General features: G+C 43.7%; 1 protein-coding gene across 1 annotated transcript; it reads right to left on the bottom strand.

Annotated features, from left to right (window-relative positions):
• Positions 1-17,580: 17,580 nt before the first annotated feature.
• On the bottom strand, positions 17,581-74,765 carry GLDN (gliomedin; the record flags this gene model as incomplete). The annotated part of the gene is made up of 10 exons (XM_080808882.1): positions 74,391-74,765; positions 45,411-45,462; positions 37,693-37,710; positions 37,233-37,340; positions 26,424-26,561; positions 24,138-24,266; positions 21,695-21,778; positions 21,479-21,604; positions 20,387-20,537; positions 17,581-18,058 (listed from the first exon to the last, which is right to left on the bottom strand). The coding sequence occupies exons 1-10, from the start codon at positions 74,751-74,753 to the stop codon at positions 17,581-17,583; spliced, it is 1,647 nt and encodes a 548-aa protein (XP_080665008.1). The 5' UTR covers positions 74,754-74,765.
• Between the last annotated feature and the right edge of the window lie 40,329 nt (positions 74,766-115,094).

Raw genomic sequence — 115,094 nt, 5'->3', positions numbered from 1 at the left:
ATAGATTTCATAGATACAACTTTTATTTTTAATTCGTTCTCAGTATCCTCGCTCTTTTTAATTTTTTTAGCCTACTTACCATTACAACCAGAGGTTCAATATAACAAATTCCATAATAACATTTAAAAAAAATTTTTTTAAGTTTATTTGATGGACAGAGATCACAAGTAGGCAGAGAGGCAGGCAGAGAGAGAGAGAGGAGGAAACAGGCTCCCCGCTGAGCAGAGAGCCCGATGTGGGGCTCGATCCCAGGACCCTGGGATCATGACCTGAGCCAAAGGCAGAGACTTTAACCCATTGAGCCACCGAGGCTCCCCACCATAATAACCTTTTAACTTGAACTTTTTTCATACATATACCTATGTTTTTCTTTTGCTTTTCTATTTTTTTAATATACATATAGATATAAGCTTCAAGGTAATCCTCTTTCCCTAACAAATACTACCCCTATATATAAACCAGTTTTAATCTCTCTTTATCTCTGGAAAGTTGAGTCCTTTAACGAAGGTATCAAGATACACCCAGGAAGAATCAAAATAACCTTCCTTGCCCACACTGAGGATTTATAACCACCCTCCCATCTTCTTCCTCTGTCAGTGTTTCTGTGTATTTGTTATTGTTCTGGTAGTATATAAGTCTTATACTTGGGGTTTATTTTGGCTGGGTTTTTTTTTTTTCTTCTTGTCATTAACTTTTGTTGGTCTTTTTGTCTGTTTTTGTTTGTATATCTTATAAATCTTACCTTTGGGGTCCATTCTGGCTGGGTCTTCTTCTTCTTCTTTTTCTGTCTCTTTCTCTTTTTCTTTTTTCTTTCTTTTTGGTGGTGACTTCCAATTGCTCAGAAGCATTCCAGAGTGCACCTTGCCTGGATCACAGTTGATATATTCAGCTACACATCCCCTCAACCACCTTTCACCTCTCACCAAAATGACTAGGAAGAGGAATGCCCAACAGAAGAAAAATTCAGAGACTGTGCCCTTTCCATCAGAACTATCGGATATGGACATGAACAGTATGTTGGAAAGGGAATTCAAGCTAACAATTATCCAGGCAATGGCTAGGTTGGAGAAAACCATTAATGACAACATGGAATCAATTAGGGCAGAAGTGAAAGCTACCCAAGAAGAAGTTAAAAATGCTATCAATGAGATCTAATCTAATCTAAATTCTCTAACAGGTAGGGAAACCGAGGCAGAAGGCAGAATTAGTGATCTAGAGGACAAACTCAGAAAAAAGATCAGGAGGAGGCCTGGAACAAACAGCTTAGGAGCCATAAAAACAGAATTAGGGAAATAAATGATGCCATGAAAAGTTCCAGTGTCAGAATTATTGGGATCCCTGAGGGGGAGGAGAAAGAAAGAAGACTAGAAGATATAGTTGAACAAATTCTCCAAGAAAATTTTCCTAATCTGGACAATGGAACCAGTGCTCGTGTCCTAGAGGCAGAAAGATCACCCCCAAGATCACAGAATCTAGAAAGACCTCGAGATACCTGATTGTGAAACTGATGAATTACAATTTTAGACAGGAGCTCTTGAGAGCAGCTAGGGGGAAGAAATTGCTTACATACAGAGGAAGGCCCATCAGAATAACGTCAGACCTGTCCACATAAACCTGGCAAGCCAGAAATGGCTGGCAAGACATATTCAGGGCACTAAATGAGAATAAATGCAGTCAGGAATACTTTATCCAAAAAGGCTGACATTCAAAATGGATAGAGAGATAAAGAGCTTCCAAGACCAGCAAGGTTTAAAAGAATATGTGACCACCAAGCCAGCACTACAAGAAATATTTAGGGGGGTTCTATAAAAGAAGAAAGAACCCAAGAGTGTCATAGAACAGAAATTTACAGAGACAATCTATAGAAACTAGGACTTCACAGGCAACATGATGTCAATAAAAACACATCTTTCAATAATCACTCTCAATGTGAACGGCCTAAACACTCCCATAAAACAGCACAGGGTTGCAGACTGGATAAAACAACAGGGCCCATCCAAATGTTGTCTATAGGAGACCCATTTGGAACCTAAGGATACATTTGGACTGAAAGTGAAGGGATGGAGAAGCATCTTTCATGCTAATGGACCTCAAAAGAAAGCTGGGGTGATAATTCTCATATCAGATTAATTAGATTTTAAATTAAAAGATGGTAGTCAGAGATAAAGAAGGACACTACATCATTCTTAAAGGGTCTATCCACCAAGAGGATCTAACGATTGTAAATATTTATGCCCCCGGTATGGGAGAAGCCAACTACATAAGACAACTGTTAATCAAGATAAAGAGTCATATTGATATGAATACATTAATAGTAGGGGATCTTAACATGCTACTCTCAGTAATAGATCATCCAAACAGAAAATCAATAAAGAAACAAGAGCATTGAATGACACATTGGACCAGATGGACCTCATAGATATATACAGAACATTCCACCTTAAAACAGAATACTCATTCTTCTCGAATGCACATGGAACTTTCTCCAGAATAGACCACATACTGGGTCACAAATCAGGGCTCAACTGATACCAAAAGATTGAGATTATTCCCTGCATATTCCCAGACCACAATACTTTGAAACTGGAACTCAACCACAAGAAAAAGTTTGGAAGGAACTCAAACACTTAGAAGCTAAAGAACCACCTTGCTTAAAGATGTTTGGATCAACTAGGAAATCAAAGAAGAACTTAAACAATTCATCGTAACCAATGAGAATGAAGACACTTCAGTCCAAAACCTATGGGATACAGGTCCTAAGGGGGAAATACATAGCCATCCAAGCCTCCCTCAAAAAAAAATTTAAAAATCCAGAATATACCAGGTCTCTTTACACCTTAAAGAACTGGAGAATCAACAACAAATTAAGCCAACCCCACACACAAGAAGGGAAATAATCAAGATTAGAGCAGAGATCAAGGAGATAGAAACTAGAGATATAGTAGAACACATCAATGAAACTAGAAGCTGGTTTTTTGAAAAAAAATCAATAAGATCAATAAACCATTGGCCAAACTAATCCAAAAGAAAAGAGAGAGGACCCAAATTAATAAAATTATGAATGAAAAGGGAGATAAAAGGGGAGAAAAGGGAATGAAATGGGAGCGATCATGAATAACACCAAGGAAATAGAAACAATCATTAGAAATTATTATCAACAGTTATATGCCAATAAGTTAAGCAACCTAGACGAAATGGATGCATTCCTGGAAACCTATACACTTCCAAAACTGAATCAGGAACAAATTGACAACCTGAATAGACCAATATCTAGTAATGAGATTGAAGCAGCGATCAAAAACCTTCCAAGAAACAAGAGCCCCGCACCTGACAGATTCCCTGGGGAATTCTACCAAACATTCAAAGAAGAAATAATACCTATTCTCCTGAAAGTGTTTCAAAAAATTGAAGCAGAAGGAAAACTTCCAGACTCTTTATGAGGCCAGCATTACCCTGATCCTCAAACCAGGCAAAGACCCCCCCCAAAAAAGGAGAATTTCAGACCAATATCCTTGATGAATATGGATGCCAAGATTCTCAACAAGATCCTAGCTAATAGAATCCAACAGTACATTAAAAAGGTTATCCACCATGACCAGATGGGATTTATCCATGGGATGCAGGGGTGGCTCAACATTCACAAATCAATCAATGTGATAAAACAAATCAATAAGAGAAGAGAAAAACCACATGGTCCTCTCAATTGATGCAGAAAAAGCATTTGACAAGATACAACATCTGTTCCTGATTAAAATGATTACAAGTATAGGGACAGAGGGAACATTCCTCAACTTCATAAAATCTATCTATGAAAAACCCACAGGGAATATCATCCTCAATGGGGAAAAGCTGACAGCCTTCCCTTTGAGATCAGGAACACAACAAGGATGCCCACTCTCACCATTCTTGTTCAACATAGTACTAGAAGTCCTAGCAACAGCAATCAGACAACAAAAAGAAATAAAAGGTATTCAAATTGGCAGTGAAGAAGTCAAACTCTCTCTCTTCACAGATGACATGATACTTTATATGGAAAACCCAAAAGACTCCACCCCCAAACTACTAGAACTCATACAGCAATTCAGTAATGTGGCAGGATACAAAATCAGTGTTCAGAAATCAGTTGTTTTCTTATACACTAACAATGAAAATATAGAAAGGGAAATTAGAGAATTGATTCCATTTGCTATAGCATCAAGAACCATAAGATACCTGGGAATAAACTTAACCAAAGAGGTAAAAGATCTGTACTCGAGGAACTATAGATCACTTATGAAAGAAATTGAAGAAGACACAAAAAGATGGAAGACCATTCCATGCTCATGGATCAGAAGAATAAAAGTGGTTAAAATGTCTATACTGCCTAGAGCAATCTATACTTCCAATACCATCCGATCAAAATTCCACCGGCATTTTTCAAAGAGCTGGAACAAACAATCCTAAAATTTGTATGGAACCAAAAGAGACCCTAAAGAAATTGCTAAAGAAATGTTGAAAAAGAAAAAAAAACTGGGGGCATCACATTGCCTGATTTCAAGCTTTTACTACAAAGCTATGATCACCAAGACAGCATTGTACTGGCATAAAAAAAGACACATAGACCAGTGGAACACAGTAGAGAAGCCAGATATGGACCCTCAACTCTAAGGTCAAATAATTTTCAACAAAGCAGGGGAAAATATACAGTGGAAAAAAGACAGTCTTCAATAAATGGTGCTGGGAGAATTGGACAGTTATGTGTAGAAGAATGAAACTCAACCATCCTCTTACACCATACACAAAGATAAACTCAAAATTGATAAAAGACCTAAACATGAGGCAGGAATCTATCAAAATCCTAGAGGAGAACATTGGCAGTAACCTCTTCGACATCAGCCACAGCAACGTCTTTCAAGATATGTCTCCAAAGGAAAGGAAACAAAAGCAAAAATGAACTTTTTGGACTTCATCAAGATAAAAAGCTTCTGCACAGCAAAGGAAACAGTCAAAAAAAAAAAAAAAATAAGAGGCAACCCACAGAAGGGAAGAGGATATTTGCAAATGACACTACAGACAAAGGACTGATATCCAGGATCTATAAAGAACTCCTCAAACTCAACACACACAAAACAGATAATCAAAAATTATTAATAATTAATTATTAATTAAATAATTAATTAATAATTAATTAATGATTTAATAATTAATTAATAATTTAAAAATGGGCAGAAGACATGAACAGACACTTCTCCAAAGAAGACATACAAATGGCTAATAGACACATGAGAAAATGTTCATCCTCATTAGCAATCAGGGAGATTCAAGTCAAAACCACATTGAGATACCACCTTACATCAGTTAGAATGGCCAAAATTAACAAGACAGTAAACAACGTGTGTTGGAGAGGATGTGGAGAAAGGGCAACCCTCTCACACTGTGGGTGGGAATGCAAGTTGGTTTAGCCACTTTGGAAAACAGTGTAGAGATTCCTTAAGAAATTAAAAATAGAGCTACCCTATGACCTTGCAATTGCACTACTGGGTATTTACCCCAAAGATACTGATGTAGTGAAAAGAAGGGCCATCTGTACCTCAATGTTCATAGCAGCAATGGCCACTGTCACCAAACTGTGGAAAGAACCAAGATGTCCTTCAATGGATGAATGGATAAAGAAGATATGGTCCATATATAAAATGGAGTATTATGCCTCCATCAGAAAGGATAAACACCCAACTTTACTATCAACATGGACAGGACTGGAGGAGAAATAAGCGAAATAAGTCAAGCAGAGAGAGTCAATTATCACATGGTTTCACTTACTTGTGGAGCATAAGGAATAGCATGGAGGACATTGGGAGATGGAGAGGAGAAGTGAGTTGGGGAAATCAGAGGGGGAGACAAACCATGAGAGACTGTGGACTCTGAGAAACAAACTGAGGGTTTTGGAGGGGAAGGGGGGGGTGCAGAGTTGATGAGCTTGGTGGTGGTTATTATGGACAGCACATATTGCATGGAGCACTGGGTGTGGTGCATAAAAAATGAATTCTGGAACACTGAAATTAAAAAAAAAAAAAAAGAACAAGAACCATATGATACTCTCAATAGATGCTAAAAAAGCATTTGACAAAGTACAGAATTCTTTCTTGACCAAAACTCTTCACAGTGTAGGGATAGAGGGTACATACCTCAATATCATCAAAACCATCTAGGAAAAGCCCACAGCAAATATCATTCTCAATGGGGAAAAACTGAGAACTTTTCCCCTCAGGTCAGGAACATGGCAAGGCTGTCCACTATCACCATTACTATTCAACATAGTACTAGAAGTCCTGGCCACAGCAATCAGAAAACAAAAAGAAATAAAATGCATCCAAATCAGCAAAGAAGAAGTCAAACTCTTACTCTTTGCAGAGCATAGGATGCTTTATGTGGAAAATCCAAAAGACTCCACTCTGAAACTGCTCAAACTCATACAGGAATTCAATGAAGTGTCAGGATATACAAGCAATGCACAAAAATCAGCTGCATTTCTATACACCAACAGCAAGACAGAAGAAAGAGAAATTAAGGAGTTGATCCCATTTACAACTGCACCCAAAACTACAAGATACTTAGGAATAAATCTAACCAAAGGGGCAAAGAATCTGTACTCAGAGCACTATAAAGTACTCATGAAAGAAATTGAAGAAGACATAAGGAAATGGAAAAACGTTCCATGCTCATGGATTGGAAGAACAAATATTGTGAAAACGTCTACACTACCTAGAACAATCTAGACATTTAATGCAATCCCTATCAAAATACCATCAACTTTTTTCAAAGAAATGGAACAAATCACCCTAAAATTTATATGGAATCAGAAAAGATCTCAAATAGCTAGAGGAATGTTGAAAAGGAAAAACCAAAGCTGGCAGCATTACATGTAAAGCTCTATTACAAAGCTATACCCATCAGGACAATATGGTACTGGCACAAAAATAGACACATAGATCAATGGATCAGAACAGAGAGCCCAGAAATGGACCCTCAACTCTATGGTCAACTAATCTTCGACAAAGCAGGAAAGAATGTCCAACAATCTCTTCAACAAATGGTGTTGGGAAAATTGGACAGCCACATGCAAAAGAATGAAACTGGACCATTTCCTTACACTACACACAAAAATAGATTCAAAATGGATGAAAAACCCCAATGTGAGTCAGGAACCCATCCAAATCCTTGAGGAGAACACAGGCAACAATGTGTTTGACCTCAGCTGTCCCAGTATCTTCCTGGAAACATCGCCAAAGGCAAGGGAGGCAAGGGTAAAAATGAACTATTGGGACTTCATCAAGATAAAAAACTTCTGCACAGCAAAGGAAACTGCAAAACCAAAAAACAACTGACAGAATGGGAGAAGATATTTGCAAATGACTTATCAGGTGAAGGGCTAGTATCCCAAATCTATAAAGAACTTAGCAAACTCAAAACCCAAGGAACAAATAATCCAGTTAAGAAATGGCCAGAAGACAAGAGCAGACATTTCTGCAAAGTAGACATGCAAATGGCCAACAGACACATGAAAAAGTAATCCACATCACTCGCCATCAGGGAAATACAAATCTAAACCACAGTGAGATACCACCTCACACGAGTCAAAATGGCTGAAATTAACCAGTCAGGAAACCAAAGGTGTTAGTGAGGATTTGGAGAAAGAGGAACCCTCCTATACTGTTGGTGGGAATGCAAGCTGGAGCAGCCATGCTGGAAGACAGTATAGAGGTTCCTCAAAAACTCAAAAATAGAGCTACTCTATGACCCAGCAATCACACTATTGGTTTTTTACCCCAAAGATACAAATGTGGTAATTCAAATGACAGTACAGATAAAAGGTTGATATCCAAGATCTATAAAGAACTCCTCAAACTCAACACACACAAAACAGATAATCATATTAAAAAATGGGCAGAAGATATGAACAGACACTTCTCCAATGAAGACATACAAATGGCTACCAGACACATGAAAAAATGTTCATCATCACTAGCCATCAGGGAGATTCAAATCAAAACCACATTGAGATACCACCTTACACCAGTTAGAATGGCCAAAATTAGCAAGACAGGAAACAACGTGTGTTGGAGAGGATGTGGAGAAAGGGGAACCCTCTTACACTGTTGGTGGGAATGCAAACTGGTGCAGCCACTTTGGAGAACAGTGTGGAGATTCCTCAGGAAATTAAAAATAGAGCTTCCCTATGACCCTGCAATTGCACTGCTGGGTATTTACCCCAAAGATACAGATGTAGTGAAAAGAAGGGCCATCTGTACCCCAATGTTTATAGCAGCAATGGCCACGGTCGCCAAACTGTGGAAAGAACCAAGATGCCCTTCAACGGATGAATGGATAAGGAAGATGTGGTCCATATACACTATGGAGTACTATGCCTCCATCAGAAAGGACGAATACCCAACTTTTGTAGCAACATGGACAGGACTGGAAGAGATTATGCTGAGTGAAATAAGTCAAACAGAGAAAGTCAAGTATCATATGGTTTCACTTATTGGTGGAGCATAACAAATAATATAGAGGACAAGGGTAGATGGAGAGGAGAAGGGAGTTGAGGGAAATTGGAAGGGGAGGTGAACCATGAGAGACTATGGACTCTGAAAAACAACCTGAGGGTTTTGAAGGGGCGGGGTGGGAGGGTGGGGGAACCAGGTGGTGGGTATTAGGGAGGGCACAGATTGCATGGAGCACTGGGTGTGGTGAAAAAACAATGAATACTGTTACGCTGAAAATAAATAAAAAATTTAATTAAAAAAAATGTGGTAATTCAAAGGGGTACATGCATCTGAATGTTTATAGCAGCAATGTCCACAGGAGCCAAACTATGGAAAGAACTTAGATGTCCATCAACAAATGAGTGGATAAAGAAAATGTGGTATACACACACACACACACACACACACACACATACACACACACGCACACACATATATACACACAATGGAATACTATGTAGTCATCAAAAGAAATGACATTTTGGCATTTCCAACGACATGGATGGAACTAGACGGTATTATGTTAAGCAAAATATGTCAATCAGAGAAAGACAATTATCATATGATCTCTTTGATGTGAGCATTTGAGAGGCAGAGCAGGGAGTCATGAGGGGCAGGGAGGGAAACAATGAAACAAGATGAGATCAGGAGGGAGACAAACCATAAGAAACTCAGTCTCAAGAAACAAACTTTGGGTTGCTGGGGGGTGGGGGGGCCTAGGGTGGCTGGGTTATGGACACTGGGGAGGGCATGTGCTATAGTGAGTGCTATGAATTGTGTAAGACTGATAATTCACAGACCTGTTCCCCTGAAGCAAATAATACATTATATGTTAATTTTTTAAAAAGTGAGGGGATGGAGAAACACTTATCATGCAAATGAAAGTGAAAAGAAAGCTAGAGTAACAATACTTTTATCAGACATAATAGTCTTTAAAATGAAGACTGGAATAAGAGACAAAGAAGGGCATTGTATAATAACAAAGAGGAAAATCCAAGGAGAAGACATAATAATTGTAAATATTTATGCACCCAACATGGGAGTACATAATACATAAATCAGTTAATAATAAACATAAAGAAACTAATCGATAGTAATATAATAATAGTAGGGGCCTTTAAAATGCAACTTATATCAATGGACAGATCATCCAAGCAGAAAATAAGGAAACAGTGGCTTTGAATGAGACATGGAACCAGATGGACTTAACAGACATATTCAGAACATTCCATCTTAAAACAGCAGAATACACATACTTTTCAAATGCACATGGAATAGTCTCCAGAATAGAACACATCGTAGGCCACAAGTCTCAACAAATTCAAGAAGATCAAATATTAGTGGTTAAATAATATGCTATTAAACAACGAATGGTTCAACTAAGAAATTCAAGAGGAAATAAAAAATTCATGGAGACAAATGAAAATGAAAACACAAAGGTCCAAAATCTTTGGGATGTAACAAAAGCTGTTCTGAGAAGGAAGCTTATTGCAATACAGGCCTAAGTCAAAATGCAAGAAAAATCTCAAACAACCTCACCTTATACTTATACGGGCTGGGAAAAGTAGAATAAACAAAACTCAAAACCTGCAGAAGGAAGACAATAGTGAAGCTTAGAGCATAAATAAATGATAAAAAAAAAAATAGATCAATGAAACCAGGACCTGCTTCTTTGAAAGGATCGATGAAATAGCTAAATCTTCAGCTAGAAAAAAAAAGAAAAGAAAAAGGAAAGGAAAGGACAGGAAAAACAAGAGGAGAGAGGAGGGGAGGGGAGGGAGAGGAAAGGAAGGGAAGGGGAGGGGAGGGGAGGAGAGAGGAGAGGAGAGGAAAAAGGGAAAGAAAAGGGAGGAAGGGAGGACAGGAGGATGGGGGAAAGGGGCAAAGGGTGAAAGGGGGGAAGGAAAGAAGGAAGGAAGAAAGAAAGAATGAAAGGAAGAGAAAGAGAGAGAGAAAAGGAAGGAAGGAAAGAGAAAGAGAGGGAGGGAGGGAGGAAAGAAGGAAGGAAGGATGGAAGGAAGGAAGGAAGGAAGGAAGGGACGAAGGGACGAAAAGACGAAGGGCCGAAAGGACCAAGGGCCGAAAGAATGAAAGGATGAAGAAAATTGAACAAAATCATAAATGGTGGTGAAATAATAACCAGTACCACAGAAATAAAAAAGGCTACAAGAGAATGTTATGAGCAATTATATGCCAACAAATTGGATAACCTAGAAGAAATGGATAAATTCATAGAAACATCTAACCCACCAAAACTGAAGCAGGAAGAAATAGAGAATTTGAACAGATTACCAACAATGAAGTTGAATCAGTAATCAAAAAACTCCAAAACAAAAATCCAGGACCAGATGTCTTCACAGGTGAATTCTACCAAATATTTTTTTAAAACTTAATACATATTCTCAAACTATTTCAAAAAATATAAGAGGAAGGAAAGCTTCCAAATTCATTTTGTAAGGCCAGCATTACCCTGATGCCAAAACCAGATAAGGACACTACAAATAAAGAGAACTACAGGCCAGTATCACTGAAGAACATAAATCCAAAAATCCTCAAGAAAATATTGACAAACTAAATCCAACAATACATTAAAAACAATCATTCACCGTGATCTATTGGGATTTATTCCTGGAAAGCAAAGTGGGCTTAATATTCATAAATCAATCAATGTGATACCTCACATGGATAAAAACTATGCGATCATTTGAGAATATGCAAAAAAAAGTATTTGACAATGTATAACATCCACTCAGGATGAAAATCTTCAACAAAGTAGGTTTAGAGGGAATATAGTAAAGGTTATATATGAAAAACCCAGAGCTAACACACTCAATGGTAAAAATCTGAGAGTCTTTCCCCTAAGATTGGGAAGAAGACAAAGATGTGCACTCTCACCACTTTTATTCAACATAATACTGGAAGTCCTAGTCACAGCAGTCAGACAGCAAAAAGAAATAGAAGGTATTCAAGTCAGCAAGGAGAAAACAGAATATCCACTCTTCGCAGATGACTTGATCCTATAGGTAGAAAACCCTAAAGATTCTACCAAAAAACCAATGGAACTGATACATGAATTCAGTAAGGTTATAGGATACAAAATCAATATACAGCAATCTGTTGCATTTCTATACACTAATAATGAAGTAGCAGAAATAGAAATCAAGAAAATACCATTTACAACTACACTAAAGATAATAAAATACCTAGGAATAAACTCAACCAAGGAGCTTAGAGATCTGTACACTGAACACTATACAACCCCAATGTAAGAAATTGAAGATGACACAAACAAATGGAGAGCTAGTTCATGCTCATGGATTGGGAGCACAGATATTATTAAAATGACATTCTCTATTGTAATTTTGTTCCTGTTTATTTTTAAATTTTCTTTTTGTTTCACTGGAAAGGAAAGATGATGCTCAGTTTTAAATGTTAAAAGTGTACAAGTTGCTTTGTTACAATAAAACTAAATGTGTACACACACACAAAAAAAATATCTATACTACCTAAAGCAATCTACACATTGAATGCAATCCCATTCAAAATAACACCAGCACTTTTCACAAAACTAGAACAATCCTAAAATTTGTATGGAATCAGGAAAGAACCCAAATAGTCAAACTGATCTTGAAAAAGAAGAACAAAGCAGGAGGTATCATAATCCCCAACTTCAAGCCATATTACAAAATATAATCATCGAGACATGGTGGTACTGTCACAAAAACAGACACATAGGTCAATGGAACAGGAACAGAATAAGGTACCCAGAAGTAAACCCATGATTATGTGGTCAACTAATCTTTGACAAAATAGGAACAACATCCAATGGGAAAAAAAAGACCTCTCTTCAACAAATGGTGGGAAAACTGGACAGCAATATGAAGAATGAAGCTGGACTACTTTCTTACACCACATACAAAAGTAATCTCAAAATGGATGAAAGACCTAAATGTGAGACAGGAAACCATAAATTCCTAGAGGAGAACACAGGTGGCAACTTCTTTGACCTCGGCCGCAGCAACTTCTTCCTAGACATGTCTTCAAAAGCAAGAGAAAAGTGACAAAAATCAACTGTTGGGACTTCATTGAGATAAAAAAACTTTTGGATGGCAAAGGAAACAGTCAACAAAACTAAAAAGCAAGTGATGGAATGGGAGAAGGTATTTGCAAATGACATATCGATCAAGGGCTAGTATCCAAAAATCTATAAAGAATTCATCAAAGTCAACACCCCAAAAGTAATCCAGTTAAGAAATGGGCAGAAGACATGAACAGACCTTTCTCCAAAGAAGACATACAAATGACCAACAGACACATGAAAAACTGCTCAACATCACCCATCATCAGGGAAATACAAATCAAAACCACAATGAGATTATCTCCTCACACCAGGTAGAATGGCTAAAATTAACAAGTCAGGAAACAACAGATGTTGGCTTGGATGCGGAGAAAGGGGAACCCTCCTACATTGTTGGTGGGAATGCAAGCTGGTACAGTCACTCTGGAAAACAGCATGGAGGTTCCTCAAAAAGTTGGAAATAAAGCTACCCCATGACCCAGTAATTGCACTTCTGGATATTTAGCCAAAGGATACAAAAATACTGACTCAAAGGGGCACACACACTCCAGTGTTTATAGCAGCAATGTCCACAATAGCCCAACTATGGGAAACAGCCCAAATATCCATCAACTGATGAATGGGAGATGTGATATATACATACAATGGAATATTCCACCCATCAGAAAGAATGAAATCTTGCCATTTACAAGGACATGGATGGAACTAGAGTGTATTACGTTAAGCAAATTAAGTCAGAGAAAGACAAATATCATATGAATTCACTCATATGTGGAATTTAAGAAACAAAACAGATGAACATAGGGGAAGGAAAGGAAAAATAGAATGAAATACAAACAGGGAGGGAGGCAAACCATAAGAGACTCTTAACTCTAGGAAACAAACTGAGGGTTGCAGGAGGAGAGGTAGTGGGGTAGATGGGGTAACCAGGTGATGGACATTAAGGAGGGCACATGACGTAAAGAGCACTGGGTGTTATATGTAAGGCATGAATCACTAAATTCTACCCTTGAAACCAACACTATACTCTATGGTAACTAACTTGAATTTAAATTTTAAAAAAAATGAAGTGACAAGACTACTATTTTTTTAATAGGCTTTTCTTTTTGCTTTGTAATCTTTTATTTACAAAAGTTATCATCAGTGCATGCATAGACTACCCAGTAGCACAGAGGTTAGAAAGCAGAGATTAGAAAGAACTTTACAGGTCACAGCAATAGGTTCTCAAGCAGTATTTATTTTTTTCTGTGGGCCAGTTTTACTGTAAATTTGTTGTAGAACTGAGAATGCTTTTTTGTTTAGTGCTGGTATGGAGTGTTAACTACCTAATCGAACAGGTCAGTAGGCAGAAACCAGGATGCCACGATCCTGACCCATCTCTGCAGCCCCTGACTCAGGGTGTGAGAACCACAGGGTCACTCTGATTCTCCGCAGGGATGAATTATGAAAGGAACAACAGTAATTTCTTAAGAATGATACAATTTTCATAGCATTTCTCATTTCACATAGAAAAATTCAAGGAAGTGGGAACACTATTATACATTTCACAGATGAAACAGAGGCGCTGAGGGGTGAAGATATCTGCCCCAATTCACACACAGTTTTTTTTTTTTTTTTGAATCTGTCCTTTTTTATTTTTAGGCCAAGAGGTGATGTCCTTTTCAACTGGCTTTGTCTATGCCAATAAAGTAGCAGATCTCCACGGCATTTATCTGCTTCCGGTTCTAGTGACTAGTTTTACATTATGGTTTTACAGAGCTTTCATGATTCGCTTATAGAGAACACACAGTCTGTAGCCATGACTTTTCCGTTTTCGGAAGGAGTTAGCAAATTGCAAGAGTTTCACCGGGACCAACCAGTGTCGCTCTTCCACAGATTGTTTTTGGTGGTTACTTTTTCCTTTTAGATGTGACATGGGAATTAATGAGAGATAAATGTAAGAATACACTTGTTTCAACATGTGATTGTATCCAGCAGTGATTATTTTACGGACTAACGTTAAATAAATGACAACCAAAGAAGAGCCATTCACCATGATTCGTTTGTTGCTCAGAATGGTCCAGATCTGGAAACCACGGCCTTTTTTTTTTTTTTTTTTAAATAGCGCGCCCACCAGGTCAACGGCAGCGGGCTGAAAACTGAGAAGTCCCATCACGTGCTTCTTCAGGTGGTTTGACATCAGAGAGTCACGGCCCACATGTCCTCTTGCACTTGGAAAAGGACTCCTGACACTCAAGAATCATAGGGTTTCATTTGATCCTTCACTTTGCAACCTTGAAGGTAAAAGGACTGTGGGGGGCGGGGCGTGAAGACCAGAACACCTCATTTTAAAAACTTTCCCCCCAGAACTGTTTCTCTCTCCTAACACCTGTGCTTAGTTATACACAGAGACTCTGGCTGCCTGCAGAGCTTCAAACAGGACACATTCTCGGTTTGAGAGAAAATGTTTTGAAATAGGGTCTGGCCTACAGCTGAGGTTGGGAGGACGGTGTTATTTACTTTCCAGGGAAAGGCTATCTACTTCAGATTAAAGAAGAATTACAGCATTATCAGCTCTGATTCTGACATCAGAAGTACAGATATTTGGAAACTGCTTTAAAACAACTTTGATTATAAGTGACAGTGTGAACTTCAAAAGTGATATCTTGGTTTCAAAACATTAGATTTTATGTTCTAACAGTGAGCCCAAACCTTTTTTTTTTCCTTAAATAAAGTAGTGCTTGCTGGCAAGAATGAGTAAAATCTTAATTTTCTAAGTTTTTCAAATCTTACAAAGTCTCTCCTCTGTAAAGACAAACTTTCAAGCATATTATAGCATTCCCCATTATGCCTCGGTCAGACTCTGTTGTCCTGGTACTACTCTGCCATAGAAAAAAAAAATCCCAAATGAGCTATTCTAGCCGTAAGTATATGATTCTGTCCCCACAATTAAGGGAAACAGGATATCTCAGATATCAAGACTGAGGTTTCTAAAAAATTCGTTCTAAAAGAAATATGTGCACATTCAATAACCTTTTTTGGTTGCTACCATATATACAATTAGCATTGTATATATTACTATTACCAATACCACTTTTACTATGGAACTGTATTCTATTGAGGTCCCCTGTGTCCAGAAACAGCAACATATATATTTAAATGAAGAAGACTAGTATTCATTAGATGCATAAACATAAATCTTAAACCTAAATCTGCAGAGTATTTTTTTTTTCAAAGCTATGTTGACATGACACAACCAATCCAATAGAAAAGTGGAGAAAAAGTTTCAAACACTGGCTATTTTGAGAATACAACAATATCAAAAGTCCACAGTAGCTGCCCAAGTGTTTTCGGAGTTAGGGGGATTTAAATATTCAAATCTCTATAGCCCTTAAGTTTCAAAATGCTTTTATTAATACGGTATGAAGCCACAACTCCGGGCTTCCCAAATGTGAATTGGAAGTCACAGGGGAAAAACCCTGGAGCGTATAGCTCTTCTCCCCCACACACATGAGTTCAACAAAGACAAAGTGGTGAAAATCCGTAAGTCCCCTTCCTGGCCTTGGGACCCCAGTAACTTTCCAGATTCCTCTCTCCTCTTACCAGCCCTGCCTGGACCCCAGGCTGCAGAATGTTTGAAGAACGGATTTGGCAGAAAATACATGCTTAAGGGCATTCAGGTGCAACTTATGCCGGATTTTTCCCCTGGCATCCAAGGAGAAAAACTATATTAGGGAAAGAACAGTTTACAAACTGCTTTTGGGGAGGGCCACTTAATTTTATGCTGTTCCTACCATTCCCCTCGACCAAACACTCAAACCATATAAATTATTCCTTCTCAATGTGGAACAAAACAAAACAAACAGCCCCTGGTGAATCAACCTTCCAACAGGCTCGCTTTATATCCGAGATCAGGGATTGGCAAATTTTTGCTGTAAAGGGTCGGCAGGTAAGTGTTTTAGGCTTTGCAGGCCCCTCCTCAACTTTTTTTGCAACGACTCAGTTCTGCTAAAGTAGTCACAAACTAGTCTACATAAGCAAATGCATGTGACTGCATTCCAGCACAACTTACAGAAACCGGCAGTGGGCATGCTTGGCCTCAGGGCCATAGTCGGTCCGTCCCCCTTCTAGATAATAGCCACATACCGTGCCTCTCCGGAGAACTGCCAAGGGCGTCCCACGGCTTCTAGCCAGGTTCATGCCTACTTACACAATATTTAGTTCTCTGAGAGCAGAGGTGTCACTGTGGAAGCCGGGACGATTTGAGGAGTCAACGTTTATCCACACCTGCAAATCAGCATGCTCAGAGATGGATGGGAGCCCGGAAGGGCCTGTTTCCGTTTTATTAGCAAACCCGAGCGTGTAGCTGTGCCTGGCTTTTTGCTAATCCCGGAGGGGCGAGCGGGAGCTGAGGATAATGATCATTCTGGTGCTGGGGTGGCAGGTGCAGAGGCAGAGAAAGGTAATAAATTACGGGCAATCTGGTTCCTCCGCAGCCTGAAAGGGTCCAAGCGGCTTCACTAGGCACTGAAAACAAGTCAGTACTCAGGAATTCTCTGCTCAAGTCATTGGGCTTAGAAACTCGGAGGTAAATTTGCTCAGCCCGCGGCTAAATACCTGAAATCCAAAACTAAATGTATAACCGCTGTGAGGGCAGCAACGGCGAGAATCATGGACTTTCCTACAGGTGGAGGAATTCTTGCCAATCATCTTCGCCAGGCCTTGTCTATTACCGGTCGAGAAAACAAGGCTTAATGAGGGAGGGGTAACTTGGCCAGCTAGTCTGTGGAGAAATCACCAAATCTCAGCCATTTTGACTTCGTCTTTGCTATTTCCCCCTAAGGAATCTGAACTTAAAGGGGGTTTCCTGACTATCAACACTCATGTCATGAGATTATGACAGCTAAGTACCTGGTTACCCTACAGACAAGATTTATGTTGGGATATAAATGATGCCAGAGAACACCTGAAAGTTACTGAGGGGGAACAGGATGCCTCTCTTCACTGGTTTAATGTAGATGACAAAAACCGCACAGGATAAAGCATTAAATGGCCATCTTCCCATGAATATAAATGCTGGTCTCTCATATTATATGATAACATGGCAAGAACAGACTGGGAAGTTCTTAAATCAAAGTTAGCATTGATCTGTTTCCCTCCTAACAAATCAAAAGCAAATGTTACCCTCATGTCTTTGGTGTCTGTGACATAAAGGATCCCTCGGGCAATGAAGGCATTGCCGGCCTTGGTTTTAGGGTACGTGGTATTGATGTGTTGCCCCACAGAGAATGTCCTCTCATCCAACTGGGCGACGAGAATGCTTGAGCCATCCACACTTGAAGCGTAGATAATCCAAAGGCCCTTTTCATCCACAGCTAAATTGAAGTAAGTCTTGGAATTTGCGAAGAGGTATTTTCGATCAAAATACAGAGCATTTTCAAGCTTCAGAGTTTGGGATGTTTCTTTGCCAAAATCAAATCTGAAATGTATAAAAGGGCAGATACGAGTCAGCATTTTTGAGGACAGTGGTGGCTTTGTTTGTGGCTATCCTCTATTAAACTGGGTGGAGCCTGGGACGCTGCATTTCTAAGTTCCAGGTCATGCCCATTCTACCGGTTGACTCACAGTGCTCTGTGGGTCAAGGATGGTGACACCATCTGAATGTCCACCTGCGAGCCACGTGACCCAGGAACATTCCTTACGCTCCTGATTCTCTGATGTTTGCTAATCTGAAATGTCCTCTCCAAGATTCTTAGACCTGCAGGAGGCCTTAAAATATGAGCTAGTCCAGTCTTTTCATTTTACAAATGGGAAAGGAGAAGTGACTGACCCGGGAACATAAGTAAGTAGCCAGAGTTTGAATTTAAGTTTTCTAACTGCAAGTTTGGGGGTTTTTCCTCTACTTCTGCTGGAGTTTTAAAAACAAGCATGTCACAACAGTCTAAATGAAGCAGGAAAGTCGTCAGCTGAGAAGAGATGGGGCCAAGTCACTGCCGTGAGGGCAGTTTGCTCATCTGGAAAGTGATGGGATAACTTGAGCTACGGCAGGGAGTCCCCCGCCCTGGGCTCCTGGAGGCTGATTTGGCAGACTCCACGCCCAGACCTGACCAGAAACGTTGACTGTGATTCAAAAGTACCCTAACTCCAGGAACGAGAATTCGGGAACATTGGGCTAAAAGAAAAGAAGAACACAAGAGGGTGCCATTGAGCAGCAAAAGAAATGGGGACGGTTGGGACTGTGCACGGGAGCCTTGCAAGCTGGAAAGCCAATGGGGAGCCCCTGAAGTAAGTGTGAAAAGAAGCCAGAGGCAAGTGAGGGCTTGAGAAGAGCCTGCCTGCCCAGCTCAGCTCACGGTCTTCTCTGTCCTCTGAATGCCTGGAGTTTGGGACTGCCATTGCTCTGGTATTGGTGCCTGGTGGTACGTTTCTTGAAGGGACTTGTCTCTCACAGGAGAAACGGGGTCTAATTCCCCTGTGGCTAGCGGAGAGCAGGGCTGCAGGACAGACCTAAGCAGCGCATCTGGGGCTCATTTATCCCCGAGCTCCCTCACCATGCTCATTCCTATGGAAACACAGCCTGGGGCGGGGGGAGGGCAATAAGAAGCTGCAGGATTACCTGGGAGAAAGGGCACCAGAAGGAGTGTGTCTGGGGAGTCCTGGCTTCTAAACAGGAGGGGTTTGGTTGCCGTTTTCTGTTAGCACAAGACTGTGCAAAAGAGGTAGCCAAGGAGCTGTTGAAATGGTGGGGGAAGGGAGTGAGAGGCCAAGGGGTGTGGAATGCTTCCAGCCATAGCTCACATGTGTCCCGTCCCCGGCTTAACCAACACTCCAGTGCCAGCAAAGTTGTTGCAGCTGGGCCTCATGGGCGGAGGGCGGGGGGTGGGTTATGAAGGTGAGAGAAGTGGGACCCAGTTTTCCTGCAGGTCCTTATCTCTTGTTTTGAATGACTCGGACCATGGCTTTCATAATACTGGGATTATATCAGATAGGGCTGCTGCTGGATGGCTACAGAGGTTCTGGTCCATCTTCTCAATTTTACTGAGGACCTGCAGACCCCAGGAGGTGGAGTCTTGTCCAAGGCCATGGAGTCAGTAGCCAAAGATGGAACCTGACTGAGTTCCCTGCTTTCTCGATTTGTCCAAGATGACCTGCTTCTGCCTCTAAAGACCAGAACTTGATGTCTTCTTAAGCCACAAAGACAGAATTTTAGCAATTCTTTTGGGGAACCAGGAGGACATGGATCAGTCTACCCAGGTAGCCATCTCCCTTCCCCTTAGGAGAGCAAAGAAGAGGAGAGGGGGCCTGGCCAGGGCTCCTTCAGGACGAGAGCTCAATCTGAACACAAAGATCCCCTGACTTTGCACTGTGTTCAGTCTTTACTCTTCAATGATCTGAGCTGTGACATGAAATTCTCACACCCCAAGTTTTTCAGAATACAACCGACTTCGAGGTGTGACGCCTTCCTGACAGGGGAGCACTAGGTTCTGCCTCCCTCTTTTTTCCAGGGCTAAGAGAGCTACAGCCCTTATCACTCCAGATCTACTTCTCTCTGGCTCTGATCTTACTCTTGATGTCTCCACCAGCAATACAGCGGATCCCAGGCTGGGGCTGGGTCATGGGGCTCCCTCACTGTGTCCTGTGGTTCATTCAGTTAGCAAACCCTGACTGATCCCTGTGTGGAAGCTCTGGGGACAGAAAGATGAGGGAACCATACTCCCTACGCCTAAGTAGCTCCCGGATCAGTGAGCCACCGCACAGGTGCTGTCTGGGATGCGTGAGCAGGGCAGCTGTGGCCCGGGTGACTCACCTCACTATGGTGTTGGAACCTCCTTTGTGGTAGTAGAGAGAGTTGTTGTGAACGGCATGCCCGCAGCCATGGAAATAATACGGCAGCTGCACGAGTGTGTAACTGCCGTTCAGCAGTGATGGTTGGTCTTTGAATTCCTTCACCCTGATGCCTGCAGGGGAGAAGCCAGGGAAAGGCGTGGGAGGGAGTAAGGGGAGGAAGTTAAAAGGACGTTGAGAATGAGGTGTCTAGCAAGGGTCTGTGTCCAGTTGGAGTCTCAGACTCCCAGACTCAAGGCCAATTCTCTTCTCTTGTTTCCTCGACCGTCCTTCCAAGGCAGAAGCCACAGAGTTGGCTTTGCTCCTTCAGGACCCCTCTAGACTCTTTATAAAGTCTTCTATCAGACTCACAGAGGCCTGCACGGGCAACAGCGAAACCTTGGCCCTCGTGTAATCCCCTCTGCCTGCTCCTGCCCCTGCTGAGTGTTCCTCCTTCCTTCTGAGCCACAGAGTCCTTCCCAGCTGGTAACCTGGGCCGTCACCGAGCCCCGAGGAAATGATGCCGTGTCTCAGCAATCGCTCTGATGGGTGAGGAAGGCCAGATATCTTCTGGAACGAGGCTACTGCTACTGCTGATGGCGGTCCCTAAACTGTCCCTCCAGGGCAGCGCAACTGGGCTCATGCTTGGAGGCAAGGGGGTACCTCACCCTCTCCCCTGGGCTGTCTGTCCCACAGAGCTCTCAGAAAGATGGCCACAAGCGCTCTCCTTAAAGAAAGTGCGCAAAAATGTGTCTCTGACATTTCTTCCACATTATGGTTTTGGGCTTTGTAAGGCTGTCATCATAAGGCTATTTGTCTCCTTCTAGATATTTCACCTAAAACTGAATAAGAGACATCGGGAGCACCCTGGGGCTGCCCCTGGGACCTGACCTGCAAGGCTTGTCCCCAGTGGGCTCAAGTGAGACAAGTGTGCCGCCCACTCACTTGTGCTTTGGAAAACAAAGAGCCTCTGTGTGACCCCAATCAGGAAGGGGTTCAGATACACAGACATAGTATGAACCCGATGAAGGGCACAAGCCCCACACAGATCCGCCTCCTCACCAAGGGAAGGTACCTGAGAAATGTTCTGTCACCCAGATCCTCTCATCACTCTTGTTTGCGGATTCTCTTATCCACGTCCCAAATGTCTCTCTAACTTTCAGTACTTGTGTTGGACTCCCAATGGAAGCGATCACGGATTCTACCAAAGGGAGAGAAGGGGAAATCACTCATCATGACTTGAAGGCATCCAACTTCTGAATTTCAAAATAAGAAGCTCTGCTTCACGTACCTGCTGGTGGAGAATGGTGATCCCCAGCCTTCTCATCAGCCTTTCCAACCAACGTACCATCGTTTGGTGTGGCACATGTCTCACCTACAACGATGAGGACAATCGTCAGAGCAAACGCAGGCGGCACAGGGAGAGTCGTGTAACTTTATAACTGGTGCTTTCCCCACTTTGTCCCAGGCTCTAGTCCTACAAGCACCTTACAATATGCCCACCGCATTTTTTAGTTGCTTGCTGTTAAGGAACAAGTCAAATACTTTCAATTTCCCACCACCTGCCCCTGGCATCCCCACCCTCCGCTGGGGGAGTTCCTAACAACTCTCCATCATCGCGGTTGCTAAAATAATGCAATCCCAAGAGGGTGTCGGTCAAAGGGGAAAAGTGGCCTGTTCAAGCCCTCAGCACTCTGAGGTTGGGGAGGGGAGAGCCGTACTGATGCTTCTTGGCCTCTCTGGCCTGGTGGTATCACTATCACGGATTGCATTTTCCTGGAAGGATTTACACTTTCAGGGAAGCTGACAGGGCCTCATGATAGTGGTGGCCCCCTTTACCTTGTCTTCCTAGACAGCCAAAGGAAGAAGCCACAGAGGGAGAAGGAGCCCAGAGATGTTTGAGCTCCCCTCCACCATTTCCTACCCCTGTTGGCTTGAAGGTCTATGGGACATGGGTCCTCAACAGGCGCCTGATTCACAGCTGGTTTGAGGCCATACCTGAGCTAGAAGCCATCCTACGTGGGTTGTAATTGTTCCCTTTAACAGATGGGCTTAATTCAGACTTTTGGTGACGAGGTGTCCTGGGTTGGCAGAAGCAGGACAAAACGGAGGAAGGTGGTCAGTATGAAGACAGAGAGAGTGGACTGGCTGGGGAGAAGGACCTGGTCTGGGGTAGGTGGGGACAAGTCAAGCTTTCTGGAGTTCAGCCCACTTGCCTAGAACAATTCTGAGGGGTTCAAATCACCTTTTAGTTAGGTGCTAGGGGCGCCGCCATTGTCCCAAAGGAAGCTCACAAAATAATCTAGAGAGGCTTCTTTATCAGTAAAATAAAGGGCAGGACCCCCTGTACTCTAAGCTTCTTTCTAGCGGGATGAGCCTGTGTTTCTCTGAAGTCTTCCTGTCCCCTGATGAGAGCAGTCTTGGGGACAGTATGATGGCTCCTGCCGCCTCTGAGTTTCAGTTCAGGAACGTGGGTTTTGCCCAGGAAAGGGACAGAGAGATGCTCCTGTTCTTAGTCTGAAGAAAAGGCTCTCATTAATTGGTGTTGTACCAACCTGCTTCTAAAGCTGTGGGGGCAGGAGGGGGCTTAAAGAAATGGAATTGGAGGAGGAGAGAAGGCCAAGTTCAGATGCACGATGCCTGGCAACTGAGGACTCATTTCTAGGAGGCAGAGTGGAAGACTACGGCCTCTCATTTAAGCAGTTTTCACCACACTGTGGCCTAGGCCCTGTTGACCAGCCTCTCAGTAGGCAGGCGAGGCAGGGGCGGCGGCTTCTCCCCGCACCCCTGTCCTGGCTGACACAGCCTGTGGCAAATGCTCAGGTCAGAATGCCCCTTCTCCCAGGCGAAGTTTCCTGCTCAGCTCATTCTCCAAGGGCAGCTAAACAAAGAATTGATGCTCTCGGAGAGGGTGATGCTGAATGGCAGTGAAGGCCTCTCGGAGGGGGAAGTTCTAGCCTCACCTTAGAAGTATTTTTCATTAACATGGCCCTTCATTTGTAATTAGCTTTCAGTCCTGTAGCCACCTCTGGAACCGACTGACCCACGGGCAAGTCCTCTTGGCCTTCCAGAGATCAGGCTCCCTTTGCCCTTGGTTGGCTTAGTCCCAAAGTGTGACTTTCCAGCTCTGAAAGGAAGAAGCTCTCAGAGCAGAGCTTTAGAGCCCGGCAGATGTGAGTCCCAGCTCTGTCACTTACTGAGTGACCTTGGGCAAGCTACACAGCAACTTGGCATTTCAGTTTGGGATCTCTAAGTTGGTGGCAGTACCAACTGGCGTATCACGTTATTGCTGTGAGCCTCCAGAGAACTAAGCACTTAGCACCGTGGTCAGCATGCAAAGCTGAGTGGCGGAAAGGACAGAACTGGAGAACCATAGGGAGGTAACCAAGCTGAACCCCCCCTTGTCTCCCCAACATAAGCCAGAGTGAATGGCTTAGCCTCTGAGACTCCCTTAGGGGAGAGGGATGGTGGGTTTGGCAAGGAAGAGGAATAGTCTGGGGATAAACGAGGGGAGGGTGAGCCGGGGAGGTTGTGGGGGGCCCAATTCTAAACCTGTTACAAGTTCTCACCCCAAGGGCAGAGCGCCAAAGCAGCCCACCGGCCTGGTGCACAGGGGAGCTCTTGCTTTAGGCAAAGCCTCTCTTTAAGAAATCTGGTTGCAAAGCCTAGGTGAAGCCTGAGCGTTTGGGATCATTAGCCAAAGAGTTGGGTTCCCCGGGGCAGGAGCTAGTGACCTGCACACTGGCCGTTGAACATGTTTGGCTGCCGAGGGCCTTTAGATCTTCTGCTTCCGGGGGGTCCTGGGGGACCTGGAGGGCCCGGGGGTCCAGGGGGTCCAGGTGGGCCTTGGTCACCTTTAGCACCTGGAGAGAGAGAAGGGGGCCGGGGAGAGAGTTTGATTCAAGAGCCGTAAACAGAGATGGGTTTCTCCCAGGGGAAAGGAGAAAGAGCACCCCAGGGAGGATGGACAAGAGCCCCCTTCCTGGACATAACTGCATTCTAGAACTTGTCCATGCAAAGTTGAGGAAGCAGCCATAGAAGATGTTGAGTTCCAACTCTGTGCCAGGAACTGTGCTAAGAACTTTACAAATCTCCTCCGCATTGCTTTTTCCAACCATCTGTGAGATGGTATTAGTAGCCCCTTCGTGACCTGAGTCTTAGGGAAGTTCAGTGCTTTGCCCAAGGTCACAACTGGGAACAGGGGTGGAACTGAACCTTAGGTGTGTCTCGCCACAAAGCTCATGCTCATTTCACCCGCCTTGTTGGAGGATCTCAACCCTGACAGCTCATTAGAGTCCCCTAAGGAGATTTAATATAATTCTAATGCTGGGACCCCACCCAGAACAGTTAGGTCAAATGACAACAGGTCGTCTGTATTTTTGGGAGCCTCCTCATACGCCGCCAGGTGTGAGAAGCACTGCTCCATGTGGTAGAAGAAATCAGGCGAGCCTGCCGGGCCTGTGACCTTGGGCAGACAGCTTAATGCTCTGAGCCTGTTTCTTCATTTCCGGACTGAGTCTCATCCCCCCTGTCTTGTCCCGTGAGAAGACACTGAGGTCACTGGTATGAGTGCTCTGACTTTAGATGGCCATTGCACATGGGTACAGCCTATTGCAGGTGCTATTGTCTGGACCATTCACAAGGATGCCACGAGGCTGGGCCATTTAGCTCTTTGGTTCTACCCTCCCGTCCTGAGCTGACTGGTGGTCTCAGGTCTTATTAGCCGCCTCTTCCCAGCCAGACTAGATAAGCCTTTCTAGGCTCTCTAGGGGCAAGCCAGGGTCCCAGAGGCTAGAGGCAAGTCCAAGCCCACTCTGAAAGGGCCAGAGACCTGTAGGCAGGGCAGACAAGATCCACCCTCAGATGTCTTGTTTGCTCTCTGGCCAGCGGACACTCAGCTCTGGCTGCTCTCTGGAATTGGGGTACACACAGGGACGTAGCTTTCCTGAATGGGTTGTCAACACCCCTCACTTGTTAAGGGGTATAGGGGAGTATGGCAGTTGGGATGTATAAATTCCTATACAACTGAAGTATAACATGGTCTCGTGTTTTTAAAGTATATTCACCTATATTTGATCCTGTCAAAACACTTCTTAAATTTTATGTATTTTGTACAGCAACCTCCCTGTTTAAGAAACAAATCATGCTAAACATAATTTGAGCTTTGGTCTTAGCACAGTACCAGGCAAACAGTAGGTGCTCAACACATTTTGAGTGGCTAGATGGGCAACTGCTTCAGGGTCATTGTTCTTGACCATCTATCATCCCAGCTTCTTTGGGACAGATGTCCTGTCTCACTTTCATCTTCATATTCCCAGCTACTAGCAAAGTTGCTAATTCATAAACGGTGTTCTTTGACACTCAAAAATATTTATTGAATACATAAAGATAGTTATATTTTTATGATAGAAGTGGTCTCTGAAGTACTGTGCTTATAAAATTCTTCTGCCTCTTCCTTGTCCATGACCATCAGCTGTCACCTACTCTTTCCACCATGTCTTTCTGTGGTTTGCTGGGTCTCTACACCCCCCACCCCTGCCAAGTGCCAACTGTCTGCTCTGAGCCTGGGTTGGAAACCAGGAAAAGAGATCAGCAACCAAGTCTGCTCCAATTCTATGTCAAAATGTTTAGGATAAAGATCTGAAGATGTCCCTACCTGGACTGTGAAGAAAATGCCTGAGCTTTCTGTCAGTTGTCCTCTGATGTATCTTAAATTGCTTGCTTACTCGTCTTATTCTAGATTGTGCTAGATGTAATAGATATTTGGAAAAAGGAAGTTCCCTTCATCCTCATTCAATCTAACCATGATGTTTGGACTGAGATTATCTAAACTACTTCTGCTGAGATCTCAGATTTTGTCTCACCAAGGTTGGGATAGCATGCACAGTTTTCTCCTTTTTGAAAGCACAGAATTCTAAAACATGCTGCAAAGCAGATGGGCACATAAAGCAGATAAGGAGAGAAGACCCAAGCAGCATTTGTACTAAAAACTAGGCCAATTTCTGGGCCTGGCCACTTACCTGTGGGGAGCACATCATTGGACACATCCCCTTTGTCTCCTTTGTCACCCTTTGGCCCTGCTGGGCCCTCATTTCCAGTCAAGCCCAGTTCACCAGGGTCTCCCTTCTCCCCTGGAGTTCCTGTGGCTCCAGGCAGCCCTGAAGGGAGGAAATGATTTCTTAGCCTGTAGTGCAAGAAATTCTGGTACCCCACTTTGTAATATCATATCACTGGTTGCACTTTTAGGGTGAAGGAGCTTCAACAACCAAATACCCAAGACTCTGTGGCCATTTTAGGATGGCAGCATGATATAAAATCATTAAAGACTCGTATTTCCAGGTGGCTCTTCTAAATATCTTAGGGACCTTTGGCTGGGCCAACAGGGAATGGACCAGAAAAGGGGCAATCACAGCAAGAGTGGAAGGAAGGTAAGTCCTGAGCCCAAGTTTGCCTGCGGGAAGGACAGAGCACACAGAGGGGTGTGTGTGGCATCCGGAAGGGTGGGTGTTGTCCCCTGGATTGTTGGTTTCTTCCTCACAACATCTTGGAGTGGTAGGCTGCTCAGACATCGACTCTCGTTATAGGGAAGCTGGAGCTCAGGCTCGCATCATCACTGAGGCCACTAAGTGAGCAGCAGAGATCTGATTCTGTGTGCTCTTCTGTGACATTCCAATGCAAAATGCTTTTCATCAAATGAGCAAAATGGGTAAAGTTGTTCTAGTACAAGCATTAAGACGGATGGTGATAGTGTGGGTGGATGGTCTGCTCCGTTCCTGGGGAGTCCTAACTCCAAGAATTGTGCACCGGTCCCTCTCGGCTAGATGCGGGTAAGAGTCTATGCAGTGGCCCCTCTCAGCATGGATTACAGACCGCACAGCATTCTGATCCCCGGCAGAAAGGAAGAAACTAGGAGCGTGATCCAACTGCCCTGGTCAAGCTGGCAGCTAGTTTCCAGACAGCCGCAGAGGGAGTGGCACCCAGGTAGAGCCCCACAATTTCACTGAGGTGAGGTGACAAAAGTTGGATTCTGGGGAGGTAGAGGTGGCTAGGATTCATGAGGCAGAAGGAGGCGGTTGTGCAGACATAGCTCTGGAGAACTTCAGACGGGTGTCATTGGGTCTTTGGCTGAGCAATGACCTGCAGGGCAAAACTCTACAAGGCAGGGCAGGGACAAACAGGAAGTTCACTATACAACTCTCATGTCTGCCCAGGGAAAGGGCGTCATTCCCATCGGGCAAAGCAGAGAGATCTCAGAAAATGATGAGACACTGGGTAAAGTCCTTGGAAAAGTCTTGTCTCAGTAGTGAGGCTAAATTAGTCCAAGAGTCAAGGCTGCTTTAGATCCATTATACCTAAGCTTAAAAACAGCTTCAGAAGTATTAAACAGAGCTGGGAGGAGTTTCACTGCCAGAATAGAGTCCATGATCTGAATCATTTGGTGAATGTAACACAGAACATTAACTATTTAAGAAAGAAAAGGATCATATCATCTCAGCAGATACAGAAAGGGCATTTAATAAAATTTAAACTCATTCTTAATAAAAATTCTCATCAAACAAAAAATAGAAAGAAAAGTCCTCAATCTGAAAAAGGACCTCTGTAAAAATACCTACAGCCAACTTCATCCTTAGTGACGAAAAACTAACTGATTTCTCCCTAAGATCAGGAACAAGACAAGGGCATCAATACTCATCACTCTTATTTCACACAATACCAGAGGTCCCAGCTAGTGCAATAAAGCAAGGAAAAAGAAAGAAAAGGCAAGATTGGAAAGGATGGATTCAAACTGTCTTTCAGATAGCTGATTGTTTTGTAGAACATCTCATGGAACCTATAAAAAATGTACTAGAACTCCTCAGCACCCAGGTACCCTGGGACCCTGAGAAGGAAAAGGTTGTCTAGTATTGGGCAGAGGTATTGCCAGCTGTGAATGTATTAACACAGTCCCCTATCTGCAGGGCATACATGCTCAATTCCACAACAGCTTCCTGGAGAGACTGCTCCCTAGAGATACTGCTCCAAGTGGGTGAGATTTCAGGCAACAAGGAAGAGCCAGAGGGCATGTTTTAGTGCAAACAGACCTTTCATTCCTCTCAACCTCTATAACCAAGAGGGCTTAGGATCCACTCATTTTCTTTTCTAATTACCCTGCCAGTCCCCAAGCCCCCCCTTTTTTTTTCTTAAGAAATTTATTAATTAGAGAGAGAAAGAGAGGAAGGGTAGAGGGGGACAGAGAGGAAGAGGGAAAGAATCTTAAGCAGACTCTGCCCTGAGTGTGTAACCCAACACAGGGCTCGATCTCACAATCCTGAGCTCAGGACCTGAGCTGAAACCAAGAGTCAGACGCTTATCTGACTGAGCACCCAGGCGGCCCTCGCCCCACGCGGTGTTCCTTCTTATAGGCTCTGGCCCCTCTCTTATCCTCATCGACTTGGCCAGTCCCCACTCTCCAACTGTCATCCTTTCAGCCTTGCAATTGTCCTCCCTCCAGAGTAACACTCGAGATCTTAAGATCTGGACCCACCCCAGCCCCACTCCGTACAGTCCCATAGGATTCCAAAATCACTGTCCCAAGAGAATCCGAGAATTTGGGATTAGAAGGCACCTTGGAGGTCACCCAGATTAACCCCCACGTTCCAGCCTAGAAGCCTCTCTACACTCCCCGACTGGTTCTTCTGGAGTCCTGTCAGCAGTGGGCAGCTTATTACATCCCATCATACCACAGATCGTGCTGGAAGAGTTTGCGCTGCCATCAGAGGCAATGTTCCCTAAAACCTCTATCTGGAGCTCTTAGCACCTTTCGGAAGTGGTACACACACTCCATGTGGCATCTGCTCCTCCCAATTCAAGGGACCCTACGCGGACCACCCCCAGGAAGCCAGCAGTGTACTCAAGAACCTTCAAGTGTTGATCACTGTCGGGCAACGCAGCGCACAAAGACACGTTCGCCAGATTTCAGCCAACCATGAAAACCACATCTTCACAAAAACCATGAGCTTCTGCTGACATGGGGAGATAGAGGCTGGGGTTTCCTGCCTCAGCCGGTGGTGGTGGCGCGGCCGGGTGGGCGAGGCGCTGACAGAGGGGCTGGGGACACGGCGGGAGAGGACTCGGAGAGGAGAGGGCCGCCTCTCCGTGGGGGGGCAGGTGCCGGGTGGGGAGGCACAGGCCTCCCTCACAGCCCCATGGAAGCCCTGCGCACCCCCGCCCCAGCCCCCGGACCGCTCGCTGGGAAGTGGCACCCTCACTCGAGAAGAGCCCTTCCTCAGGGCCCTCTGCATAGGAGGACGTCCTTTTGTGGGGATTTTAAATAGGCAATTTGGTGCATTATCTGAAGGACACAAAAGACGAGAACGTTGCCGTAGAGTCGGCCGCACTGCGTGGAGGACAAGGGATACCTTGCACAGGTTTCGCATGACCCCATAACCCAGTGCTCGGGGGAATGGTGTCCTGCCATTACTTCGGGGTTTTCTCTTTCAGGTTTTTATTCTAGTCACAAAGAGCCTCTCCGCATCATCGATTTCCCCTTTATTCGTGCCTCTTGTGCCTTCTTTCTCAAAAAGGCCTAGTGTGAGACAGGAAACCGCTCCTGCCCGAATGTGGCGGTGGTACTGACGCCCCCCACAGGGGTGAGACTCTGAAGCTAAAAATACTAAAGACCTTCTTTTAAGAATGTATTTGGACTCTCCGCTGGGCACGCACGATGGTTTTTCTGCTTTCCTTAGGAAGGGCGGGGATGTTCTGTCTCCATAGAGCTTCTCTCTCATGACAGTTTCCTCTCTGCCCACCTTGGTGGTGCCCTGGCCGTGGCCCCACTGAGGTCCAGCACCGCCTCATCCCATCCGCCGTCGGAGGACCCGAGGTGGGGGGCACTTACTTCCCCGGCCTGACTGTCACACAGTGCGCGGCCCGGCCCCCTGCACAGTGGGTCCGTTTGAGTCCTGGCCGGCTTCGAGTCAGCACATTCTGCAGGGAAGAAAGGCCGGATTCTGCTCACCCGCCTCGTCGGCTAGGAGTGGCTCTCTGCTATTTTCCTTCCCCCGTGGCACCCACTCAAAACAAACTGTCTCACCAGCTTTACCGTTGGGGGTTGCCTGACGTGGCTGGGGTCAACTCCAGCATCTTCCCGGCAGGCAGTGAAGGAGGACAGCTTATTTTGGGGGGACCATCTGTCACTGACTGAGGCAGGGGGCAAAAAGGGGTCGGGGGTGTCACACAAAACCCAGTCTCAAGACTGGGATGAATAAAGAGGAGGGCATTTCTTTCTGTTGCTGGAGGATTTGGTTTTTAGAGAAGACAGTGCAGTACTAACTCTTATTGAGAAAGTGAGACACAGATGGGAAAAAAAAGCAAATGCTTGGTTTTGAGGCAATATCAAACATCATAGGAGATGCCAGTTGCAAAACTGACCACATTTAAGTCTCTTTAGTTCTTCTCTCCACATCTAAGTCGATGTTTTCAAATGACTACAGGCACTTCAACTTAGATTTCCCTCTGGGTGAAAACCAAGTTTTGGAAACAATAGTTAACACTAATAGGGCACTCACTGTGTGCCAGGCCCTATTCTAAGCCCAATATATGTCTCTCATTTAATCTTCTAAATGACCTGAAGAGGTTGATATTACTATCGTTCCCATTTTACAGATGAGGAAACTGGCACAGAGCGATTAAGTAACTTGCCCAAGGGTACACAGCTAGAGCCAGGGGCCCAAACCATGCCGTCAGGCTCTGGCTCCATGCTATTCCACTGTTCTCAGCATTGCCAAGGTCAGAAAGCCAGGGTTTTCTCTGATACTTCAGTCTCCTGGAGACAATGGTCAACCTAGAGCTCTATACCCAGGTTTCATCATGTTCTTCATCTCCTCAAGAGCCCACAGTGGCTCCCTGCTGCCTCCTACAGACATGCACTCCAGCATCCAGTCTCACTAATAATCCCTCCAGACTAGGCCTTTCTCTTCTTCCACTGCAACACCCTCCACAGCTTCCCTCTGATTATTTCTAAGATGTTGGTCTCACTTCTTTCTCTTGTGCCTTACACTTAGCCCTACAAAACAACCCATCTTCTACACGGGGCCGTACTAGTCCATTATGTGCACAGGGAAGTTCAGCTTTCTCTTGTGATGGGTAAAGCAGTCTTCAGATCAGAAAAACCAGCTCGCTGCGTTGTACACCTGAAACTAATATAACACTGTATGCTAACTAAACTGGAATTAAAATAAAAAGTTAATTCAAAAAAGAGAGAAAAAAAAAGAAAAAAAGAACAACAGATACACCTCCAGAGCTGTGTATAAGATCTGGCCTCTCCTTCACCTGGGCGGGAAGCCCTCACAGATGGAAGGTAGGCTCTACTCCTCCCACTCACATGCGCATGTGTGCAGTCTTCATTCATCAGCTATTTACTGAGCCTCACCCGACTGGAGCAGACTATTCCAAAAAATGGAAACCATGTTAGAGTGGTGGGAACCCGACCTCCTCAGTCTGCAGATGGGACCAAGGCTGGATTGTTTGTTTTTTTTTTTAAAGCTTTTATTTATTTATTTGACAGAGAGAGAGAGAGATCACAAGTAGGCAGAGAGCCAGGCAGAGAGAGAGGAGGAAGCAGGCTCCCTGCTGAGCAGAGAGCCTGACGTGGGGCTCGATCCCAGGACCCTGGGACCATGACCCGAGCTGAAGGCAGAGGCCCAACCCACTGAGCCACCCAGGCGCCCCAAGGCTGGATTGTTAAGTGACCTGTGCGAGGCCGTGACGCAGTCGGGGACCGAGGCTGGTGTGCCCGGGACTCCTTCCACTGCCCTCCTCTGCCCAGAGAACAGGAAATAAGAGATACAAAGCCATCTCTGCCTGCCTGCCGGGCTGCTCCCCTCTGAGCTGCGTATTCTTGTACGCATCCTGCAGGCATCTCGTAAGGGCTGGCAGCCTCCCTGCCCTCTCTGCCAGACTCCTTGGCAGGCTGCAGTGGGAGGGGGTCCACTGCCCCATGTCCTGCAGGAGTTAATGGCACTAACTCCCAAGGCCAGGCCTCCTTCCTGTCTGCTCCTGCTCTGGGGCACATCGGGGATGCCACTGTCCCAGCTGGGGGCCAGCCCCTCCAGCCTGTAAGTTCACGGGTTTTTCTTTGTTGTTGTTTTTTTTAAAGATTTTTTTATTTATTTGACAGACAGAGATCACAAGTAGGCAGAGAGGCAGGCAGAGAGAGAGACAAGGAAGCAGACTCCCCGCTGAGCAGAGATACCGATGTGGGGCTCAATCCCAGGACTCTGGGATCATGACCTGAGCCGAAGGCAGAGGCTTTAGCCCACTGAGCCACACAGGTGCCCCTAAGTTCATGGTTTTAAGCGGTGTTTAAAAGCAGGGGTCCAGGAGTCAGAGAGCCCTGGTTTCAAGTCCTGCCTCCTCCACTTCTTACCTTTGTGACAGTGGGCAAGTTATGTCCATTTGTGTCAACGTTGTCCTTATTGCCCCCCTTTGCTGGGTTTTCCAGGTCCTGGAGGTTAGTTCTAAGCAAGATAAACATGACTTGGTTGTCATGGGCCTCACATCCTTCCTAGGGAGTCAGACCGTCAGCATATCAACAAGCAAACGCAAGGAGAGAATTTCCAGGAAGGGATATGTGTTTTGATGGAATGGGGAATGTGACCATGTTGGTAAGGCAGGGACTAGACACAGAGGTGGGGGACGAACTTGAGAGGTGGCAACAGATCTGAGACCTGCAGGAAGAGCAAGGAAAGTGTGCCACGCAGTGGGCATAGCAGTGCAAAGGTCCTGGGGCAAGAATGGGCTTGGCCTGTTTGAGAAACAGAAAGATAGGGCTTCTTCATCTGGAAAAAATATGGCCAACAAAAATGTCCTTCTCCTTAGGGTTGTTTTGAAGACCAAAAGAGGTAAGTATAGAGAGTACTTGGTAGCATGTCTGACAATAGATATTAGCTATTTGCATACTATTGTTCAGAGAATCCTGCTAGAGGGCATAGTCCAGCCTGAGTCCCGTCTCTGTAGAACACAGGCTCTTTTTCCTGTTTTTAGAAACAGCACTTGTTGTTCCCTCTTTCTGGAATGCACACCCACTCCTCCTCTCTCCCACCCCTGCCTGGCAAATCACTATTGATCCTGGAACTCTCAGCTGGAACCACAACGCTTCCCTTCTCCACAGTCATGACCCTGGCCCAGCAGGTCACATCCTGTATGAGACCCTGCGGTGCCTTCCTGGGAGCTGACCAGGAGACCCAGACTACTAATCAGAAGGTTCTGGAAGGTCTTCCTGCACATCTCCCTTCCCCCAGCCATACCTACCGGGCCCTGTGGGTTCCGTGCACTCCCCCTGGGCCACCCTCTGCCTGAGCACATCTTTCAAGTCTGACCTCATACTTTACCTTCCCGACACCCTCTCTCTGTACCGTATCCTTTAAACCCCTGTTCTCTCCTTCAAACGGGTATCTCACATTGTGATTTGATTATCAACTCCTAATTCCTGCCTTCCCACCAAAGATGGAAAGTTCCAGAATAGGGGCTGCATCTGCTTGTTTCCCTACTAGGGCTGGGAACCTGCTCAATAAATATTTGCTGACAGATAGCCCCACCCTCTCCTGGTATTCTACTTTTGCTACTCAGTCCCGTTCTTGGCCTCCTTGCTGGCTCACCCCCCTCCTACTTGGTCATTAGACGTTGTTGCTTCTCAAGGCTCAACCCTCCTCTCCTGTTAGCTCCCTCTGAAAGTGACAGTGCCCATGCCCACATGCCCACTGCCTCAGGTGGCCCCCTCATGCATACTTCTGGCCCCAGGGTCTCCTCTGACTGTAGACCTGCCCGCATTTCCAACGTCCCCCAACATCTCCTCCTGGACATTTCAAGGCACCTCAAACTCAGCACATCCCATGCTCAGCCAAGCTTGTTTCCCTGAACCTGAGCTGATACAGGGCTCCCCTACTTGGGACACAGCAGTCATCAGGGGCAAAGATCTGAGTCAGTCTTGGGCACCCCCCCTTCCTTATATCCACCCACCACCAGGTACTGCTGATTTCTCCCCAGAATATCACTCAACTCCACCGGTCTCTCCATCCCCCAGCCTGCCATCCCTTTGACCTGCACCCTGAGCAGGTTCTGAACGTCTCCCTCCTTCCATCCTTGCTCCCTTTGTGTGCCCTCCAGGCAGTATCCCCACTGTCATTTTAGAAAAGCAGACCTGACCTTGTCACTCTCTCCTACTTGCAACCCCTCAGGGGCTTCTCAGTGCTCTCTGAACAAAGCCCAGGCCCCCTGACCAGCTCTGGTCTCCCCTCCCTGCAAGAACACTGAGTGTCGGGTAGGATGTGAACCCATCGTGGGATGAGGGAAGGAAGCAGAGGAAGGAAAGAACAGATTCAGGGCTTTGACAGGGTGACCGGACACACGTGCTGGAGCTCAGGGTCTAGGTCAGAGCCACAGCTGGCTGATGGCGGAGCCGTGCTTTCAACAACCTCTCCATAGAGCGGGGCTCGTCAGACAGTCTCTGTGTTTGTACATGGAGGATGGTGTTTGGCTCCCTTTCCCCTGGCCTGGGGCAAGGACAACTGCCTGGGCCCTTTGTGACTCAGGTTCTCTACTCAACCTTAGCCGAGGCTTCTCCTTCTAATGCCGCTGACTCCCAGAGGCCTCCCGTGCTGGAAGCCCGCTGCAAAGGAGCATTTGCGTCTTTGCTGGAGGTCCCGAGGGATTTGATCCCCTGCCCCGATGAGTGGACCTGGGCCCCCTCTCACTGCTCCACCGCTGCCTCCTTCCCTTTCCTGGTGAGGCAGGGCAGCTCTCTGCGCTGCTGCCATTCCTCCCAGTTTCCTCCGAGTAGCAACCACAGTTCTTACGATGCCAGGGCCAAGCTGACTTGGCCACTATCTCTCTGGCCTCATCTCCACCAGGTTCGCTTTTTGCATCCCCTCTGTCCGGCTGCCCTGGCCGCCCTGCTGCTCCTCAGACGCTGTGGGGACACTGCCCTCACACACTGTGCTGGAAACCCCCTGTCCCCCTATAGCCTGTGGCTCCCTCTCTCCCCATCTCCAGGTGTTGGCTCAAAGGCCCAAGGGGGCCTTACCTGGCCTCCCAATACACAGTCAGCGCACGCCCCACTCATGCTGCATACACACACTTGTCATTCCCTCTCTTGACACTGTGTTTCCCCTGTCGCACTTAGCACTGCGGAACAGCTGATTCTTTCCTACTTATTTGGCTTGTTTATGGTCCATCTGCCCAGAATGGAATGGAAGTTTCACAAAGGCAGGGATTTTGTCAGCTTTTTCACTTCTGGATCTGCAACATCTAGACAGGACCCACCATTATAGAGATGAATGAGCTTGTTCTGTCCGGGCTTCACTGGGTCATGGGCGGCAAGCATACACCCCTCTTCAAAGCCAGGGGTCTGTAAGCTTTTTGAAAGTCACCCCTTTCCCGCCTGCTCCACACCCAGTGAACCATGGAGGTTTCCTCCCCCGCAGTTGGCCCTCAGAATACTCATTGCTGGATCCTCAGGACTGGACTACCTTTCTGGGGCCTTTCTGGAATAAACCAAACGTCTGCACACTGATGGCCATCATTATTCACCGCCGATGCTCATTTATAATTACGATTATTATCCAACATGTAAGGGTCCATTACTGGTCCGTAATTAATGCTGGAATGGCCGGCCTTCTGGGGACTGAGCTGACTGGGACCATGTGGGCCCATCCTCAGAGGCAGCCCCTGGGAACAGGAGCATGTCGGCTTGACCATTTAACAATTTTCTCCCTTTCCACTGGTTCTCACTTAAAGTGCTTAGAAGAGCAGAGGTGCTGGAAGAGGGTACTGTGTCATCTGGAAGAGTGGTCTAGTAGTTATTCTAGCCCCAGGCCTGTCTAGGTGAGGTGGTGTGGCAGAGCTAAGAGGCTGAAAATAAACAAGAGGGTTTGGTAGAGTCGGTCCTGCCTGCTGTGGCTCAGGGCCAGGCCTGCCCCAGTAGCCTCCTGGGGCATCCCTACCCCCGGCAGTGGGGCCCCCACCATGTCATGGGCCAGCTTGCATCGGGGCATCTTCCTGGCCTTGTCCACAGATGGCCCAGCATTGGCGCTCAGAGTCCCTCAGAACTTGCCTACCCCTGCCCGCAGCCTCCTGCTAGGCCTTTCACCAGCCCCCACTTCTCACGGCTCCCTGGACATGTCCGACACAGATGTTTCCAGGGCTTAAGCTCAAGTTGCGGCCATGCTGCCCCTCAGTGCAGAGCAGCAGAACCCCTCTGGGGATGTCAGCCATACCAGTGTCATCATCGGACGATGCCAGGACAGGAGACGCCGGCTGCCGGGACCACGTGATCCAAGTACCAGCCCGAGGGGGGCCTGCTACTCAAACGGTTCTAGCTACTCCTCTAGCTGAGAACACCTGTGGCAGGCACCAATCAGCTGACACTCCGTCAGACACAAGAATTTGCTGGGCAGGAGGAGGCAGTGAGAGGGCGGGGCAGGACCTGAGCCTCAAAAGAACTTGGGTGTCAGCACACACAGTGGCTGTCCCAAAGACCCTGCAGCATCCCTCCCCAGGGCTGCCTGCTCCGGCCCCTTCCATCCCTCCGTCTGCCTCGGAGTGAGCAGAAGAGCACAATCAGTTCCCAGGGAGGCCGCTCTCCAGATAGATGTAAACCTTTGCAGGCCTGCACTCAAAAGCATGCCCATGGCAACTCAGCCCACAGCGCCTTCCTGACGAGAGTTAAACCAGTCCCACAGGCAAAGAGGTAATACTGTCTCCCCACTATGTTCCTCCTCCACTATGGCCCATCCAAAAAGCGATAACTGAGACAAACAATAGGGGATTAACTAGAAAAGTTGCCAAAATACCCAGTTTTCCTCTTTTTCCAGTTGCTCCTTTTTCTCCTTTTGGGCCCTGGGGACCAGGTTGTCCATCTGATCCATTGTGTCCTGGAAGACCACCAACTCCTGGAGGTCCTGCATCGAAACATGGGAAAGGAGACCATCTTAAAAAATCGTCACTGAGCTTAATATGATCTGCTTTAACCAGTGAAACTGGACGGGCATCAGTGCCTTTCCCAGATCTTCTCCTCCCACTTCCCTTCCTTTTCCACCTTTGCTTCCCCCACACCCCCTTGCAGTGACAGCGAGGGAATGGTAATAGCAGGCTCTTGAGTGGGAGGGGACAGAAGAGCTCGTGGTTTGGGTAGAGACAAGGAGGGGGACACACTCAGGTTCTTCCCCCTTTCCCGCCTCCATCCTTTCTGAGCCATCCTGGGGAACTAGGCCCCCCATTCCCCAGGAAGTGGGAAAATCCATGGGCTCTTACCTGGTGGGCCAGGGGGTCCTACAACACAAAAACAAATTTAGATGATAAAGCATGGCTGAAAGAAAGTGAAGCCAGCACCACAACCCCCAAATCAAAGGGCACCTTCCCCTCCTAATAATTACTAACCATCTACTGGCCCTAAGCAACCACTCCACGCCTTTTATTAAGAACTCAGCATATTCACTCAAAAGATCCTTGAAAGCAATTCAACAATTTGCCAGTCAAACCCACTTTTGCTTAGGTTTCAATGGACTAAGAATAATTTTCCGAGTGGGCTTCACCATAGATTCTTAAGTCAGTCATCTCTCAAGCAGTCAGCTTCATTAAATGAGGCTTGGTAAGAACACAGGAGGGCGCTAGTGCAGCCCGGGCCCAGGTAAGCATCGGGAAATGGTGGTGCTGTCATTGCAGGGCTGAGGTCTGGCTGTCATGAGAAAGCAGTCCCAAGAGCTCTCACCCAGCCAGCGCGTTTCCTCCAGGCCACCTAGGGCAACTGAGAGCAGAACTGGTTCTCAGGTCTCTATTCTGTTGCACAAAATAGCCTGAGAACAATTGAGGGCCCAGATCAGGTAACAAACATCTTGCTTAGTGTGTAATTACCCGAGGATCTAAGGGGTTCAGATGAACCATTTACACATAATCCAACAAAACAATTTTGCTTCCACAAATAGGAGAGTCTCATTGTCAATTATTTTATTTAAGCACTCGGACAAGCCAATGGGCTTATAACATGAGCGGCTGAGGTCCTTCTGTTTTTCCAGAACATATATGATGATTACCCATATTGGAGTAGAAAGGTCGTTCTACAAATCCAAGCCTATGACCTTTCATAAAACCGCCATTTACTAAGCACTTCCTGTGTCTATTTTTTTTTTAATTTTTTTATTTTAATAAACATATAATGTATTTTTATCCCCAGGGGTACAGGTCTGTGAATCGTCAGGTTTACACATTTCACAGCACTCATCATAGCCCATACCCTCCCCAATGTCCATTTCCCCACCACCCTCTCCCGTCCCCCCTCCCCCCCGCAACCCTCAGTCTGTTTCTTGAGATTGAGCCTTTATGGTTTGTCTCTCTCCCAATCCCATCTTTTCATTTTTAGCACTTCCTGTGTCTAGCACCAAAGTCTACCAGGCAACAGAAATCTTGGTCCCTGTGTCTCTCGTTTACAATCTAGCTGGAAACCACAATGAAACACGAGGGAGGGAGTTACAGAAAAGCAGCCCCTCCAAGGACTACTGTGGCAGTCTGGCACATGGCAGTCTGAGAAGGCTTCCAGAGCGGGTGAGGTTTGAGCTATGGTGCTGAAGAAACAATGGGCCTGGCACGGCCATGGGGGTGAGGGCTGGGCAGCTCAGGTCGGGGACCAGCAGGAACAAAGACACGGGGATGGAAATTTGCATGATTCAGAGAGAGTGAAAGGAGGAAGACCGGCCAACCTGGTGTGTGTAGAGATGAGGCTGAGTCAGTACTTGGCCGGGTGGGTGTGGGGCATTTGAACACCAAAAGGAGAGGTGTAGGTGGTGTCTGCAAGGCAGTGGGGAGTTACAGTAGGTCTTAATTGGGGGATGATACCATGAAATCAGTGTGTTTTTGAAATCTTCTCTGTAGATGGAAGTTGTATACAACTGGGGAAAAAGAAGAGAGAGAGAAAGAGAGGTGGGGTGGGGAGAAAACACCCAGAAGACCTTTGTGGTTAAAATGAGGGGCAAGGTTGTAGACAAACTGGTTGGTAACTGTAGAGTTGTAGAGAAAGCTAGAAATTCAAGAGGTATTTCAGCAGAAGAATGAGCAGGGCTCCATGTCTGACTGGGTAGGGGGCAAGAGAGGAGGACTCTCAGATGATGGGGAACTGAGGATACGGATGGAAAGAGAATGACGACTCTTGGAAGAAGTGTTTGGATGTATTCTTTCTATACATACAGTCCCACTTTGGGCAAAAATGATTTGGTGAAAATGGTACCACGTTGTCTAGGGCCACTGTAGCCTGTGGCGACATGATTTTACCCCCAGATGGCACATGCTTGTACACACATAAGGAGGTGATGGGAAGAGGTGACAGATGGCAGAAGAAATCAGTCATCATTCCCGACTACAGATGGAACCAAATTCAGATGTGCAGATTGGATAAAAGGTCACCAAGCAGGAATCAGCTGTCTATATGGGTTTCAAGAGTTCTCAGGATAGTCCAGTAACCATTTCTATGCAGCAGGAGTATTGGAGAGAGGTCCTGGCTAGAGCTGTATATTTAGGACACTTTGGTCATGGTCAAGAATGTTGCTATGGAGAAATGTTTAGATTAGGATTTCCTGACATTGACCTGAGGATCATTGACACCTACGGTTATAGTTCTCAGTCATCTGAGTCCATAGAATCACCTAGGATGCTTGTTAAAATGCAGCTACCCAGACCCCAGCTGGAGAATCTAATTCAGTTTGCATTTAGAGTGGGGCCCAGGAAAGTGCTTTTTCACCAGGTACCACAGGTGACTGGGAAGCAGGTGGTCCTGGGGAACCCCGACCAGATGCAAAACGTCTCTGGAAAAAGAATCAGTCACTATCAACAGAGTACTAAAGGGGTCCCTGACCCTAGAAAGCCTGAGAGCTATTAGTCTGGGGGCAAGAGTAAAATGTTGAGCCAAATTGTGGGATGGAGGGGGGGGACATACACCACATCTGGAGGGAGGTGGGTGATGGTAGAGGCACCAGGAAAGAGACTGAACCGAAGGTATAGGAGGGAATCCAGGAGGTCCTGAGCCCTGAACCTAATGGAGAAGAGAATTTCAGAAGAGAAAGGAGACAAACACTTCCAAAGAGCCCAGAAGCAGAGTGCTATAGTGATGGTGAGCTGTATGTATCACCATATCACCAGATGTATCCTGATGCCCACTAGGGATGCCTACAGAGCTGCCCAAAGGCCGCTTACACCTGGAAGAAGCCCCAAATATGTGTCATTATACTAATGTCAAATGTCAAATAGTATGTGCCAACTGGGTCTTGAGAAAACTGTTTATCAGGATGTTTTCTCAGCTCTTGACTCTTCTCTTCTTGAATAACAGAAACCCTGGGGATACAGGTGGACAGTCAAGTTCATGTTAGCACTGTATGCGGGACTGGAACGATGGGACAATGGAGAATATCTCTGGGACTTGGAGACTTGGTTCACATGTGGTCCTGCCTCCCACTGTCTCCCTGTTTCCCACTGCCTCCTGGCTTCCGCAGGACAAGTTTTCTGCTGTCTCCCGAGATTCTGATGTGTCTGCCCCATTCCCCACCTGGTTAGAGTCTGCTGCCACCTTCCACACAGGTGGGGTCCTGGGCCTGACATGTGTCCTACATGCCTTCGTCACAGAGTGGGGTCTCCTGTGCTTGTGAGGGCCTGTACCCATTCTGTGAGCATCCCTCACCTTGAGGAGTATGACACTAAATAGCAAACAAAAAGCCCCACCATGGCAGGTAGAGAGTAAAACCATTAAAGAAAGGAGGAAGGCCTTTTCCTGCTTTTTGAAGAAGGGGCCCTGAATTTTCATTATCGCAGCAGGCTCTGACTGCCCCAACCCACATTCCTAACCAGAATCGGGGAGAAGTGGGCAGATGCTGGAGGAGCTGAGCCGCTTGGAGTTTTTTTTCTCCTTGAAATCTAAGACTGACCCACAGTGGCCCCAGTTATGTAAATCGGAGGTCTGTGGATGGTCATGCAAGGCGAAACAATGCCCCTCTGCTGAGAGAGATCAGAGAGGAGTGGTGGTGACTGGCATTGACATGACAGAACCACAAGATGGCAACACTGGGATCCCAGAGTCCCCAGAACCCACTTGGAGTGTCCGGATTTCGTGGAGAAAAAAAGCCTTTGCTGGGTTATGCCACTGAGATTTTATGGTTTAATTACTACCAGATCCTGTCCTAACCCACCTTGACAAATACATCCCTCTGTCCTTACAATAACTGGTAATTTCTTGACCTTTTTTTTTTCCCTCGGATAAACTCTGCTGCTAGCAAAGAGAAGGATTTCAATGTAGACAGGAAACACAGGCACAACAGTTATGAGGAAGGAATGATCACATTTCCCGAAGTCTCGCCAATAGTGGAACACAAAGAAGCCCCCAAATAAAAATCCAAATAGAAATATGTCAGAAAGGGAGATCTGGTTCAGCTGCTTTAGAAAGGGCGAGTAAAAGACGCAGCTCCCTAAGCCTGATAAAGCCAGGCCTGGCGCCTGTGGGGCCTATGGTCCTGATTCTCTTCCTCTCCTGTTCCCAGCAGGGTCTCCCCAGGGCTTGGGATTCGGCCAGCCAAGGCTTCAGGGCCAGACGGGAGCTCTAGCCAAAGGGAGTGTGGCTCCCCTTTCCCCTGGGAGTCAGGAGTACTTGGCTGTCCTTCAGGGATGGCCTGAGAGGGCCCTAGTTCTCGCATGTGGAACTGGAACTTACCAACTAGGACAACAGGCTAGTCGCTCAGTGAGGCCGGCTGAGCGAGAACATGAGCAAACACCAGCTGTTTCTGAGAACAGCCTGTCAGTTTACCAGCATTGCCCTGGCCACAGCTCGGAGGCCTCAGGACCCAGCCTGTGTGCGATGGTACACCCTTTGTGGCTGCCCCTACCACCAACTGCTGGGCCAGTCCCAGGCCACCTAACTTGGAAAGGCATCTTTCCTCCCAAGTCCTGCAAAACTGCAGCTTTGGTCCAATCCCATCTGTTTGGTGCATTTCAACTTTGGACCATGGCACGGCAACCTTCAAGATTTAGAGTAGGGATGGCCAATAGGTTTTATTTCAAGTGCCAGTTCTCATCCGTCAGTACAGCTTTCTGGAAGGTCAGAAAAGAATGACATGAGGCCACGCTCCGTGGCGGCTGGGATCCCTTCTCCGTGTCTGCAGGGCTACAGGGTAAGGAGCCGTAAGGAGTGTCATCACGGGGTTGGAGCCCCTTGGCCTTAAGGAGAATGGGCAACGTGGATTTGAAGCCCCTCTGCCCAGATAAGCAGGTCAGTAATGTCATAGTTGTGAGATTTTCCAAAAAAGCCTATGCTCTGAGTCCACTGGAAGTGAAGAATCCAAGAACCTGCCTTCTTGGAGACACCTGCTATTCCAGAAAAAATGTTTCTGGGGTCCCAGGAAATCTGGGCTTCGGGATGGGATGCATTCAGAAAAGCACGCCGTTTGTACTCAAAAGCACAAAATGTGCACTAGCAAAACCCTTACCTGCTCTAGCTCCTGAACTGCCCTCACTATTTGCCTGATGGGTTACCAGCTGCATACACCTGTCCTTGTCCCCAGAGCAATGACAGCTGCCTCCAGAAAAGGGAACAGGGATGGGGTTTCGCGGTCACAGCTAGACTAGCCTTGAGTCATAGTGCCTGTTTTTTCAAAGCTGAGTCCCCTGTAAAGCTGGATCTTGTTCTCTGGCCTCAGGCCCCAAGCCCGGGGTCCACTCTGGCAGCCGCTCCTGCCGGTATCTTCTTGGGGCTCTGGACCAAAGCTCTCTGCCCTTCCCCCTGTAGCTGCCAATTCAGTCCTGGATCCTGTCACCTTTCTGCCCCCTGTCCAGACAGCGCGGTCTGTCCCAAGGTACAACCTCACTTGGCAACTTGTATGTTTCACACCTACATTTTAATTGAAGAGCCTTCTGTGTTAAAAGGGGGCCCAGTTTCAAGCTGGCATGAAAGGAGAAGGTGCTGGCTTTTGAAAAGATTTCGAGGTACCAAAGAATAACTTCCTCAACCCATTTCCAGCATGGATGCGATCCCCAGCCCCCACCCCTAATCTTCCCTAAGTGGTCGACAGCTCCACTGGCATTCACTGAACAGCCCGGCTCTCCTTCTAGCACTTCTATAATAAATATCAAAAAGGAGGAGGCTTTTCCTGTGCCTCTCAACAGTACTTTTGTGCCTGTAATTCCATCCATCTGAGCATTTCTCTAGTGCTCATTACTGTCACATGGAGAACTCTGAAAAGGACTTTCAAAGATGAAAGAAAGGTGCGTAAACACAAGAGTTTCAGAGTGAAGGACCAAGCTGTTCCAAAGAGATTTAATTTTCTGTGAGGGTCGAAATGTAACTTGAGTAATTCAATTAGCATTTCCCAAGAAGCCACGGGATTATAGCTTTTCTCGCTAAAACTAAACTAAGCAAACAAGAGGCAGACTTGGACCCAGGGTTCTTCAGGGAAAAGTCTTTCTTACCAGCCCACTGCCCCCAATTTAATCACTTCCATAAACCATCGGTTTAGTCGTTCACCAACCTTGCACTGAGCTCCCAGTGCAGGGCAGGTCATGGGCGGTCATGGGGAGAACCCTGGCGCACAGGATGGGGTTTCTCACGGCTGGACGCACACTGCAGGGTTTCTCAACCTCCGCCAGTGTGCCCTGTCAGTGGGACACCCCCAGGACCTGAGGCCAGACACGGAGAAGGATCAGCAGAAGCTTCATCAGGCTTCAAAGTCTTCTGGTTATGTTTTAAAGTTCAGGAGAGCTGTGCATTTACTCCATAGTAGACTTTTAATGCAAAATTCATTCCCCCATTTCCTCAGAATGGGGGAGAGGATGGAAATAGCTCTGTCTGATATCAGGCTCCATAGGCCCATCCTTGGGCCTGGCCAGAGCCTTCCTTGGTCTAGGGTAAAACTAATTAGGTGACCTGTCTGGGGTCTGTGTTCTTCCTTGCCTCAAGCTTCTGAAGGCAAGTGGCAAGCACTCCCCGATCCAGGCAGGAGGCAGGCACTTCATCTCAAGTAGGAATCAAGCACCCAGCTCCCCTCAGGCAGGAATCAGGTACTTCCCTCAGGCAGGAGACAGGAGGCAAGCACCCCCCCACCACCTCAGGCAGGAATCAGGCACTCCCCCTTCAGACAGGAATCAGGCACCCCCCAACCTCAGGCAGGAGGCAGAACACCTTAGGTTCAGGTGTACATTGTCGTATCAATAGCACGCTCCTCCTCCCCGCCCAACCCATTAGCCAAGCTGTGTCCCTTGGCTTGGTGTGCCTCCTTGTTGATTCCCTCCCTCCTGTTTATTTGTCCTTGATTTCCTGAGTGGAGGGGAGCTATGATATAACCCCCCATCTCACCGAGCACACAGTAGACACCACACACAGAGCACTCTTCATAATGTTTTCTTGACTAATTAGCAGTTTGCTTCTAGAACTTCCTGTTCATGCCATATGTATAAGGAAACAATTACTTCTGATAAGGGAATACCCCTTTTTTTTTCTCTTTTAAAAAGTCATGTGAATAAGGAAAACATCTATGGCCCCATTTCAAGGTACCACACGTTTCTAATTATCCAAGACCTAGTTATTTTTCATGGCTATATTTCTATGGTAATACCAAAAATACTATTTTTCATAATTATATTCCAATTGATATTGAGCTCATTAAAAACATCTGGTAAGGGGTGCCTGGGTGGCTCAGTGGGTTGAGCCTCTGCCTTCGGCTCCGGTCATGATCTCAGGGTCCTGGGATTGAGCCCCTCATGGGGCTCTGTGCTCATCGGGGAGCCTCCTTCCCCCTCTCTCTCTCTGCCTGCCTCTCTGGCTACTTGTGATCTCCCTCTCTTTGTCAAATAAATAAATAAAATCTTAAAAAAAAATCTGGTAAAAGTAAACCGACATGTATTTCTATAACCCTTAGTGTTCCTAGGTGTTCATTCTGCCCTGGCCCTTTGGTGAGCCCACATGTGTGCAGTGTGAACCCCTCTCTCTCAGTGCCAGGCCGGCCTACCTGTGAGGCAGATGCCCTTGGTGCTGTTGCAGAGGTCCACCATCACTCGGATCTGCAGGGAGAGAGGGTGGTTAATAGCACCACAGAATACAGTGGGCCCCGAACTTGACCTTCACCCGGACGAATGCAGTTACAAGGATTCACAAAGTAACCTCGACAGAACATGCTGAAGTCTGAAGAAAAGTTAACCTCAACTGAAAAAGAAATTCTTAAAAGACCTAGTGATATATGATAATAGAAGCTCATCTACTAATATCGTCCACCAAATCTCCTTGATTTCTCTCCAGCTCTGAGAAGAGAGGATGGTAAATTGCTAAATCCAATTTTCAAGGCTGTCAAGAGTCAGCCCTCCAGCATCTGAAGGACTCAATCTGCCTGGGGGTTGAGTAAAGAGGGAAGGGTTTGTGATTGGGAGTTAGCACCCACTAGCTGGGCGAGCACAGGCAAGGTACTTAACCTCCAGGTGCTTTGGTTTCCTTTGAGCAGTGTAAATACTATAAGCACCTGTCTTGAGTTCTGTCCCCGGTCACAAATGCTGCCCCAGATGGTAGTCATTCTCGTGCCTTCTGGGTACAGCCTACTCAACACTGGATGGCCGCCTGTGGTAGGCGGACCCTGCAGCATGGTCTGAGCCTGGGATCTGGTCTCCCCACACCCATTCTGCAGCCGCTCCCCCTCTCCACTCTCCCGTGCTGCTTCCAGGGAACTTCACAAAAACCAAATCTGAGCGGGTGAGCCCTGATTCACATACTGTTGTGATTCCTTGCTGCTCTAAAGACACAGAACAAAATTCCTCCTTCTCTGGACTCATCTCACCACTCCCCTTTCTCTTTCTATCTTCCAGCTATGCTTTGCCTCGTTTGCTCATCTCAAAATGGAGATAGGAATAGTGCTTACATCTTAGGATTGTTGTGAAGAGTAAGTGAAATCATTTTATGTGAAGTTCTTAGAACAATCTGGGAAGCACACACAAGAGTATCTTCCACCCAGTGGAGGTAATAGAGAGTATGAACAGAAGCATGGATTCTGAGGTCAACCTGCCTATGTTCAAATCGTGGCTTTGCCACTCATAAGCAGTATGATCGGAGGGCAGTTACATGACCTCTCTGTGCTTCCATGTTTTTATCTGTAAATGAAAGTAACAGCACCTACCTTATACCATGGTTGTGTGTATTAAATGAGCAAGTACATGCAATGCACTCAGAGCAGGACCTAGCACATAGTAAGCACATGCTATTTATGCTATTGTGTTAGATAGTTCCTTAAATATGCCAGGAATGACTGAGTTAATTCATAAATTTACCATCCAATTGTTTTCAACTTATAGATTCAGTAATTTTTAGGCCCCAATAATGTGACATTTCAAAACTGTGCAGAGAACTTATTAAGAAATGGATCTGAGAGGCGCCTGGGTGGCTCAGTGGGTTAAAGCCTCTGCCTTCAGCTCAGGTCATGATCCCAGGGTCCTGGGATCTAGCCCCACATCAGGCTCTCTGCTCCGCGGGGAGCCTGCGTCCTCCTCTCTCTGCCTGCCTCTCTGCCCACTTGTGATCTCTCTGTCAAATAAATAAAATAAAATAATAAATTAAAAAAAAAGAAATGGATTTGAGACAGCAGGTTAGACATCGGGGGAAAAACAAAATGTTGAATCCTTACTTCGCTTCTTACACTAAATAAGTCCATTAAGCGATATTGATAAAAGAGTTAAAAGTGAAAAATAAACTTAGATAAAACACTGGAAGAAAACCTGGGGGGAAAATTCATACTGGCATTAGAGTAGGAAAGATTTTTCCAAGAAAGAAACAACCCCCATACTATATAGGAAGAATGTATAAGTTTGACAGTCTAATAATTTAAAATTTTTGCAAAAGATGAAATACTACAAGCCAATAACAAATGAGAACCGTAGACCTTGAAAAACAACTATGAAAGGCTCGTATCTAAAGAGCTCTTACAAACCAATAAAGAACAAGAAACCAGAAGAAAAATGGACAATGGGCCCAAACAGGAACTTCAGAGAAAAACAAAAGGATGCGTCATTTTCACTTACAGTTAAAGAAATACGTTCAAATGATGCAATGCTGTTTCCCACCTCTTTGATTTGTTAGTAAAAACACTAACAGACTATCATGGGAGCAGCTGGAAAGCCACTCTCTCGTCCTGTTGATCAAGTGAAGGCATACTATCCCGCTGGAGGGCATTTTGGCAATAACTACTAAAATTTAAGTGGGTCTACCTTCTGATACATCAATTGCACTTGGGGATTTAGTCTTCAGATATATTCAAATATGCATGAGGAGAGAGAAGTACAAAGACGGTCATTGCAGAAATGTGGATGAGAGCAAAAACAAACTCCATATTTATCAGAGGGTCTTATGGAATGAAGGGCAGCATATCCATAGCATGAAATTCAGTGAAAAAGAATACATTTAAATCTGTAAGAATGACACTGAAATATCTCCAAGATAAATGGAAAAAAAAAAAAAAGGCAAAGTACGGAGCAGCATGTGTAATGGCCTCTCATTTACATAAAAAAAGTACTGTGCACACAAATATTTCTCTATGCTTTCTCTTGTTGCTTTCAAGATTCTCTGTTTTTGACTTTCCAGAGTATTTATGGAAAGAAACCTAAAAAGCCTCAAGGGTGGGGCGGGGATGGAGGACCAGGGTGGGAGGAGACCATAGGAAACATGATATGCCCTTTTGTTTCACTGGAAATTTTCACTGATCATTCTTTAAGTTAAACTCTATTTAAAAAGAACATATTTGGATCAGAGGGGAAAGACTGTTTTGCCTTCTACCTAGGCTTAGTCTGTTTGCTAGGAGATCCAGCAGAAAACTCATACCGTGTCTACTTTGTCAAGTGTACCAATAGATATTTATTGACGGCTTTAGAAATGTATTGTGAAACATACATCTCACAAATAGATCAAATGTGCACCATTTAAAGATGAATCATAAAACAAACATATATATCCCGCACCCACTCCCCACCCCCCATCCCCCACCCCGCCCCCAGGGAAAAAACTGGAGGTGCTTCTTCCCCTAACACTCCAGCCCCATCAACTCTGAGACAAAGTGTATTGTGTGGTGTTCCTCTCTCTTCCATACAAGTAAGAACACAGAGGCATAGAGAGGTGACATTGTGTACTCAAGGTAATATCACTTGCTGGGATCAGAGCTGGCCTCAACTCCTGATGCCAGGTCTACTGTGCTTTCGATTATCGCTCGGATGATTCCCTCAACAGAACCAGACAGAAGAAATTTCGACTCGCTATTTTTAGTCATTTTCATAAATGAGTGTAATCAGCTGCACTATGGACAAGATTTTTTATCTTAAAAAATGTATAATTGCCCATTGAGAGAACCATTAAAGACTTCACAATGCTTCATTTGTTGCCTGGGGGATCGCAGCAGAGGGAGTAGTTTGAAACAACAGAAGCATCAATAGGGAAAATTAGCCTTTCTCTTTCCTTCTCATCACTGGTCTGGGGTAGGCAACAGCATCTATAAAAGACGATGAAGAAAGAATTTTCATTTCCGACCTTTTGGCTCCATTTATATGCTAAATGTCCATTTAGCTATTTACAAGTAAATTGTGTTAATGTTCATGCAGAAATAGTCCTTGAGCAGACTTGGGCTATATAGGGTTGTGGTGGGGGAAATATAGGGAATGAAAAGTTGTGGCCATAGAAAGTCAGAAGCTGTCTTTCTGATAGTGATTAAGAACTTGGATCAGAATAAAAGAACTCAAAATGGGTTGTCACACAACCTAGGTTGTCAAATTATGGAATCACATTTGGCATAGAGAGCTTTCTAAATCTTAATTTAGAACTTAAGAATGGTGGAGCTGGAAGAGGCCTTCCAGCCCACTGTCCTGGGTGTGTCAGGCACAGTTGGTCCAAGATGTAGCCCTGCTCCCCCCCAGAGTCCAGCTCCTGCCACTTTCCCCGTCACTCTGCTCCAGTCGTACTGACCATTGTCTCTGGTCTTTGCTGCGCCTGTAGGCAGTGCTCACATCTTTGCTGAGACCTCAGCTCAAATGTCAGGGCATCAGGAACACGTTCCCTGACTCCCCCGCTGAAAAATACCCCTAGGGGCCACTCTCCATCACCTCACCCGGCTTGTTTTCTCTGTAACGCTCATCACTATCCAATATTATCTTACTAATGTCTGCGTTTATTTATTATCCACTCCTGACTCCAAAGAATGGAAGAATTTTGAGAGAATTTGCTGTTTTGTCTCTATCCCTTGTGTATAAAATAGTGCCTACTTCCAGACCTAGAACTTTTCCACTGGGGAGATACACTTCAAGAAAAAAGTAAGTCAGTGGTCTTGAAGGGAGATCTTACCTTGACAGAAGTTGACAATAAATTGCTAACCTGGGTTTATGATATGAGAATTTGATGGCATTGGCAAGAGGATGGGTGAGAGGCAGAAAGAGCTCCATAACAGTTGTGGGAAGGCCCACCCCAACCCACGGACACTATTTGGAGGACACATTTTATGGGAACAAATGGCTGTCACCCTCAGAGCGATATAAAGAATGGTACCCCTGAGTTCTCAGGCTTAGTGCACCCTTGGTCAATGTTGTCAGTGGGGTGGAATCACCTCCCCCGAAGAGACACCATGGCCTGTCAGGGTCATCTCCCAAGTGGGAAGATCAATACAGTAATGGAGAGGGACACGTTGTATGGGGACTTGTTCTTAGCAGTGACAACGTGTGGGTCATGGGAGAAAAGACAGCCAAAATGGGAGGAAGGGTCTTGGGTTCCTCCCCATGACTGTTCTTGGCTTTGCTTGAGAAAGAATTCAAGAACAATCCATTTAGAAGAAGGACCAAAGATTTATCAAGTAGAGAACTAAGAAAGGAGCTACTTCACAGACAAAGTAGTAGCCTCTTCTCCCAGAGGGAGTAGAGCATCCCCCTTTGCTTCTAACCAAAGTCGACCTCTTCTGATTTTAGGCAAATGTGGTGGCTGTGAATTCTTCTGTATGGGATTTGGTTTCCCTGAGCAGATTTCTAGACATGCCGTTCTGTTGCTTAAAAACCATCACTGGAGTTTTGCTATCTATCAGGTAAAGTTAATTAAGGACCCGATATCAGCCTATTAGCCCGGTCCAGTGAGAGGTGTTTTCCCTCTCTGGGTGTCTTGTGGTTCTCACTGACAGCTTAAATTCCCCCAGTCTTCTCCAGGCCTTCAGGTTGACCTCTGACCTATGACTAGAAGAAAAGGTGGGTTGCATTCTTTTTGTAGCTGTCCTTCTTGGAATAAAATGTGTATTTGCTGTAGATGCCTGGGCAGCTCAGTCGGTTAAGCGTCTCATTCTTGATTTGGGCTTAGGTCATGATCTCAGGGTTGTTGAGATTGAGCCCTGTGTTGGGCTCTGTGCTGGGCATGGAGCCTCTTAAGAGTCTCTCTCCCTGTCTGCCCCTCCCCACCTCTCCCTTTCTTGGAAAAAAAAAAAAAAAGAAAGAAAAAACAAAATGTATCAGCAGAATATCAAAGTGGCTCCTATCTTTGGAAGCTAAGTTGAAGACCTCCTGAAAACTTTTCTCTCTTAAAAGCTTGTGTCTTGGGGCACCTGGGTGGCTCAGTGGGTTGGGGCCTCTGCCTTCGGCTCGGGTCGTGACCCCGGGGTCCTGGGATTGAGCCCCGCGTCGGGCTCTCTGCTCAGCCGGGAGCCTGCTTCCTCCCCTCTCTCTCTCTGCCTGCCTCTCTGCCTACTTGTGATCTATGTCTGTCAAATAAAGAAATAAAAAAAAATCTTTATTTAAAAAAAAAAAAAAGCTTGTGTCTTGAAATTTTCAAAGAGCACTGGATTTTAAATCAATTTTCTGGGATGAGATTAAGTATGTGTGGCCTATGGAAAGAGAAGATTAATAGACTGCCAAAGCCTGGGGAGGGTGGGGTGGGCAAAGAAGGGGCAGTGCCTGCTCAAGGGGGACAGGGTTTCTTTTTGGGGCGATGAAAAATTTCTGGAACTAGAGAGTGTTGATAGTTGTACAGCACTGCAAATGTAAATAGTACCACAAAACTGTATACCTTTTTTTTTTTTAAGATTTTTATTTATTTATTTATTTTTTTGACAGACAGATCACAAGTAGGCAGAGAGAGGCAGGCAGAGAGCCTGATGCGGGGCTCTATCCCAGGACCCTGAGACCATGACTTGAGCCAAAGGCAGAGGCTTTAAACCACTGAGCAACCCAGGTGCCCCAAAACTGTACACTTTTAAAAGGGTTAAAAGGGTGAATTTTATGTTACATGTGTCTAACTGATGAGGAAGCAGAAGGCTGGATGAGGACAAAGCAAAAGGCTGACACCTCACAATCTCCCCATCATCCCCACTCCTGGGTGGGACAAATGTGACATTCTTTTAAGAATGCCCCAACTATCTTAATGTCAATGGCTTGCTAAAAAAGCAACCTTGACACCAGCAAGACCTCAGGTATCTTAGGTCCTCTTTAGCATATGAAAGTTCTATTGAAACCTCCCTTTCCCAAACCTTCCCCCAACCGCATGGTACATAACCTGCCATCCCTCACAACCCAGGGTAGCAGCTCTTCCTGCCCATGGGTTCTGTCCCAGTGCTTTAATAAACCACTATTTTGCACCAAAGATGTCTCAAGAATTCTTTCTTGGTCATCGGCTCTGGACCTCACCCCACCGAACCTCACCTATGTTCTAGAACTTCATCATAACCACAATAACAAATTATTTGTTTAGAAGATACTTTTGTGTCCTCCCTTTCCTGGAACAACTCAATATCCTGGGATCAATAAGGAAATATGTTGGGGGATAATCTTAGGTTAATATTTCCAACATCACTACGCATGTGAAATTCTCAGGTTTAAATATTTTCCTATATTCTGCAGAATTATGACTAACACAGTTTTCTCTTGTATCTTGTTCTGATGGGAAGATATAAAAACTGACATTGCTAAAGTTGATTTTAGGGGCTTCACATGTAGTTACACTTAATTTATAGTACAAGAAAAATATTGTCCCAATTTACAGATGAGAAAACTGAGCACACTTCTGTACATTTAGAGCTCAGAATCTAGAGGGCCATTCAGACATTTAAACTACCATTTACTATGTGGGTGGACATTGGAACAATAACAGTGGGAGTTACTTTCTTTTTTTTTTTTTAATATGTTAAATCATTTTGAGAGTTACTTTCTACAGTATCAAATACAGAATCAGTTGGGAATGGTGTCTAGTATTGGGGTGAGGGGTTTAGAGGGGAGGTGGTATAAGAATTTAAACTAATCTGATTCAAAAGAAAAACAAAAAATTAAAAACGCCTCATTCCCTTTTATTTTTTCCCTTCAGTCTATTGTGACTGTGATCTGTGTTTATATTTCAAAGACATGTTAAAATGTATACATCAAGGGACAGAGAAAGAATACAAGTTCTTCTAAAAAGGACTTGGGTTTCCTAAGGTCAATAATTTTGAGATAAACAAGGAAGTTTGGGGATTGGTAAAGGAATAGATGAATTTTGACTTGCCTCTAGAGCTAACTTAGGTTTTGTGAAAAATCTGTAACATTAGGATCATTGCTCTCAATTCCTCCAAGAATTGGCTTATAACTGAAATGACATCATAGATTGGTCCACCTGTGCAACGACATTATTCTCAATTTGTTTCTTTCCTTTTGGATACATACTTCTAATTTTTTTTTTTAATTTTAGTTATTTTTTGATAGAGAGAGAGTGAGGGAGGGAACACCAGCAGGGGGAGTGGGACAGGGAGAAGCAGGCTCCCTGCCCAGCAAGGAGCCCGATGCGATGTGGGGCTCAATCCCAGTGATGAGGGAGCGGGAGGCTGGCTGAGGACAAAGCAAAAGCTGGCACCTTGCACCCCCTCTCCATCCGCTCCTCTCGGTGATGTGTGTGGCATTCCTCAGGTACCCCTGACTGCCAAAACAAATAGTTAACTTGCTGAGATCACAATCCCGCAAGACAGGAATCTCCCTTGGTTTAACAAAGAAGTTACATTATCAATAGCACAATTTCCAGAGGCAAATGACTCAGTTCCTCAAGCCTTAATGTCACCCTCCCCTCCATAAACAAAACTGAAGGAGGCTGGGGTAGAAGGAAATGTAAATGAAGTTAAGTTTCTTCTATACCTAAATCTCACTAACAAAGACGCTTGATAGCAGAATTGTGACATTTCACCAGGAATCTCCCAACCATCTTGATGTTAATGGCTTGCCAAAAGACAGCATTGATCAAGCCTCCGGTATCCCTGCACCTTGGAGGCCTCCTTTAACATATGAAAACTCTGTTCAAACCTCCATTTCCCTCACCTTCCCCCAACCGCAGGGTACATAACCTGCCTTCCCTCACAACCCGGGGCAGCAGCAGCTCTTCCTGCCCACGGGTCCTGTCCCCGTGCTTTAATAAACCACCATTTTGCACCAAAGATGTCTCAAGAATTCTTTCTTGGTCATTGGCTCCGGACCTCAGCCCACCGAACCTCACCGAACCTCACCCAGGTTCTAGAACTTCATCACCAGGACCCTGGGATCATGACCCGAGCCAAAGGCAGGCGCTTAACCAACTGAGCCACCCAGGCGTCCCACATACTTCTAATTTTTAAATTCTTCTGGCGGTATTGCATAATCCCTTGGGTGTAAGACAGGTCCTCAAAGAGGGTGCAAAGGGTATTACCTTCGCAAAATCCAGAGCCACTCCTAAACACAGCCCAAAGAAAGAACCAACAATCTGCTTGTCCCAGTCAGGCAGAAAGCCAAACCCATTTAGGCAAAACAAGACAAGCTAGAAGACAATGAGCATCCTTGGGCTAAAAAGGATCAACAAACAATGGTTTGGGATTTGGAATGGAAGGCACAACGTGGTATTTTATTTTCCTCTCCTGACGGGGTACTACAGACAGAGATTCAGAAGAACTGATTCTGGTAAGAATTTTAACCTCTCACTGGCTCTGTCAGTGTTCCTCTGCAGGCTCTGGTAGAATGAAGATTTAATTGGCTTTATTAAAATGATTCATGAATTGGGAGCACACCATCTAGCAAGTAGAAGGGAGCTCTGCTGAGCTAAATAGAAGAAAGGGTTTTAAAGGCAGAGGAAGAGCATTAAAAAAAGGAGACAGGAATTTATTAGCAAGGAATGCATTGTTTAGGCAAGGTTGCCCTCTTAAGGGGAGCAGCAGGGGTCTGTCAGTAAATTTCCTAGTATTGACCAGGAAATTCCACGTTGACTAGCTAAAGTTTACATTCCTTGGAGGTTGGGGGTTGGGGGTGGGTGTTGAAACTGCTGCTAGTTTAGGTACTAAGTCTTGGTTTGGTGACTTGATCTAAGCGATGCCATTTGGGGCCTGCAGTTTTCCTTTTAGCATAAGGAAATCCTGGACAAGAATGCTCATGGCAACGTTGTGATGGCAAAAGCACCCAAACAACCTAAATGTTCGTCAATAAGGCAGCTGATAAACAGATGAAAAAGAATGAGGTAAAATGACATGTCCTCAGCTGGAAAGACAGCCTTAGCATAGTCTTTAACAAGGTACAGTCAGAGCCACAACACACAATACAACTTTTCTGGTTAAAAAAGGATATCTAGACATGTGTAGATAAGCGCAAAGAAAAGCTGGGAGCATCATGAACCAATTATTAATTGAGATTCTTTTTTTCCCCTGGCAGCTAATACCAGGGTAATGAAAAGGAGATTTCAATTTCTTCGTAAATACAGTTTTAAAAGATATGTTGGGATAATGACTGATTTTTACTTTGTTAGGTTTTTAGTAATTTAGTGGGAGAGAGAGAGCATGCAAACATTATGTGAACTCAAAAGATGGGTCTAATGGCCCAGGTTTCCCTGGGAACCCAAACATCATACCTTCACTGTGGAGGCCAAGAAAAATTAAGACCATCCCACCTCAGGTTTAGCCTTAGCATAAGTACAGCCATCTTAGCTCCGGCAGCCATCTCAGACCCCTGTGCCCAAAGGCTGAACTTTCCCCTACTTTACTTTAGTTCTAAGGACCCCCACCCTGCTTTAGTAACAAGAACCCCCACCCTGCTTTGGTTCCAGAGACCCCCACCCTGCTTTAGTAAAAGGAACCCATAAATACCCCTGCCTTAACTAAGCTCAGGGTCCAAGTCCCTCCTCTGCTGTGTCGGGTATACTTGGGCCCAAGCTTAAGCTTGTCAAATAAACCCTCGTGTGATTGCATCGGTGTTGGCTCCTTGGTGGTCTCTCAGACGTGAAAACTCGGATACAACATTCACAATCATTCCCAACACTTGGAATAACTCAGACCTCTGTTGCTTCTAAGCAAATGAACATAGAATGGACAAGAACAGTTGTCTAGCCCAGTGATTTTCAAAGTGTTCATTAGTCATAGGATTTTTCTTTTTCCCATATAAATTGCCAAAACCCAAAATAGAAAACAAAACAAAACAAAAAATTGAACTACTCTGGGTGAACTGGGGTGAGGTTGGCCTTATTTATCTGTGAAATGAGAGCTTTGGACTAGACATGACTTCAAATTCTGCTCCAACTGGAAGATGGGGGAGAGAGGAGGTGGGGAGGGACACCCAGAGACCTAGAGTCATGGGAGGATGGAAGAGAAAGCTGAGGACCAGAGAGAGTAAGTGGAGTAGCTAGTCCAGGTTCACTCAGCTAGCTTCCAGAGCTGAGTACTATTTTCTTCCACAGGTACATTTTCATACTGCTGAGCCTTTGCAAAAGGCTTTTTTCCCCAAATTTTTGCTTTAGTTTAGTTGGAATATGAATAGGATATTAGATTTTTTACTATTTGAAAATGCATCAATCTTAAGAAATCTTTTCTGTGCAAAAGTGAAAGGTTTAGTGAAAAGTGTTTCTCATCAGAAGGAGCATTGCTAACTGCAGTGAGTTACCACTGTTCAACTGAACACAAAACTGAGGGTGGTTGGCTGGCTCCCCTCCTGAACTACCTTCCTTCACCTTTTACTCTCAGAAATTGTTCATGAAAAAGTAAGAGAGCAAACTTGCCCATCCACCCCAGCTTGCTCTGGTTTGAGCCCTGCTTAAACAAAGTATGCTGCAGTGGCTTCTTCTATGTTCCCCAATTACAGTCTCTGGTTTGCTAGCCAGAACACTGTTCAGATTCCAAGTTACCTTTCAGATCTGACCTATGCCGTAACTTAAATTCCATTTTCCTTGGACAGCTGAATACTCTTTATGACTCCCTGTAATTATGCAAATTGCTGCTATTATGCACATACAAATGATCCTTTAGAAACAGCTCCCGGGAGCTGATAATCAGCCTGCCATTGACTGTGGAGATGGGGTTCTGAGTGTGGGGGCCCAGCTGCTGGAGGGTTAGACCACAGGTGTTGGTGAAATCCTTCATGGGGTCTGAAGCTGAGGTCAGCCACCCTGGACTCACCCCGGTGAAAGACAAGAATTCACACTGGGGCCAAGATATGGTGGCCCAAGGGGAAGGTGGAGTTTGCCTTGTATGCGGCTGAAATTCTTGGGTATGAACTTGTTCCTGCAGGCTCACAGGAAGATCAGCCAAAGGTCTAGACATCTGTCAGCTCAAATAAGCAAGCCCTGGCCATCCCACACCAATGGCCTTGGACCTGAGTTCTCCTGTCAGTTTATCCAGACTGGAATCCTGAGAGTCCAACTAAACCCTGCCCAGTCTTCCCCAAAGACCCTTGTTCCCACCAACTGTGCCCCTTTTGAGCCCAGCAACATCACGATATGGATGGTTGCTGGCACATTTCCCATGTGTTGCTCTGGCTTCTCAACAAGATGGGCTCATTGGTAGGGACTGTTCAATCCTTTTTCTGTATGCCCTACTGACTCATTAGTCCTTGTTCCCGGCATTGGAATGGCATTGGGCACAAAGTAGATGCTCAATAAATCCTTCATAATTGGTTACTCACTCAACTGGAAGGAAAATGTACTCCTCAACCAATGATATTATTTCTTTCTGACCAGCACTAACATTGTTTATGGGAAGTGAACATCTAGCATCTTCTTGCCTGCTTGTTTAAGATAACTTTATTTTGGAAGACATGCCACTAAAGCCTAGAAAACAGGAGCTTGGAGCTGCCAGGATTATCCTAGTAGGGTTCCTGAGACATGGCTTCTGCTTCCTGCCCTCATTAACATCACTGTAAAACCAGAAACAATTGCTATTCCCCTGGCATGTAGGGAAATAACCTAAACCTTTCATGCTCTCTTGAGTAGAGGCAACTGCATGAGCTCTGCATCCAGTTGATTAGGGCCTGGGTCAGCTAGGCAGAGACTGGGGTGCTGACATGTAAGGGAGTCTCAAACATCAGTGAAAATCCAATGCCATGGGGAGAACATGCTATTTACCAGCTACTCTTGCTTTACTAAATGGATTAGGATGGGGGTGGAGGCTAGTCTGCCCTCCAAGCAGGGGTTGGGTATCTTCCCTGAGACATTTCTTTTGCAGAGTAGGGTCTGCAGAGCTGAACTGAATTGCTGGAGACTGTACAGCCTCCTGCCGCCCTCCTTCTCACCCTGTCTTAGCCACTGCCCAGACTCTAATGCCCAACAAATAATTAAGGAGTGCTGGTTTAGAATCCACCCACAAGTCTTGGCCAGCTCTCTTGCACGCAAACCCACAGAAGCTGAAGCTGCTTGGGTTGGGCTCAGGACTCATCAACAATCCCAGTTGGAAGAGGTGGTTCCAGCAAACATCCTCACTGACGTCTCTGGCAAAATGGCTTTGAGCTGGGATCAGGGCCTGGGGACATTTATTAACACTGGGAACCTCTGAAAATGTGCAGTTTAAGTTCCTGAAGGAGCATTTCCTCCCCTGGGTGTGCTTCGAGGACATCTCTGGGCTCTGACCTCAGGTCAAACAGTGGTGGCAGATATTTGATATTTCTTGTTGACCGCTCAGGACCTTGTAGAAGTGACCCAGACCCTTGACAAAATAGGACTCATGACAATACCTACCCAGGGAGGAGCTGGGGGGAGTAATGACGCCCTCATAAAGACAACTTTTTATGTTTGTATTGATGTTATATAAAGATATTTCATGATTTGCACATAAATGAGGTGGTTCTACTTTTCAAAAAATCATTAATTCATGTTATTAAAAAAAAATTAAACTAGTCTAGTTGCTAGCTTTAAAATGTAAAATGGAGTAAGATTTATAAAAACAGCCAGACAAATCAATAAGCTCCCTAACCCACTGAGCAGAACTTGCCATTGGTCATTATGACCCCCTTCTTAAGCTTTTCCCTTCTCCTACCAGGCACCCCTCAGGCACCAACAAGCCCCAGGTTCTCAATCTCATCCTGTCTGCTGTTCAAGTAGCTGCTGCTTGGGAATGGCCAGATCTTTTGCTTTTCCTTCTGTTGAGAGGCTAGGGGAGAGTCATTGGCAGCAAAGAGCACTGCTCGCACCAATGGGCTGACCCAGCTCCAGAACCAGAAACCTCGGCCACTCCCAGAGAAGGCTCAGAACATGTTCTTTCTTCCACCAGATGGGAGACAGATGCAAACACAGAGACAATGTGACATTGTATCCATCCTGAGACAGTTCTCTCCACAGCACCCATCATTTAAACAAATAAACAAACAAACAAAAAGGTAACTTAAATCAAGTTATTAAGCTCAAATCTTTGCCCATACTTTAAGAAGTTATCTTGTAGTGAATTGCCTATTTTCACATCCAGCAATCTATTGACTAATTCTGGCCAATTGCTTCTTAAAGGGAAAAGAACATTCGTTTTTATTTCTGCATAGTTCAAACACATGTAAATCTAATGGAATAACTTCTAAATGAAATTATATGTAACTATGAGAAAACAGAGGGGATGATCTGATCTTAAGATCTTGAGATGGGGAACAACATTCTAAGCATAAAAGCAAAAGAAGAGCCCATAAATGAAAGGCTTTATAGATGTGAGTATATGAAATGAAAAATTTTCAAGCCCCTTCAAAAGAAAAAAACTCTAGAAACAAAATGAAAAGACAGGAAATACCCAAGGCCACAAGGTGTGGTACAAAGTACACAGGCTTTGGAATCAGATCCAGCTCCATCTGATCTGAATTCCTGTTCTTTTACTCGCTGGCTCTGTGATCTTGAGCAACTTAACCTCTCAAAGCCTCAGTGACCTGTCAACCATGTGGAAATTACCCAAGGTCATGTGTTTTCTTCCCCTTGGTATAATTAAAGAGTGCCTAATTGGGGCCTCTGGGTGGCTCAGCTGGCTAAACGTCCAACTCTTGATCTCAGGGTTGTGAGACTGAGCTCCATGTTGGGCTCCGTGCTGGGAGTAGAGCTAAGTGCCTAATTGAACTATAAGCACCCAAAACAAGGTAAAACTCACAACATCTAGCAACCAATAACAAATCACCAGATCTGCAAAGAAGCAGGAAAACAGAACCAACCCTTAATGAGGTGGGGGGGGGGGAATCAATCAACTGAAACTCACCCAGAAATGATATAAATGAATTATGAAACAAAGACAACAAAATAGTTATTTTAACTGTATTCCGAATGTTCAAGAAGCTAAAGATAAGACTGAACACATTAAGTAGAAACATAAAAAAAATAAAAAGTACTAACTCAAACTTCTAGCAATGAAAATTACAATGTTTGGGTGAAAAGTGCACTGAATGAGACTAAAATCAGATTAGGCATTGCAGAATAAAGTTTGGTGAATGTGAAGACACAGCAATATCAGCTAGCCAAAATGGAACACACAGAAAAAAGACTTAAAAAGTGAACAGATCATCAATGTGCTGTGGGACAACTCCAAGTAGCCCAACACATGTGTAATTAGAGTCCATGACTGGCAGAGTGGGGCGTGGGGGTAGAAAAATATTTGAAAAAATAATAACAGAAAACTTACCAAGATTTCAAGAAAACTATAAATCTGTATCTCCTTCAAGTTCAACAGAACCCAAGCACAGGAACCATGAAGAAAATGACACTAAGGCATATCATAATAAAACTGCTTAAACATGTATTAAAAGGAAAATCTTAGGGGTAGCCAGAGGAAAAAAGACACAATCCATACACAGGAACAAAGACAAGGATAACAACAGTCTTCTTGTTGGAAACAAAGCAAGTGAGAAGATAGTGGGATAACTTTTTTTTTTTTCCCCAAGCAGGGGGAGCAGCAGGCAGAGACAGAGGGAGAAGCAGGCTTGCGGGACTCCATTCCAGGACCCTGGGATCATGAACTGAGCTGAATGCAGACACTTAACCAACTAAGCCACCCAGGTGCCCCAGAACATCTTTAAAGTATTGAAGGGAAAATCAAAATAATTTTCAACAATGAAGGCAAAGACTTCAGACATTTTTATGTTGACCCGTACCATGCTGAAGCTAAAAGAGACCACCTGCTGTTGAAATGCCTTCTTGCTTCTGCCCAGCACTTGCCTTGTGAAGTCCTCCCCACCCTTCCAGGCTTGGCTCAAATGCCGCCTCCTTCTTGAAACCTTCCCTGACCGCCCACTGGATTTTAGTCTTACTTCTCTGAGGGTCCTATTATACTTTGCTCTGTGTCAAAAGTGCTTCCTTCCTACTAGCCAATAAGTATGTTGGGGGTTCTTTTCTTGTTCTTCCTCATCACCCACAGTGTGCACCCTCACTGCCCAGAATGGGCCCTTAACATTTGTTATATTAACTTACAAATTACTTACTTGCTTAAAGGCTTCTGCTAAACTTCTAAGATATTTCTAACTGACTTAGAAGTACTCATCGACAAACACCTGATAAGCCAGGCCCTGTGCTTATAAGGGTAAAAGAAAATCTCTGGGCACAAAAGCCTCACAATACAGTTAATTGGTTTAATTTCATTGTTTATAAAAGACTTTTTTTTTTTTTTAAACAGTCTGAGTTTAATATGGAGTGGAAAGATTCTTGGTTAGAGCCTCCCAGGGTCCAGGTAATGAATATTCTCATATTCAGCATTTTTACTATAACCTGGGGACAGTTCCAACTGAGGCTCCTTCCCAGACTCGTATGCAGCTCCCTCTTCGACTTCTTCACATGGACCTCTAAAGGAAATCTTAGTGTTAACATGCCCCACACTGAACTCCTGATATTCCCCACAAACATCTGTAGTTCTGCTGTCTCAGTTAATGGCCACTAACCTTGAGGTCATTTAACATGTTTTTCCCCCCATGCCTATATTCAGGCTGTCAGAAAATTCTATCAGTTTGACCATCAGACATATGTAGACACTGTCCACTCCTTACCGTATCTGCTCCTCACCGTATCTGCTGCCAGCACCTTGATCTAAGCCACTCTCTTCTTTCACTTGGATTATCACAACAGCTACATAGAAAGCCTCCCTGCTTCCACTGCCCACCCCGACTCCACACAGAGTCTAGTCTAATCACAGTGAATTCCTTGAAAAGGTAGGTCACTTCTCCCATTCCTCTGCCTAAAATCTTCCAAAGACTCCCCCCTTCAGGTCAGTGTCCTTACAACAGCCCACAAAGCAACGTGTGAACTGTTCTCCAGTCCCTTCAGTTTTCTTTCTGACCTCCTTTCTGACCCAGTTCTCCCTCCCACTCTCTCTGCTCCATTCTCCTTCCTCAGGGCCTTTGCACTTGCTGTTCCCTCTGTCTGAATGGCCCTTCCTCAGATATCCATATGGCTCACTTCCTCCTCCTTCAAGTTTTTGCTCATATGCCACCTTCTCAGTGGGGCCTTCCCCACCCACATGACTTATAATTCCATCTTCATCTTCCCCATCTCTAATCGTCACCCCTGCTTTATCATTTTCCATAGCATTCATCACCTTCTAATACTGTAGATAATTATGTACTTTGGTTTTTGCCTGCCCTTCCCTTCCAGAACATAAAGTCCAAGAGGACGGGGATTTGTAGGCTTTCCTCAGACTATTTCACACACAACCACAACAGTGCCTGGGACATAGTAGGTGCTCAATAACCACATATTGCATGAACAGATCTCTGACAGGTAGAGTAGGCCTCTAAGTCTTACCGATACCTGACACCATCTCCTATTTGGTGAGTAGCATGAATTCTGAGGAAGGAATTTTAAAAATGCCCCAAGGCCCACCTTCAAAACTCTCAGCAGGGCAAGAAACCAGATTCAGAAACTGACAGATACCTTCTGTAGATGTGTACTTGTTGAGTTGTAGATGAATTCATCAGTGAAGAGGTATTTGTCAACTACCTCACTAGAAGCATAGCAAAGAACGGTGAGATGTATTTAAAGAGACAAGGTGACTGAAGGTGACAAATTGGAGACCAAAACTGTGCACAGAGTTTTAGTTTGTGTGGTACAGATATATAAGTGCAGAAGGAGTTAGGGAAGGAAAAGATGAGTGTTTTGAAGTGACTGAGAATCACTTGTCCCCTCCTGGCCTCTAATGGAGCTCTCTGAAGTATGAGTGTTGCTGGAATAATCTTTCACCAACCATTAATAACAACACTTTGTGCTCACATTGTTCCCTTCAACAGGCATCTTCAGATAATTTCTGATTTTTATCTAAGCATTCTTATCCTTACCTTTAGTCAGAAAAGTATATATAAACCGTAACAAGTAACTTGTCAGTAATGGGGGAATGGACAAAGAATTAAACCATTATCCCCAAACTCTGCCCTGTGGCATTCTTCGTACATAGCAAAAACATTTGTGAAGATGTTTTATCAATCTACTCCTTGCTCAGCCCCCTCCTCCTTCCTCTTTGTATTAGGGAATAGCTATAAGTGGTTACTCCAGAAAACATTTGGAGGAGGTCCTTAGGGGCGAGATGCTCACCCACAAAATAATTATCGATTCTATTAGCCTTGGAACACTGGCTGGATGGGATCATTGGTTTGACAAATATGTTGTTCCTATAGGGTTCAAAAAATTTTGGTCAGTGAAAGAATAAATGCATGAGTTCGCACTGGACATGAATAAAGATATTTGCAAATTATATTTAATATAATTAAATTCCATATATATATATAGTGTGTGTGTGTGTGTGTGTATGTATTGGAATACGTATATATATGTATATATGTATACGTATATATATATATACATATATACATATATATGTATTCCAAAGATTCCTGAGATTCCAAACTTTAGAGTCATCCTAGGATCTGCCCTTTCTTTGGCAAATTGCGTTGATTCAATTGGCATTATTTTTATTACAAGGTTTCAGAATTCCCTGAAGCTCAGAAAGGAAGCATTTGAGATATACTAAAATTTCAGTAATAATAAGCTAACACATACTGAGTTGTAGACACCATGCCAAGAACTTTACATGAGTTACTGAATTAAATCCTTATGGTAGACACTGCTGTCATTGCCTTCTTAAGGATGAGAAAACTGAGGCACAGAGAGCTTGACCTGTCAAAGGTCAAACACCTAAAAGGAAGCCAGGAGGAAACACATAGTATGATTCTAGCAGTCACTGTAAATGCTTTGGGTCTGCCTTTTATTTTTTAGGCTTGTAAAGCCCTTTCTCTTAGAGCAAACACCGAGTTCTTGGAAGCAGGATGTTCTCCTTTCCCTGAATGCTTTCTTTCCTTAGTTTACCTCTCCTCCCACCCTTTTCCTCCCTCTCTTTTCATCTCATATTTAATCTCAAAACAAATTCAGCATCCTCACTTAAAATTTTTTAAAATTATTTTTTAGAGGGTGGGGAGGGGACAAGAGAGAGACAGAGAGAAAATCTTAAACAGGCCCCATGCCCAACATGGAGTCCAACAGAGGGCTTGATCTCAGAACCCCGAGACCATGACCTGAGCAGCAATCAAGAGTCAGAAGCTTAACTGAATGAACAACCCAGATGCCCCTGGCATCCTCACTTCTGAATTAACCTGCTTCACTGTTTCCTCAATTCTGCTTGTGATGTCTTCACTCGTCTCAGTGTTGGATGGATCTGGACCAGATGCTTCCTTTCTCTTTCTTATATCCAATTCGTTACCAGTTTAATTTCATTCTTCTGTCTTGGTATTTGTAGGATATAGATCTTCTTCTCCATTTCTGATGCCACCACCTTAGCCAGACATCAATTCTTTTTTTGCCTGGACCAAGGCAATAACTTCCCACCTTTCTTCTTGCCTCTGGTCTCTCCCCTGCCTGTCCTGCACTACACACAAGACCAATCCTACAAAACCACTTTCTTCATGACTCCTTCCCATTGAAAGATCTACAATGCTCCCAATTGTCTATCAGATTCATTCTCAACTTCTCAAAAGTGTAAATTGAAGGAATTCCCCTCCCCATAGCCCAAACTCTCCAGTGCGGGAAGATCTTCTTGGTCCCTTGCTCTTCCAGCCTGTGACCATTGTCATTCCAGTCCCTTGAGCTTGGCGTAAGTTCTTCTCTGTCCTTGGAATGATTCACCCTCCTTGCCTGCCCAAATCTTACCAACCCCACATTGTCCACTTGAAGTTCTGTCTCCTCCATGAAATCTTCCTTCATCACTTTAGTGAGAATTGATTTTCTCTCTTCTTGACTGCCCTGATGCTTACCACACAGCTCACTATGAAGGGTTTTCCCCTAAAGGTCTCCCTGTTCAGCGAGATTGTTTCCAAGGTCCTCAAGTGTTACCTAGAGGGAGAAGGCATTTTCCACCTTTGAGTGAAAATGAATCCAGACTCCAACAGTCATCCATCAAGTTAATGAAAAACCAGGGGATTATTTTGCAGTTGTCAGTTCATCATTTTAGCTCAGGTATAGTTAGCCACAATTTTTCCCCAAGTACTTCACGTCTTTACATACAGCCAGGCAGGGTCTCCAAAGTTCCCAGCACTTTGGTGAACACAGGAAACTTTCTGAATGGCAGATGAAAGGTTACTCTACCTATTGCATTCAGAACAAACTCCACAAATTGCATTTTGAATGATCTTCAGTTGGTCTTGTTGTTTTAACTCTACCTTTCAGTAAAGAAAATTGTGGCTTGAACTTTAGTTAAACTAGAAGTAAATTATATCTACTTAAAATACAGAGCTGTTAAAACCCAAAGAGCTACATAAAAGCAACTGATGGGCTGAAAAATGCTCTCTTTGTAGCAGAATCACTACCGAAAACTTCAGTTTATTTCACACAACATGACCTTTAGTCTGTAGATAAAATGCATGTAAATTAAGCTTAAATGTCAATGAGATTTGACCAAGGATTTCTTCTATGGGGGAGGGGGGGAAGGGTGGGCAGGAGTTTGAGGAATGCAGAGGAAAAAAAAAAAGCTTTTTTTTTTTTCCCTCAGATAAATGTGTTTTGTCAGATCTGAAGCCTGTTCTGACAGTTTCCACATACGTAATCCGATCCTGGAGAATGTGAGACCCCTAAGAAGTAAATTGTTTTTCTTTCTTAGAAGTTGTTTTCGCTCTACCTTCAGCTCACATTTTGTCAGTTTTCCAAATGAAAGCAACCAAAACATTTTTTAGGACTGCCACTGACAGTAAGCAGTAGGAGCTGACAACAGCTGAGCCACTCAGAAAGGGGGGTCAAGATGACTCTCTCGTAGTGGGTGTCAAAGCTCATCATCAGTGGCCATATAGAAGAGATAGGGGCCTGGGAAATCCTGACCAGTGTGAGAAGCCCTGTCATCCCATCAAGGTTAACTCTGTTTTGCTTTCATGACAAGGTGATTTAGGCTGGTGTGATGTCAGTCTGCTATCAAGAAGCCAAATATGATCCCGAAGCAGCAGCTGTCAGAAGCACATGTGAACAGAAAACTTGGCATTCTGAGGGAACTGGTGATAAACCATAAATCCAGAAAGAAGATGCTGAGATAATGGGGCAAGAAGGGCTAACAAGAAAGTAAGAGTGAAAAATCTTCATAACAGCAACAACGAAGAGCTCCTGGGAACCTGACTACACCAGATGCTGTTCTCGACCTACCTCCTTTCCCTTAACCCCCCTACGGACACTACGAGGTGCACGTTATTATCTCAAGCTTGCAGGTGAGGAAACTGAAGTTTGGAGCAGTTAAGACTCATCCAGGGTCGCCCAGCTACAAGGCTGTGGGCCTAGGATGTGAATCCATCCGACTCCCTAGTTCGCTCTGCTCACCACCACAACATATTCAGGGAAGCATCAGGGAGGGAGAATTTGGCTGAGAATCTAAGAGTAAGGAAGGAATCCCAGGTTGCTCAAATTAGGGCTGCCACGCAATGGCTGAAGGTGGCAGGAGTACTGTGTTGTTGGTGAGCCTGGGCCAGCGGTAGAACAGATCCTGGGACAAGGGCATTGGGGTGATAAAAAACCTCCTGGCATTGGAAGCCTCAGGATCTGAGAAGTCATTCTGGAACTCACCCAGAAAGGGCCCTCTGCCCGAAGATCTCTCAGCCCGTGGTCTGGGGACAGTGCCACTAACAGGTGGGCTGGCTTGGGGGTTCTGCTGTCTCCCCAGAGTGGAGTAGCGCCTTTCCAGGGGGGCACGTGGCTTTGAATTCCAAAGGCAAAAAATTCTTTCCATCCCTGGCATAGGGGCAGCATAGGTTGAAGGAAAGGCAGGAATGCCATTCATGTGGTCAACACAACTGCTCTGTTCTCGTGGGTCCAGGTGCTCAGTCTCAGCCCACTTATGTTTTACACATGTCCTTAGAGAATCATGACAACTGTATAGCTACATTGAGTGGTTTATTTCCTTGTATGCAAAATGTGTTTTGATAAAGTGTCTGAAGCTAGTAAGGAGCTAGCTCTCGCCTGACTTCCTCAACGTGCCATCATGAGTTAATTTTACGGGTGTGTTCACAGTACCGATAGCAGACAAAAATCTTAGCAGGCACATAGTTTCAAGTTCTCTCCACCCTTAACTGACACTCAGAAATGGCTTCTGACATGTAAACCAACCACAGTGTCAGGTGTGACATCCCAAGTGCCCACATGCACCTGCTGCTATGACAAAAGCCATGGAGACATACCTCCCAGGCACTGCATGCGGGTTTGTGCCTTTGGCTGCCCTGTCTTTTCTTGTTCTTCTGTATCAGGCCTCTGATCTCTCATCAGGGACTGTTCCATAGGACCTAATGGGGTACAAACCTCTCCCTTCAATTGGAATTGAAGAGAACAATGGAGTTTGAGGCAAAGTGTTGGTTAAATGCTGTCCTAACATGACTGTTCTTGACTTGGGGAGCTGGCCTAGAAGCAGCGAAAGGCCTGAGGGCCAGCTTGGCCCAGCAGCCCCCTTCCAGGGTGGGACTGCTCTTTGGATCAGCTCAATTCTAGATTCTGTCTCCTTGGGGGAGGTCTTAAAACCCTGTCAGAATGGCTAAAATTAACAAGTCAGGAAACAGATGTTGGCAAGCATGTGGAGAAAGGGGAACCCTCTTACACTGTTGGTAGGAATGTAAGCTAGTGCAGTCACTCTGGAAAACAGCGTGGAGGTTCCTCAAAAACTTGAAAATAGAGCTACCCTAAGACCCAGCAATTGCACTTCTGGGTATTTACCCTAAAGATACTAACGTAGTGATCCAAAGGGGTACCTGCACCCCAGTGTTTATAGCAGCAATGTCTACAATAGCCAAATTATGGATAGAGCCCAGATGTCCATTGACAGTTGAATGGATAAAGAAGATATCTCACACACACACACACACACACACACACACACAGGAATATTATGTAACCATCAAAAATGAAATCACGCCTTTTGCAATGACGTTGGTGGAACTAGGGGGTATTATGCTAAGCAAAGTAAGTCAATCAGAGAAAGGCAAATACTGTATGATTTCATTCTCATGTGGGATTTAAGAAACAAATAGATAAACATTAGGGGAAGGGACAGGAAAATAAACTAAGATAAAAACAGAAAGGGAGGCAAACTGAAACAGACTCTTAATTCTAGGAAACAAACTGAGGGTTGCTGGAGGGAAGGTGGGTGGGAGGTTGGGCTAAATGGGTGATGGGCATTAAGGAGGGCATGTGATGTATCTCATGAGCCTTGGTGTTATAGTGTTATATACAACTATGAATCACTAAATTCTACCCTTAAGCTAAAAAAAAAACCACACAAAACAAAACACAAAAAACAAAATTAAAAAAACCCCACGGTTAACCCAATCCTGGAACAACCCTGATTTCGTTGCTTAGGTTCTCCAAAGGAGCAACCCCCAGTGTCACCTCCACTCTGATGGATGACAGTCTAATGAGGAGTTGGCAAGCTTTTTCTATAAAGGGCCAAAAAGAAAATATTTTAGGCTTTGTGGGCCATATGGTTTCTGCTGCAGCTACTCAGTTCTGCTGTTGTTGTGTGAAAGTAGTCACAGACGATATGTGAACAAACAGGCATAGCTGTATTCCAACAAAACCTTATTTATGATGACTGAAATTTGAATTTCACATAATGTTTATATGTCACAAAATATTCTTCTTCTTTTGTTTTTTTAACCCTTTAAAGGTGTAAAAAATCATTCTTACTTTGTGGGCTTGCAGGTGGCAGGCTTGACTTGGCTATAGGGCACAGTCTACTGTCCCCTGCTCAGCTTTTACACCATCTGGAGGTGACTGACTCCAAGAGGTAGGAAAGGGAGGTAAACCCTGACACAGCCAATTTACGCCTTTCAGGGAGCTAGCATCTCTGCAAGCAGGACCTGTGGCTATAGGTAACATGATTCTACCCCATAAACAAGATAATGTATAGATCCATGTAATTCATTATATTCATCATGAAAAGCTCTAATTGTTACAATACTGCGTTAGAAGCTCAAGACAGCTGGCATTTCTTCCTTGAGAACTATCCTCAGAACTGGATCACAGGCTTGTGAAAAAGCCGCAGTGCTGGGAAATCTCCATCCACTGAAGATGGGGTTGATTTTTAGAAACAGCCAAAAAACTAAACAAAACCCAGACCAAACAAAACACACAAAGAAACCTAGCTCCACTCAACCAACAATAACAATGGCACAGTTACTAGTACCCTTGCAGAACCAGGGTGGGAACTATGTGGGGGAGGGGGACGTGGTGGAGCTAAATAAGGCCATTTCTGTTCAAAACCATGCATGATTATAAGATGAGACTTCTGGGAATTAACTTTGGTAGTCCTAACATGGTCCCTAACAATGTGAGTGTTGTTTGGCCAACATGCTCAGCCAGTTAAAAACAATTTTTTGGAATTTTTTGGTCAATATTTCAAAGCCAAGAGATTTCACATAAAAAGTCAGATTTTTTCACTTCAAAAAAAAAAAAAAATCAAAAGATCAGGCACACTGAGCTCTTGCTCTTGTACAGAAACAACCAGGGAGAGCCCCCCCGCCCTTTAGAAAAAGTGCAAACTTCAGGCTGGCAGAGTCTCCACCATGCCCTACTAACCCCCCCCCCCCCCAGTCCAGGGGCAGCACCCATGTAACTTTGTGGTTATGGCCTTTTCACTCACAATTAGAGTAACACAATCACATGGTTCCAACAACATAATATACAAAACTACACAGTGAGAGGCTCATTCCCATCTTATGCCCATCCACCCTAAGTAAAGCACTTTTGTTAACATCTTCACTTATTTTTCCACTTCTTCCTTACACGAGGTAATACAATATACATATTTTTTCTGTCTTGCTTTCTTCCCTTAGAATATATCCTAGGGATTATTCCAATAACAGGACATAGAGAATTTCCTCGTTCTCATTTTACAGCTACCTCTCCCAGTGAGTGCATAGGTTGGCTTATTAAAATAATTCTGTATGGATGGGCACAGGTTGTGAATAGTCTTTGGCTTTTACCAATATTCTACAGTGAATATGTGCATATGTCATTTCATAGGTGATAAAGTCTGTCATGCAGGATAAATTCCCACAATTGAGACTGCTGGGTCACAGGGTAAATGTATTTGTAATATTCTTAGGTACTGCCAAATTGCCTTGCCCATGGGTTGTACCATTTTGCGGTCCAGACAGCAATGCAAAAGCATGTCTATTTCCCTTCCACTTTCCCAGGAGAATGTGTGGTTAAACTTCTGTAGTTTTGTTAGACAGGTAAAAATTATGTTTCAGGACAGGTGCAATTTGCATTTTAAAAGCAAGACAACTTTTCTCACATGTTTACCTAGAGACATTTGTATTTCTTTTACTGAGAACTATGCTCCATTTTCCCATTGGATCCCTATTTCAGCTGATTTTCTTATTAAATTCTTGTTTTTTCTTATAAACTTATAGAAATGATATATATATATATGTATATATATATATCACCACCCCATGTATATATATATGATTAGCCCTGCGTCTATGATATGAGGTGCAAATATTTTTTTCCCAGTTTGTCCTTTATCTTTTGCCTATGTTTGTGAGGTGTATGTTTGTTTTTGTTGTTGTTTGCCATCCAGATGTTTTGTTGTTCTCGTGTGTGCTTTTTAAGCTGTAGTTAAATTTATTCACTCTTTGCTTCTGGCTTTTGATTTGTTGGAGAGAAAGATTTGCCCCATTCCAACATTAAAAACACATTTACCCATATTTCCTCCAGTAGTTTCAGGGTTTCGTTTTTTAAAAACATAAATCTTCAACCCATTTAGAGCATGACACACGTTGTGAGAAGTAAAATCTTTTTCCTACTGGGGGCTTGACCCTAGATTTTGGACAGGATGATGAGGCTTCCAGAACATCATTAAGTGTAAAACCTGGAAAATGGGATGAGAGAGCAGCTGATGGGAGAAGTGAGATGCAGGTGGTGTGAGGGGGGATGGGGACTAGACGGGAGCCCCCTCACCTGTGGGAGGTCCTGGCAGATGGCTTCTCATCATTGGTCTAGCTCAGTGGTACCCAGGACCCTTATTACTTTTCTCCAAAGTACCCACTTACTCTGAAGGGTTTAATGTGTTTGGTTGTACGAGACTAAGTGTTCTAAGTAATGACTAGCTATGTTGCCCTTCTAACAACCGGTTTCTGGGCAGAATGTGCTAACCGAAATTACCATGCTGAGTTGATATACTTTCAGCCAAAAGCACAGAATTCTGGAGTGTCAGATAGCTTGAGGAAGCTCATCTTAGGTAAATGAGCCGTTTGGAAGACTTTTTAAAATGCTGACATTAGTCTGCTGACATTAGCTTATTTCTTGGTTTCTCTGTCTTTAAGGACATGGAACCACAGTGAGGGGACCTCTGATCTCATCCTCATTCAGAACCTACTGGTGCTGTATAACAGGGTGGGGGAAGGTGTGACTTCAACCATAAGGAGTGTGCACACTGATTTCCACACTGTATACTAAACAGTTCTCTAAGCAAATTTTCTAGTAGAGGTGCCCATGAAAGAGCTTTCTTTCTTTCTTTTTTTTTTTTTTTTTAAGATTCTGTATGTATTTATTTAAAGATTTTATTTGTTTATTTGAAGAAGAGGGAGAAGCAGACTCCCTGCTGAGCAGGAAGCCTTACATAGGACTTGATCCCAGGACCCTGGGATCATACGCTGAGCCAAAGGCAGATGCTTAGCTGAATTAGCCACCTAGGCAGCCCTGAAAGTACCCTGTAAAACATTGTTTCCTCATGTGAATAATTCTGTATTCTGAGAAAAAAAACAGGGAGTAAAAATGAGAAAAATGTGCCAAGATGAATGATGCTAGAATAAAGTAAAAGGCTTTCAGCAATAAAATGGGTACCTCTGCTTGAAGCAGACAGAGGCCTCAAAGAGACGTGGTGGGAGCAAGATGTTCAATGTTGTTCACTGTCAGCAGGAAGGCCTGTCAATGTCCAGGCATGCCAGACTGCACCTCTAACAGTTAACTCAGAATCTCTGGTAGTGGGATATAGGTATCAGTCATTTTGAAAGCTCCCTATGTGATTTCAGTGTGCAACCACCACTCTTGAACCATGCTGTTCAAAGTAAGGTCCTCAAAACAGCAACATTGGTGTCAGTGGGAGCTTATGAGAAATGCAGAATCTCAAGCTGGAAATTAGACCTTCTGAGTCAGAATCTGCATTTGAACAAGATTGTCAAGGTATTTACCTGCTTATTACAGTAGAGAAGCAGCGATCTAGAGCTTTCTCAGAGTGGCACCTGGAACCACCTGTATCTAACTCACTGAGGGGCTGGGAAGGTTGGAGAATGGGGAGTCGCATACTTATTAAGGAAGACAATTCTGGAGATGATCATTTTATAAGTTCGAGGGTGGGACCGTGGAATCTATGTTTCAATGTGTTTCCAGGTGACCCCCTCTCCTACTGCTTGAGAACTTGAGAACAACCAGCAATAAGACAGCTATTCTCTACCAACCAGCATGGAAATTCCCTCAAAGCATACCCATTACAATGGGGGATGAGCTGGTGATAATCTGTGAATGCCTCTCAGCCCAACAAATGTGATGTTTCTGCTCTCTGACCTCTAACAGAGCAGGTGGTGATAGTTAAATCTAGCTCTCAGATTGACACAGAAATGGATCTCTGTTCTCTTGGGTTAGTGACTGAATAAGCTTTAATACACAAGTTTCTACCTTAAAAGCAGGATTAAAAATATAAAGTGTTGATGCTCAGATGCACCCTTCTTGAAGGGTTTCAAAAAATCCTCAAAATGCATGGTAGAGAGTCACGAGAAAGAGTAATTCCCTGAAAGGAGATTTCTTCACTTTACAGAGGTCTTTTAAAAATTTTTTTGCTTGGGGGCACCTGGGTGGCTCAGTCCTTAAGCGTCTGCCTTCACCTCAGGTCATGATCCGGGGGTCCTGGGATCAAGCCCTGCGTCGGGCTCCCTGCTTGGTGGGGAGCCTGTTTCTCCCTCTCCTGTTCCCCCTTGCTTGTGTTCCCTCTCTCGCTGTGTCTCTCTTTGTCAAATTAAAAAAATATATATATCAGACATCTAATTTAAAAAAATATATATATATATATATATTTTTTTTTTTGCTTAGGCCCAGATTTTTAAAAGATAACACAGATGAAAAAAAAAAAAATGAAGCCAGGAATGGAAAATTTGATCTCTCTCAAAAGATGTATTTGCAGTATCTAGTACTTCCATCATGTAGTTGTAAAAGCATTTCAACTCATATGAGATACTTAAAAGCTTTTCTGATGCAGAAGCTTTAAATGAGTTTATCTTCAAATCCCTAGGATTCCCAAGTATGGCTCACACTTGACTTGGGGTGCCAGAACTGAAATCTTTGTAGTTGTAAAATGAAATAAGACCAGTGCAGTCGTAATGGATAATGAAACAGAATGGGGAAAGGCCATGTTATCTAAATGTAATCGTTAGATAATTATTGAGTTAAAAATCAGCAAAAGCGAAGAAACTTCGAACTGGGAAAAAAAAAGATTTTTGAGGTTTTGCTTTAAAGACGTTAAGAACAGTTTCTTAAACCTTTTGGGGGGAGTGCAAATCTAATGAAAATCTAATGAAAAGCCATGGACTCTACCCAGATGCACGGCCCCTAAGTGCATACTGGTAATTTCTGGAGTTCTATAGACCCGCTGGAGCCCACATGAGAATCTCAGCTTTCACAGAGGATTTTAAGAAAATTTCTCCCTTTTGATCTCTCCCATTTGGAACCGTTTTAGGCCCAAGAGCAACTTTCTCAGCACCAAGGTTCCAGGTGACTGGTAAAATTAGGGCTGATTGTTTTCCCTTCAACCAATCTCAAGAGGCTGGTCCGAGGCCAGGTGAAAAGCCAGACCACTAGCTGAAGCCAGGTAAAGAACCCTTTTATTGAAGATGTCTGTGCTCCCAGAAATGTCTTCCCTGTGCTCTCAGGGGGTCTCCAGCGAGTCTCACAGGCAAAGCCCAGGGCCGCTGTGGCTCCCTTCACCTCAGATGGTGAAAACTTTAATCCAGAGTTAGGAAGGAAAGCAGTCTCTCTTAAACACTGCCTGCACCCCTCGTTTACCTGCAGACCCAAAGATGTCAGAGGTGGAAGACAGCCCTTCACGCCCTGCCCCATTTAACAGAGGAGGAAACGGAAGGGCTAAGTTGCCTGCCGGGGTGACCTCCCCAGCCGGGCTCACACCCAGGGCCCTCTCTCGCAGCACCTTGCCGTCTAGCCAGAGGAGCGAGCTCAGGGCGTCGGGGCCTCTCTCCCCACACTGCCCACCGCCCACCCTGGCGGAGGCGCCACGCGGAGCCGAGCCCCCGCCTACCGGCACCATGGAGTAGGTCATCATCATCAGCATGTCGTGGCTCTCGGCGCGGATGTGTGGCGCGGGCTCCCCGCTGTGGCTGCGCTTGTTGCGCGCGGCGCTGGCCGGGTCCGGGGATGGCGCGGGCGTCCTGCGCCGCGTGCGACTCAGCTCAGCCAGGAAGGAGCGCACCGCGCTGTCCTCGCGCTGCTCTCGGCCGCGCTGAGCCTCCAGCGCCCGCACCGCCGCGCTCAGCCCGCGCCACTGACACAGCGCGAACACGGTGCCGGCAGCATTGAGCACCGACAGCAGCGCCACCGCCGCCAGCGCGCCCCGCAGCCCCCAGCCGGAGCCCCCGCGGCCTCGCTCCGCGCCCCTGGCCATGCTCTGCGCACCTCGGGCCGGGCCGGGCAGGGCTCGCCGCCTCCCACCGGGCAGCCTTTATACGCCGCGGGCAAGCCGTGGGCTGGTGGCAGCGCCGTGAGTCACGCTGCCCTTTGCCCGGGCTGGCGGGGCGGGTTGGGGACAGTAGTGGTGGCGCCTGAGCAGCCCGGAGGGACAGGCGGGGGAGAGGGGGAGAGGAGCAAGTGGAGATGGCCGGCGCGGGGAAGAGGTGGGCCGGGCTCTTGCTCCTGGTGCCTGGCCAAGAAAACAGGCAAACCCAGGTCTCACTCCCTTTCTCACTGCCCTGCCTGTGGGCATTGTGGCCCAGGCCCGCAGAGTGAGGGTCAGACTGAGGGGGAGAGCAGGAATTCTTAAGGCGCTAGAAGTCACTGAATTCCACTCCCTTCTCCCCACACGCTGACCTCTCTGGAGAAAAGGGTCAGCGTGCCCAGATGCCAAGATATATGCCCACTGTCCCTAGGTTTGCTGCTGGGCAGGGACCCAGGCTGCCCATCACGTGGCCACGGAAGACCCCATGAGATCTTTCTGAGGAAGGGGATGGAGAGAGAGAAGGAGACAGTTGGCATTGGAGGGTTAGAAAGGCCACCCATCAGAATGAGAAAAGCCTTGCCCTGCCTAAGAAGAAGTCCTCTGTGAAGGAGATTTCTAGGATGTGACAGGCCAAGAACTCTGACATGAGATCCATATCTAGGAGACAGCAGGGTGAGGAGGAAAAAAAACCTCCAGGGTGGAAATCAGGAGACCTGATTCTAACCCCATTCTGCTACTACTCAGCTGAAGGGCTTTGTGCATGTCCCAAGACCACTCTGAATTAATTCTGAGGTGCTTTCTGGCTGAAGAGTTGGGACCCTAGCTAGGCTCTTTCTGGACCTTACTTAGCCTGCCTTGCTTGAGGGGAAAGTTGCCTCATGCCTCCTAGTTACCCCTTCCTTTTCCTGTCAGCTCACATGCCTATATCTCAAGGATCACTATCCTTCAAGTGCAGAGTCATGGCTCAACCACCTCAGAGGACCTCTCCACCCCATTTCTCACCTTTCCCCAAATGGCTCTGCCTCCCTGCAGCCCCAGACCCCACAGGAGACCCTAGTGGTGTTGGAAGACCCCAATCAGAAGCCAAGATTTCTGTTTCCACAGCACATTATTTCAAAGGAGGAGGTGGACCCCTGCCATCAGCCAGCTCAAGCTGTCACAGTTCTGTATCAAGGTCTGGATTCCTGAGTTTTAATTGGGACATTGACAAACTTTGCATATTCTTAGGAGAGCATCCAGGATGAGGAGGACTTAGGAAAGCATGAAGTTCCAAGTGGTTCATGAAGGACCTCAACTACAGGGACATGATGTCTTGGAGGGAACGGAGGTGATACAGACAAATCTGTCCAGTTTCTCCCAACTCAAACATACTGTGATCTATTTGAAGAATGCCATGTATCCTTATCTCATCCAAGCTTAGGGTGCCAGGCTTAAACCAGTGGATAAAAGCCAGAGAAAGAGCTGGGAACCAGGCTCAGTAAGATCTTCATTTAATTCACTAAAAGTTAATGAACTGTGTGTCAGGCATAGTGATGGGCATTGGAGGTACAGAAATGAACAAGGCAAGCAGCTTGCAGTGTGAGCAGTTAGAGTCCCACAGAGCCTGCTGAGCTTCTCTTTATTCTAATGTTCATTATAGTTACTACTGTCTGATCATGTCCATGAGGAAGGGCACCACCAACAATAACAAAGTATACAGCTCCTGAGGTTAGGGGCCACATATTGTTTGACCTTGTCTCCCCCAACACCAGGCACAGTCTTTGGCTTGAAATTGCCGTTCAATAATTCCCTATTGGATGAGTGAATGAACAAATGGCTGGATAGTAAACGTATGTCTGTGTAAAACGATGTGTGCCTAGTGGTAGTAAGGCTTAAGCACAAAACTCTACTTGTGCCACCGAACTGGAGCTACTTTCCTTGGAAGGCTGCCTGTTCACTGGGGAGAGTAACTGCAGCCTACCCCACATGCCTTCAACCCCTCTGGTTCAGAGCCCATAGTCAGTGGGGGAGTGGTGTTCCAGTTCTATTTGGAACCAGCCAGGCTTTATCTGATGAGCTCACGTGAAGATGCTACCCTTCTTGGGATGTAGGACTCGAAAGGTTTGTGGCAGGGACTTCGGGCCGGCTGGGTGGAGTGCTTGGGATACTGCACTCAGAAAGAGCAGAGAGGCAGAAAGAGCAAAGGGAAGACAAGATTCCTCTTCCACTCACCACTTCTTCCAGTTCCTTCCTCAAGTCTTTCTGTGTAGGAATATAATCTTTTATTGGAAAGAAGAAGGGTGGGGCAAGTTGTTATGGCCTATGAGGCCTGTGTCATCACTCATCCCTCCCCCCAAGATGGCTGTATCGAAGCAACTAGCCTTGCTCTGTTCTCTTTTCCCTTTCTTCTCTGTCTTCTCTCTACATCCTCACTCCACCACAGCTCCATGCACTGACACTTCCTCTCTGTCCTATCTCAGAGTTGTGCCTGTTTAAGGCCTAGCTCAGAACCCTGTCCCTGTCCCTCATCAAGCCTTGCCTTCCTGAATTCTGGAAGCCTCAGGGACTCAGAGCCTAGAAGCATGGACTTTGGAATCAGATAGAACTAAGCTTGAAACTGCTTTTGAAGTTTACAAACTTGGGTATGTTACTCAGCTTTTCTAAGGAGAGGGTAATCATATCCATCTCATAGCTTGTGAAGATTTAATGAGAATACACATTTAGAGCACTTGGCATACAGTAAACGCTCAGTGGACATTAGTGCTATTGCCTATGGGGTGTCTGAACTTGCTGACACCCTTGCTGTGCTTTGGCCTGTTTACCAACATCTTAGTTCTTCTAGATCTTACTTCTTTTGTTGGGTTATAGTATGCTTAAGAAGGGGACCTCTCTTCACTGTGACACAGCAGGGACTTATGCCAAATAAGAATATCAGATTAATAAATTGATTAGCTAATTACCCTTCTTCTGGATGTTTTCTGAGGAATAGAACTTTTCAATGCATGGTAAACTTGGCCTCTTTTCTGAACATAGTGGCTTTGAGATTGGCTATCTGGAGCCTTTCCATCTCTGGCTTCCTAAGCCTCCCATGACTCCTTTAGGGATAGACACATCTGTGTAGACTGCCCTACCTAACGTTTCTCAGGATGGGCTGGTACTTTTAGTAATAAGTTAATTCTAAAAAAAAAAAGTTAGCTATTAATATGGCCTATTTTGTTGATACAGAGGTTCAAGATACAGTGAGGACACAGGGAGATACCTGACTTTCCTTTTCTGGAGACCAAAAAAGCCAAGAACATTCTGAGCTATCTTTACAATGAGAAGGAGCTTTTCCATTAAAAGACAGATGCTTCATTTTCAAAGGTTAAATAGAATGGTCCTTAAAAAATGATTCCAGCTAGTAAACTTTAGGGCCCTGGAGAAAAATAGCCAATTCAAGAATATACTCCAACCAAGTCCACAGCATTTCCTCATGACGATGAAGTGAATAATTTTCATTTACTCTCAGGCCTGATCTTGGGGATTGTCATCCTCTGTGATGAGGTTGGCAGGTATGCTGTGACTCCTGATGGTGCTAGATGCTGCCTCCCCATCCCCACCCTTCCTCCTTGCCAGGGATTAGGGAGAAAATCTCTGTAACAGTTGCCACCAAAATATATCATTCGCCCAACCGCGTTGGGTTTTTAGCTCAACATTTCTATGTTTTAACCGCATGAAACTTCAAGCTCCACAAACAAAAAGAGTCAGAAATTTCTTTTCTTCGTTCATTCACTCATTCATTTATTCATTTATTCAACAAATTAGGTGCTTACTATCTGTCAGGAACTGTGCTAGGAGCTAGAAATGGGATGGAGAGAAAAACCAGACACTATTCCTGTCTTCCTGAAGCCATGGTCTAAGTGGGGAAAAGGAATTAGTCAAGTAATTGTGTGAGGGTATAATTCTAAATGCAACAATGAGATAGAAGACCTGAAGGAAAGGAGTGCTATTCTGTGAGATCCGATCACTGAGGAACCTGTCTTAGATGTGGAGTGTGGGGTCAGGAAAGGTCTTCCTGAAGAAGTAATGGTGGTTGAGCTGGAATCTGAAGATTAGCAGTAGTCAGCTAGATGTGAGTGGGAGAGTTGTAGTCAGAGGGGACAGTACCTGTGAGATCCTATGTCAGGAAGTACCATGGTTTATTTGAGGAACTGTAAGAAGTCCAATGTGGCTATAGGAGAAATACCATAGGGAGCAAAGAAGAAAGGGGAATGAAGTGAGGCTGGAGACTGAGTTAGGGGCCAGATTCTGTGGGTGAGAACTTGTAGGACTGGGGTCTTTATTGTAGGAGAAATAGGAAGTTAGTTAAGGGTTTTAAGTGTGTGTGTTGGGGTGGGAGGTTGGGTTGATAAATGACGGATTTTCATTTTCAAAGATTACCTTTTATTGGTAGGATTTGCAGTGGCTTCCGTCACTAAAGAAATCCTCTCTGACCTCCACCAGGCTGAATCTCAGCCTTCAAACCCATCTTTCCAAATGAAAGGCGAAGACATTGAGTTCTAGAAAATGCCATTTACTCTTTCATGGCACATTAAAAGGTAGTTGAAAAATAGAACCATGACTAACATTTAGATAATTTGGCTAGTCATGATACTAGCTGGAGTTTTTGTATGATACCTAGCAGGTATTTACATTTTTTGAGAAGCCAGCCTTTGGTACCTCAAGGTGAGATCATCAAATCAAGCCATCTCTAGAATTGAGAGGAAGAATAGAAGATGTTGCTTACCCTACAAGATTTTGGTCTAAGTTGGGGAAGTAACAACAGCTTTCCACGTGCTATAGGTGCAGGATCTGAGAGTTACCCAAGCATCGTCACACACGGAGCTGTCCGAGGTCATACAGTAGTGCTATTTCAAATTCTCCCTCTACCCTTTCTGTGCTTTATTTCCTTTGTTTGTGATAAACATGCCCCGCCCCACCCCACCCTTCCTGCCCTCTCAGTGCATCATAGCCAATGATCACGGATGGGGTTCCCTGGAACAGATGCTGACATGGAATTTGGGGTGCAAGATGTTTATTAGGGATCAGTATCTGTGAAGGAAATAGAGGAAGCAGGATTAGGTACAGGGAGAAGTCCAACTCAGTGCAGTCTTGCAAAGCCTCGGCCAACACTTTGGGGATCTCTGAGTTGAGTATTGTCCATTAGAGTGTCCCTTGTCAGGCCAGAATGGGCTTGGCTTTCACACCAGTCTTACCCACTCACAGGGCAGCTGTGGGCTGCTTCAGGAAGAATGTCGGCTCTCAAAGCAGAGGCATACCCCGACCTCACTCCCCGCAGCTGGACAGTAGGTCCTTCCCTGAAAGGGAAAGTGGGGCACATCTCCACGTCTACCATATCAACCACCTGAGTAGTGTCAAAGACAGGTCTGCAATTCCAATGTTAGTGAACTTTAAGTTGTAATCCTATCAGACAGTGGAGAGAAGCCTTCTTTTTCACCTAGAGTTATGGCCGTTCAGTAAATAAAAAACTGATTGTTTTCAGAAAAATGAAAATAGGAAGAAAAGCTCAACTAGTAGCTTTGAAATGGCTGAATCCATGGAAGTAACTTAATACTGTAAAGCCCCACTTATGAAACTTGAACCACTGTTTTTGAAAGGACAATACAAAGCTTCACATGCGTAGGGCACTTCGGTTTTCAAAGTACTTTCTCATGTCATTTGAGCCCCATAATCGGCTTGTGAAGTGAGCAGGGGGTCTTAGAACCATTTCACAGATGAGAAAGCAAGACTCAAGAAGGTTAAGTGACTTGCTCAAGATCATACTGTTGCAACCTCACCAGTATTCATCGAAAGTGGGAACTTTCTTGACCCAAATCTTGGGCCAGTCAGGAATGCTCAAGATGATGGACAGGAAGTGGAAAAATAGGGCAGGGAAAGGATTCAAACTGATGAAATGGAAAAGGGCTTAGAGCGGCACTTGGCACCACGACTTCAAAACAAAGGCGGGGCAAGTCTGATTGCTAGAATATGTAAACAATGCAAGAGAAAGCAAACCAGTACCCAGTCTAGCATTTTATGGAGGGCTCAGGGAAAGCAGTGATGTCAGAATGATTTCCTGGAGACCAAGTAGGGGAACTGTCATCCCTGCATCTCAGAGATGAATATGGAACCTGAACGGAAGGTGAATTTGGGGCTTGAGAAACTAAGACTTTTCCTCCTTGGGGTCAGAAGGCAGTGACAAGCAAAAGTAGATATGCCTCACCTCTCCAAAGTCTAAGTGAAAGGGACCAAAAGGGATTCCTGCCAATACCGAGTCTGGAGAGACCGCACTCCATCTGCAGAACCAGGGGACTGGAGGACTATCCTCAGCCAGGGGGAATGCAGGTCAGACTACAGACCCTGAACCCAGATGACTTTCTTCTTCTTTTTAAGAGATGTGCATAACTGTGATAATAGGCTATATCTCTCCTACCCTTCCTTTCCTTTCTCTCTCCCTCTTCCTTCCTTCCTTCCTTCCTTCTTTCTTTCCTTCCTTCCTTCTTTCCTTTCTTCCTTTCTTCCTTCCCTCCCTCCCTTCCTTCTTTCTTCTTTTGGTTTACAGTGTCACAAAGTTATTAGGAATGAATTATTCTTGTATGTCATTTTACTTGGTCTCTTTTTTAAAAAATATTTTATTATAGTAAGAATACTTACATGAGATCTACCCTCTTAACAAATTTTTAGGGTGGCTGGGTGGCTCAGTCTGTTAAGTGTCTGCCTTCAGCCAGGTCATGCTCCCAGGGTCCTGGGATGGAGTCCCACATCAGGCTCCCTGCTCAGTGGGCTTTTCCCTCCCCCTTTGCTGCTCCCCCTGCTTGTGCTCTCTCACTCTCTCTGTTAAATAAATAAAAATCTTAAAAAAAGTTTAGTTATATGATACAGTATTGTTGACTATAGGTATAATATTGAACTATAGATTTCTAAAACTTAGCTCACCTTGCTTAACTAAAGCATTATGTCCTTTGATTAGTAACTCCCCATTTCCCCCTTAACCCTATTCCCTGACGGTCACTAATTCTGGTCTTTCAGTCTACAAATTGGACTATTTTAGATACCTCATATTAGTGAAATCATGTGCTATTTATCTTTCTGTGACTGTCCTACTTCCCTTAGCATAATGCCCTCAAAGCTCATCCATATTGTCGCATATTGAAGAATTTCTTTTTTAGGGTTGAATAATATTCTATGTCATGCATATGCCACATTGTCTTTCTCCATCCAGCAGCGGATATTTTAGTTGTTTCCACATTTTGGCTATTGTGAATAGTGATGCTAACACCAGAATGCAGATATTTCTTCAGGATCCTGATTTCAGTTCTTTTGGGTAAATACCCAGAGTGGGATTGCTGGATCATATGATAGTTCTATTTTAATTTTTTGAGGAATTTTCATACTGTTTTCCATAGCAGCTACACCAATTTACAGTTCCATCAACAGTGTCCAATTTCTCTGCATCTTCAACAACACTTGTCTTTTTTTTCTTGACAATGGCCATCTTGACAAATGTGAGGGTAATATCTCATTGTGGTTTTGACTTGCATTTCCCTGATGATTAGTGATGTTGAGCTTTTTTTCATATATCTATTGGCCATTTATATGTCTTCTTTCAGAAAATACCTACTCAAGTTCTTAGTTGATTTTTTAATTGGGTCATTAGGGGGTTTGTTTGTTGTTGGTACTGAGTTGTAAGGGGTTGCTTATATATTTTGGAGATTAGCCCCTTTTCAGATACATGGTTTGAAAATATTTTCCCCATTTCATATGTTGCCTTTTCACTCTGTTGACTGTTTCTTTTGCTGTGAAGAAGCTTTGTAGTTTGATGTAGTCTTACTTGTCTATTTTATCCCCACTTCTTGTTTTTGCTTTTGCTGCCTGTGCTTTTGTGTTAGATCCATGAAATTATTACCAAGACCACTGTCATGAAGTTTTTCACTGTTTCTTCCAGGAGTTTTGCAGTTTCACATCTTACATTTAAGTCTTTAAGGCATTTTGAGTTGATTATTGTGTCTGGCATAAGATAGGAATCCAGCTTCATTGTTCTGCATATTTACATCCAGTTTTCTCAGCACTGTATGTTGAAGAGATTATCATTTTCCCATTGTGTATTCTTGATACACTTGTCAAAAGATCAGTTAATCATATATGCATGGTTTTATTTCTGGGTTCTCTCTTTTGTTCCATTTGCCTATATGACTTTCTTTATGCCAGCACCATGCTGTTTTGATTGTTCTAGCTTTGTAATGTATGTTGAATGTTGTTGTATGTATGTTGTATGTATGTTGAATGTATGTAATGTATGTTGAAATCAGGAAATATGATGACTCCAACTTTGTTCTTCTTTCTTAAGGTTGATTTGGTTATTCATGGTCATTTGTTGTTCCATATGCATTTTAGAATTGTTTTTTGCCTTTCTGTAAAAACTATCATTGGGATTTTAATAGAGATTGCTTGGAATCTGTAGGTAACTTTGTATAGTATGGACATTTCAACAATATTAAGTCTTCAAATCCATGACCTTGAGATGTCTTTCTGTGTTTGTATTTTCTTCTATCTCTTTTACCAGTGTTTTGTAGTTTCCAGTATAGAAGTCTTTTACCTCCTTCAGTTTATTCCCAAGTACTTTATTCTATTTGGCACTATTATAAATGGGATTGTTTTACTATTTCTTTTTCAGAAAGTTTGCTGTTAGTATACAGAAATGCAACTGATTTTCACATGTTGATTTTGTATCTTGCAACTTTACTGAGTTATTTTATTATTCTAACAGGTTTTCATATAGTCTTTAGTGTTTTTTATGTAAACACAATCATGTTGTCTACAAACAAGGATGGTAATACTTCCTCCTTTCTGATGTAGATGACTTATATTTATTTTTCCTACCTATTTGCTCTAGCTAGTACTTCCAATATCATATTGAATAGAAGTAGTGAAAGTGAGCATCCTTGCCTTGCTCTTGATCATAGAGGAAAAGCTTTTAGTTCTTCACCATTGAGTCTGATATTAGCTGTGGGCTTTTCATATATGGCCTTATTTATATTGAGTAATTTCCTTCTATTCCTAATTTGGTGAGAGTTTTTATTATGAAATGGTGTTGAATTTTGTCAAAACCATTTTTGCGTCTGGATACAATCATGTGATTTTTACCCTTTATTCTGTTAATATGATGTATCCCATTAATTTATTTTCATATGCTGAAATATGAAATTTCATATTTGCATCCTTGCATCCCAGGGATTAACTTCTACTTGGTTTTGGTGTATGATCTTTTAAATATGCTATTAGATTAAATTTGCTAGTATTTCACTGGAGATTTTTGCATCTATATTCATCAGGGATGCTGTTTCCTTTTTCTGTATGCAGTGTCTTTGCTTTCAGTATGAGGGTTATGCTGGCCTCATAAAATGAGTGTGGAAGTATTCCTTTCTTTCCAATCTTTTGTAACAGTTTGAGGATTGGCATTAATTCTTTAAATATTTGGTAGAATTCACCAGTAAAGCCATCTGGTCCTCAGCTTGTGTTTATTAAGGGGTGTTTAATTACTGATTCAACCTGCATGCTAGTTATAGGTCTGTTTAGATTTCTTGTATCTTTCTTGTTCTGTCTTGGTAGCTTGTATGTTTCTAGGAATGTATCCATTTCTTCTAGGCTACCCAATTTGTTGTATGATTGTTTATAGTAGGCTGTTATGATCCTTTATATTTCTGTGGCATCAGTGGTAATGTCTCCTTTTTCATTACTGATTTTATTTATTAAATAATAAATTTATAATAAATATATAAATATATTTTAGAAATATAAATATAATTTAAATATATATTATATAAAATATATTTTATAATATAAAAAATAATTATAATTAATAATTAATAATTAATGAATCATTAAAGACATTTATAATATAAAATATAAAGAGATAAATAAATTTATTATATTTATATAATATTTATATCATATAATTATATATTATATAATTTATAATAAATTTATCTCTTTTTTCCTTAGTCTAAGGGTTAATCAATTTTGTTTATCTTTTGAAAAACAAAACCTCTTATTTTCATTTTTTAATTATTAATTTCCTATCCTCTATTTCATTGATTTCTGCCCCAATCTTTGTTATTTCCTCCCTTTTCCAAATTTTTGGCTTAGTTTGTTCCTTTTCTAGCTCCTTGAGGTGTAAAGTTAGATTGTTTGAGATCTTTATTATTTTTTATTCCTTCTTTTTAATCTCAATAAATTTCCCTTTTAGAACTGCTTTTGCTATATCCCATAAATCTTGGTATGTCATGGTTTTGTTGTTTGTTTGACCTGAGGTATTTTCTAATTTCCTTTTGATTTCTTCTTTGAACTAATTTTTGTTTAAGAGTATGTTGTTTAATTTCCACATATCTGTGAATTTCTCAGTATTCCTTCTGGTATTGATTTCTAGGTTCATTTCTGAAAAGGTATGTGGTATGATTTTAGTCTTCTTAAATTTATTATGACTTGTTTTGTCACCTGTGATCTATCCTAAAGAAAATTCCATGTGTATTTGAGAAGAATGGGTGTTTCTCTGCTGTTGGTTAGAATATTTTGTAAATGAGAGGTGCCTGGGTGGCTCAGTGGGTTAAAGCTTCTGCCTTCAGCTCAGTCATGATCCCAAGGTCCTGGGATCGAGCCCTGCATCGGGCTCTCTGCTCAGCAGGGAGCCTGCTTCCCCCTCTCTCTCTGCCTGCCTCTCTGCCTACTTGTGATCTCTCTCTCTGTGTGAAATAAATAAAAAATCTTAAAAAAAAAAAGGAATGTTTTGTATATGCCTTTTAGGTTCATTTGATCTATAGTGTTGTTCAAATCCTATGTTTCCTTATTGGTATTCTGTTTGAATGTTCTATCCATTATTAAAAGTGAAGTATGGAAGTGTCCTACTATTATTGTATTGCTATATATTTCTTCCTTTGGTTCTGTCAGTGTTTGCTTTATATATTGTGGTGCTCTGATATTGGGTGCATATATATTTATAATTGTTATATCTTCCTAGTAAATTGACCCTTTTATCCTTATTTGCCTCTTCTTTGTCTCTGTGATAGTTTTTTACTTCATTTTTATGTGTTTATTTTGTGTGGTATATCTATAGCCACCTCTGCTCTCTCGGTTACCATATATATGGACTATCTTTTTCCATCTTCACTTTTAGCCCATGTGTGTCCTTAAATCTAAATTGAGTTTCTTATAGATAGCATATTGTTGGGTCTTATTTTCTTATCTATCCTGCCACTCCATCACTCTATCTCTTTTGATTGGGAAATTTAATCCATTTACATTTATTTATTTATTTGTTTATTTTTAAGATTTTATTTATTTGACAGACAGAGATCACAAGTAGGCAGAGAGGCAGGCAGAGAGAGAGGGGTAAGCATGCTCCCCACTGAGCAGAGAGCGTGGTGTGGGGCTCGATCCCAGGATCCTGGGATCATGACCTGATCTGAAGGCAGAGGCTTCACTGAGCCACACAGGTGCCCCAAATCCATTTACATTTAAATTATTTGTAGGCATGGATTTATTATTGCCGTTTTGTTATTTTCTGTTGATCTTGTAATTTTGTTGTCTGTCTTACTCTCTTGCTATCTTATTTTGTGTTTTGTTGATTTTGTTGGTACTGATATTTTTAAAATTCTTTTTTTCTTTTTTTTGTGTAACTTGTATAGATATTCTTGGTGTTAGTGGTTACTTCGGGGCTTACATAAAATATCTCATAGTTAAAAGCCTATTTTAAGCTCATAAAAGTAGTCTATTTTAAGCTGTTTAATCACATATGAAAACTCTACACTATAACTTCTCACATATTTTGTTGTGTGACAACACAATATCTATTCATATTGTTTCTCTTTTAACATATTTTAGATAGTTATTTTTAGTATTTTTGTTTTTTTAATACTAGAATTAAAACTATTTTATCCACTACCATTATAGTAACACAGTATTTCTGTATCTGTGTATATGTTCATCTTTACCAACACATTTTATACTTTCTTATGCTATCTTTAGTATTTCTTGTAAGGAGGTCTAACGGTGATGAACTCCCTTTACCTTTTGTTTGTCTGGAAAGTTTTTATCTATCCTTCATTTTTGAAAGGCAGTTTTGCCAGGTATAGTACACTTGGTTGGCAGTTTTCTCCTTTGAGCACTTGGGATTTATCCTGCCATTCCCTTCTGGCCTGCAAGATTTCTGCTGCGAAACTGCTGATAGTCTTATGATGGTTCCCTTGTATAAGACAATTTGCTTCTCTCTTGCTGTTTTTAAAATTCTCTTTTTGTCTTTGAATTGGCAGTTTGAGTATAATGTATTTTAGTGTGACATTTTCTTGTTTCACATTTTTTGGTATTTTTTGGGCTTCTTGGATTTGGATGTCTATTTCCTTACACAGAGTTGAGGAGAAATATTCAGCCATTATTTCTTTGAATAAGCTTTTTGGTCCTTTCTTTCTCTTTTCTCCTTCTGGAATTCCTACAATGTATATGTTGGCCTGTTTGGTGATATTTCATAAGTCCCTTACGCTTTCTACACTCCTTCATTTTTTTTTTCCTTTTTTGTGCCTCTGACTGAATTATTTTCAATGACTTATCTTTTAATTCACTGATTCTTTCTTCTGTTGCTCTAGTCTGTTATGGAACCACCTCTAGTGAATTTTTAATTTTAGCTATTGTGTTCTTCAGATTCAGATTTCTATTTGGGACTTTTAAAATATTTTCTATTTCTTTATTGAAATTATTACTTCCTTCTTGTTCTCTTAACCTCAGTGTGCATCTTTATGACCGTTATTTTGAATTCTCTGTTAGGTATATCATATACCTCTATTTCATTAGGGTTGTTTTATTAAGATTTATTGTGTACCTTTATGATATCTTTATCTGATTCTTCATTTTCCTGGACTCTGTGTTGGTGTCTGTGTATTAGACAAAACAGCCACCTCTCATGTCTTCACAGACTGGCTGTGTAAAGGAGAAGACCCCCCATCAATAGGACTGGCCAGAAATTCTAGGGGATTTTCAATATTTTGTGTTAAACCAACCCACTTTCTATACAGCTCCTAGATGTCTGGAGTATGCTGGATTCTATTTGGGACAAGTGAGACTGAAGCCAGTTCCCTGGATGGGACCCAGAAAAGTTGGATCACTGGGCACTCTGTCCAACTTTTCCTTCCCTAGAGACAATCGGGAAACCTCTATCTATCTATCTCTCCATCCATCCATCTATATCTATCTATCATGCTACCCAGGAAAGGGTAGTATGATGACTGCCAACCCAAATCTTGATTCTGTTCTCACTAGCCCCCAGGCAGATAGAATATGTCAGGTCACATCAGCACTCCAAGACAGGCAAGTCAGAACTAGTCCTTTGGGAAACTCCCAGAAAAGTGATGTTGGAAGCCTGGACCAACTCTTTACCTCACCAGGGAGAAGCAGGCAGCTGTGCTTTTGCCTGCTTGCTCTGTGCTGTGCAGAGGGGAGGAGTCATGGCATTTACCAGTCCAAGTCACTGTCTCTGTTCTCCCCTGGGTGGCTAGACTGTGTTGGACCCATAAGAGTGCCAAGCCTGGCAAGACAGAAGCCAGTTCTTGGGGAGCCCTTTTGGAAAAGGGGGGCCACTAGATGCATGAATCAACTCTTTCCCTCCCCTGTGAAAATCTGGGACCTGGCGAGTCTCTTCCTGATCATATGGTACTGCGCTAAGGGTAGGAATTAAGGCAAAATTGTGTCCTGAATTTCCCTCCTGGCTTCAGTGAACCTGGTTTCATGTTTGCTTGAGGTACAAAAACCTTTCAATTAATTTCTGAATTTCTCACAAAAGGAATTTGTCTGTGAATTGCTGCTAAATCAATGTATTCATGGAGAATGAAGGTCTTCCTACTGCGCTATCTTGCTCATGTCACTTTGAGATAACTTCTTGAATGGGACCTGTGTTGCTTTCTTAAAGCTGTGCATTTAACTACCTAGTCTCCAAACTGCCCCTTCTTCTGTGATCAGAAGAAGGCCCCAGCATCTGGGTACCGGTAGCTATCCTGGCAAAGAGACGCAGCTGATTGAGAAGAAGGGAAATTATATAGGTGTACTATGTTCTACCTCTACACTCAAGACTGGGCAATGTGAGAAAACTGGAGGATGAGAGTCATCCTCCTGGCATCTTGACTGGGTGAATACTGCCCACCACTTGTGGGTCTGCCCCATCTTAAAGCACCTCAGTGACTGGCACTGAGCCCTGAGAGCAGACAAAAGAAACTACTATAATACCTAAGGAGCCCAGCAATACTCTTAGGAAAGAGACTTGCATAAAAACAAGCCACTAAAGGACAATAATAAACTTTAAAAATAATAAGAACATTAGGATGTAAAGATTCTTGTAGAGTACAAGAAACTTTCTGAAGCCAAAAGATAAGATCTGCACACAAGTTAAGTAGATGGAAAAGAGAGAGAGAATATTTCAGTAGTAGAAAATAAATTTCCTAAGCTAAAAAAAGGCCCAAGACTGCTGATTAGAAGGTTTTGGCAAGTTCTGGACAAGACAAATGAGTCAGCTTGATAAATTCCTGAAGTCTAAGGATAAAAAGAAATGTTACAATCATCCAGAAAGAAAGTACAAGTTACTGACAGAGGAAAAAGGATCATGGGGAAATCAACTTTCTCTTCAACCTTTGAAACAGAGAGTATTGCGGTGAATCATGTGAAGATCACTGAGAAAAAAATACTGCATACGAAGAATCCTGTAGCAAGACATTGTTCCCCTGTCAGAGTGAAAGAAATATATTTGAGGATATGCAAAGATTCAAAGGCCATGTCACCCTTATCTTCCATCAGAGAAAAAGATATTAATAAAAGATCTAACCAAACAATGATTGAATCAGTATAAAGGCGTCAAGGTGGATGGAGGATAAAAAGAAAAAAAAATAGTGATGAGAAAGAACCCTTACAATATATAACTAGTTACATTTGTATGGATAATAATAGACTGTTTAAGGATGTGTAATAGAAGTACTCAAAATAGAAGAGACATATTTCAAGGGAAATGTTAATAATAGCCTGGAACTGAAAGTACTAAAAGAAAGAGGAGAAGGAAAACTTTCCCACACGTCTCATGTTGGTGTGAGAGTGGGAAGTGAAAGCATTCTAAAGGATTCATCCTTCAGGGGAGGAAGAACAGCAGGAGAATAGAGTTTAGGGGAAATAGTTGGAGTCTTATCTTCATGCAATGGAATAAAAATATGGGTCTGACTATAAGTGACAAAAAGGAGAAGAAAACTGATATTATGGAAAAAGTAGAGATCCCAGATTAACAAGGAAAATTTAAAAATTGAGTAACAACTAATTCGTACAAGGAAATGGGGGAGGGAGATGAAATAAGCAATAAATAAAATAGAAGAAACAAGTCACTGATGACTTGTTTCCTGAATACAGTGCATAATATTCAGTATGAAGGTCAACCTCACTTTACCTCTCTGCAACCTTTGGTGGTTTTCCTCACTCCCTCCTTCTTGGCGTTCCTTCCTGTCCTGGCTTCCACATTATTTTCTTTCAGGTTTCCTTCTACTTTTCTGACAATTCCTTCTTAGCCTCCTTCAGCTGTTCTTTAACCCCTCTTCACCTTGATTGCTAGTGTTTTCCAGGATTTTGCCCTATTTCCTCTCTATACAGACTCTCCCTTGGTGATTTAGCTCACTTCCAAAGCTGCTGACCACCACCTACCATGGATGACTCCCAAACTCTATCTGTAGCCCAGGACTCTCTCCTGAATTATGGACCCACGGGGCCAACTACTAATGGAGGAAATCCATTTGGAGATCCACAGGGACCTCAAACTCAACATGTCCTGTATTCCTGAAGAAAAAAATAAAACAAAAATCCTTATGAAGTCAACAGAAGAAAGTACCTTATCACTTTTTTTTATTGCTTTATTAGTTATAGCAAGATTTTTTCATGTTTTACTGATCAGTTATGTGTGTGTATATGCAAATCCTTTCTCTACTTGATATTCTGCATACCCCTTCCTTCTTCCCTGACTTGTGCCTTAATTTTGGTCCCCATCACACCTCCACCAAATTACTGCAACACTTTCCTGAGTGTTCCTCCTGCTCTTGGTCTGCTAGTTTATGCAACCAGACTCTTTTCTTCAGTCTGAGTGATACATTTATTATACAAATCTGATCAGCCACTCTCCTGCTTAAAATATTTCAAAGGCTTCTTACTGCCTTTTGAGTGAAAACCAAGCAGCCTATCATGACCCACACAGGGCACCCCACAATCCAACCTCTGCCTGCTTTCTGTAACCTAGTTCTCCCCACTCCACACCTGTACCTTATATCCTTTCTTCTACCTTGGCTTAAGGTGATTATGGAGGTTGACAGGATGAATTGGCAAGGTGGAGACCTAGGAGATCTGACGTTGTGGTACCAGTCTGAATGCTAGGAACCTTGAGACTCAGAAAGAGCCCATGTTTCCGTCCGAGTCGGAAGGCAGGAGAAAGCTGATGTCCCAGTTTAAGGCAGTCTAAGGAATTCTCTTACTCTCTTACTCTAGGAGGGTCAGCATTTTTCTTCTATTCAGGTCTTCAACTAATTGGGTGAGGACCACCCACATTAGAAGGTGCAATCTCCTTTACTCAGTCTATAAATTTAAATGTTAATCCCATCCAAAAACACACTCACAGAAATACTCAAGAATAATGTTTGACCAAATATCTGGGCACCCTATGGCTCATAGGTTGACACATAAAATTTCTTTAAAGATTTTATGTATTTGAGAGAAAGACAGAGAGAGCACAAGTGGGGGGAGGGACAGAGGGAGAAAAAGAGGGACAAGCAGACTCCCCACTGAGCAGGGGAGTCCGATGCAGGGCTCTAATCTCAGGACCCCAAGATCATGACCTGAGCAGAAGTCAGACCCCAAATGATTGAGCCAGCTGGTGTCCCATCACATAAAATTAACCACTTCAGGAGGCAACAGGGTGAGCAGGTGATCCTTACCTCCAGCTGTTAGAAGACACATACTTTATGACACACACACACACACACACACACCCTTGCCCTCTAATCAAGGCTTCCCAGAAAGGATAGTTTCACTCCCTAAGAGGAATTTTGGAATTTTATGCAAGCATTTGTCACAATCAGTTTGTTACAATGATGGGGGTGTGTCACTGGATGGGGTGTCAGATGTTCTGCCATGATCAGGACAGTCTATACCACAAGGTACTGTCAACATGACTTTCAAATGTCCCACTAGATGTTTGTTCATGAAAACCCTGTTTGTAATTATATGGGTCTAGCATCCAACTCCATTTTACATATAAACATGAAGGATTTTTTTTTCCAATTTTGACAGGAACTGAATTTTTCTAGGAATGCAAAATTGAGTGAAGGTGGCATATTTTGTTTAGGACTTTATGGAGTGTTGTTCCCCAGTATTCCCATGATTCTGGAAAACCATATAATGAATAGCAAAGCCAATCAGCATTTGAGTGGCCCTTGAAATACATGTGGATCTGTGCATTTATATATTCCATTCATGGTGATTCTGCCCAGAGGTGCAGACATCTAACTACTCATTAGGTGGTCCAGTGTAACTATGTACATTTTTTTTTCAGGTACCGAAATACTTAATGTTTTACTATAAAATTATGTTTCTTTGGTCTTTCATTTCATTTGGTCTTTCAGTGAGTGCATTATTAATAATTTTTAAAATTATGGATTTTGGAGGGAAAATTCTTTGTGTAGGCAGATTGTGTTATTTATGGTTTTTGTTTGAGCATAACAAAGGGAGAGTTACAAATTATTTGTTATAAAAAGAGGCATTAGGTTTAGTATGGCTGAGAGCCACTATTCTAAATGAACCAGTGCCTCTGAAGAGATGCTCATCTACCTGTCAGGCCCAAGCCTGGCTCCAAGGGGTCTGTGTGCGGTGAGGAGGCTAGGTCCACAATAATCTTATCTTCCATCATCAGAAATTAATGAGTCCCGGGGCGCCTGGCTGGCTCTATCAGTGGAATGTGTGACTTAATCTCAGGGTTGTGGGCTCAAGGCCCACACTGGGTATAGAGATTACTTAAAAAATAAAATCTTAAAAAAAAAAAGAGGGGCGTCTGGGTGGCTCAGTGGGTTGAGCTTCTGCCTTCCGCTCGGGTCATGATCTCAGGGTCCTGGGATCAAGCCCCACACTGGACTCTCTGCTCGGCAGGGAGCCTACTTCTCCCTTTCCCCCCATCTCTCTACCTGCCTCTCTGCCTGCTTGTGTTCTCTCTCTCTGTGTCAAATGAATGAATAAAATCTTTAAAAAAAAGAAATTAGCAAGTCCCTAAGCAACTGGCTAATGTCACTGAGTGTCAGTGAGATATTTCTTTGTTCAGTCAAGGGCTGGAAAGATCAAGAGGGCTTTGTGCCTACCTTCCAGGGATTTACAGGTCCTGGATCAGGTCCACCTTGAGGAAGCTCTCTCCCCTCCTCTGTTCTGCCTACATGTGCTCCACCTTAAATTCTTTTCATGAGTTCATTTCTTATCTCCTCAAATGGACTGTAAATTCCTTAAGAAGAGAGACTGATGTGTCCCATCATTATGAGGCGCTCATTATGAATGTTGAATGAATGAATGAACAAATTAGTGAATGAATGGATGAATGAATAAATGAATGCATGATTTGGGAGAGTCCAACAGATGCCTCTACCAATACAATACCAATATCTTTGGAAATCTAATAGGGGAGACTGTTTTGTCCTTTATACCTAGCCAGCTGGCCAGCTGAACTCCCAGTGATGTCTTGGGCTATAATCAGGAATTTAATTAGGCCTGGCACCTGATTCTGGAAAAAAAGAAGAACAAAGATGAGTACAAGCAGGAGAGAGCTAAGCTGACATATGGTGCCATGTATCACCCACTGGCTTTCATTTAGGGCTGGCCTAAGTCCTAAGTTACTTTACTTCTAAATGGTAGATAGGTTTATTTTCTTTCCTTATGTTAATTAAGACCTTTTATTGACTACCTGAAACCAAAAGTATGTGATGCTTTTGGATGTTTAGGATTATATACAAAATAGTTGCAGATGTAGCCAGTAGAGGTAATATAGTTCTGGATATGAGTTCAAAATATAGGGCTTGATCCCTGACACTTTCCACCAACTAAATGCATGGCAATGGACAAGCCAGTTGGTATTTTCAGGTTGAAAGTTCTACAAATCAACAAAATGCAGTAAATTACTATTTAAGTGAATTACACCATGAGTCATTGGCAGAGGTACATATACCATGAAACTAAAGATGCTCACACTTTAAGGCCCCTCATTTCACAATCACCTATTCCTAAGGCCCTGTGCCTTATTTTGTCAAGATGATATTATTACTCTAAACCTGGGTCTCCAATTAGGATTTCTTCCAGGTTCAAAATTCTGTATTTTTGGCCAATGGGCTTGAGGAAGGGCATTTTCTTCTCATTTTAGAACCTGTTATTTCTGAGTGTCAAGGACAGTGCTGTGTCAAAGGTACATTGTTACTTTCTTTAGGTACTAGGCATGATATTGGACAATTTCTATTAAGAAAATAAAACCACTGAGTGAAAGTCTGGATCTGTGGGATTTACTAGTAAAATATTTAAACTCGAGGGGCACCTGGGTGGCTCAGTGGGTTAAGCCTCTGCCTTCGGCTTGGGTCATGATCTTAGGGTCCTGGGATTGAGCCCTGCATTGGGCTCTCTGCTCAGCAGGGAGCCTGCATCCCCCCCCCCCCCCTCCAGCTGCCTCTCTGCATACTTGTGATTTCTGTCAAATAAATAAATAAATAAAATCTTGTAAAAAAATATATAAACTCAAGCCTCGTTCTATATTTTATTGTACTTGAGAATTCTACCAGCAAAATTCCTTGACTGTAAGGTCCATGTTGTGTTCCTATTAATTTTTTTTTTCAGCATAACAGTATTCATTGTTTTTGCACCACACCCAGTGCTCCATGCAATACGTGACCTCCCTAATACCCACCACCTGGTTCCCCCAAACTCCCACCCCCCTCCCCTTCAAAACCCTCAGGTTGTTTTTCAGAGTCCATAGTCTCTCATGGTTCACCTCCCCTTCCAATTTCCCTCAACTCCCTTCTCCTCTCCATCTCCCCATGTCCTCCATGTTATTTCTTATGCTCCACAAATAAGTGAAACCATATGATAATTGACTCTCTCTGCTTGACTTATTTCACTCAGCATAATCTCTTCCAGTCCCGTCCATGTTGATACAAAAGTTGGGTATTCATCCTTTCTGATGGAGGCATAATACTCCATAGTGTATATGGACCACATCTTCCTTATCCATTCGTCCGTTGAAAGGCATCTTGGTTTTTTCCACAGTTTGGTGACCGTGGCCATTGCTGCTATAAACATTGGGGTACAGATGGCCCTTCTTTTCACTACATCTGTATCTTTGGGGTCAATACCCAGTAGTGCAATTGCAGGGTCATAGGGAAGCTCTATTTTTAATTTCTTGAGGAATCTCCACACTGTTCTCCAAAGTGGCTGCACCAACTTGCATTCCCACCAACAGTGTAAGAGGGTTCCCCTTTCTCCACATCCTCTCCAACGCATGTTTTTCCCTGTCTTGCTAATTTTGGCCATTCTAACTGGTGTAAGGTGATATCTCAATGTGGTTTTTTTTTTTTTTAATTTTTTATTTATTTTCAGCGTAACAGTATTCATTGTTTTTTCACCACACCCAGTGCTCCATGCAATCTGTGCCCTCCCTAATACCCACCACCTGGTTCCCCCACCCTCCCACCCCGCCCCTTCAAAACCCTCAGGTTGTTTTTCAGAGTCCATAGTCTCTCATGGTTCACCTCCCCTTCCAATTTCCCTCAACTCCCTTCTCCTCTCCATCTACCCTTGTCCTCTATATTATTTGTTATGCTCCACCAATAAGTGAAACCATATGATACTTGACTTTCTCTGTTTGACTTATTTCACTCAGCATAATCTCTTCCAGTCCTGTCCATGTTGCTACAAAAGTTGGGTATTCGTCCTTTCTGATGGAGGCATAGTACTCCATAGTGTATATGGACCACATCTTCCTTATCCATTCATCCGTTGAAGGGCATCTTGGTTCTTTCCACAGTTTGGCGACCGTGGCCATTGCTGCTATAAACATTGGGGTACAGATGGCCCTTCTTTTCACTACATCTGTATCTTTGGGGTAAATACCCAGCAGTGCAATTGCAGGGTCATAGGGAAGCTCTATTTTTAATTTCCTGAGGAATCTCCACACTGTTCTCCAAAGTGGCTGCACCAGTTTGCATTCCCACCAACAGTGTAAGAGGGTTCCCCTTTCTCCACATCCTCTCCAACACACGTTGTTTCCTGTCTTGCTAATTTTGGCCATTCTAACTGGTGTAAGGTGGTATCTCAATGTGGTTTTGATTTGAATCTCCCTGATGGCTAGTGATGATGAACATTTTTTCATGTGTCTGGTAGCCATTTGTATGTCTTCCTTGGAGAAGTGTCTGTTCATATCTTCTGCCCATTTTTTGATATGATTATCTGTTTTGTGTGTGTTCACCACTCTTGTTCAACATAGTATTAGAAGTCCTAGCAACAGCAATCAGACAACAAAGAGAAATAAAATGTATCCAAATTGGCAATGAAGAAGTCAAACTCTCTCTCTTTGCAGATGACATGATTCTTTATATGGAAAACCCAAAAGACTCCACCCCCAAACTACTAGAACTCATACAGCAATTCAGTAACGTGGCAGGATACAAAGTCAATGTACAGAAATCAGTGACTTTCTTATACACTAACAATGAAAATACAGAAAGGGAAATTAGAGAATCGATTCCATTTACTATAGCACCAAGAACCATAAGATACCTGGGAATAAACCTAACCAAAGAGGTAAAGGATCTGTACTTGAGGAACTACAGAACACTCATGAAAGAAATTGAAGAAGACACAAAAAGATGGAAGACCATTCCATGCTCTTGGATCAGAAGAGTAAACATTGTCAAAATGTCTATATACTGCCTAGAGCAATCTATACTTTTAACGCCATTCCAAACAAAATTCCACTGGTATTTTTCAAAGAGCTGGAGCAAATAATCCTAAAATTTGTGTGGAATCAGAAGAGACCCCGAATTGCTAAGGAAATGTTGAAAAACAAAAATAAAACTGGCGGCATCACGTTACCCGATTTCAAGCTTTACTACAAAGCTGTGATCACCAAGACAGCATGGTACTGGCATAAAAACAGACACATAGACCAGTGGAACAGAGTAGAGAGCCCAGATATGGACCCTCAACTCTGCAGTCAAATAATCTTCTACAAAACAGGAAAAAATATCCAGAGGAAAAAAGACAGTCTCTTCAACAAATGGTGCTGGAAAAACTGGACAGCTATATGTAGAAGAATGAAACTTGACCATTCTCTTACACCGTACACAAAGGTAAACTCGAAATGGATAAAAGACCTCCATGTGAGACAGGAATCCATCAGAATCCTAGAGGAGAACATAGGCAGTAACCTCTTCGATATCACCCACAGCAACTTCTTTCAAGATATGTCTCCAAAGGCAAAGGAAACAAAAGCAAAAATAAACTTTTGGGACTTCATCAAGATCAAAAGCTTCTGCACAGCAAAGGAAACAGTCAACAAAACAAAGAGGCAACCCACGGAATCGGAGAAGATATTTGCAAATGATAGTACAGACAAAAGGTTGATATCCGGGATCTATAAAGAACTCCTCAAACTCAACACACAAAAAACAGATAATCATATCAAAAAATGGGCAGAAGATATGAACAGACACTTCTCCAATGAAGACATACAAATGGTTACCAGACACATGAAAAAGTGTTCCTATTAATTTTGCTCAAGTCTCATTTCTTGTTGTCCGGGAGACCCAATATTTGACTTAAATTATTGCAGAGGCACTTCTCTTCCTCCACTTTCCTGGAAGAGCTTTGACCCTGGCCTCTTGGAAGCCATGGCTGGGAAGTACGGGGGAACTATGAATTGAGCTGACACAGTTCAGTAAAACAGGTGTTTACTGTGTGGCAGCCTGATTCAGACACCTACGCTAATCGAACTGGGAAAAGTAGGGGGTGCGCAGGAAGTCTCTTCATTATTTGCCAGGTGAGTATGAGGCGCAAGCCCCAAGGTTAAGTGTCCCCGCTGTTAGCCCAAGAGCACAGAGCAGAGAGGGCAGTTGGAGGAGGAGGTGAAAATCTTCAGGGTCAAAGTCCTTAAAATGGAAGCTTTCTTCTCTGTCTCCTCAGTCTTCACAACCTCTTGCCCTGCCAGCACAATCACCCACAGGGCCTCTCTTCTCAGGGGCTTTCCAGAACCACTTTAAGGGCCTTGCCCAGGAGCAACCTGGTTTGGGCACTCACCCCAATAAGCAAAGTTGATGTGGGCTCAGGAATTCTCTTAATTACTTTGTTTTTCTTGTTACTGGCATTTTATTCCTTTTCCTGGAGCGGGCAGCAAGAACTCTTTCGCTTATTCTTCCTGGTGATTGTCACCAAAAATGAGGTTACGGTTCCACTTTTGCCTTCAATTTGTGTCAAACACAAGCCCCAGCATTTTGTTATTGTTTTTGTCTTTAACCTTGTTTTCCCAAAATAGAATCACTTCTGCCTTGGTATTATGACCCAGTGGGAGCTCCACAACAGACAGTAAAAACTCCAGATCAGTGGATGGCTTAAGTGGAGTTCCAGTTCGCATTCATTCTCCCTGTCTGAAATTTGCATTTCCACTTATGCTTTTTCCCATTTGAATTTCATTTCCATCTATTTGTTTGCTAGTTGAATTTAGATTGGTGTTTAGTTTTGGACCATCTTTGAATTTGTCTTTTAATATTTTTTGGCTTGTAATTATCTTTTAGTTTATACCATTTTACTGCTGTTATGTTCTCAGCCATCCACAAAGTGGATTAGAAGAACTGTGTTCTAATTCAGCTCTGATCAGCGTGTGACCTTGTTCCCCAGCATGCATTACCTAATTTCATCATACAGGGGCTTAATAAACATGATGTTTCCTCTTTTTGCAATGTTCTAGTGTCCTATGAATTGGCTTTGTTTTTATTCACTCTTATTTCTCTGTTCATATTTTTAGACCGATTCCCAAACTTACTTGGGAGTACACTGTTAACATATAAGCCTAATGGTAATCAGGAATAGCTAGAATAATTCCCATCAAATTAGGACTTCATAAATATTAATCTTTGTCAGTATGAGAAATGTCTAAATTTATTTTTTTAAAGATATTTATTTATTTGACAGAGAGAGAAATCACAAATAGGCAGAAGTAGGCAGAGAGGCAGGCAGAGAGAGAGGGAGAAGTAGGCTCCCTGCTGAGCACAGAACCTGATGTGGGGCTCGATCCCAGGACCCTGGGATCATGACATGAGCCAAAGGCAGAGGCTTAATCCACTGAGCCACCCAGGCACCCCGAGAAATATCTACATTTAAATAAGGGGAATGTCCACTCTGTTGGGGGTGGAGAACTGTCCCCCACTGAGAGGAATATGTGGAAATAGCCCCATTCCATGAGCTGCCTGATTATAAAATAGCACCAAGCTTGTCATCATGCTGCCCAGTCTTCAAGGAGACTGAGAGATGTTGGGAAAAGAGTCAGAAGGGACACATTTTTGTATAGGTCTAAAAAAAAAAAAAAAAGCACGACCCTCATGTCTCCTGATTTTGTCCACCATGCAGACCCTCCTCTTTCCCATCCTGCACACCCCATCTTCTATTGTCCTATTGCAGAGAGTGTCAAACCCTGTGGTTCCAGAGACTTGGAGTGCTTCCCCTAGGGCAAGGGAAAATCCACATGCAAAAACAACCCTCGAAATCCCTGTGATGATTAGGAGGTAGGGAGGGGATGAAGCATGGGGAAGGCTGGAAGGGAACATGCCAGCATCTTTTTCTCCCTTGTTTTTTTCTCTGGGTAGTGGGAGTGAGTAGTGGAACTAAGAAAGAGATAACTGGGGGGTAAATTAAGGGGGGCGTGGGCAAGGGGGTCTGTGCTGAACTATGCATTTTGCAAGCACTTTTCTGTTATCTCATGGGGGTAGGTCAGTGGCTCCAGAGCCATTTTATAGTCCTAGAACTTGGATTTCAGAGTGGTTAAACAAATTTCCCTAGAGTACACATTTGTAAAAGAAAGGGCAGAGCCACACCCAAATCCAAAAATCTGGTGTTGGAATGCTCTCATTCCATAAAACATCTTCTCTTGGTTCATCTTTGATGCCTCAAGTTCTACTCTTTAATTTCCTTGGGAACTTAATAGATTTTTTTCCCTCCTATAGGACATCTGCATTTCAATTCTTTAGGAAGCATTACGTCTCAGTGTGAATTAGTCAGTTGGCTCCTTCCCACCTGAGAGCAGCTTCCTACAGAAGGAGTTTTTCAGCAGGCTGGGAAGGAGAGGGCTGGAGGGAGCCAGGCATGGTAGGTACTCACAGGCCACGCAAGAGCCCAAACTCTTGCAGTGCTGATGGCTTGGTAGTAGGGGTGTGGAGAGAGGTCCAGAGAAGGCGGCCCAGGAGACCAGTGGAAGAGAACGCAGGAAGAGGGCAGAAGGTCACTTTCCTTCTTTTTACTGGGCCAGCTAAGTAAGATCTCTTCAGTCCCCTTGTGGTGCCAGCATTCATTTGGTACAAAACATTGAATTCCTTGGAGCCATTACTGAGGCTTGAAAGCTTGGAGCCTCTGTGTTAGCAGCAGTCTGGGAACGGTTCAGCCAGAGGTTTGATATGCTCCCTGTAGACCCATAATTCTAGGAGCTGCATTGTTTCCTAATGGGATCACTGGTTCTGGACTCATAGTGCTGAAAGGGGCCCCTTTCAGCAGGGGGGGAACTTAGAGGTCCTACAATCGGCAACTGAGACCAACAGGGATAGGGCTTGCCCAAGGCCACACAGTGAGTTAGCTTGGCCCAAAGTTGTTGCAATCAAGTGCACCTGAAAAACCTTAATGGGAGAGGTTGGGGAGGGAAGGTGGAAAACATTTTGTCAAGCATTAGATTATGACAAGTTCTTCTGAGAAGGTTTTCGATACTCCAGAAGTTTAAAAATGTGGTGACTGAAGGGGGCCTTGTGGATAGTTTTAAGCATTTTGGTCGTATTACTGACATTTGAGTATTTCCACTTGGCTTTTACTGTTTGGATGGTTAACAGCAGCAGCAGCAACAAACTCTTATGTAAAACTTATCTCTGAGTGCCAAAGCAGTTTCTTTCTCTAAATATAGTATACAAAAAAGAGGGAGGTGTTTGCATAAAGTAGCTCTGTATTAATTTCCCTTTGTGCTTCCAGATCAGGTAAGGGGCCACGTGGTTCAGAGAAAGCCCCCGCTTGTTCTCCACTCACTCAGTACAAGATCAGGGAAGAATACTGGACCTGGCAATTAGGTCTCCTTCCTCTGAGGAGGTCAGGGCCCTCAAAACTCACCCATGAGTCCCCACAGTGAGGCAGAAAGGTGCCCACAGAGCTCCCGTCAGTTGACTTCAAGTGCAGGAAGCAGCCCCTTCACCTCCGCAGCCCAGCTCTGGCTGGTGGTGGCCAGAACACCACCTCCCTGCCTCTCACACAAGGGAGGAATTTCCCCCTGACAGTTGCTGCTCTTGGGAATTTCATTTATCGGATTTTTTTTTTCCTAAACAGCATTTGTCTCCATTTAGTTCATAGGATGTTGATGGGTTTCTCTTCCTTTGGCTCCTACATGAGGGCTTAGGCCTCCTCCTTCCCAGGACAGAGTCCAGCCTGCCTGCATACTCTTCATAGGTCTCTGAGGCCAGAGGGTGAGTCCCTATTGTTGTCCAAGTGCTCTACTTACATCTATTCAATTCAGTAGACGTTCACTGAGGATGGACTCTGGGGTAGGTCTAGAGCTTATGACAATGGAAACATCTGCTCTCTGACCACGTGGAACCTTGTAGGCCAGTGAGTGAAATAGCCTTGTGGTAAGGAAGTGGGGTTGAAGAAAGAGGAGGGATGATGCCGATTCTGTTTCTCCCCAAACTGAGGTATTTCTTGGGCTTTTTGGGGCCAGAGAGAACTTCAAGGATTTCTAGTGTTCCCCAAGTGGAGCATCTGGAAATGTCCCTGTGTCCTTCCTACTCATTAGGCACCTGAACATATACTCTTTTGTGTTAATTGCTGCTGTGTCTCTTGAGTTCTTGCCTCAGGTGACACGTCTTTTCAGGGCACTGCCACTGAATCCCATCTACCTTCCCCAGGGCTGTGGTGGAAGCAGGTGTTCCACAGGTACGTGGAAAATCAGGCAGCTGGGCTGGGAGTAGGATTCATGGACAGTAGAGGCCTCAGGGGCTTGACTGCCTTCCCTTGGTCCCCTTCTTTCTATTGTGTGGCTCTTGAGGACTGATTTGCTGCCAGACTTTAGGCCAACAGCTTCATGATGTGCTGTTCAAAATGTGCAGAGGACAGAGCCATAAACAGGGATGGTGCCATGGAGTGTGCCTCCTCCCAGAGAGGAAAGGGCATTGGACAGGGAGACCTGTGTGTGGACCTGAGGCCCTCCAGTGCTTATTCGCTTGAGTCTTCACATCCATAAAAGGGGATAATGACCTCTATGTCTTATTATTGTGAAGATTAAAAGTAAATGCATTTGATAAAATTGTTAACATTTGACTGTTGAAGGGATTTCCCAACTATGATCTCATTTGAACTTCATGGTAGGGCAAGCATTATCATTTCCATTTCACAGATGAAAAACCTGGAGGTGAGAGAGTGTGAATGCCCTACTAGAGATCATACTACAATTAAGAGGTAGAGTTTAGTTGGACTTTGGCCACCATCTGTTACCATGTAAAAGGACAGCTGACACATCGTACAGTGTTATACAGGGTTTCAAAGTCCTCTCAGGTCCACCAAGTGCTGATGCTTCCTGGGGGAACGTGTAAATGTCAAATGTTGCCTATATGAAATATCTAGGGCATAATTTTAAAGAAAATGTTGCAGTCAAGGAAGCAGTGAGCCTCTGGTAATCATGTGGGTCCAACTGCTTAACTGGCCATCACTTTGGGGTGACAATAGCAGATTATGAAGATTGTATAAGAACCATTGATAAGAATGTCTACCAGGTGTATTGGTAAGCTCTGGTGAGGTAGTTTGACTACACTACAATGCCTGAAAGTATTTGTAAGAATTGTGCCTCTGCATCTGACAGAATCTGCTTATATCTTCAGAAAACTTTGTTATGAACAAATTTAAATTATTCTTTCATGTCTGATTTCAGATGCTCTAAGTAGTGCATCTGAAAATAGGAATGTTGATTATAGTGTTTACAAGGAAATGGATGAAAATTCTATCGATAACTTAAAATCTGCTAGACTTAGGCTAAACCTAACATATCTAGTTAAAATAAGGGAAACACATTCCATCTTCAGCTTGATTAGCAAGCGGGTGTGGAGTGAGAATCGCAGGCTGAGCATGGAAAGGAAGACGTTTTTCCAATAGGAAGGGAGGTTGCACAAGAATTGGGTGGTGGGTGATGACCCAGGGCAAAACCTGACAAAGTAGTTTGTCTCTGTTGGGCAGAGAATGCAGAGGAGATAGGGGTCCATCAGTTGCCTTCAGCTCTACAGGCTACATCTCAGGGTGTTTCCTATGGAAGTTCCAGAAGAAAACCAGTGTGGTCAGCTTAGGGGAATATGTGGTTTGTGTTGGAACACTGGACATACCACATTACTGGAAAGATGCACACTGGATAACCAGCGAAATAAAATGCAATTTTCCAAGTGTTGGCAATGATAGGAGATTCAGCTCCAATGACCAGTTGTTTATTGACTGAATGCCAGTGCAAATCATAACAAATGCATTCTAACCATGACAGCCACAGGAAGGACACAAAGAATGTAGTGTCCCTGATTCCATGAAACAGCTCATTGGAATTTGTGAATTCTAGAACCTAGAATGGGAGGACTCTGACATCCTAGCCACATGACCAGCCAAGACAAAGAACCCTGGGAGGCTTAAGGCCACAAAGATCTGAGCATCTGTGGGTCTACCTCTCCAGGAGATCCCTCACCCATGTGAGGGTCACGTGTAAGGCATGGTTGATAGGATTACTGGATTGGAGGTTGACTCCCAACTATAGGTGGAATGCCACAGAGGGAATCTGGTCGGTCAGCCTACTAAACTAGGTAAGTCCTTGGTGTCTGAGTAGTAATAGGATACTATTCCATGCTTTGGCGGCAGGGATTGGGAAGACATTAGAATGTGGGGCTAAGAACGCAGCTTTGGAGTTGAACAAATGTGGCTTTGAAGTTCAACTCTGCCATCAACTTTGGTTGGTGGTTTCATTTCTTAGAGCCTCAGTTTCTACATCTTTGTTGTAAGATAGGAGTGGTATTATAACTTTCTTGTTAAACTACTGAAGGCACTAAATTACATAATGTGTACAGAGTGCCCAGAACTGTGTCTCCCACATGAGAACTTACCACATAGCAAAGCAGCACCTTGGCCGCTGTAGCCTCATGGAGGTGGTTAAGCAGGAAACCGGGAAGGGTCCTCTGACTTCAAGGTAGGTCTGGATCCTAAACTTCTAGCAACCCTCCAAAGCTTCCTCTAAACGGTGTGGGAGTATGAAGAGGGACACAGTCTAGTTCCCTGGCTATGCCAAAGTGCAAAATCTCCATTCCTACTCTTTTTCCCCAGATTCCGTCAAGGACACCAGAACTATGGGATGGCATTGGTGCAAGTGTCAGTAGAATTGAGATTGGCTCTGGCTCTGCAGCTTACCAGCTGGGTGTCCTTGAACAAGTCCTGTAATCTGATAAGGCCTGGGTTTCTTCATTCACAAATTGGAGGCAAGCTTACTTGCTCTGTTTGCCCATCACTGGGTCAAGTCCAATGTCATTAGCCTGGCATTTAAGCTCCTTCCATAATATTCCCTGGCCTCATCTCATAAAATCCTCTTCATATCCACATAGCCCTACCAGGCCAAACCTTTCTTAGCATTTCCTTCATACCAGACAGAGCCTTCTGGCTCAATTCTTTGTGTATCTAAAACCTATATATCTTTACAGCAGGTGCAGCATTTACCACAGGGTCTTGAATAGATGATTATTTTATCAATTAGGGCTAAGTTTACATGTGACAAGAAAACTAAAATAACAGTAGCCTAAAGAAGATAGAAATCATTTCTCTCTTATGGCAAAGAGGTCCAACAGAAAATAACCCAGGGTTGGGATGGTGGTTCCAGGAGTCAGGGACCCAACTCCTTCTATCTTGCTGCTCCACCATTCTTAGCACATCACCTCATGGTCCACTATGGCTGCCAAGTTCCAGACATCTTTTTCACATTCAGCCTTCAGAAAGGAGAGGACAAAGAAGGCAAAGAGTGCATTCTGCCCCTTTAGAGAGGCTTTACATGGATGCTATACATTATGCTTCTGCTCAAATCTTACCTGTTAGAACCTAGTCACATGATTATCTTAGCTACAAGGGAGGCTGGGGAATATAGTTTTTAACTGGACATATTGCCATTTCTAATAAATTGATAGGCAAGAGGGGAATAATGGCTATTGATATACTTATATAGCTGCAGTTACTTTAATAATTAAAAATATGAAAACTCACTACCTAGTTTAAAGCCTCATATAATATGTAAGATTATGGTTACAAAAACTCTTACCTTGTTTGTAATGATATGGTATCCCGATCTTTAGGTTGTAAACAGCCCAATTCTTCCTCACCTCTGGTGGGAATGTGGTGATATGTTTATTAATGAATGATAACTCCAAGCTCTAAGTGAAGGTAAACTGTCAGTCCTTTTTCTTACATTTTACCAATGACGAAACTGAACTTCAGCAGCTAAGTGATTTGCCTGTGGTCATAGAGCTACTGAATGAAGGAGCCAGGATGAGAGCTTCAATTTCTGGACTCCCTCAAGGCTTTTTCCAGCTCCTCCTTGATGAGTGGCCCATTCAGCTTCTGAGGCCTTGAATTTTGTGGGTTTTCTTGCTCATCTGGCACCCCTGACAGCAGATCTAGGTCACTGTGTTGTCAGCTGCACTCCTGTCAGCATGTAGTTCAAAAGGCCTTCAGTCTGGAAAAGGGAAATAACAAGAAATAGAGGAGCATTCTATTTAAATAATGAGGGCATTACCTCTTTCCCTCTGTACCTAGAAAACACAGGTCCCTGAATCAGGCGCTGAAGGGAGATACAGAGAAGCATATAAAATGTTTATTGCCCTTGAAGATTTGGATGTATAGATTCTTTTTACTCATTTTTTAAAAAATTATTTTTTTAGCATCTATGAAAGGTAGACACTGCACCCAGCACTGGGTATGCAACAGTAAACTGTGCAGATAGAGTTTCTGCTCTGAAATTGCTTATAGTCTACTGGGGGACAAAGACCAGTAAACAGGCAACTATAAAGTGGAATTAAAAGTATGGTGATGGGGAGGGGACAGGGAGCTCTGGGTAAGTCACCAAGACTGGGGTGTGTGTTGGGGGCTGGCAGGTATCAAGGCTCAGTGGAAGAATCACTTCTCAGCCTTTTGGCTAAGATCAAGTGAAGGCTCAGCGGAAGAGAGAACATTGAACTAGAGACTTGAACTAAATATGTGTAGGTGCAGCAAGTGCTGTGGGAGAGTCATGGTGGGGGGGAAGGAAGAGAATTCCAGATGGAATGTCTGACAGCATGTGTGTGTGAGGAGCAAAGAAGGGTTTATCATGACCAGAATGTGGCAGGCCTCAGTGATAATGGTGGAAGGGGTTGGGGGAGAGAAATATTAAGAAATATGACTGCAGCGGTGGGTAGAGACCTGTAAATGAAGGCCTTTGAAAAGACTGTTGGAAAGTTTATATTTTATCTTGAGGCTAGTGGGATAAAGGGCTTGAGGCAGATTTGTGTATATATATATATTTTTTAAGACTTTATTTATTTGTCAGAGAGTGTGTACAAGCAAGGGGAGTGGCAGGCTGTGGGAGAAGTGGGCTTCTCACTGAGGAGGGAGTCCGACAATGGAACTCAATCCCAGGACCCTGGGATCATGACCTGAGCCGAAGCCAGATGCTTAACTGACTGAGCCACCAAGGCATCCCGAGGCAGATTTGTATTTTAGAAACAGTCCTCTGGGCTCAGGGTGAAGAATGAATTAGAAGGGTTGGTCCTGATGGAGGAGACTTCTCAGGAGGCTGCTATAGTAATGGTGGCTTAAACCAGAGATTGACCCTGATAGGTAAAGAGAAGCTGATGGATTTAAGATAATTTTGAGAGACACAAACAACAGGCTTTGGTGATAAGCTGGAAAGGAGAAATGAGAAAGATGGAAGAAACCAATATTCATGAAGAAAAAAAATTAAAAATACCAAAGACAGATGCTAACAAACAAAACCATAGAATAAGAGCTATCCAGAAAGAAAATGGTGGCACGACCATGTATTCTGAGGAAGGGATAATTTCTGTGGGCTAGAAAGATCTTGGAAGGCTTCCCAGAAAAGTTAGGATGGGTGCTGGGCCTTTTATATGGGTAGGATTTGAGTGACTGGAGAGGACATTGCAGGCTGCCCAATGATGCAAGTAAGATTATTGAGATGGAAGTGTGTGATTTGTTTAGCAGATGGTTTGGTCATGGTTTTTTTGGGGAGAGATGCTGAGACCTGGTTCTCCATCGTATGCAACTAAAACTTGGTGAAGAAAGGGACTGGGGAAACAAATCCCATTCCCTTCCCAGAATGGTTCAGAGTCCTTTGCGTACCCCAAGGCCACTTGTGTGGGAACCTCAAGAGGTCTATGAACCACAAGATAGCCCAGCATGACCAAAACCCCATAGATCCCAGGTTCCATCAGGAAAGAAAAACCCAAAAGTATTCCTTCCCCAAAGGGAATGTTTTTATGTTTGTGAATCTTCTGCAGTGACCTGGGTCCTCATGCTGAGAGCTATTGCCCTCGAGTGTTGCTACCCTATTTCTAGGCCTCTGCAGAGGCCTGCCTGGCAGCTTATATTGTGAGGCCTGTGAACCCATCAGGGAGACTCCCTGAACCCAACACTGTGGAAAATACAGCTGTATGAGTGTGTGCGTGGGGCAGCCTCTCTGGTCCTGGGGTGTAAACTCTTGCTGGACACCATCCCCTGTCTGAGCATCCTGCACAATACCTCTAGGTACTGGCCCTAGCCTGTATGCTGATGGCACCTTGGTCCCACTTTCTCTGGCTCAAAACCCACTGGTGTCTCCTGCTTTGACCCAGCATTGGCCCTGGGTAAGGTAAATACTGATAACCTCTAATTCACGAGCAGCACCACTTAAAGCCCTAATGCTGTGCTGGACTCTTCACTATATCATCTCTAACACTCAGAAACCTCTTGCAAAGCAAGTGTTATTATTCCAGTTTTACCAAAGAATGCACTGAGGGATATTAAAAGACTGTCCAAGCCCACTCAGCCTACCTGTCCTCTGTCCTGTATATCCTCCATGTGAGTCAAGGAAGTCCCTGAGATAACTGTGGCAGATATTACATTTTATCCTCACAATCACCTTATCAAGATAAGTACTATTCTCTTTTTATAAATGAGAAAACTATAAATGAGACACAGAGAGCTGAAAAACTTATCCCAAGGTCACAGAGCCAGGAAGTAGTAGAGGTGGGATCCAACCTAAGTCAGCCAGCAAAACCTCCTCTCTCCACCTCTTCAGGTATCTAAGACAGGTGAGGGTTGAACCTCCTTTCCTGAATCAAGTTTCCAATGCCCAAGTAGAAAAACAGCGATTCAGAAAAATAGTTATAGTGAGGTCATACACCCCAGTCTTGACCCACTCTTGTGTGATCCTTTTGAGGTTTTTATAGATGGGAAAACAAGAGGTCCAGAGTTGAACAAGGGCTTCATATGGCACCATGCTACCATTCTATTTTCTCAGTCCCTTCTGCCCACTCCATGCCACGTGGACATGGCCCCAGCTTGGTTGGTACCTATACCCTGCTCCTCCCCCTTCAGGCCCCAGCCTCCTGTTCAAAGGCCAAGACTACTCAGCTTTGATTCAGGTTGAATGAGTCATTAAGGGTAAAACAAAGAAGAGAAGCCTACTCTCTTGCTAGATGAAATGAACCCGCCCACCTTTTGACATCTTTTTGTTCTGAAATGATGATGGTATGCAATGACTCAGAATTATCATACTCAAAGAGACTACTTTGTATTTTTCCTGAAAATGAAGGGACAATGTGTGAATAAATGAGATGAAATTGGCTCATGAAAGGAGGGAAGGATGACCTCCAGGAACATCAATGCAGAGTGGAGGCTGAATGAATGTACAAGAATGGGAGGGAACAGCAATTCCTTGGGGGAGAGGAGAGCAGGGAGGAAGCCTGTCTGGGGGGTCAAGCAGCAAAGCCCTTCAAGGCCCCTCAGTGGCAAAACCTGAACAAACAACCACCAATTCCTAAATCTACTTGACTCAAAATCAAGCACATTCTCAAGCAGCTGGAAGCAGGGGAGGAAAGACATTTTCAAAAGAGCTTGTATCTAATGTCAGAGAGACTCTCCATGCCAAGTAGCCTGGCTAGTGGCAGGAGGGACTGGGAGAGGGACAGAGAGTACTGGAGCCAATCTTTAACGCCATGGTTCTCTTGGGAGGAATGATCTAGCGGATCTAATGTACCACAGCCTGTCCTTAAAATGTGGGGTAACTGGCCTCTTGCCTCGTAGCTTCACGTCACAGCTTGGCTCTGGGTATTGCCTAGGGCCTCTGGTTCCTGGTGGTGGGAAAAAAGGACAGAACTGGAAGCCAGATATTTGGCACTTTCTCAAACTTAGTACTAGATGGCCTGGGGTAAAACTCTCAACCTCTCTCAGACTGTTCCTTCTGAGGAAACAGGAGGAGACTGCTACAACCTACCGCAGAGGCTGGTGGTTGGGAGGATGAAATGAAATTATACATGAAAGAGAACTGTTCTGTTTGCTTTAAGATGCTATACAAGTGGTAGTTAGATTTAACCTATTCTGACAAGACTTGACATCAAACTAGGAATCTGAGGCCATGGGGGCATTCCATTCCATTCCTTAGCTTCTGAGAAACATGATGAGATTGGAAATGCATTTTTGGAGAGTGAAAAGTTTTCTGATGAACTTCCTTTCCTTTGCAATGAATTCCAGGCTTCCCATGGTGTTCAAAGAGCTCTGTAGGAAGCTGCTGGGGAAAACCAACCTCCATTCTGGTTGCTACAAAACTTCATTTTTGGTTGTGTTCTGTGAGTATCTCCATTTCAGTCAGTTGCACCATTACAAAGGGTAGAAAGACTTGGCAGGAAAGTGGTTTCTTGTTTCAGAGCATTAAGTTTTGATAATGTTATCATTTTGAACAGAAAAAGTTCACAGAATAGCTAATAATGGCTAATATTTAAGAGCTGGAAAGAAATTAGAAAATCATGTAGTTCAACCCTAAGATTTTCTAGATGAGGACGTGAGGCCCCGCAGGGGAACTGGTTTTCCCTGGGTCTCACACTTGAGTCTGTCCCTAGGAGTCTGAGTCCTATTCATGCGCTCTTTCCCTGACTCCAGGGTCAAAAACTCAAATGTCTTCAGGGTCTAAGAAGGGCACTGGTGGGTAAAATGATAGGTAATGGTGGGATGTTCAGTTTTCTTTAAGTTTTTTCTGTTTGGGGTTTGCTGAGCTACTTGAATCTATAAACTTCTATCTCCTGCCAAATTTGGGAAATCTTCAGCCATTAATTTTTTTCAACTATTTTCTTCTCTCCCATTCTTTCTCCACTCCCTTAAGAACTATGATGACACAGATGTCAGACAATTTGATATTGTTCCACAGGTCCCTTTGGCTCTATTTATTATTTTTCAAACATTTTTCTCTATGTTCTACAGATTGGATCATTTTTATTGATCTGTCTTCTAGTATACTGACTCTTCCCTTTGTCATTTGCCTTCTGTTATTGAGCCCATCTAGTGAATTTTTTTAATTTCAGATGTTGTATTTCTTAGTTCTACAATTTCCATTTCAAAAAAGTTGCTATTTCAAATCTATTGACAATGTCTTTCTATACATTTCAAGAGTGTTTACTTTAACATTATGAAGAATGATTGTAACAATTGGTTTAAAATCTTTTTTCTTATAATTTCAACATTGTCTTACCTTTTCCTTCGAGAACTGGTCAGATTTTCCTGGTTCTTAGCACATCGGGTAATTTTGGATTATATCTTAGGTATTTTATATGGAGTGTTACATAACTCTGGGTTCTGTTAAAAATCAGAGCATTTTGATTTTTTGTTTTGTTTCGTTTTAGCATTTAAGCAAACCAGTTAAGTGCAGAGTGCAGTTCTCTCACCTTCTGCGTGCAAAGGTTCCACTCTCAGTTCAGGTTCCAAAGACTATGCTGTGCTTTCGGGTGTATTCATACATGCAGAATTTGGAGGTAAAGCCCAGGACTTATGCTGGTTCATACATGGAATCCCTTTCTCCCATTCTTTCCTCTCCAGGATTTCCCTCACATTCTTCAGCTCCTAGAATCACCTTTTGCTGGTCTCCTGACCAGCAAGATGGGCTCTTTCTCAGTTAGAGCCAATAATGACATCACAGAGTTTCATTCTACTAGGCCTGCCCTCTGGATAAAATGGCAAGAGAAAAGAGAAAAAAATGAGGACTCCTCTTATACTCTTCACATAGTAGAGGTCCCTTTTCTACATCCTTCTATCCAGAGGTACAGATTTTTCTCTCAGGGATTTTAGGTGCCCAGGCTGCTGCTATGGTGGTGGCAGTGTAGTTTGAAAGCTGCATCTGGCTTTGAGATGGAGTTGAGAGAGAAATTATATGAGGACAAGAATATTCCCCACACACTCTGGCTTGCAAGGGCCCCCTTTCCAGGTCATTTGTCCAGAAAGATGGGCTGCCTTTTATAGTTGCTGCTGTCTATGACTGCTATGCAGTTTCATGAGTCAGCTCACCCTCGGGTCAAAGTAAGGAGAAAAATTCTAAGAAACTCACTGCCACCATATTGGTCATGTATTGAGTTTTTCTTTCTTGCCCCAGTCCACTTGCTTTTACTTACTTTTCAGAGTCTTTAATTAATTGTTTTGTGTGTTTGTATTTTGTTCAGTGTTTAGTTGTCGATCAGTGTGAGAGAGTACAATGTCCCTCCTCCATTTGGTTGGACCTGGAAGTCTAGCCACATACTTGGGATCCATCTCTTTTACTTTTAGTTGGTACTCCCCTAGGACTTACTGGCAGAGGCCCACTGATAGAAACTGTTATATTTAGGAATCCTATAACCCCTGGTCTGGTGGTGCCAAGTCCCAGGAGTCTATGCCTCCAAGTGTTCTGCCTTATTTGGGTTGATACTTGATATAGATGTTCATTCAAAAAAGGTGTATTGAATGTCCCTATGTGCTATATCTTGGAAATACAAAAATGGCTTAAACATCATCCCTGACCTTAATGAGCTCACAATTCAGTGAAATAACAGAAATTCGGGATCCAAGTTTGAAATCTTTCTTAAGGTCTCTCATGTCCCTTGGAACTGCAACATATTGTTAGAGAGCATTTCCCAGCCTGATTCTGGGGCTTTCCCTTTCTAGAAAACAACTATCGAAGGATTGTCTCTCTCTTCTGACAAAAACCAATAGCAAATCACTTTCACAAAACAGTATATAAAGTACTACTTTAAGTTTTATGAATCCTACAAAATGCCAAGATTACTCCATGTAATAGTCTTCTTGCCTAATAAATGTAGTCTTAGAGAATACAATCAGGTTTGGGGCTCCAGAACTCAAAAGGGAAATGAAGCCATCGGAGGGTGTCTAGAGTAGCATTTGAAGTGGAAAAAGGATGAAATCTTATATTTAAAAAAAAAAAAAGAGTGGGAGAAGCTGAGGCCATTTGCCAAGGACAAAATTCTTCATAAGGAAGATTAACTACTCCCCCATGTCATCTCTGCTATCTTTTCTCTTTGAAAGCACTTACCTTCTCTTTCTACAACAAAGTAATGCCAGTGTGTTCAATCTGGGAAAGAGGATAAAAAGCAGGAGAAAGAATAGGGGTCAGCTGTTTAGCTAGCACAAGTAGGTGCCATGCATCACATCAACAAGAGTGTTCTGTGTATTAGTTATCTTACCATTCTAATGACAATCCAGCATGCCTTTGTGATAAGTTTTGTGATTCCTACATGGTCCACAGGGAGACAAACTCAAGGGTGATGCGATTTTCTCAGGATCCTAACAAGGAAAATGTAGACTGGAACCTAGGTATCCCGAGTACAGGTTTTATTTTCTCCACTGCACCAGCCTTTAGACTTTGGGGTCTGAAAGTTTCCCTTCTCACACCACAAGAGCCACAGAGATTTTCTGTGTGACATATGGGTCATTCTGAGGAGTACGGGGAAGAGATAACAATAGTGGGATCTGAGGCTCACAAGAGAGAAAGAAGTCCACTGGGGAGCCAAACTGCAAGTTCCCCAGACCTGTATCTCCTTGGAGTATAATTCAGGTACATATTTCCCTCTCTCAAAAATAAAATAGTTCAGAAACTGACCATGAGACAAAGAAAGGAAAGGTGAGGTAAGGGTGGCATCATTTTCGAGGACCTCTTCTTCTGACCAGGAAAGTGATTTGGGGATGGAGGAGGGATTGCTTAGTGAGGAGTAGCAGCAGCAGGATGGTGGAATCATCCCTAGTTCCCACCGAAGTTCTCAGTGAGTCATGAGCTGATTCTCTAAAAATGTCACTGTGAGCTCACATACAATTATATTTCTCTGCAAAGAGAAAGGAACGTTGCCTGAGACCACTGGTTCCCCACCAAACAAGCTGCATGTTGACCAAAATCTTTGAAGGTTTGTGACATCAATAAATTCCCTAGAGAAGTAACACATCTTTTGCATTTTTCTGTATATTATATTTTGAATGTCATCTTTCTGTCTGCTTTCCTCCTGCCATGGTTGGGTCCTTATCACTTTTGCCAAAAACTCCCAATAGGCTCTCTGCCACCAATCCAAACACAACTTGCCATGGATCTTCAAGAAACATTTGCTTTTGTTGGGTCCAAAATACTTCAGTGGCTTTCCACTGTACATAGGAAAAGCCTAGACTCAGTAATATTTTCCAAACATCTCCCCTACTTCCTTTTACATGAATCCTACCTTCAATCTAACTGATTTACTTATTGCTACACAAATATGCCTAGACTCTTCCAACATTCCCAACTTTTCCCTGCCTTATGCCAACCCTCCCCTTTTCAGTCCTCACCACTGATGGGAGATCACTCCTCCTTCAAAGATAGGCTGGTCACCTAGACTCTAGGCAATTCTTCCTTCCCCTGCAATTATACCTTTGATTATATGGACTCCTTTTGCCACGTTTAATCATCCTGTATTGTTAATTGTCTTTAGATGTCTGTAATTTCCTTCCACCTGTGGATGTGACAGTACAATGCCATATTTTTCTCACAGAATAGGCACTTGATATTCTATTGCAAAATTTACGAGAGCTTTAAAATTTCATAGGAAGGTAACTTTGTCATTAAAAATGGTTTACTATTTTCAGTGAAGACTTAGGGTTCTTGAGATGGTAGAAGAAAAAGAGATGAAGGTATTTCTTTTTAAAAATTATTTGTCCTTCTTATGTATATTATATAACCGCTGATTATTTCCAGTGTTAAAGAAATAGTCCCTTTGGACTTTCTAAAATGATTCAAACTTTGAAATGATTCACCAGTGTGACAAAGAAGAAAATCAAATATTGGCTCCTTTGAAGGGAAAAAAAAACTGGCTACACTTTTTTTCAATATTTTGAAAGAATTGAAATGCACCACAAAATGCAAGAGTACACTTTTGCATCTTTGGTAGCAAGTAACAACATGAAAGAAAGTGCTAGGAAACAACTAAATTTCAGGGAAGAAACTTGCCAAGTATCATAGTACAAAAATTATGTATTTGCCTTTGAATGAAACACATTTTTGACATCTCCCCAGGATATAAACATCATCTCCTTTCCACTGGTCTCTTCTTGGGCAGGAAAAGTCATAGAGCCGAAGCCTGCACCACTCACCTGAGCATTCCTCTTGAGAAGGAACGTCTCATGGGTTTTGTTCTTATCACGGGGATCCTTAGGAATTAGGCAGGGCTTTTTTCCCTGACTTTATACTTCAACACCTCTCACTGACTGACCCACTGACCAGAATGTTTTTTGTTCCCCAGTTTCTCTACAGAAACTAGGGCTCTAGATCTTACCTCCTCCTCTGTCTTCAACATTTATTCCTTCTTTACCCACTGAACTAGTTTTCTGTTGCTACATAACAAATTAACACCAACTTAGAGGCTTAAGACAGCATAAATTTAGGGGTGCCTG

The sequence above is a fragment of the Martes martes genome (assembly GCF_963455335.1).
Source record: "Martes martes genome assembly, chromosome: 7".
Taxonomy (NCBI): Eukaryota; Metazoa; Chordata; class Mammalia; order Carnivora; family Mustelidae; genus Martes; species Martes martes.
This window is presented reverse-complemented; position numbering and strand designations above follow the sequence as displayed.